At 47.9% G+C, this 122985-nt stretch overlaps 3 protein-coding genes across 8 annotated transcripts; 1 reads left to right on the top strand and 2 right to left on the bottom strand.

The window, feature by feature from the left end:
• Positions 1-6580: 6580 nt before the first annotated feature.
• PTRHD1 (peptidyl-tRNA hydrolase domain containing 1) lies at positions 6581-10296 on the bottom strand. Its single transcript, XM_019970614.2, has 2 exons — positions 10045-10296; positions 6581-7099 (listed from the first exon to the last, which is right to left on the bottom strand). Exons 1-2 carry the CDS (start codon positions 10294-10296, stop codon positions 6929-6931), a joined length of 423 nt encoding a protein of 140 aa, XP_019826173.1. The 3' UTR covers positions 6581-6928.
• CENPO (centromere protein O) lies at positions 9940-25389 on the top strand. Of its 5 annotated transcripts, XM_019970613.2 has the most exons (8): positions 10328-10586; positions 10758-10867; positions 12379-12536; positions 20156-20273; positions 20948-21207; positions 22114-22285; positions 23093-23256; positions 24818-25389. In XM_019970613.2, exons 2-7 carry the CDS (start codon positions 10822-10824, stop codon positions 23227-23229), a joined length of 891 nt encoding a protein of 296 aa, XP_019826172.1. In that variant the 5' UTR covers positions 10328-10586; positions 10758-10821; the 3' UTR covers positions 23230-23256; positions 24818-25389. The 5 variants fall into 5 exon arrangements, with proteins under 5 accessions (XP_019826171.1, XP_070655142.1, XP_019826172.1 ...); XM_019970612.2 differs by lacking the exons at positions 10328-10586; positions 24818-25389 and adding an exon at positions 9940-10083 and having other exon boundaries at positions 23093-24622; XM_070799041.1 differs by lacking the exon at positions 24818-25389 and having other exon boundaries at positions 10311-10420; positions 23093-24622.
• Positions 25371-109438, bottom strand: ADCY3 (adenylate cyclase 3). Of its 2 annotated transcripts, XM_019970611.2 has the most exons (22): positions 108509-109438; positions 107197-108033; positions 70020-70169; positions 46197-46327; positions 45699-45810; positions 45376-45503; positions 44100-44258; positions 43182-43359; positions 39575-39703; positions 37680-37822; positions 37403-37564; positions 36031-36118; positions 35083-35199; positions 32588-32847; positions 32256-32321; positions 30732-30813; positions 29641-29799; positions 29001-29147; positions 28319-28438; positions 26895-27018; positions 26161-26285; positions 25371-25594 (listed from the first exon to the last, which is right to left on the bottom strand). In XM_019970611.2, exons 2-22 carry the CDS (start codon positions 107869-107871, stop codon positions 25412-25414), a joined length of 3438 nt encoding a protein of 1145 aa, XP_019826170.2. In that variant the 5' UTR covers positions 107872-108033; positions 108509-109438; the 3' UTR covers positions 25371-25411. The 2 variants fall into 2 exon arrangements, with proteins under 2 accessions (XP_019826170.2, XP_070655139.1); XM_070799038.1 differs by lacking the exons at positions 107197-108033; positions 108509-109438 and adding an exon at positions 70520-70608.
• Positions 109439-122985: the final 13547 nt, after the last annotated feature.

Here is a 122985-nt window from a genome sequence, read left to right as displayed (position 1 = left end):
TTAGTGACTAATTCTTGCCTATAGATGATCTGAAATCTGCCATTTAAGCTTGATGACCCTCTAGACTGTCCCTAAGCAAATGATCCTGCCACACTGATCTGGCCTTTATTCTTGGATTTGCTGTGTTCCCACTTCCATTGCCATATTCATTCTCTTTCCCCAGCCTGTAATGTTCCTCCTTTCTCCCTCCTGCTCGTCCTTCATGGCTTCAGTTTAGATGCCCTTTCCATGAAGCCCTCCTTGGACCCTACACTTAGATTAGATTCTGTATTGCCTTGTGCAGTGTTGGGGCCTCCATTTGGCACTTTGTTTCTCTCCTCCACCAAATTGTAAGCTTATTAAAGAGGTTTACATCTGTCCTTTATCCACCACTCACTGCCTTCTACATAGTAGGATGATTGATTAAACTGCCAATTGAAGAAACAGATTCAGAAGTAGTGTTTGAAATAAGGGAAATGGGCTGATAGACCAGGGGCTGAGTTTTCTTCCTAGAGTCTGGGTTGTTAAGCTAATGGAAGTCTGCACACTGTCCCAGAGTTCAAGAAAAGATTGTGATTCTATCCTGTTGATTGTTCCCTTTTTTCATGAAATGTGAGCCTCCACATATCTGGAGAATTTATGGAACATTAGATAAGGAAATGGGAACCCACTCCAGAGTTCTTGCCTGGAGAATCCCAGGCACAGGGGAACCTGTTGGGCTGCCGTCTATGGGGTCGCACAGAGTCAGACACAACTGAAGCGACTTAGCAGCAGCAGCAGTTTTATATATATTGGGTCTCAGTTGCAGCACAAGGGATCTTTGCTGTCACATGCAGGATCTTTCATTGTGGTGCACAGGCTCTGTGGTTTGCAGCACGTGGCTCAGTAGTGGCAGTGTCGGGGCTTAGTTGCCCTGTGGCATGTGGGGTTTTAGTTCCCTAAACAGGGATCAAATGCGTGTCCCCTGCATTGGAAGGTAGACTCTTATCCACTGGACCAACCAGGGAAATCCCAGCAGATATCTTTAATACTTCCATTTTTGTAAAGGTGGAGTCTAAAAAAAATTAATGCACACATAAGTTACTCAAAAGTAGTACTTCATTACTGACTGATCAAGCTTTATATTTATCGATGACACATGCTGCTATTACATCCTTTACTTTTCTCAGAAATTACTTCCCCACTGAAGATCAGCTGATTGGACTGACTACACTTAATGAGAAAATAGAAAAAGGCAGATCAGGGAGACAATCCCTTCTGGTTTTCCCTCCCAAAGTGAGTATACAGAGTGCCCTACAAGTTGTTCACCCACAAGATAATGCCACCAAGAAGTGATTCATGATGAAATTGAACAAGAGTAAGATGGCTTTTTGTGAAATTTTTATGAGAAATTAGATTGGCCTTTAAAACCAGTGCCTCTGGAAGCTGAGTGACAATCAACTTGGAAAGCGGACAGATGGGACAGGTAATGAACAGTAAGGGCTCCCTGTAACAGAACAAATGTCCTACCTGGAATTTTCCTCATACCTAAAGAGCCAGCCCTGCTTAGTTCTGCTTTGTTTTCAAATCTATAGTAATTTATTATACACCTGCCTGTACTAAATTTTAGGCTGCATATTTCCTGTTCATTTTTTTTAACTTGCAAACTTTTATAAAATAGGCATTAATTTTTAAATTAGCTTTTATTTTTAATATTCTGCTGTTGGCAATTATGTTTTAAATGATAATTACTTAGTAAGCTAGACTTTCAAAGTTCACCCAAAACCAACTGGGGAAAAGGCTTTACATAGAAAATACTCTATTTAAAGACTCACGCACATCTAAGCCTAAGGTTTAAAATTTCATCCTACCATCTCTTGAAAGCTTTATTAAAGCTTTTTATTAAGAACTTTTCATGTTTATATGAAAGTAGAAAGGTTAGTATAATGGGCTAGTTCTAGGTTTTTAAGTCAGTCTTTGATACGTAATTTTTATAACCCCAAATAAAGGGTCACTCTATCAATTTCAAAAAGCAGGTTGTAGTTAGGCTTGGGAATTTTTAGGGTTTGTCTTGTGAAACTGCACAATAACTATTTTAAAGAATGAATATTCTTAACAATGATAATATATATTCATTTAGTACCTACTATTCATTTCCCAGATACTATTCCAGGCACTGGGGCTACATCCATGAAGAAAATGAAAATCCCTGCTCCCCTCACAGAGCTTGTCTTCTAATGAAGGTTGATTTGACAAACTAACAAAATACGTGGTGTGCCAGGTGATTAGTGCTGTGAAGAAAAATTAAGTAGGAAAGGAGGGATAGAGAATACTACTGGAGGAAAGTGTTTGCAGTTTAAAACAGGAAAGTCAGATCTTCGGAGAAGGGGGATGGAAGGATGGATTTTCCATTAACAGGGATGGGGGGAAAGAGGCAAGTTTATTTTCTGCCATGATAAGTTTGAGATTCCTGTTAGACATCCCAGAGGAGCTGTCAAACCTATAGGATACAGAGGGGGCTGAAATTTAGGGGAGTAGGTGGGGCTGAAGATACAGATTTGGAAGTCATTTGATTAGTTTTTAAAGCCATGAGATGGAAAGATAACTGGAACCCAGGTGTCTTAACTAGGCCATCTCCCTCATACTAAATCATCATGCCAAAGTAGGGTTTATTCCAAGGACAGAGATGGTTCAGTATTTGAGATCTTGCAGTGCAATTCACCATGGTAACAATGGAAAAAAAAAAAAGATCATCTCAGTAAATGAGAAAAAAAGTCGTTGATTTTTTAAAAACACATATGAATTTTTTTTTTAATTTGGCTAAGCAGTGGCAGAAAGGAGCATCCTTAATCTAACACAAAGGATTTGCTGAAAGTTTCAACAAATCAACATACCTAACATTGAAAGTTTAAAAGCATTCCCATTATAGTCAATGATAGCAAGTCAGGGGTACCTATGCACACTGCTATTATTGTACTACAGGTCCTAGCCCAGTGTAAGGTCTTGATCTGACATCTCCATAATGCAATAAAATGAGAGAAAAAAAAAAAACATTATAATGATTGCATTAAATTGCACACTAAATTGTGTGGTGATAGTGCTTTTGTGGGGTATTGTTTAAATTGGTCCTTAAATTTAAACTGATTGTTTAATTCCCATTAGGAATTTTTCAGATTCAGGAAACAGAGGCCAAATTGCATAGCCATTAAGTAGCAGGGTTCAGCTTCAATCTCAAGTCTTCTGGGATTGTCACCTGCCTTGCTCTTTCCATTTGTACCGTAAGGAAGTAACACCATATTTCTTATGGCTCAGTTTTCCTTTTGCCACCACATCATCAGTCTGTGCCTGATTTTATACATCGTCTTTATTATATCCCAACTTTCCTCCCCATTCCAAGCAAATCTATCTTGAACCTGTTGTCAAAACAGTCTTCCTCTTGGATCATTAGTTCTTCTTCAGAATTCCTTACATCAGTGTTGAGAAGGTGGAATGCCTTTTCCCCACTTCTCTCCTTATAGAGTGAGTTTAATAAACATAATGTTCATATGGAGTCTGCCATTTCTCCCCTCGCTCTTCCTCGTGCAGGTTGACTAGCCTAGTTGGTGGATGGTTGCTTTTGTCCATGTTTCTCATTTGGATGGAACTAGTCAAAGTTGACAGACTGAATATGGGGGATTTATTATTCTCTCTTTACTTCTCCCCGTGACCGGAAGCAGAAACTTTGGTATCTGCTTTCCCTTCAGACAGGAAAGTAGCAAGCCCATTCAGGGGTCACATAAAGCTCTATTGTCTAACCTATTGATAGTAAAAATGACATTTTTTTCCTTCATCTGCTTTTTATATCTCAAAAACCTAGGTTAAGAACTTGGGTGCCACTTTTTTGGCCCTTGCAAAGTAGAAGAGAAGCTGGGGCTGTGCTGACTTGACCTCAGAGGATGGCTAAAACTTGTGAGGCCAAGGTAGCTGAGGGCAGTGGTTTTCAGCCATTTTTCCACACTATCACCTTCTTGTCAGCAGCAGTGGTTCACTGTTGCCACAGTTCTCAACCAGGAGGCAGCGCACACCCCTAGGGTGGCATCTCAGAATCTGTGGGGAAGATATGTTGATTAAACAACAATAAAAGGTGACTGTACCATGCCCCCGTGGGGGAGCCCTCTGCATTCTGCTGGCCCTGTGGGAAGCAATGACCTAGGCACTGATTCTCAGCTGTACACGTTCACAAGCTGAATTTTGTCAGCTCCTCCACTGATAATTGATCCCTAGGGTACAGAGTCACACAGCTCACAGTCACAGGAGGCTGATTTATAATCTGGAATGTCATTTAACCAATTTAAAATGGAAGATACAGCTTCCTAGCACTCAAACTACTCATGACTCCTTCTCAAACCACTCTCAATTAGTATCTACAAATGAGTAACCAGCTATAAGAGGTTAAGAGAAAACTGGACTGATGAAAGACCTGGTTTCCAACCACAGTCCTGCCACTGACTTTGATCTTGGGCAAGTCTAAGCCTTTCTGAATCAGTAACCTTGAGACAAGACAGCCTGCATCACAAAATTGTCAAATTGATTAGCACAATGGAAGCATTTTGTTTATAATCAGATGTTTTTCACGTGTAAGAAACTCACCAAAGCATAGATCCTTTTCAAGGACTTGCCGCCTATTCTAGGTCTAGCAACACAACCTTGCTCCATTGGAGAAAAATTTCTTTATTTGTAAACTTGGTGTGCAAGGCCACATAGTGTAATTAGTGCCAAATTCTTGCTCTCCCTCCTGCCTCCTTCCTGTAAGCACATCATACACTATCATTGACTTGAAATCACACACATTCATCGTACACATTTTAGATTGGCTGCCTCTTGGGACCAGGCTGCTTCTAGATAATACCAGAGTTTCCAGTTCAGTAGGTCTGGGGTAGGGCCCCGGGATTTATATTTCTAACCAGTACCCAAATGATGCTGATTTAGGGACTACACTTTGAGAAACTCTGATTGAGTTCAGATGATAATAAGCTTAGCTGATTCTACTAAGGAAAGCTGCTGCTTCCCCGTTACTGTCTTACTCTCACTTGAGTGCCTATCCTTTCTTCCCTTGGGAGCTGCTTTAGGCATTTGCCTGAGCTGTTATCTCCCAGCTGTATAGACACTCATCTCTCTCTGACTGTATCACTCACTGTCTTACTGCAGAATTTGAATTTTAAAAATATATAGATTTTTTTTAAAATTCAGTATCATTTGGAAACATTTACCTAATTGTCTTAAATGGAAGTAGCAGGGAGTGGATGGCATCACTTCACAGAAAAGGAGTTAGACAACTGGCTTACGTGACTCAAAGCTTCTTAAGGGCTGTGTCTTACATTTTTACACTCAGGTTCTGGCACTGAGTGCCCTGGCATTGTTCCACAGGATTTGTACACACTGACACATTTAATCCACATGGCACTCCTGTAAATCCCTGTTTTACAGATGAAGGGCCTAGGCTCAGGGAAGTTGAGTGATTTGCCCAAGTTCACCCAGCTGAAATGTACGAAAGCCAGGATTTGGACTCAGGCTGTTTGACACTAGAGTCTGAGCTTTAACCACTATGTTATGCCATGTAATAAGGTGCTCAGAAAGTTTATTCACTGTTCTGGAAGACTATATGCTTCCCACTTCATAGAAGAAAATTAAGTCAACAGGTATTTCTTCCACTATGAACTTATATATATTCATACTTTTCCCCACTCCCTCTCCTCTAGTCTCAAAATTAAGTTTTCTCTCTCTCTCCCTGTTCAAGGCCAGTCCTCTATTATGCCCCTGACCCTGCCTATTTTTAAGCACTGTCTATATTATATAAACATTCAGAGATGGGTGCTATCATTTGTGGCTGGGTTAGGCTCTGTGAAGGTGGCAGCACTGGAGCCAGAAACAGCTTACGTCCAGAGGCAGGCAAGGGAGGAGGAGAGTCCTAACATTCGACTCCCAGGCCAGAGACTGGAGGGCAGCAACTGGAGTGTCTTTACTGATGCATCAAGTTTGAATAAGGGAATTGAAGAGTCACCTAAAAAGTTAGGAAATATAAACACGGAGGGCCTGAGGGCTGATCTAAGGAAGCCTGACTTTCTTCCATGGGCAAGTAGGACCCTGTACTGACAAGCGTGCTCAGTGATCCTGCATAAGCCTGGTGGCAGGTCATCTGCTGGCTTGTGACCAGGACACACTAGGTGGGCAGACCAGTGGGACACCCACGAGGAAAATGAGAGCCCGATTCAGGGTAGTGGCACTGGAAGCTATAAGAAAATAGATGTGGTATTGACATATTTTACTAAACAAATTTTATATCTTTGAAACTGGAATACATCTTTCAGTTAATTGTATGTCTCAAGTGGCAGCATTTCTCCTTTCTTAACAACAGGTAAAAATTACTGTGTATCTTAAATCTGATGGTGTCCTAGATTCAACGATTATAAGACCTGAAAATGAGTAAGAGATAAGGACTTTAAAGGCTGAGTTTTAAACCTGGGTGATTGAAAGAACTATATTAATTCTAACAAAAAAAGTAAGGGCATTTCCTTGACCCTATATAGAAGTCTAACCAAATCTTCTGTTTGAGCAATGACCCAGAGATGATACTACTACTCACTGACCTTCCCCATCTGAACTTATTAATTAAAAGTAAGAGGAAATACTTATTAATGACAACTTTAATATGAACATGTGTTTGACCTTCAACAAACTGTCATAATTTGGGGATTCTCTGGCAGTCCAGTGGTTAGGATTCTGCACTGCCAAGAGTGTGGGTTCAATCCCTGGTTGGAGAACTAAGATCCCACAAGCCATTTGGCATGGCCAAGAAAAAATAAAAACTACCAGAATTTAAAAGGAAGAGGGAATTGTCATTGAAAGGAGTACGCGGTGCTTAGGGATGGACGGCATGTAGTTTCTGGATTCAGCTGATACGCAAACATAACAAAGCAATGGATAACGTCAGTCATTTGAACAATCGGAACTTCTTCAAATACTGGCTCACTTCTTCCTTGGGGTAGGGACGGAGCGCAATGCAAGTGGGTATATTCTCTGGCTGCTCCATCCACAGCTTGTGGTCAATGTTCTTCTGTTGCAGCGTCTCTGCCAGCAACTTTAAGGTGGTCTCATCCGGGGCCTGAAAGGAGCAGAACACAGGCTGAAAAGCCCACTTAGGAAGTAACAAAAAGCAAAAGCAAAAAAAAAAAAGTATGAAGGGGGACTCCTCTTAACTGAAAGTGGAGTAACAGCTCTACCAAAGAAGGCGCTGTAGAGAATGTCTCCAGAAGCAACAGCTTCATCGCTCCATTTGCCATTCACTCTCTGAAGGGGTGGGAGTGGGGTAAGGTTTAATATTCCTATGTATAAAATGGAGCTTTATCTCTCCCCTCCTGAGATGCTGAGGGGCTCTATCAGTAATTATGCTCTATGCATTTTCTAGTTCTGGTGACTAAACAGCCATCACTAATCCCACAGCCAGCTCTGACCTTAAGAGTTGACTACTGGAAGGCTTTCTAAAATCACATCACTTCCACCTCCCTCCTACTTCCACCCCAGTCCACACAAACCAAGAAGGATTTTCTTACTGCTGGGATAGTTCCGCCTTGTTAACTCAATGGTGGGCAAATGATTCTCTCGTGTCTTTCAGAAATCGTTTCTCATCATCTTTATCACCCATGTGAATCTCATTACAGGAAATAGTAAAGCCATCACTCAGAAAATAAAGACCATTAGTGTGTTATGTTGCATAAGGTGTGTGTGTGTGTATATATATATATATATATACACACATATATATTGCCTAGAAAAGCAGAAGCCACTAAGATAACCAGAGGTTTGTCTTATCAAAGTAGAGGATGCTGGGATTGCTACTCTTAATCTATTGAGTCCTTTGGGCATGCTGAAGGACTTGCATTGACTTCCCTTCCTTCCTTTTTCAGCACCAGGAGCAGCATAGTAAAGTTAGAGTGAGTTCAAACCCTTGCTGTACCACTTTCTGGGCTTCTCTGGTGGCTCAGATGGTAAAGAACCTACCTGCAATGCAGGAGACCTGGGTTTGATCCCTGGGTTGAGAAGATCTCCTGGAGAAGGGAATGGCTGCCCACTCCAGTATTCTTGCCCAGAGAATTCCATGGACAGAGGAACCTGGTGGGCTACAGTCCATGGGGTCACAAAGAGTTGGACACAACTGAGCAACTAACACTTTAACTTTGCACCCCTTACTCATTGTGTGATCTCTGGTAAGTTGTGTGGCTTAGCTAAATCTTTGTTTCCCCCCTGTAAAATGGGATGATAATGCTTCCTAGTAGTAATGAGATTCAGTGAAATTAGGCTCAGATCTGTGTCTGGCACACAGTAAACAGTAAATGGAGTTAATCGTGGCATTGTCTTATATCTTATTGGTCTTTGTGGCTACAGGAGCACCTTTATTTAATCAGTGGTGACTCCTAAGTCCCTTTCTTGAGTCACAGCTAACAACAGACTCATGACATGTCTTTTAAACTCAGAGGAGTCACCTAATCTCTGGGCTTCAGATGTCTCATCTGAGAAAAGGGGTAAATATTTTATCTGCTAAAAGCAAGAGAGAGGGAGATGTCCAAACCACATGATTTCTTGAAGTCTTCCTATAAAAGTCCTATAAAAAGAATCCAAAGGAAAGACTATCTGTTTCTTTTCTGCCTTACAGATTCTCAGGACTTCTCCCTGCAGGTTACTATTTGATGTTTCAACACTCAACAGCAAGTTTTCTCTTGAAAAATAATGCTTTTGCCAGCTAGCCGAGAAGGAATTACCCCCAACCCTCCACCTCAGTTATTAAGATAAATTTTATAATGAGAAGAAAGCTGCTTTAAAATGAAAGCAATCATTTTTTCATTATAAAATATGTGCTTAATGTAGAAAAGTAAAAACAGAGAGAGAGAAGCATTACCTAAAAAACAAAATTCCACTATTTAGTATTTGGATGTATTTACTTAGTTTTTCCTTTCATAATCTGGATCATTTTGTATGTAGAATATAGTTCAGTGAGCACCACGTCATGAGCACTCTTGCACGCCAGCTAAATGTACTTCAAAAACACGACTTAGGAGGCTCAGTTCAGTTCAGTCGCTCAGTCATGTCACTTAGGCCAGTTTCATAATAATCCATTATCAGGGCCGAAGTTTAGCCAACTCATCGTATTGGAAATTTAATGATTTCCACATTTTTTACTATTATAAAACGCCCCTATGAGTATCTTTGTGCAATGCTCTTTGGGTGCATCTTGTTATTTTCTTAAGATACGTTTCTAGAGTTCTACCTTCTAGAACTGACAGAAGGTAAGGGTAAGATCTGTTTGGCCATCTGTAAAAAGAACCTTACCTCTGATGCTAGGTTCAAATCACACTAGGGTTCACATTTATTTTCAAATTTTGGGGTCAGACCCAGGTAAATGCTTCAGTTTGATTTCACTTGCAATAAGGAACCCTGAGTCCCTACCCTTCTGGATCGGTTTTCTGGAGAGGGATAAGGACTGTACTTTTCGGCACAGCCATTAAAAGGCCAGCAAAGCACTCAGGTAGAAAGGCGGGTAGAAAGCCCTTCGCCCTCACAAGCATCTATTTAAGAGGGACACAGGTGAGACCGAAGCGGCGCAGAAAGCATTTATAACCAGCCGGGTGTCCACTCCTCACACCGTCAGGCCCCGCCCTATTTAGGTAAGGCTCGCTGGGCAGTAGCTCAAGCCCCAGAACCGTTTCCACACACACACGCACACACGCGCCACACCCACTGTATGTTAGGCGCCCCCCCACACACAAATGCCACACCCACTCCATGATGTTAGGCGCGCGCGCACACACACACACACGCCACACCCACTCCATGATGCACACACACACACACACACACACACACACGCCACACCCACTCCATGATGCGCACACACACACACACACACACACACACACACACACACACACACACACACACACACACACACACACACGCCACACCCACTCCATGATGTTAGGCGCCCGGACTCAAAACTACACCCACTTCCGGTCCAACGTCCTCAAGGTCCCACCCCTCTTCCTAGTGCCTCACCTCGAGGACCACCTTGCGCATGCGCTCTAGCTCCCGGAGGTAAGCTGCTGTGTGCGGGTGGTCGCGGTGAAGGTGCAAGGCCGCGGTGGCTGCGTGACAGGCCTGTGCAACCACTGCGCCTGCTGGCCAGGAAAATGGAGGCTGTGTTAGATCCTTTCGTAACACCAAGTACTGTACCAGGATCTGCGGCTCTCCGCCAGAGGCCGCCATCTTCCTGCTCAACTGAAAGGCCGGGCCTACCCCGCGGTGCATGCCGGGATCAGGGAGGGGCCCTGGGCGCTGCCATGTTTTTGTACGGTGGGAGCGCAAAGCACGCTGGGACCGCTTGGCTTGATTTTGAAGCCGAGAATGGCGGGAATTCTTGACCCTGGCTAGAGTGAGCAAGAGGAGAAGTGATAAAGGGAAAGCCAGACCCAGTGGCGGACGGGGCTCTGACCAGGGTGGAAGGCTGACAGGCCTCTTAACAGCCCCTTCCGTGTGCGAGGACACCCAGAGAGGGGATCCAGAGGCGTGGTGCCGCGGCAGCGCGCAGGGACCGGGAGGTAGAGGCCGACTCGCACCTGGGGATGGGCCGGGCGAGTCAGTGAAGGGGCGTCCTAGCGAATACGCTTGCGGTGTCGGGGCTCATGGGTGCGTGTCTGCGTTGTGTGGGCCGGCCCTGTGGGTTTGTCGTGAGTGTGAATACATTCTTGGCATTTTCTTTTGCCCGCAAGGATAACGCAATTACTGGTGCATGGACAACTTTTCTAGGAAGGCCTTTGAAAATCTGAGGAGGAGATGGAGCTGGCAAATACTTTAAGACAAGACGGCGAGTCTCGCGGAGGTATTCAAAGGTTCACATTTAACTGCTGCTCCTCAAAATAATTCTCAGGCTGAAAGCCCGTTTCCCCTCTAACCTGAAGTTTGGGAGTAGGATGGTGAACTAAACTAACATGGAAGACTTAAAGGCAGCTGAGATCATTGGAGCAGGAAAAATGACTTTTATTTCTAAGCTCTTTTCCCTTTTTCGACCAGTAGGCTGCATGCAATAGTATGCTGCTGCTGCTAAGTCTCATCAGTCGTGCCCGACTGTGTGCGACCCCATAGACGGCAGCCCACCAGGCTCCTCCGTCCCTGGGATTCTCCAGGCAAGAATACTGGAGTGGGTTGCCATTTCCTTCTCCAATGCATGAAAGTGAAAAGTGAAAGTGAAGTCGCTCAGTCGTATCCGACTCTTAGCGATCCCGTGGACTGCAGCCTACCAGGCTCCTCCGTCCGTGGGATTTTCCAGACAAAGAGTATTGGAGTGGGTCGCCAGTGCCTTCTCCACAATAGTGTGCTAAATGTTCGTATTCAGAGCTGCAGTTCTAGCCAGTGAGCCTTCTTTTCTTCTCAGAACTTTTGGGAGGCCATTTCCCGCATTACTCCTGTGGAAGGGGCCTTGCCAAGCAGTGACCAGTGTTGGTGAGACCTGGGTTTGAGTCTGGCTGTGTCATTATAAATATTGTTACCTTGAGCAAGTTATTTTACCTTTCTCTGCCTTGATTGCTTCATCTGAAAAAATGGAGGAAAATAATATTGTGGTGGTTGTGGAACTTAGGTAATTGTTTTGATGCTTTTCATTGAAGCATTTAGCAGATGCATAATGTATAGGAGATAAAAACGCTTTAATTCTTTACATGCTTTGCAAGTAAAGGATCTGGTGTAAGTGTCTTAATATGTAGGAAGTGTTCGCAGATGCTTCATTGCTAGAGTTGATTAGCATTTTAAAACTAGGACCTCAACTATATTGGTCTTTAGTCTCTTGGAAACTGAGATTGCCAGTTTCTGTCCGTTGGTGAGCTTGTTTCCCTGTCTAATGCCCAGTAGTTTTGGTGGACAGTTCCTTTTAGTGTGTGCCTTTATAGTTGTATGCTCCTGATACTTTTCAGGGCTTCAGAATACTCAAGTCTTTATGGATGTCTAAATCCAACAGTTACACAGTACCACTTTGGGAAAACTTGTGTAAAACCCAATTAAAAAAAACCTTTTTCTGACCCTGTTTTTCCTCTGGGTCACTATTATCACAGATAACTAAGAGTAGCTATATTTAGATGATTCCCTTTTTGAACAATGGCCTAGTAAGTAACCACTTGTAGGTCAGAACTTGTAGGTTCTGCCTAAGTGGTTGCTGACCATTGACTTCTTGTTGTCAGCTCCTCTAGTTTTATAAATTGTTGGCAATTGTTATCTACAATTTAACTGACCACAAAGTTCTGGGGAAAGGGTCACCATCTGTTCTTCCCTGAAGTGCTTCCTGTTCCTGGACTTAGAAATCCTTAGCTTTGTTTGAAAGTTCCTTTTTACTTCCCGCAGGTGTTTTAGCTCACTTGGAAAGACTAGAGACTCAAGTGAGCAAATCCCGTAAAAAATTGGAAGAGCCACAGAATGCACAAGCTCTTGAAGCCAGGATTCATGAACTGAAACGTCTACGAGATAAGCTGAGGGCTGAAGTGAAACAGCGTCAAGCCAGAGTGAGTAGAAGTGTGATTGATATTGGCAGGCTTTCCTGGAGTGTAAAAACCTAACATGATCTGGGATAAGCAAATCTGAATAATAAGTTTTACCTGTGGTCTTAACTGGAGCAATTTCAGTCCTTGATCCCTCAAGTAATCACAGCTATAGAGTCAGCTGATATCAATATCATCTAACAGTTGGCAGGCCTTACTAATGGGTCAAGTGAATTCATCATAATCTCTTAACCTGCCCTCATGGACATGAGCCTCTTACCTTAGTTTCAGCCAGACTTGAGTCATTAGTACTTTTGTCATTAATACCATCTTTCTAGAATCATCTTTCACCCAACTTGAAACTTCACAGTAAACTTTGACTTTTCGTTCTTTTAAGCTTTCTCTCTAGCCCAGATCCAATTAGTAAAACCTGTCAAATTCTTTAGATTGTCTTTGTGCCCCCCTCCTCCACCTCCTCCTTACCATAGCTTGTGCATTATACACATGGGTCTTAATATTTACCAGGTTTTAGATGGTAGGATTATTGCAGTAGTCTTCTAGTTGGTTCTCTTCTAATATTTATATTTTCCAATACATTTTGCACAGCCAAGAAAATGTTCATAAAATACTACATTTTTCATTAAATTACAAGTTTTCTTGCTCAGTCACAAGCGTCCTCAGCCTTCCTTCTTTTTCTTCTCTTTCTCTTCCTTGTCTCCATTTCTTCTCTTCCTCCCTCTTCCCTTTCTTTTTTTTAGTAAAGAGAAAATATGTATCTATATATTAATATAGATAGATAAATACGTGTATATAGTGCACAAATCTAAAGATCCTTTTATAGAGATGAGCATACTCTGGTAAGTACCACACAAATCAAGGTGTAGACTATTACCAGTACCTGAGAAGTCTCCCTCCCCCATCCTCCTAGTCATTTCCTTCAAGGTAACACTATTCTGGTTTCTGTTATCATAACACTGGTTTTACTTATTTTTGAGCTTTATATAAATGAAAAATGTATGAACTCTGTTCTGTCTGTCTTCTTTTGCGGATTGATTTCTCTATGAGGTTCATCCATTTTGGTGCATGCTGAGGTCTTTCTTGGAGAAGGCAATGACATCCCACTCCAGTACTCTTGCCTGGAAAATCCCATGGATGGAGGAGCCTGGAAGGCTGCAGTCCATGGGGTCACTGAGGGTCGGACACGACTGAGCAACTTCACTTTCACTTTTCACTTTCATGCACTGGAGAAGGAAATGGCAGCCCACTCCAGTGTTCTTGCCTGGAGAATCCCAGGGATGGGGGAGTCTGGTGGGCTGCCATCTATGGGGTTGCACAGAGTCGGACATGACTGAAGCGACTTAGCAGCAGCAGCAGCAGCAGCAGTGGTCTTTCTTAGCCACTGAACAGCAACAATGTATGTACTTATTTTATTTGGTTGTGCTGAATCTTTTAGTTATGGCATGTGAGATCTTAGTTCCCTGACCAGGAATCAAATCAGGAACCCCTGTATTGAGAGCACGGAGTCTTGGCCACTAGGCCACTAGAGAAGTCCCCTGGTCATTCTTTTTTATTGCTATATAATTATTCCATTTTAGAAAATATCCCACAATTTCTTTACTAATTGAACTGTTGGTGACATTTACATTATTTGGGTTTTTCACTTTGTGGGTATTAAGAATAATGCAGTATTCTTCATGCTCTTTTGATGTAAAAAGACTTACTTTTCTGTTGAATTGCTGGGTCACAGGGTACAAAGATTATCTGTAGTAAATGCTGTCAAACAGAATTTGAGACTGATTGTACCAATTTTACATTACCAGCAACAGTATATAGGATTTCCATTTTTTTTCATCTTTCCCAATACTTGATATTGTCAGTTTTAAAAAATTATCATTCTAGTGAGAGTATAATAGTAAGTCACTGTGAATTAATTTGAGTTCTTTTAATTAATGATTTTAAGTACCTTTTTTGGACACTTGAAAGTCTTGTGAAATGAACTTTTCAGAACTTCTGCAGAATTTTTATTGGGTTGTATATCTCTTATTGTAGAATTTTTTACACATTTTGGTTAGAAGTACCTTGTTTTGTATCTGTATTCCAAATCTTCTTTTAAAGACGAACTTGCCTTTTCACTCTCCTGTGACATCTTGTGATGATGAGGAGAAAGTCTTCATTTTAATGAGGCTTGATTTAAGAATCTAACTTCATGTTTCCTTTGAATAAATATCTGCCTAACTTAAGAACACAAAGATGTTCTGTGTTACTTTCTGAAAGTTTTTATTTTACTTTTTACTTTCAGAAATACAGTCCTTCTGGAATTGATTTTTGTGTAACATAGTGTGAAATAGAAGTCATACTACTACTTCTTTTAAAACAGTATTTATTTTGCTGCACCAGGTCTTGGTTAATGGCACTCTGGATCTGTAGTTGTGGCATGCAGTCTCAGTTGCAGCATATGGGATCTAGCTCCTGACCAGAGACCAAACCCAGGCGCCCTGCATTGGGAGCGCACAGGCCCAGCCGCTGGACTGCGAGGGAAGTCCCTGAAGGTCACACTTGCTGTTTTTTTCCATATGGGTATGCAGTTCACTCAGTACCACTGCTTGAAGGTCACTCTTCCCCATTGATTGCAGTGGATCTTTGGGTCTGCTGCGGGCCCATCTTTGAATTGTTCTGTTCCATTGGTCTGTTGGTCTTTGTGCAGGTACCAGAGGTTTATTACTGAAAAGTTTTGATTCCTGTCGTTTAGGTCTTACTCTTCAGAATTATCTTGGCCATTCTTGGCCCCTCAAACTTCACATAAATTTGGGAATTGGCTGTCAGTTTCTGAAAAGAAACCTCCTTTAATTTTGATGGAAATTGCACTAAATCTATACATCCATTTGGAAAGAGTTGAAATCTTTTTAGTATTGTGCCTTCCAGTCATTGTACATGGCATATATCTTCTAGTTTCTTGGGATGAATACTTAACTGTTTTTTAAGTCTTTTTTTTTCTTCTGTATGTGTTTAAAGTTATAAATTTCCCTCTAAGCATACTGTCTTAATCCACATGGGCCACAATAACAAAAATACGTAAACTAGATGGCTTATAAGCAACAAATATTTATTTTTCACAGTTGTAGTTGCTGGGAAATCTAGGATTATGACACTGGCAAATTTAGTGTCAGAGGACTTATTACTTCTTTTTAAAAGAATATTTTATTTTGGGCTGCACTGGGTCTTTGTTGCTGCAGTGCACGGACTCGTGGTGACTTCTTTGGTAGTTACGGCACACAGGCTCCAGAGCGTGGGCTTTGGTAGTGTGGTACTTGGGTTTAGTTGCTCTGCAGCATGTGGGATCTACCCAGACCAGGGATTGAACTTGCATCCCCTGCATTGGCAGGCAGATTCTTAACCAGTGGACCACCAGGGGAGTCCCCCTTACTACCTCTTTGATTGTGGTCTTCTCATTGTAACATCACATGGCACAAGGGGCAAGCTAGTGCTTTGGCATCTCATTTATAAGGACACTAATTCCAGACACTATAAGGACACTAATGAAGGCTCTCCAGCTATGACCTAATCACCTCCCAAAGGCCCCACCTCCAAATACCATCACACTGGGCATTAGATTTCAGCATGAAGTTTGAGGGACACAAGTATTCATAGCACATGGCTTTAGCTATATCTTGCAAGTTTTGATATGTTTTCATTATCATTTCAGTTCAAAATATTTTTGATTTCCATTGTGATATCTCCTTTGTCCCATCAGTTTAAGAAGTATACTGCATAATATCTAAAAATTGGATTTGTTAATTAATTTTTTTAGTTATTGATTTGTAGCTTAATTCCATTGTGATTGAAGAATATGACCCAGCATGTGGTGAATTTTGACAAATGTTCCATGTTCATTAAATGTGGATTTTACATTTTTGGGTACTGTATTCTCTCTGTATATCAAATAGACCAAATGTGTTCATCATGATGTTCATTTCTTCACTATTTTATTTGTCAACTTATTAGTTGATAATAAGTGTTGATCTCCCACTGTGACTGTGGATTTGTACATTTTTTCCCCTTTCATTCAGTTTTGCTGTGTAGTAGGTACAGACAAATTTAGGATTGTTTTATCTTCTTGGTTGGTAAGCCTTTTATTTTTATGCAGCAACCTTTTATCATTATCAGCTATCCCTGATAGCTCAGTTGGTAGCAATGCAGGAGACTCCGGTTTGATTCCTGGGTCAGGAAGATCTGCTAGAGAAGGGATATGCTACCCAGTATTCTTGGGCTTCCCTGGTGGCTCAGATGGTAAAGCGTCTGCCTGGAATGTGGGAGACCCGGGTTTGATTCCTGGGTGGGAAAGATCTCCTGGAGAAGGAAATGGCAATCCACTCCAGCACTCTTGCCTGGAAAATCCCATGGACAGAGGAGCCTGATAGGCTACAGTCCATGGGGTCACAAAGAGTCGGACACGACTGAGCGACTTCACTTTCACTTTCCAGTATTCTTAGGCTTCCCAGGTAAAGAATCTGCCTGCAATGCGGGAGACCTGGGTTCAATCCCTGGCTTGGGAAGATCCTCTGGAAAAGGGAATGGCTACCTGCTCCAGTATTCAGACCTGGAGAATTCCATGGACTGTATAGTCCATGGGGTTGCAGAGTCAGATGTGACTGAGCAACTTTGACTTTATCATTATGCAGTGTTCCCTTTTATTTTAGTTAAACTTCTTGCCTTAAAACCAACTTTGTTAAGTATAACTTCGACAGTTCTTATTTTTGTAAGTAGCGTATAGTTAGTTTTAATCCAGCCTGGCTGTCTTTGTCTTTTAATTATTTATCAACTTTTAATGATTCCTAACATATCTAGAAGAACTTCCATGTTGCTCAAATGGTACAGAATCTGCCTGCAATATAGGAGATTAGGGTTCAGTCCCTGGGTCAGGAAGATCCTGTGGAGAGGGGAACGGCAATCCACTCGTGTTCTTGCCTGGAGAATCCCATGGACAGAGAAGCCTGGCGGGCTGCAGTCCATGGGGTCACAAAGAGTTGGACACGACTGAGCGTATTCATGGGGTCGCAAAGAGTCGGACACGACTGAGCAACTGAACTGAACTTAGCGACTAAAGCATGTAATGCAATATATCTAGATCTCCGTATAACGCATATATCTAGATCTCCATCTCCATTAGTAACATCTAATAAAATAGATGTTACTATTTGTTCTTTGTTTCTCTTCTTTCTTGCTACTTTTTGTATTATTCCACTTCTGCATTAGCTTGTTAATTATATGACTTTTAGCATTTTTTTAGTGATTATCTTTGAGAAAAGAAAGTGAAAGTGAAGTCGCTCAGTCGTATCCGAATCTTTGCGACCTGTGGACTGTAGCCCACCAAGCTCCTCTGTCCATGGGCTTCTCCAGGCAAGAATACTGGAGTGGGTTGCCATTTCCTTCTCCAGGGGATCTTCCCGACCCAGGGATCGAACCCAGGTCTCCCACATTGCAGGCAGACGCTTTAACCTCTGCTTGTTTTTCTTACTAGAATATACTTTAGATTTGTACCTTTACCACTTCATAGATAATTATAGAACCTAACATCTTTTCTTTCCCACACATGCAACCTTTCATGTTATTGTTGTATGTAAATTCTACATGTGTTAAACTCTATGAAACACTTCATTGTACAGTCACTGTGCCTATAAAGTTACATACCTGTTTACCCTTTTCAGTGCTCTTTAGTACTGCATTTCCATGTTTTCATCTGGGATTATTTTTCTTCAGTTTAAGTAGGTCCTTTTGATACTATTATCAGTGTTGGTTTGCAGGAAAGGAAAATTCTCTATTTTTGTCTGAAAGCACCCTTATTTCACTTTATTTTTCATGTTTAAATGGATATTTTTACTGGGTATTCAAATTATAGGTTGAAATTTATGTTCTTTCATACTTTAAAAACATTTTTTCATTGTCTTCTGATTCCATAGTTTCTTTCAGATGTTAGTCTTACTATTTGAATATAATGTGTCTTTTTTCCTCTGGCTGCTTTTAAGATTCTATCCTTGGGTTTTAGCAGTTTCACATCATAATGTAGCTAGGATTGGTTTTCTTTCTTTATCCTGCTTTGTGTTATAGCACTCCTTAATCACTTGCAGTTTTCATTTGTTTGGAAAATTTGCCCAGTATCTCTTCAAGTAATGTATCTGTCTTGTTCTTTTTCTTTGTTTCTGGGGTTTCCACGTGTGGATTTTTTGTTCTTACTGTGATCTCTCTTATGTCTTTACTCTTCTTTAATCTAGCTATGAAAATATACCTATTTTTCACTTTTCTTATGTGTCCGGTCAGCTTTTAAACCCGTTGAATTCCTGATTTCTGTTAACTGTATTTTTTGGATTCAGGATTTTCATCTGATTCTTTTTAATAGATTCCAGCCCTTTGGTATGAATTTTCCATCCTTTAATCTGTGTTAATGACTATGTCTGATAATAACTCAAATAGCTGAATCCCCTCAGATCTGCTTCTGTTGTCTTCTTTTTCCTTCTGGTTTTTAGACATCTGTTCCTCTTTCCTGATATGCTTGGTAATTTTTCTTTTTAATTCAATGATGGGTAGTGTTTGAAAAAAAAAATAGGGATTCTGAACTATGCTGTCTTCTTGCAGAAAAAATTTCAGCTTTTTTCTGACAGGCAGATAGTGTAAGGGCACATCACTATCAACCAACTGAAGTCACCTGTTTCTGGTTTGCCCTCATTCGTAGAGTGTAGTCCTTTGTGGAGGCCTTACTTGAAAGCTTGGGTGTGCTAGGACAGATGTGTCAAGATCCGTCTTCTTTGGCAGGCCCTGACCTCCACAGTCTGCTCAGCTTTTTAATTTTCAGCAGCTTCTTTCTGTTATGCCTGGAGGACAAGTGTCATGCAGCCTGTTGAGTTCCCATTTCTATATCTTGGCCCATAGGAAGTCTGCTCTGGTAACTTCAGTCTCCAGTTTCTGTTGCCCTGGCACTGCGAGACTGCTGCAGAATCTAGCCTGCAGCTTTCTATTTGGCCTGTATGCCATGTGATAAAAATCAACAGGACTATGAGGAGGAAAACCCAACTAACTTCCGCATTCATCTTTAGTCTTCAGTCTGGCTATTTTGGTGGTTCTCTGATGCCTTTGGGCCATTTTCTGTTTGTTTACTTGCATGATTGCTTATTTCTTTTTGGTATTTGCATCAGCTTGGGTAGTTGTCTCAGAAGGAGTTAGTCTGATAGCATCTACTGGGTTGTAGCTCACAGTGTGCAACTTATAATCAGTATTTCTCATCCTGGCACTTAAAAGCCTGCACAGTCTGACCCAACTTTACCAGCTTTGCCTCTTTACAGCTGTTTTTGCTTACCCTAGGCTTTCCTTACCTCTTTTTCTTTCTCCTCTCACAAGACTATACTGCAGCCAAATGCATTGTTCTTCAGGCCAACATAGTTTCTACTTCTGATTCCTGGTACTGTATATAACCCACAAGATTCTTCCTCTGCTGTGAATTCATAGCACCAGCTGGCTGGCCACAGTAGCATTTCTTGATTCATAACCTAATAAAAAAAATACTCTTGCATGTACATTTTTCCCATGTAGATGAGGGCATGGGACTTCTATTATGCCTCTGTACCCAGATAAATCTGCTACATGTCTTGCAGGTTAAAGCATCTACTGCCAATGTAGAACCTGACCAAATATTAGAGATTAGTGAGCAAGAAATTTTGGAGAGAAAACAGGAAAACATGAAAGCCATTCTGCAGGCATATCGTTTTACAGGTATAATTTTTTCTCACTTGTTTCAGTCTGAGTCTCCTGTCTAGTGAGATAGTTTGCAAGATGTATTATTAGTCCTGGACCTATTTCATTAACACTGAATTTTGCCCCCCACCCCCCCGACATACACATGCAGAACTGGCATGCTATTCATAGGCAGCTTTACCTGCAAAACTGGCCCCTGTGCAGCAGCAGATTGGTTGGTGACTGGCTTAGACTATTCATTGTAGTGATTCAACATGTGCTAGACCGTGTGCTAGAACTTCCTTTACAGCTGGTTTGCTTGATGCCACTGTTCAAATAGTTTGAACCCCTCAAGTCTCTGTTTGACCATTAAAATGAGGACTTACTTACCTATTATCTGTATCATAAGAGGATTGTGAGAAGACCTGAGTACTACCGTAAGTTACTTGGCACTCAGGAAAAAAGGAGCCATAGGTAAATTGAAAATTTCAAAATCTCTTCTTCAATAATTTGATACTTAGAATGTTTTTGCCCCCCACAATTCTGTGGTTTTAAGAAAACAAACTCAGTGAGTCAAAGTCAGAAGAAAGAGTCTAGACATTCATTCAGTGAGCATTTGAGCCCATGGTGTGTGTACTGGGTGGAGTTGAGGAGCGTGGGATGCACAGATGAAGCCTTTGCCTCGTGTCCCTTAAGGCACTGTCTTGTCCCAGGGATCAGCGGGAAGCTGACCAGCCGAGGAGTCTGTGTCTGCATCAGCACTGCTTTCGAGGGGAACCTGCTGGATTCCTACTTTGTGGACCTTGTCATGGAGAAACCACTTTGGATACATCACCATTCAGTTCCAGTCTTCATTCCCCTAGAAGAGATATCTGCAAAATACCTACAGACTAATACTCGGCACTTCTTGTTTGTTCTCTGGGAATACCTAAATGCTTACTCAGGGAGGAAGTACCAGGCAGATCGACTTCAGGTATCTGTGATCTTATAAAGCATTTTGGGAGCCCAGATAGACTTGAAAGAAAGGGACATGTTCTTTTGTACTTTAGATTGGTTCATAATTCCGAGCCAGAAGTTTGACTGTTGTCGTCCTAATGCTCATTTCTTATTTACATACAAGCTGTTTTCCACCTCCTCTTCTGTTGAAACTCTGGATGGGTACTGGTGAAGAGATTATTTACTCATGAATGGTGATTCTCAGGCTTTTATACTTCTTGACCCTTCCTTCCTCTCACAAAGTGGTAGGGTACAGTTGCTTTATTTTTAATTCAGTGAAGGCCCAGTAGATGACCTGCTGTGTGCCAGGTATCTTTGCTGAGCCTTGGGAATAGGTGCAAAGCAGAATAATGGTTTCTGAAAATACCATAGAGGAATGCTGTCCATCTTTGACTAAGCTCAGGCTTACATTCTTAGGGTTGTAACTGAGCTAGGGTTGCAGTAAAAAGGGGGGAAAAAAAAGGAAATGAATACAAGCAGGAAATAAGTGACTCTTACAAACTTAAAATTTCTCTGTGCATTTGGAATGACCGAAGCTTCTGGTTATCAGTTAGATACTGACATGTGAATGTAGACATGAAGCATTTCAGCCAAACGTGTGACATCCCCTGAGTTCTTAGCAGAAATAGTGTCTCCCCAGCCTCTGGCCGTTGACTTAGTAAGTGCTTCTTACAGGCCTTCTAGGCTGCTACCAACTCTTAATTATCTTATAAATCTCTCTCATTTGTCCTTTTTTCAGGCCTTTCTCTATCCTTCATTTATTTCTGAGATTTAATTAATGGGCCCTGTTTTGGTAGACATGTTTGATGCTCATAACCACTTATTGCCTTGGAGCTGTAATTGTCATATACTTTGTGTCTCTTTTGATCCCCATCCCCATTAGAGTGACTTTGCAGCCTTTCTTGTGGGGCCCTTGCAGAGAAACTCATTGTGCAACTTGCTGTCATTTACTTACAAAGTGAAGCCGGAAGGTCAGTCCTTCCCCTTTTGTGCTAGACTGCTGTATAAGGACCTCACGACAACCCTTCCAACTGACGTCACAGTTACTTCTCAAGGTAAGAGGAAGGATGCCTCCAGGAAGAAATTATAATATGCTCTGTGTTATTCACGTGATTGAAACAGAGTGAAATAGTGAGACTATATCAGCTGGTCCTGTTGAGATATTATCTTCTGTTTCTGTACTGTGAACAGAAAAATACAGAAAAGATACCAATAATATCTGCCCTATTTCTGTCAGTTTTCCTCTCCTCTTTGTTAAGTAGTAAACATAATTATCCAACTTTTTCTTTCTCCTTTGCTCAGTCCACCACCACCAGAGTTCTTTCAGCTTACGATTTGTTTTCATTGGAAACCCCTCTTAGACAGGTGATGAGGTTGCGTCATAGGGTCGCTGTGATGGTGAAAGCCTCGCTTCACTGTGAAGCCAAATAGATGTGACAAGTCGGCATACCCTTAGCTCTGCACAGACCGGTCTCTGAATGGGAATTTTTTAGCTATGGCCGAGATTTCTGTTGTTAAATGTAACATAATGGACAATAACAAGAAAAATGATAAAATGTTTTTAGGAGGCAGGTTTCACATCATAGGTTTCTAGATTTCTCTGGGCAGAGTCTAGGCTTCCCTGGTGGCTCAGAGGTTAAAGCGTCTGCCTGCAATGCAGGAGACCTGAGTTCGATCCCTGGGTCGGGAAGATCCCCTGGAGAAGGAAATGGCAGAGTCTGTGTTTCTGGTCTCAAAATTTCACTGGACCAGTAAGGGGCAAGGCTGTCTCAGCTCCAGACCAAAAACGAAAAAAAAAGCTCCCCTGGTTCCAAATATTAGCGCTGTGAGATTGACAGATCCTGTCTTTTTTTTTTTTTCAGGAACAGAAGCTTTACCCAGCACGTGGGAAGAACAGCGAGCAGCCCATGAAAACCTGTTTTTTACGAAGCCCCTACATCAGGTGTTTACTTCATTTGCAAAAAAAGGAGAAAAGCTGGATATGAGCTTGGTCTCCTAGAATATTTTCTTTGGGAACACATCAGAAGTGAGTAAATGAGTACTGACCACACTTGCGGGCAAGGTCCTAGGAACTGAAAACTGTTGAAAGGCTAAGACTCCTTTCCTGGGAACCATCCCTGGAATCAGAACAGACACCCACTTTATCAAGGATGGTCAGGGGCAAGTTTCAGTCTATTGACCCTGGCATTTTTGGACAGGTCTCCAAAATTGCCTGGTCACTTGCTCCAGTGCTCAAAATCATCTCTTCTTTTTGAGATATTAATCACACATTTTAGCTGAAAATGAGATTTTTTTACAGAAGGCATTTTGTGAGAGAGGGAGTATTACCATTTAATTATGTAGCTTTTATGAAACCTTCAGCTAACTTTGTCTCACTTTCCTGTCTGTGACTTTTGAGAAGAAAGTTCTTAGAACTCTCAGGGTTCATGATATGATGTGAATCATATAGTTAAGAGAAGTGTGGTTGATTCTCGGCCACTGCTTTACAAAGAATGTGGTGTGAGTACTATGGATAGAGTAATTGGGGCTGCATGTATCTCATATCGTTTCCTAAAACATGTTGGGAGAGCACTGAATTTATTGAGTCAGCTCATGATCAGAAGTCTACTCATACCTTGATCACTGCAAAGGAAGTAGACCCCTGTCCTTTATCTCTTCCCTTTTCTGTAAGCTCCAGGCCCTGGCCATGCAATTGTCTTCATCCTCTCCTAGTCCAGTTAGTGAACCACTTCTCCACATAACCATGGCCTCCGCTCTGCTGGCTTTTTTTGTTCCTTGCCATGGGAGTATGTGCAAGGCCAGTGCATGGATGTGAAAACCTGTCACTTGCCAGGTCACAAAAAGGAGTCATCACTACCCTTACTGTCCAAAGCCCTGAGCTGTATTCTGGCCTCACTCTAAAATGGTCCTGTCCTAGAGCTGATGGCCAGGCAGTAAGCTGCAGGTGTGGGTGCCACAGGTAATTCTGGGAGGAGCACAGGGGGATGGTCGAGCCAGCTTGGACCACCATCTAGAAGGAAGCAGCCTAAGAATGAGAGGGAGGTGTTAGTTTAAGTTCTTGCCTTCCGGGCACACGGTAAGGACCAGTGTATCAGGATCAGTTCAGTCGCTCAGTCATGTCCGACTCTTGGCAACCCTATGAACTGCACCACGCCAGGCCTCCTTGTCCATCACCAACTCCCAGAGTCCACCCAAACCCATGTCCATTGAGTCGGTGATGCCATCCAACCATCTCATCCTCTGTCATCCCCTTCTCCTGCCCTCAATCTTTGCCAGTCTCAGGGTCTTTTCAAATGAGTGTGGGAGAGAGCAAAGCACTTCTCAGATGAGGGCTGTTAACAGAGTTGGCACAGATGATCATATTCAAGTTGAATAAAGCTTTTAATAAAACAGTCTTGTTCTTTATCTATACCTGTAAATTCTCTCTTTAAGCAGTAGCAAAGGCGACTGTAGCAAGAGCTCAAAAGGCAAGGCAATATTGGAGTGTTTTCTTAACAGAAAGTTAAAAATATAAATGTAGAAGATCTGTTTATATATTTTTCTTTCAGAAATAAAGTCCCTTTCCCTCCCTCCCTCCCACCCACCAGGTAAAAGGAAATATTGCACTTTCTGCTCCCATGACTAAGGTGATGGGGTTCCAGAAGAACCTTTCAAGATTATCAGGACAAGGGCCATTTCACCTAACTCGGACCACAGACAAGCAGGTCTTCAGAGTGAAAAGCACTGCTTCCAGGTTCTAGCTGCGGAGTGAGTGGTGGCCAGTGAGCGGCCCTCATCTGAAGCAGAGCTGCTCCGCCTGTGCTCCCAGCCAGGCACAGAGGCAGCAGCCTTGTTCCACCTCTGGCAGCCCTTCCTACTCACAGTGGCCATGGCCTCTCTGGGTGGAAGAGGGCTGGTAAGAACTAGGGCTCTGGAAGGAACGTTCCAGTACAATGACTGTGAGCCCTACTCTCTGGGTAAGCTAGAGGCACACTGAGGAATAGTATGGCCGCACTCAGAGCTCGCACATCCATGGAAAATGAAGGCTGAAGGAGATTTTTTAAACCTAAAGTCTATGTGAGTGTACACTTCAACAGCCTGGGTTGCTGGGACTTGGTCACATGTCCTTTCCCGAAGCCTTTCTTTGATTCCCAAAAATAAACTCTCCCTCCCATTTGGATTCTCGTAGGGCTGGAAGCCATTCAGGAGTTGTCTACCACCTGGTGAGGCAGTGTGATTGAGGCGCCGTTAGGGAATGTGGCCAGCTTGTCTCGGCCCTTCAAGAAAAAGGTTAGCAGTTCCCCCTTCCCTTTCACAAAGATGGGCCCTCTCCTCACGAAGCGGAAGCCGTATTCTCGAAGGATGACTTGGGTTTCTTCCACCACCTGTAGAGGAGAACCGAGAGCCTGGGGTTAGAGAGTGAGCCTGGGCTGAGGGGCTTGGCAGCACCCAGCACAGTTCCCATACTCAGGCCCGCAGGGCTCCCCTCCTGTCCCCTTTGGCCTGGGCACAGATTGGGGGTGAGTTGGGGGCAGAGAGAAGGTTTGCCCAGCTCTTCTCTCTCCTAAAGGTAGCCTTCCTGCCTGCTCTCTTAGGAGGTCAACCATAGGTCATCTTGTTTGGCAACTTGTATCTTGCTTTTCTCTCTTCTTTGCCTTTTTTGTGGAGCTCTCCTGCCAGACCCAGTGACAAAGATCTGGTGGTTTTGAGGGGAGCACTTGGAGGCCTAAAATGTTAGCTAGTTCACTCCAAGAGGCAGGATGTTCTTACCCAAAACTTAAACCTACATTTTGCAAATAGAGTTGAAATATTTCCTCCCTTCTACTGAGGCAGCTCTTCCCATTCTTGCTCTTTATGGCAACACTACCCGCTTAACATTCTGGGCCCACAGAACAGAGGCCACAGTGCCCAGCAACACATGCACTGTTCTGATTCTGTCCCCTGGCCTTACCTGGATGTTGCCCATGACCCCTGTGGACTCCATCCTGCTGGCTACGTTGACTGTGTTGCCCCAGATGTCATAGTGTGGTTTCCGGGCTCCAATGACCCCAGCCAGGACCCCTCCTTTGTTCATTCCTGAGGGGGAGTCACAAAATTGAGCTCAGCCACATCGCAGAAGCCACCAACTCCTCAATTTCTGCCTGACTCCAGCCACAAAGCTCCTGGTTATATAACCTGATCTCAAGCCTGACTCTTGAGTTCCCAGAGGACAGAAATCAAGTCTTCTCATCCTCACTGTGCTCAGCAGATGTCAGCCACCCTGCTGTGCTACATAATTTAGTGCAGAAGTTGCCAGTTTCTCTTGCCACCCACCTGGTACTTCAAGTCTCCTGTGACCTTGCCCAGGATTGAGAACTCCCCTCCCCAGAAGTGTATGATGGGTGATGTTAATCCTAGTGGGCAGGACTGAAGTGACAGAAGATTCCAAGGAAAGGGAGACAAACTGAAGCCCCAGCCAGATTCAGAAGGGAGGTCATCATAAACAGCATGGGACAGGAATGGCTGAGCATCACATTTTTGGTTTGATCACTGACCTAAAGACCCCTAAGGTCCCTTCAGCTCGAGAAGTGTGACCCTTCCCACCCGAAGTGCATCAGGTCTATCCAAGACCCCTCCCCTGATTTGTAGAGTCCCCTGCTTGGGGAGGAGGCGCACAGCAGGAGAGGGCGTGCTGAGGGGCCTTACCAATGCGCAGCATGAAGTTGTTGAAGGACTGGTTGTTGATGTTGGTGAGCGTGTCCTTCATGGCCAGCGCAAAATCGGCCAGATCTGCCAGGTGCTGCCAGCGCTCCTTGTCTGACTTCTCGTCCTGCACCAGAGAGTGGCTGTGAGCGCTGGGGCCAGCTGGGCGCCTTCAGCTAGCTTAGAAACACCATCCTAGACATGTGTTTTTAAGGTCATCCATAAAATGGAGATGGCTGTTGGTAAAAAGTCTACAGATAACAAATGCTAGAGAGGATGTTCAGAGAAGGAGCCCTCCTACACTGTTGGTAGGAATGTAAATTGGTTCAGCCACCACAGAGAACCATACAGAGGTGCCTCAAAAAGAGTTACCACATGATCCTGCAGTCCTGGGTATATATCTGGAGAAAACTTTTAACGATATATGCACCCCAGCGTTCATTACAGCACTGTTTACAATAGCCAAGTAGTCATGTATGGATGTGAGAGTAGGACTGTAAAAGAAAGCTGAGTGCTGAAGAATTGATGCTTTTGAATGGTGGTGTTGGAAAAGATGCTTGAGAGTCCCCTGGACAGCAAGGAGATCCAACCAGTCCATCCTAAAGGAAATCAGTCCTAAATATTTCCTAAAGGAAATATTCATTGGAAGGACTGATGCTGAAGCTCCAATACTTTGGCCACATGATGCGAAGAACTGACTCATTGGAAAAGACCCTGATGCTGGGAAAGATTGAAGGTGGGAGAAGGGGACAACAGAGGATGAGATGGATGGTATCACCGACTCAATGGACACAAGTTTGAGTAAGCTCCAGGAGTTGGTGATGGACAGGGAAGCCTGGCATGCTGCAGTCTATGGGGTCTCAAAAGAGTCGGACACAACTGAGCAACTGAACTGAAGACGTGGAAACAAATGTCCAATGACAGATGAATGAATAAAGATGTGGCACATATATACAGTGGAATACTACTCAGCCATGAAAAAAGAGCCATTTGCAGCAACATGAATGGACCTAGAGATTATCACACTAGGTCCAAAAGACAAATACCATATATCACTTTTATGTGGAATCTAAAATATTACACAGATGAACTTATCTATGAGACAGAAGCAGACTCAGAGCAGACTTGTTGCCAAGTAGGGTGGGGGAGGGATGGTTAGGAGTTTGGGATTAGCACATGCAAACTATTACACAGAGACTGGATAAACAACAAGGTCCTACTGTATAGCACAGGGAACTATTCAATATCCTGTAATAACCATAATGGAAAAGAAGATGTGAATATAACAATCATTTTGCATTTGTACCACATGGTGCTAATAGAGTACTTAATGGCAGCTACTTTTATTACACCGTTTCCCACCAGTGACGTGTGGGCTGCCTCTCTCTTGCCCCATCCATCTCCTCTAGCTACTGCTGGTTAGCTACCTTGTTGGAGCTGGTAAAGCCATTGGTGTTGACATCTGGGGTGACTCCTGAAGCTGCCATGTAGGTGCTACCAATGGTCTTGATCTTGGTGATGACCCGGAACTTGGGATTGTCCAGAAGCTGAGGCCAGTGTTAAGAGAGAATTGTCAGCAGTCAAGGGAGATGAATGAGCCAACTAAATGACAGATCTGCCCTTTTTTTTTTTTATTACAACAAACCCATGAAGCATCGAGAGATGTTTTCCTATTAAAGCTTCATTTAGCCAACATCTGCCATGTTATCCTGGGCCAGTGTCCTGATTTTCTGAGCCTCAGTTTCTACCATATTAACACAGGGATAAAAGTGCCAGTCTTGAAGTGTTGAACATGTATGTAAAAGCATTTCCCCTGGTACACAAGTTATTAATACCTGATAAATGTTTGCTGAATCTGAATTTGAGGATAAGAGGAACCAGAGGGGCCTCAGAATCTTCTTTTGGCCAGACCTTATCCTATGAACTTGTAGGTGATTTCCCAGGCTCCCACCTGGGACCCAACATTTCCAGACAACTCCAGAAGGCCATGCGCTTTGAGGAGGAATTTTTATGGGAAAACAGCAGCCAAAGTAACTCCCAAACTTCTTGGGGTGCAGTCTGGAAGGGCTGGCTTTGTGGCAGGATGCGGGGGCCAGGATAGTCACTCACAGAGTCAAAATCTGAGATGATCTCATTGAGGAAGCGTAGACACTCAATGCCACCGTTATTGATGCTCTCCTCTGTGTAGAAGTCAGCAAAATTGGGCAGGGAGGCAAACATAACTCCAATCTCATCATAAGACTGGCTGTACAGCTCCTAAAGAGAGGCAGGGCCAAAGTGCTCAAAGACAGTCTAATGACATGCTACAAAAATGAATGTCCTTCACACCCATGACATGTGCACTCAACTTTTTGGACCCACACGTCTCCCAGACTATCCTGACTGAATTAGAAAGTAGCTCATTGCAACTTTGGAAACCAAAAAAGAGCTTTGCTAGTTCCTGCCAACAGCCCCAACTCTAGGAAAGAGGGCAGTGGGAAGCTGGGAAGTGAGGCATGAGAACCACTCGGACAATCAGAGTCGACAGAAAGGTAGGCTCCGCTAAGGCCTCGTCTTCTGAAATGGGCCTCACAGAGATAATGGCTTGCGAAAACAATGTCTACGGTGGTGCTCTTCACCAAAAGAGATTCTTTCGCTTCTAATACTGTGGTGCTGTGTAGGTCCAGCCCTACCTGGACCCCCAGGCCATGTCACGAGAAGACAAAGCCAGAAGACAGCCCCATGGCTCCAGCATGGGGCCGCGCCTCACCTCATCTCTCTTCTTGGACCCCAGGAAATGGCGTGCCACGTGTTCAGGTAGCATGTTGGTGACCAAGGCTTCATTCCAGCGTCGCATCTCATAGACACGTTCCTTCTGGTCGTGGACCTCAATCTTCCACAAGAACAGTGTCCGTGCCAGCTTTTCCACCTATGGATATAGACACAGGCAAGGTGTGTGCCCTAAGCTGGCCGTTTGAGGGAGTTCTCGGGTGGTCCAGTGGTTAGGACCAGGTACTTTCACTGCTGTGGGCCTGGGTTCAGTCCCTGCTTGGGGAACTAAGATCCCATAAAGTGAAACAACAACCAAAAAAAAGTTGAAAAATGGGAACTTGAGAGGTTCCAACATGGAAAAACTGAAAGGAAGATGGAGATGGCTGGATAGCAGGGGAAATGAACCCCAGAAAGATTCATCTCATCAAAAAAGGCTACACCCTACAGCTGGGGTGAGGATCCCAGCCTCTGTGGTTACAGGAGGATGTGAGGGGCCTCCTGGGACCTCATTTTAGCTACAGATGGGCCTTGTGGGTGGTGGCAGCAGTGGGGATCTCAGTGCAGGGAAGAGAAGTCCCCATTTCCAGCAGGCTCCAGTCGCCAAGTGGCTGGAGGTGGCTGCAGTTCTCTGACAAGCCACTGGGTGGCTCCTGAGCTAATATGGAAGTAAGTCCCTTGTGTGGGTACTTCTCCTCCCTCTTCCTCTTTTTCCTTTTAACCAAAAAAAATTTCACCAGCTTCTTTCCCTTTCTGGCTCTGTAGTCAGTGTGTTAGTGACCCCCAGAGCCAGGATGAGTGGAGATCCATGAGCCCCTGGCCTAGGAAATGAGAGATTTTATCCAGGCTTTGTGCCCTACCCCCAGGCTTCCATTAGCAGGTCAGAGCAAGAGGTAAGAACTGTTGTTCTGGTATTGATACTCCTGAGGAAGAGACCAGAAAATGGCAGAGGTGGTGGCCTGACCAGGGTCACATGCCATGTGGGGTAAGGAAAACGGCATTCCCCAGGACCTTGGGTTCTTAGATCCCGGGGCTGCTTCTCAGGAGGCCCTGAGAAGTCGGTGCAGAAGGGGTGGGTGTTCAGGCACTCACGTGGCGGGAGAAGTAGTAAAAGCTCAGCATCATGACAAAGATCATCACTGTCATCGAGTACTTAGACGGCACCAGGGGCAGCCTGTGGGGCCCAGAGAATTCAGTTGAAAGTGTGCCATGCTGCCCTCTGCTGACAAGGGAGTTTTTATCCTAACGTGGCTATTCTGTTTCTTATCACCCCAGAAACCTTTCTCAGCCACTTAAGCACTTTCATATCAAGTCCAGATGCCCACTGGGCAGTAAAAATTTCTGAAATCACTGGGTTTTTGTCTTAACTGCCAGCCAACTCCTGGAAAGTTCTGGCTGCACTTGGAATCCACGTCAGGCCTTCAGAGCTGCTCCCTGGATGTTTATTATTAAATACCACATCACCTGACTGATCACAACAGTAGCCGCAACCATGTAGGAATCTGGAGAAGGGAGAGACTAACGTCTCAGTGATGAAATGAGGGCACAGTTGCACCATGCTTTTCTATAACTGTCGGCCATATTTTTGTGTGGAGCTGATTGGTATTATATGCACATACCACAATTTACATATCCTCTTAGTCTTAATTTCATTGGGGTTCTCCTTTGATTTGGATGTTTGTATGTGTGTGGCTATTATGAACAGTGCAACTGTGGACATTCTAGTACACACATCTGGGGACAAATAACATGTACATTAATTTCTCTAAGGTGTATACATAGCAGTGGAGTTACTGAGTCATAGGTCTATTTTCACCTTTACTAATTAACTCCAAATTGTTTTCTTAAATGGTTGTACCATTTATACTTCCACCAGGAATGTATGGGTCACCATAATCCATGATGTTATCAGCCTTCTTAATTTTTGCCAAACTGGTTGGTGTGTGACAGTCTTTCCTGGTGTTCTTAATTTGCATGATCCTGATTACTTGAATGCCCTTAATTTATTAGTGCCTCTTTAGACTTCTTTTGTGAAAGGCCTATTCAAGTCTTCTATCCATCTTCTCTGTTAGGTAATCTTTTTTCTTTTTTTTAAACTTACTTAAAAGTCTAGTCAAGTCACTGCATCATAACATTCTAAAACTTCAGAGCTAAGATGGGATCTTGAAGAATTCTACTGATAACCTCTTCAACAGATGACACAGACTCAGGAAAACTGGCCTGCTGAGGCCCCACAGAGAACCACTGTGGTGGGGAAAGAACCCAGGTATTCTAGTCTGAATGCCACAGGGCCCCTTCCTCCTCTGGCTTCTGAGGTCTGTCCCGCAGCTGTCACCCATGTGGCTGCTCCTTCTCTCTCCACCTCTCCAGCCTGCTCTCTATTCCACCCTCTAGACCGCTCTGCATTCTCTTCACCTCAGGAGAAGCCAGCATGGCCAGATAAGCACTAAAGTCTGCTCCAACCTCCCACAGAAACATGCTGACTTTTCGAGCTTGAACGTCCCAGACAGTGTGCCTCTGGAAGGATGAGACCCTGGGGCTTTGGCCTGTTGTATTTTGTCTCCTGAAGAAAGGGACTGGAAACGCAGGGCAGGACGGGAAAGTAGACACACTTACCTGTCAGTGCCATTGAGCCCCGAGCTGGAAAACACCTGCATCTTCTCTAAGGCCACCATCGGAAAGCTGTCGGGACAGATAACAGCACATACTTGCACCCAGCCTAACACTGAGGTGACCTGGGCCTTCCAGTCCTCAAGCAGGGACAGGATCCGTCCTGGGATTACAGCCAACCCGTCTGTGAGAAGCCACGAACCCTGATTCCCATACAAGCCTTTGATCAGCCCTAGAGACAGATGGCCAGCTCACTGCAGGCCCATGACCTTGAAGCGGGGACTGGGGAGGCGGGTGGGAGGGAGACCATGCAGATCTCCAAACAGGCTTCATCTTACTCGTGTTGCTGGAAGCGTTTGCGGTCGTAGTCGTCAAAGATGGGGCACCAGGCGTAGATGTTGATGACAGCCACGGCCCCCGCGATGAGCAGCATGAGTGTGAGCTTGACCATGTGGCTGACCTGCACCAGCATGATGGTGGCGATGAGGGACAGCACGGCCACGTAGTTGTAATACTTGGGGTTCTCCACGCAGCCATCCTCCACCTGCATCTCTGCGGTGCCGTTGGTGGGTCCTGTGTAGTACTGGAGACAGCTGAGCTGGAGGCCAGGACCATGAGTGGGTGAGGAGAGCATGGGGTGCAAGGGGACAGCAGACACCGGTAAGAAAAGGCTGGGCCGTGGCAGCTGCTACTTCCCATGGCTCCCTCAGAAGCCCCGAGCAAGAAGGGAAAGTTTACCAGGGGATAGTACTGCGAAAGTCAGTAATTTCCTGCTAAGAGCTTTACCATCATCTCTAATGATCATGAAAATTCTCTTGTGTATTCTTGAGTACTGGTACCATCATATAAGGGGCTTCCCAGGTGGCTCTAGTGGTAAAGAACTTGCCTGCCAATGCAGGTTAGACATAAGAGATGCCTGTTTGATCTTCCTGAGTCAGGAAGATCCCCTGGAGAAGGGAAGGGCAATCCACTCCAGCATTCTTGCCTGGAGAATCCCATGGACAGAGGAGCCTGGAGGGCTATAGTCCATGGGGTCGTACAGAGTCAGACACGACTGAAGCAACCTAGCACACAGCACACACACGATCATATAAAACAGGCCACCCTTGGCCAAAGTAGCAAAATTAAACAGGTGGTAAAGCCAGACTAGGAATCTGGAGTTTAGGTTTCAGGCCCAAGATGCTCTTGCCCACATCGCACTGTCGTCCCGGAGGAGCCGTGGGCCAGCCAGTCAGCAACCTCACGGTTCACTGTGAAGGCAGCCGGTCCCCGCTCAGACTCCTTTCTGGAATCTGGTTGCCAGTCCCACTGCTGGGCAGATGTGGTCAATGGAAAGTGCATCCATAAACCGAATCAGACCTACTTTGCTTCACTCTCACCCCCTGGCTCTTATCTGGCTTTGGGAAAGCCCTCAGCATGTGACTCTAGCACGGGGAAAGTCTTACACTTAGCCAGATTTTCACCCCTCCCCTGGTGACAGGACCTCCTGATGTCCTTCCAGTGTCCACGACCCTGCTAGATAGCAGTCCCCAGACCCAGACATCAGGTTTCAAGAGTTCCTGACACGCAGGAGGCCTAGGCTTTCTCTTCCCTGCACTGTGGCTCCAGCTACCTGGGCACATGTCAGGGCTCTGAACCCCATTCCTGATGAACTTGGATTGAATGGCCTAGGGCTTCTCACCTATATGCTGCCAGAATAAGTCTCCATGCTGAGTTTTCTCCTGTGTTTCAGTGTTAAAGAGAACAACGCAAATAAGGTTATATTTTTAAAAAATAGGACTCTTAAGAGAGTGCACCTAGTGCTACCAACATTGGAGGGAGCTGTGAGGCCTGGCGAGAGAATACCAGTGACGGCTCTAAGCGCCCAGTGCTCCATAACTGGCTGGTGGCTGCCCACAACTGCCCCTCTGCCCCTTCATGGAACCTGCAGGAACTGAGGAGAGCAGATCTCACGTGAGCTCATTCACTCAGTCCGACTCTTTGCCACCTCATGAACTGTAGCCCGCCAGGTTCGTCTGTCCATGGAGATTCTCCAGGCAAGAACACTGGAGTGGATTGCCATGCCCTCCAGGGGATCTTCCCAGTCCAGGGATCGAACCCATGTCTCCCGCATTGCAGGCAGATTATTTACCATCGGAGCCATCAGGGAAGCCCCAACAGAGGAGTAAATCTGCCACCAGCCTCCTGGGCTCAGTGAGGCAGCCGCCCTCGGTGACCCACTTCTGGAAGGTCTGGCCTCGCTCAGATGGATGAAGGCCCAACAGGAGTGCTCCTCTCGGGGAGCAGGTTTGCCTCCCTTGTCCTGCTGGACACCTGGCACTAGACTCACTAGGGGACACTTAGACACGAAGAAAGCTTAGAGTACAGGGCCCCTGAGCAGTGAGACATGGAGGAAGAAAAGACAGGACGGGTTCAGAACTGCTTCAGTTCTCCACTGTGTTGCAAGCTGGCTGTGTGACCTAAAACAACTGAATTAACCTCTCTAAGCATCATTTTTTCACACAAAACTACAGATGATCCTGACCTTTTGGGATTATTATATGGAGTAAATGAATCAATCTGCGTAAAGCCCCCAGCACAGGTCCTGGAGCTGGGCTCCGGGATGCGGGGAGAGCAAGGAGCTGGGCCGGGGAGAGAGGCAGTCTGGGAGGTACCCCGGGGAGATGACCCCGCTGGTCGGGATGATCAGTTAGGAACCCAAGCGCCACTCAAACCTGTGTCTAGCAGCCAGTGTGGAGAGCCGGGGGGGAGGATGGGCTGGCAACTGCTCATGCAGGTCAATTCAGAACCCTCTGAGAGCGGGCGTCCCTTCAGCAGGACAGTGGGGGCTCACCATGTCCACCACGTTTGCCATGACAAGAATGAAGATGGCCAGCATGGCCCAGGTGTTCCTGGCCCAGCGCGTCCGGTCAATCCAAGTAGAGAAGGCCACGAGCTTCTTAGGAAAGGCCTATAAGCATGGAATTTCAAGGGCCTTGAGCCTTGACAGCTTTCTCCTCTGTAGACATGGCTGCTAATCACTCTGCTTGCTCCCACACTTCCCAGCAACCTGGGAAGCCATACTGAGCGTGCGCATCAACCAAAACCCGACAGCGGCAGGCCTGAGAAGGCACGTGGGTCCCCGCTCAGCCTGCCAGTGCTGCTGACGGTGTGGGAGACACACCATGACCCAGGTATCAGAGCCCTTCCCAGAGCTGCTTGGGCATCAGCCCGGAGCCTGTGGGTGGCCCTCCAGCAGCAGTGCACTCCTGGCCTCCGGGTGGTGAAGCCAGGTCAGGGGAGTTTTCAGGGCCGGGTGACTTTGCCTGGCCCCTCCTGCCTTCCCTGGGTCAGTGTACCTAAAACCCCCAAGTTACTTGTGAGTTACCTGCTGGATTAAATTTCCTAAACTGCTGCTTTTCCCTTGTCATTCTGATCAAAACCTCTGCCTGGCACCCACTGCTTATAGGAGAAAGTCTTAATCCCTTGTGTCTGGCTTTGGGTCCTTTGCAATTGGAGCCAGTTCACCTTCCAGCCAGTCCTCTTCTGCTTTTCAACACAGGTTCCCATTTATCTTGATACAGGCTCTCTCACCCTCACGTGCTCAAGGGCCTGGACCAAAGTGGGTGCAGAGCCAATAGTGAAGGAGTCTGTCATAAACAAAAGGATGGTGCTGAACCATCGCAACAGGAGTCATCTACTTGTCAGGACCTGACAGCGCACAGCTCCATCAGCACCCGCTCTCACCGGGAGTGACACTCACTTCCAGACGCTCTGAGCCAGGAGGAGATGCGCTTCTTACCCGCGGAAAGATGGCAGCCAGCGAGCAGATTGTCAGGATCAGGAGCAGAGCCTCCCCAACCACAAAGGTCACATAGTTCGTCATGAGCCTGTAAGAGAGAACACGATGAGGAAAGGCCCAGGGGCTGGGGGCGGGGGTGGGGCGTGGGCAGGGGCTTAGTGAGCTGGGTCGGGGGCCAGGAGAGCAGAGGAAGGGAGACAGAGGGCAGACTCTCTAAGTGAGGCCAAGCCTGTACCCTAAAAGTTCCATGTGATTTCCCCTCCACACAGCTGCATGCAGGGTCTGGGGACACGCAACCCTCCCCAGCTGTAACTGTTCTTTAGAGGCATTTCCCAGAGAAGGGCAGACTTACAGATGCCCTGGGTAGAGCCCAGTAAAATCTGGGAAGGGATTCTTAGGAACAAGCCTTCTGCCACGTCACTATGATGGAAGGGGAGAGCATGGAACAGAGCAGCTTATGGCCAAGGGCTGCTGAGCTGACAGTGTTCACTGCATCCCTAGACCTTAACCCTAGGTGCAAAGTAGACAGTAAATGTTTGTGGAGTAAATGAAAGAATTTGGTCCTCACAACAATTCTGAGTTAGCCAGATATTACTATCTTCAGATCATCAGCATCCTGATCTTTCACTTTACAAGGGAGCAAACTGATGCTCCAGGAGCCCTTAGTGATGTGTCCAAGTTCATAGAACAAATAGGCGACAAGCCACACCTCGAACCTAGGACTATATGACAAGTCCAAGGCTCTTTTAAGTTCCCCAAACTGTGATCAGAACAGGGCTCCACACCTCTTCCAGTGGGGAATCCCTGAACTGGAACGAACTGCTGATCAGCTACAGGGAGAAAGCAAGGGAGAGGGCAGCCATCCTTCAGTTCAGACTTCAGCAAGGACTGGGGCAAGGATTCCACAACACCCTGCCTTGCCCTGGAGGACCTGCTGCCGTGAGAGGAGACTAGTCTATACCCAGAGCCTGAAATACGTCTTTACTAAGATGAACCAAGAAAGGGAGCAGGTGGGCCATGGTGATTGAGGTTGGAGAGCATCTCCAGCCCGTCTTCTTGTCCCAGCACCACTCAGGCCCACCCAGCCAGATGTCCATCCCCTGGACCCCTCCCTTCCTCAGCTTTCTCAGCCCTGGTGTGAGCTCCACTTTGACGCTAGTTCTATTCCAAGACCCAGGGGCAGACAGAAGGAAGGGGGTGCAGGGCGCAGTCCCAGCATTCCCTGGACTGCTCTGGGGATGCAGCACAAGGAACCAAGCCTGACGCCCTGAGTCAGGCTCCATCTGAGGCCTTCTCCCTTCAGGCCTCCAGCCTAGGTAGCTTGTCCCCTTCCGCCCTCCCGACTGTCGGGCCTGCCCTGCCCGCCCCTTACCAGGGGTCAATGAGGATCTCCACCACAGCCGTGCAGAGTAGGACAACGCAGGAGCAGCTGAAGGCAGCCCCGCTCTGCTTCTCCTTCTCCACCGAGTAGCGGGTTTCCATCTCGGGGTCCATGAACCGCATGGACAGGAGGAAGGTGTTTCTCTTCTTCACTCTGCAGTGCAAACAAGCCCCGTGAGACACATTTAAGAAGACTAAACTTCCTGGAGTGTGTGCCAGGGCCGCTCAAGGCTAAGACCAAGGGGCCGGGTGTCCACGGGGCCGCTTACACCTGGGCAGACTCCCGCTCTAGCAGCGCCTCGTTGAGTAGCTGGTTGAGCTCATGCTCGTCCTCGGAGGCGTCCACCACGCGATCAGCCAGGTCCTGAAGGCGCAGCCTCCGGCGAGGGTTGGGGAACGAGGGGTTGTCGGCCTGCAAGGCAGGGCAGCAGAGTTGGGGGGGCAGGTGGGGTGGAGTGGGGAGAGGTTGGGGAGATACACGGCAGTGTTGGGGGAAAGAGAAACAGAAGGGATCACAGAGCACCGCCCCATGGCTCTCAAAACCATCTCCTAGGGAAAGTCTTCCCAGTGGTCTCACGTGGCTCCATCCTGCTTGGGTCTGGACCCAAAGCCGCAGGCTTCCGGCTTTCCCTGAACTCACCCAGGCCCCAGGCCCCTAACAGGAGCTCTGCAGTGACCACCCACTAATGGTAGTGTGGGAAGCAGCCACCGGTCTCCTGAGCAGGAGACCTGGAGTCAGAGACTGCTGCTGGGCAGCGCGGTGCCAGCACCTCCTGCTATGAGGACGGGGGTGTCATACAGCCGTATGCATTGGCATTCTAGGGGGTGGAAAAGACCCCCAGCCCTCGGGCTTAAGGGAGCTCTTAAAAGAGCTCAGATCTGGCTCATCTGAGGGGAGGAAGATCTGAGGGGGAAAGCAATGCAGAGAAACTAACAATCTTACTGCTAGTGGGGTGGTGGGGCTGGGGTGCCCCCTACCATTTTTATTCCTGGTCACAAAGGAAAAGCATCAGCTCCAGACACATGACTCCAGACCATGACTACACAGCCGTCAGTCCAAACGACAACTGGGACTGGGCTCGTTAGGGCTGTCTGGATGGGTCCAAGAGTCTATCCGGAAGCTAGAACCAAGATGCCCTGGGCTGGAGCTCAGGCATGCCTCAGGTCGAATCTGACCCGTATAATCCACACTCCTCCAGCCCCAATTTCTTCTCTGTAACACAACACGGATGCTCTTTTCCAGCACCAGGAACCTCTGTCCCTGAAGCGTATCTGAGAGCAATGAGACACTGGCTAATCGTGAGGACAGAAGAAATCACAGGCTGCTAATTAAGCCTTTGTGTCCTTGTTAGTGAATTACACTGCATTGGTATTCCACTTTCTATCAAGAAAATCACAACAAGGAAGAGTTACTGAGCATTGTGGTGCTCAGGAAAACCCAGTTTTTCTTCAGCCCCGTCCACCCTCTTGTCCTCCAGCACCTGGTCTGCAGGCACAGGGCAGCAGAGACCGGTGGTGAGGCTGACCAGCTCACGGCAGCCTCTGCAGGGCAGCAGAGACTGGCGGTGAGGCTGACCAGCTCACGGCAGCCTCTGCAGGGCAGCAGAGACCGGCAGTGAGGCTGACCAGCTCATGGCAGCCTCTACAGGGCCGAGACCCATCTCAGCACTTGCCTCTGTCAGTGGCTATACTGAGGAAGCTCTTCAGTAATGGACGGATCCTGGACAGGATCCTGAACTCCCAAAGTGGACCCTGGTCTCAGGGGGACAGCCTGTTGATTCCTTTGGAAACCCTCCATCTGAGCACAGCACTTGAGGGCTTTGGACCTAGCTAGATAGGTGGGCACAGCCCTGAAGGCCCACTTCCAAAACAGTCCAGTCCTGGAGCAGTGTCCACTGGTGTCCCCACTGCCCTCAGACCTACAGGGTTCGGGACATCAGAGCTGGACCAGGCCGTGGCAGTGGGCACATCTTCTGACCTTAGCCAACCCATCCCCAGTAACTGAAGAGGGGCCCGTGAGACCAGGTGGGGGGTGACCTGCCCCATGTTATGCAGTTCCAAGGATGGAGCCCAGCTAGGGGCCAGGACTGCCCTTCAGCTCAGGACTCTTCACCTTCTGCCTCCTCATCTCTGCCCACATCCCAGGGCTCAGCCCCACCCATACCTGGGCATCTTGCTCCTCGGGCTCCTCAGATACAGAGCCGCTGGTGTGAATGCTCCCGTTGGACTCCTTGGTCTCAATGAGGGCAGGGGAGCTGGGCTTTGAGGAAGGCGGCGCTCCGTTCAGCAGGGCCTGCAGCAGAAGGGAGGGGCCGTCAGGGCCCCCAGGCACTGCCAGCTGCCCACCCAGGCGAGGGGCTGGTCTACTCTCTGGTTTGGAATCTCCCCACTAGAGTTCAGAGGCCTCATAGCCTTAGAAATCTCACTATTCGTTTCCTCCTCCAGAACATCCATATTAGAATGCTGTAATTTTCTAGTATTAAATTTCTAGTATTAAAACTTTTCCAAGCAGAGAAAGATCCTATTGTTCCAACTCCTATTTCTAAGTAACTCGGGGACACAGAGCTTCACAGGGATCATTTTTGGGGTAGAGAGCCCTGTCAAACACCTTCCAAACATCTGAATAAATTCCATAAACCAGTTTACCCAGGGATTAGTACTTTTCCTTGACGGAATAAATGAGATCCTCTACACAGGAACACAGTCCACTCATTCATTTACTGAGTATTTATTGAGTAGCTACTGTGTGACAGGAACTGTTGTAACTTCTGGGGACACAGACACAATGTCCTGACCTGGGAGCCCACCTTCTAGTGAGGACAGGCAGACAGCCGTGAACAAAGAATAAATGATTACAGGAGGTCCGAGAGCAGGGCCTGGAGAGGCAGGGGAGGCACGGGACACAGGGGTTCCCGGGGAGGTGACTGTAAAGGGGAGGCTGGAGAGGAGTCACTGTGAGGATCACATTTCCGTAAACACATGAGAGAGCATGTTATGCAGCTCTCGGGTTTTGGGGAGCAGGAAGCCTGGAGTGGGCATGCACCCGGCGTGGGTGTGCAGCCAGAGTGGGCGTGCACCCGGAGGGTCTGAGCAGCAGCCAGGAGGCTGGCACTGCCCTAGTTGAGCGAGTGAGTGAAAGGGGTCGGGCGGTGAGGACCTCCTGGGAAGATGCTGAGCTGGGGGCGGGTGACATGATTCACCCAACATCCCTGCAGGATCACTCTGGTGGCTGTGAGCAGACAGGGCAGTGGGACGAGGGCAAGAGCAGGGTGACAAGTTGGGGGGACCACCGCGCTGACACAAGCATGAGACGACAGTGATGCAGATGGGACATGGCTGCCAGGGGTGAGAGAGAAAAGGGGGCCTAGAGGTACATCATGCAAGAAGGGGCTCGTGGAGTGTAGACGGGGGCAAGGGTGTCTTCAAAGGTTTGGGGCTGAGCAGTTATAAGAATGGAGTTGCCACTGATCGAGATTGGGAAGACCAAGGAAGAGTGGGTTCTAGGGTAAAGAGAGGTTTGGGAACTCAGCTTTGGACCAGTGGGCTTCCCAGGCGGCACAATGATGAAAAAAACCTGCCTGTCAATGCAGGAGACACAAGAAATGCAGGTTCAATCCCTGGGTTGGGAAGATCTCCTGGGGGAGGAAATGGCTCTACCCACTCCAATATTCTTGCCTAGAGAATCCCATGGACAGAGGAGCCTAGCAGGCTACAGTCCACGGGGTCGCAAAGAGTCAGACATCACTGAGCACGCATGCACACACACACACAGATGGAAATTCACACGTGACTGGAAGTTTAGTGCAGGGATGCCAGGGAGCTGAGATCGCAATCTGGGAGCTGTTGGTGACGGCATTCAGGACAACTAAATGAGACTGGCAACAAGGTCCATAGAGAGGGGAAACGTCTTTCCAACACTTGGGAAGGATTCATTGTGGTAACTCTTCTCACACTCTCCTCCTCATCACTCTGTTTAACTAAACCACGGGAGGAGGCCGCTGCAGATGGAATGGTGTCTGCCACGTGAGGCCCAGAGAAGCCCTGTCACCTCTGTCCCTGCTGCTCCCTGTCACCACTCACACATGGATCAAGGATCATCTCCTCTATTTTGTCCGTGCTTGACTGCTTCCAACTCACTCCCTGCTGAGCAGGTTTGGTGATCTGCTAGCTCGGCCTTCTCAGAGCACATCTGGAGCAGAAGTTCTAAACTACCATTGAGCTAATCACAAAGGCTTATGATAACTCTGCTAAGCTGTCAGCATAGTTAACACCCCCTGGGGGCTGACAGTTGCTGCAGCACCAGGTAGAGAAGACAACTAATGGATACGATCTACAGCAGGCCAGCATCTTCCGTTCTCCGAGGGAGATGGGCCACGGTGCTGGGCACGAAGCGGATGCCTGACACAGATCTGACAAGCATCATGTGACAGAGGGTTCATCTCATAAACAACAAAGTCTACAAATCAAAGGTGCAGAAAGTCCTCAAAGGTTAGATACGAATATGCCATTCACAGAAGAGAAGCCCCAGGCTGACAACCATGTGGAAAGTGTCCAGTCATACTAATAACTGAAGAAATGCGATTAAAACAGTGAGATACCCTGGCTTCATCTTTCAGATGAATAAAGAAAAAAATGAGTCAAGAACCAGCAAGGGCCCAGGGAGGGTGGCAGGAGGAGGGGACATGGATTAAACTTACATTGTACAGAACCTTTAACCCAGCTTTTCTACTTTGAGACATTTATATTTTTCAGGTAGGGGCATCTAAGAAACAGCTGAAAGTCAACTTTACAAAATACTGAAAACCTGGATTGCCTCAAAATGTCAGTACACGTTTTGAAGGGAACAGCGCCCATGATTCCATGAGGAATGGGTCGGCTCGTTTGTCTGGTTGGAGCACTCAGGAAGAAGTCTGACTCCCATCCATGGGATGCTGTCGCCTGTGCTTCCGTCCTGCATGGTGGCATCCGGGTCCCGGGGCCGAACAACTCAGACCCTACTCCTACTCACCCGGAGCCTCTGTGCCAGTGTTTCAAGCTACACATCCATGAACTCAACTTTTCTCTAATTGGAAAACTGAATAATGAAAAACAGCTTTATAAAGATAAGCCAAGACCCCACCTGTGACCCTCTCGGGGGTGTCAGGTGCCACAAACAACTCCTGGCTCACATGATGCACCATGCAAGGGTTGATTGAATAAGAAAACACAAGATTAGAGCAAACAGGAATGTGTGTGGCCGTCACAAAGATACATTCGACTGCTGCTCTGTGACTTCAAGGTGGTCCCTAGGACAAGCAAATTTGTGGGTAATTTTTTTTTAAGGAGTAACATTTTAAAATTTACTAAAAACTTTTTTTTGGCCAGAAACTGTAAATGTTCCATCACTTCACAAAGGTCACTGATTCCTCAAATGATTGTCAGTTAGCATCTTACAGAATTGCTTAGAAGAAGATTTTTAGTTTGTTCTAGGGAATATATTGAAATTTCGCGTGTAGCACTCATAAAATATGAAGACGCAAGAATTCTGTGACCAGGTCAAGGGTCATTTCCTGGGGCTCCACTTTCCACCCTGACATTTCCTAATTTTCTGCAGGATAGCTTTCTACTTTTTCTGAGTTCTTTAGAGCATTTTCTGTTGCTCAGACTTTACCCTTGGCACAAAATACCTTGTACTGCTCTTTACTCTAACACTGCACCTAGAGGACCTCTCACGGTTCTGCCAACTCTTCTACAATCTCATATCTAGGCCTGGGGGTGGGCGGAGGACTCACCGAGCCGTTGAGGCCATTTTGGGCAGCTGTCTTCTTCACCTCTGGCTTGGAAGCGATGATGAGGTAGGTCTCAATGCCCTTCTCTTCCAGGTAATCACAGCGACTGCCCCCCTCGCCCGGCTCCACGTCGAACTCTCCTTTCAGGCAGTCCATGGTGCTCTGGGAGATGTGCACACGCCTGGGTTCCGATGAGAGGGGCCCTGAGCACAGGCCAGGCAGCCCCCAGCCCACCCGCTGCCCCCGGGACACAGCAGTGCCCGGCGAGACCTGCCACTAGCTGGCTGTGTGGGCAGCCCCACATCTCCCCCTCTCTGAGCTTCAGTGGTCAGTCCGTGAGATGGTCTGTCCTCCCAGGCAGGTGAGGATATCAGATGAGATAAGGAACTGAAGTCTGCTCTGAACACGAAGGTCATAAAGTCTGATTAGTATCCACCCGGTGTGAGTTTCAGCTGTACCACCAGCTGTCAGGGGGTAGTAACCCATGTCTAGGGAGCCACTTTAGGGAGAGAATTGTGACTGCGTCCGAGGGAAGCTGCTGGACCCAGGCTGGGAAGGTTTGGCCACATCCCTGTCCATCCTGAGGACAGGGCCTGCCCAGAAGACCCTGACTGAGTCTGTAAAGAGCTCAGTGAGATGTGCAGGTGCTTCAGGGCCTGTCAGGAGACTCTCCCAGCTAAAAACGCCCTCCACTGAGACCTGCGCCCTGCTGGAGCTATGGGGACCTGGGAGCCCGGCAGCCCCACGGCAAGTAAAGGGGAGGTAGGACAGACTCCTGCAGAGCCCAGGAGGAGGAGCTGCTCCCAGGTGCGGAGGCCTGGTTCTCCAAGGTCCCTCGTCCCTTGTCCGAGGGATGGCTGGGATGGTCCACTCCCTCAGCCCCTATGCCCGTCCCCACCCTGGGAAGGAACACGCGCTCACCCAGGGATGCCGCCAGCCTCCATCTTGTTGGCCACGGTGACGTCGGTGGACCACACGTCGTACTGCCAGCGTTTCTGGCCAAGGACGCCCCCCAGCACGGTGCCCGTGTGCACCCCCACGCGCATGTCCACCCCGGTCTTGGTCTTCTCCCGCACATACCTGCCAGGTACCCACACAAAGGAGGGTGGGTTGAGCCTGCGCCCAGCCAGGCAGCCAACCCCTCTGCAGCCGCTACCAGCTGCCCCCCCTGCTTTCTGCCCACGTCTGAGTCACGCACTGCTGGGGTTACAGCAGGCAGCGGCGTGAGCCCACATTCAACAACATGTGTATGATTTGGGGGGAGACAGGGGGCCGGAAACAGCAGAGACCCTCTGCCCCCGAGGGACCTCCGACTGCTCTCATCCGATCACTCGTCTGTGCCGCTGACGTCACCGAGCGCCTACTATGTGCAGGCCCTGTGCTGGTGTGTGTGCGTGGAGGGGACCAGCCCCGGCCTGAGACCTCCAAGAGGAGACAGACGTGAATTTCAGAATTTTGCCCAACCGTGATGGGAGTGGAGGTGAATCTCTAAATCCTGAACCACGGTCCCCAGGGAAAGGCAGTCCCGGCTTCTCTCCAGCCAGTCCTAGAGGAGGATGCTAACAATGGGAAACCACCCCCTTGGACACACGCCCAATTCCCAGACTCAGCAAGGTGCTTTGGGGGTGCTGATGCCACCCAGGGCCCCCCAGAGGCCTTGAGGGGACAGCCAGGAGCATCCCCCAGGGATGTCCAAGCTCAGGGCAGACACCGCAGCGGGAAAGATCCTGGGGACCCAGAGCTCACTGCCCTCAAGGCAGGAGCGGAGCTCTGAGCTCAGAGGCCAGGGTTCCAGGCCCGGCTCTGCTGCACATCAGTGGTCACTCCCCTGCTGCACTCGGATTTCCTGGTTGAAGAGACAGGCATGGGGATCTCTGAACTTATCTGTCCTGGGGGGTCATGATGAGGAAACACAGGGAGAAGAGATGGGGGGACACTTGGGAGGATAATAAAGAAAATGTGAAGTGGAGGCATTTCGTGATGAGGGCACCTCCCAGCAGAACAAACAGCATGGCCTGAGGCTGGAAAAGCCTCCGTCAGGGGCTGCACCCACGTCACACCCCGACGGACCTTCCTCGGGGGCCTGGGCTGCACAGGGCTCATCAAAACAGGCCAGCTCGGAAGGTGTGCTTCCCCAAGGGGCCGGGACCCATATTCTGGGAGCCCCCCCATCTCCCGCCAGCGGCGCCCCACTTACGAGATGGCCTCCACCATGGCGAGCCCCATGAGGATGGAGCAGACGGCGTGGTCCTCCCGGTAGTCAGGCAGCCCACAGATGCAGTAGTAACAGTCGCCCAGGATCTTAATCCGCAGCTGGTGGTATTTCTGAAAGGGAGGGGTGTGGACTGGGGTCCTGAGGCCCCCCTCCTCAGCGAGGAGGGGTGAGAGGCAAAGATTGCTGGGGAAGGCTGGGTGGGAGGAAGTCGTGGGAGACAGGGAGGATGGGGAGGGGAGGCCCAGGCCACGTCGGTGCCCCCTGCCCCGCACCGTGGAAAGCCAGCCGAGGGGCAGGGTACTTACAGCCGCCAGCTTGTCGAAGCGGGCAAAGAGCTCATTAAGCAGCTTCACAAGCTCCTGGGCGCTGCAGGCTGAGGACAGCTGGGTGAAGCCCACGATATCAGCAAAGAGGATGCTGCAGGGGAGGAAGGCCCAGCGGTGAGGACGTGGATAGCAAGCCAGGCTCCGTGCTGCCCACCGCCAGCTCCCACTCCAGCTCCCAGGCAGCCAGGTCCTCGTCAGGCCCCAAAGTGGTGAGACCCTGGCACATCCAGGGCACATTCAGGGCTCTGGCCTCTAGCTTAGCTTGTTTGTGGTGTCTGTACAAAGACGGGCCTAGACCATATAGCGCATCTCAGCCCCCAACGTCCAGCAGCAAGGCAGCTCCTGCAGGGGCTGAGGTTCATACTGTGGGGAGGGAGTGCGTGTTTCTAGTCCCCAAGAAGACTCTCGAACTCCACAGTCCTCAGTTGGCCCCCCGAAGCCCCCATCCAGTGCTTGGAACCCAGGTGGCCGGCGCACCTGACGTTCTCATGGCGGTACATGTACATGGTGTTGAACTGCTGCTGGTCCTTCTGGCTCTCATCCTTCTTCATGTCCTTCAGCATCTCGTCGGCCACGTGCTTGGGCAGGATGGAGAGCATAAGGTTCTCCTGTGGGAGGGGAGAGGGTGAGCAGGGAGGGCAGGGCCGGTGTGGACACTCTGGGAAGAAATGCCCCAATCCTGGTGACAGACATGGGCCAGGAACCAGGTGACCTTCCATGGAGACCTGGCAGGGCAGACCCCACGCTGGGAAGCAGCTGGAGGCCAGGACAGGTCAGTTCCTGCCCTGAACAGGCTGAGTGTTGAGACCTGAGCGTCTTCAGAGCACTGATGGGGCTCAGAAACCCATGGAGAGACTGAGTGACTCGTTACCATGAAGCACTTAGAGTGGCGTCTGCACACAGCAGGTATGCCATATACCTTAGCTGCTCTTGTGTCGCTTGACGTGAAGTGTCACTAAGGCACCGAGACAGAAAGTGTCCAAGAAAGACAAGGTCTACACTTGTCCCGGGCTTCCAAGCTGACCACAGGCTGACAGATGACAAGCTCCAGGGGGTTTTCAGGTCAGCAGGAGACCTTCTGTCCCTCGGCCAGGCCCTGTGAGCTCTGTCTGGTCCAGGCATCATGATGAGGGGACACAAAGAAGGATCCTGCCTGCCATGCTCGTCTCAGCCTTTTTCTCCCCCTGACATATGCATGCGGGGTGCACAGTAATACAAGGAATCAGCAGGTGTGTGAGGGGCTGGGGAGGACATGCCAGGCTGGGAAGGGTGGAGAGGGCCCACAGGACACCAAGGATCGAGAAAGTCCAGAGTGCTGCTGCCTGGCTACTGCAAACTCTGCAGCCCCTGCCCACACGGTCAGGCCTCCCCCCCACCCTCGGACTCTGCCCCAAACTCTGTCCTCCAAAAAAAGACTCTCTGGGCTCCCTGGGAGCCTTGGGGACATCAGGATACAATCTAGTCCTGTGCGGTGGCCGCTCCTAGCACAGCCTGGGCTCTAGGACTGTCAACCAGGGCCAGACAAAGGCAGCAGCTGAAACACAAAGCTTTGCAGCTCTGATGCCCCAAACCCAGGTGCCTTGAAGACAACAGAGTGAGGAGGTCGGGGCTCATCTCTGGGGAGTGCCACGGGGGAAACTGTCACATTTTGCATCATATGCTTCTGTAGCTTTTTGCAAGAGAATAGATGAGTTCTGAAAGCAGATCATCATTCAACGTCAAATTGTAAAATAATAAGAAAGAGGCTGTGTTGTAAATTACGGCTACTGATCTTCGTGTGCCGTGTGAGGCAACCTCATGGTCGACCAGAAACGGTTAAGCAGGCAGAGTCTACTTTAAGGTAGAGTCTGATAAGGGGCCTCCCAACTGGCACTGGTGGTAAAGAACCTGCCTGCCAATGCAGGAGACGTAAGAGACGTGAGGTTGATCTCTGAGTCAGGAAGATCCCCTGGAGGAGAGCATGGCAACCCACTCCAGTATTCCTGCCTGGAGAATTCCATGGCAGGGCCTACCTTAAGTCACTCCGATAAAACAGGTCTTAAATAAGAAGTAGGCATAGTGTACACAGAAGAAGGGACAATTTGTTAGATGAGAAAAAATGCAGCAAAGGGACTTGACAGAAAAGAACATTCTAGAAGGTGGAGGGCAGGAGCAGGAAAGCGGCTGAGTGGGCAGTGAAGGAGGGGCTAGGCCCATGTCACAACCGCAGTTTTGTGCCGGCCAGGCTCTGCTCTCCTCCTCCTCCCACCACCTTCCACATCCAATTTCACATCCCCGGATGGCTCCCACAGTGCTCTGCTCTGTGGTCCCAAGGCCTCCTCCATGTGACCCACTTGCTTTCACGGCCCCGACTCCCCGACTTCCCTAGTGGCCCCTCCCAGTAGACAAGCTGGACACCATCTGCTTTTTTCTGCATGCCTTCCTGCCCTCTGCTCTCGTGTCACTCTTTCTAGAACACCCTTCCTCACTGACCTGCCACCTCCCCAGAGCCCCCAGCCCCTGGCCAGGTGTGTTCACCCTGCTCCTCACTTATACCCACTTTACCAGCATCTTTGCTGATGCTGATCTTGTTTGCCCTTACATTTCAGAGATTCTAAACCCATTCCTGGGTCCTGGCCTCTTTTAAGACTGTGTGATGCTAACGATGGATCTTTCTGATAAATCCTCACACACATAGAAGGTTCCTGACAGTCACTCTCAGAGTCCAGGTAAAACTCCAGCATTTCTTCCACGTCTCCTTGGAGGAGGGAGAAGCTGGGATCCAAGTGCACTTGCCAGGTGGGTCTCACAGAGGGCGCAGGCGTGGACAGGACAGGAGCCACCCAGGGCAGTCTCAGGGGCCCAGAGCAGAGAGATATGGCTTGGCCTCCCCAGCAGAGAGGCAGAGCCTCACCCTGCTCTTCCTAAGATAGCAGTTGCTATATGTTTTGAGAGTCATAAGAATGTTCCAAGCCTCTGACCCATTAATGGCTCCTCTGGGAATTTATCCAACAGAAATAATCCGAAAGAAATAAAAAGATTTATGTGCAAGAAGAACCTCACTGCAGCATCACTTACACTTGTAGAAAAAACTCTAAGCAGCCCAAATGTCCAGAAAATGGCTCATTAGATTGTGACACATCCTCTGGATGGAAGATTATGAAACTTTAAAAATGACCTTGATGAAAACTGTTACAAGGAAAGAAAGAGAAGCAAGACACAGAACTGTATTCTGTGAAGGTGACGCTGGATACACGTGCATCTTAATAACAGCAGAAGGATATATGCCAGACAGAAACGGGCGATTCAATGCAGGAGATCTAATTAGGAGAAAATTCCAGATGTTTTTCGAAACTGCTAAATGGTGTCATCTAGAGAAGGAGGTGGCAACCCACTCCAGTATTTTTGCCTGGAGAATTCCACAGACAGAGGAGCCTGGCAGGCTACGAGCCTACGGGGTTGCCAAGAGTCAGACACGACTGAGCAACTAACCCACCTCCATATGGCGTCATACTGCTGCGGCTTTTTTAAATTACGTTTTAAACTGGAAATAAACACAAAACTTCCTGTTGCCTCCAGCTGTGACCTGACCCCAGCTTGTCTATAGCTACCACGGTTTTCTTCGAAAAGGACAATCCCGGCAAGGCCACTGAGCTAGCTCCAGACTCCTGTGTCTGCTCGGGTCTAACCTGAGAAAGAAGACCGACGGCCAGGCACGAAACAAGCGGGAGACCACAGCCTCGCAGCAAAGGGAGGAGGGAGGAGGCGGTAGCCCTCCCTTAGGAGCCGTGAGACAGAAGCAGCTCTCTGGCCTGCCTTCTTTCTGCAGTTCTCAGAAGACAGCACCTTGCCTGGCAAATGGACGCTATTGACCAGTATCACAGCTGTCCCTCTTCTTCCCTAAAACCTTCCTGCGTACCCTGTATTTTCACAAACGTGTAAACAGCCTCCATTCTGCAGGTGCCCGAATCGAGGTGTGGAGGGTTAGTGATTTGTTCCAGTTCCTCGGGCCTCATGGAAGATCCAGAACTTGAACCCAGGGCTCTTTGACTGATGGAATCAGGGGCTTCTTCTTCTTACCCAAAGGATGCAGTTTTCTCACACTAACTCTCTCACCTGCATCAGACGTTGTTCTGCTATGAATGTGAAGTGCCCAAATCTTATCTAGTAAGGAGATCACCTGGGAGTGAGCCCACCAGAACATTCTGTGGGCCCCAGTCCCCATGGTGCTATGTGGGAGGGTGGGTCCTCTGTGGGCGCCTCAGCATGGTGGCCTGGGGCACACCAGACTGCAGCTGGACTCCTCCTGATGGTCAGCAGAGGAGGAGGAGGAGGGTGCTGCTGAAGTGGGTGCAGGAGAGGCCTGGGCTCAGTCCTGGGCAGGCCTCACCCCATCTTCCCCGTGGGCTGAGGGGAGGAGGATAAAGGGGCCAATGCTATGAGCTCGGCCTCAGCGACTGACAGTTGGCTCTGAATGTAACCAACAATGAGGGCCCTGGGATACTGGGTTACCCCAAAGTTGTGAGAGATATCAGCTCCAGCAGCTCCAGAGGGGCTCACTTAGAAGAGGTGCCAGCAGGACTCCCCTACAGAGCAGGTGCAGTGAGCTGCCACTGGACTGACCACAAAGGGCCCAAGGTGCCCGGTTACTTCTGGAAGTACTCGACACTGCCAGGAAGAGCAGCAACCTCTGGTGAGTCCTTGGGTGCCTAGGCTTTAGAAGGTCCCCTGGTTCAGCTAAGCCCACCTCATGAGACCCAAGTCTTCATGACCCCGAGTCTGGCCTGCAGATGGGGGCCTGAGGCTCACCCAGCCCAGGACCCTCAGCTGACTGGAGACCACACTGAAGTTTGTAAGCACCACTTTAGAAGCATTTGAGAAGGATCGGAAGGAAAGGAAACTGAGGGGAAAGGCACAGCCATGATTATGTAGTGAGGAGGGGCTTACTGGTATACCAAGAAAAAGATCGTGCTGCTTAGGTCACTGCTAGAGACCCTGGCCTCCAAGGCCATGCTCAAGCAGCAGGCAAAACCTTCAACCAAGACCTGAGGATTAGAAAGAACACTTAAAACCCAGAGGACAAGGCAGCAATGAGATTCAAGTCACCTCCAGAAACTTGGACTGTATGAACAAAGATGCAGAGGTCCAGCCCTCACCCAGGCTCCTCTAAGAAAGACAAAATCCACTCATGATCACAGTCCCAAAGAACTGGGAGTAGAACAGGAAGATGTGATCAGAGTTTATCAGGAACAAAGAGAAGGCACAGAGGGAGGGTGTTCAACAATTTGGATGATCTTTTCATTTAAGTTTTCTTCTCCTTTAACCCTTTTTAATTTTTTAAATTGGTTTTTTGTAACATTTTCAAAACCAAATTGAAACTATCACCTCCACATCTTTAAAACTCCTGGCATTTTGAATTCTAACACTCAGCATTCATTATCAGGTGAATTTCTATGATCCACTCCAGACCCCTTCCTATCATCTCTCCTTTTATAAAAAATGACGTGTGTGCAGAGGCCACTTTTCTCAGGACTGTGCCTTTCCAGGCTGGTGGTGTCCAGAAAAGTTCTGGCAAGAGCCTGCTGGACATTTGCCAGAAACAAGACTGTGGGAAAAGGACATTTCCGTGCCTTGAAGCTACTTTAAAAATCTGATGGTCTAGACGAAAAGTAGGGATCGAAGTTGGAGGTTGAAGACAGATGTGAAGATAATAGTGACTAACTACACAGCAGGCTTTGCTAAAGAGACAAATCATTTTAAAGGTTTAAAAATCGTATTGGAAGGAAGAAGAGTAGCTGAAGCGGGTAGAACAACAACAACAAAAAAATCACTGAGTTGGGGTCAAGCTTCTAAGGCTCCTGTGACCCAGGGCATACACTGCCCCTTTGGCCTTGATTGCTCATCTGTAAAATGGGTTCTCTCTTTCTCTGTTCAAAGTGGAAATGCTTCCAGAAAGAAAACTTCAGAAGACACATAGGATGTATTTATGGAATATCTGGATGGGACATCACAGGACAATTGGTTACTCCCTAGTGGTCTGGTATAATGTACAGGATGAAGTTCAAAGTGGGTAAATGTAATAACCAACTACAAGAGAATAGAACTGGGGAGGCACAGTGTATCAACACGGGGAAAGTCTAGCCATTTGAGATGCTATTAGATCTTAAATGAATCCACAGCGTAAAATGGTGCCTACACAAGTCCGTTGGCCCTTAAGAGATGTTAAGGTCCTGAAAGAGGAGGTGGTGGAGCTGCTGGGTCCTCCCCCCAACAAAGAAACAGATCACCTGGGCCGTGGTCAGCAAGTGACCGTGAGGTGAGGGTGCTGGCGTTGGGGCACCTGAGGGTGGGCGGGGGGTGGGATGGGGGACTGGGAATCAGCTCAGGAAAGGGAGGGTCCTGCAGCCTCACAGAGAATGAAAGTCCAAGGAAAGCTATTGTGTAGAAAAGGGATGCGCTTGCTCTGAAGGCCTCAAAGGGAAGACTGCAGCAAATAGACTATTGCTTCCAGCGGAGGCAGAATGTTCTAAAAGTCAAAGGAGTTCAAATAAAGAATGTGCTGCCACGAGAGGTGGTGATCTCTCATCCTCAGATGCCATGTGAGAAGGCTGCAAGAGGGGGCAACCACCAATGGAGGACTGGCCAGCAGATGGGGACTCAGGGACCCAGAGGCTGTGACGTGGTTCCACATGAAGAAAGAAGGTGGGTGAAGAGCCTCCCGTAGCCCCTGTCCAGCCCTCAAGCTTTGATGATCATCCTGAAAATACACAGCAACGAAAGGCAAGGCCCTGACCCTCTGGGCAAAGAACCAAACGAGGTCCAGAAAGAGAAAGAAAGTCTCTGGTAGGCCTTATGAGTAGAGCAGAAGTCTGACCCTGTGAGTCGAGGAGAAGGACCCAGGCCCACTCCAGGGGCTGGGGCTGGGTGAGCAGACCCAGGTGGGGTGGGGGTCCTAGTCCCTGGGAGAAGAGACCACAGTGACCCCAGGCAGGATGATTGGCCTCCTGAGCTGTGGTCTCCTCATCTGGTCACGTGCTGAGCTGCTCAGACGAGCCCTGGACAGAGCACTGTGAGCACAGCCTCGGCCAGGCTTGGGGAAGGGACAGACCAAGCCCCCTTCTCCTTAGTGGGACTCATGCCAGGTCTCACCTTCCTGCCGCCCTGGGATTGAGACAGAGGAGGGGGCCAGCACTGCTCCCAGGGGCCCCGAGTGGTTACAGCTGATACTCCGATGAGGCAGATTCACGAGTTAATTACAGCAGCGTGGCCACCAGGGACTGGGATAAATAAGCTTGGCTGATGAGAAGCTAAGTTTCTACAACATCCTCGTGGAAGGGACAGAGGGAGGGAGACGGGTTAACTGTGGTGAGACCGACAGTGCCCGGGTGGTTGGCGCGTGCGCGTGTGTGTAGTGTCTGTATGAAGTAAGTGTGTTAGTTCTGCTTATCTAGTGAAAGGATGTGTGTGTTCTTATGTGTACACACGCACACACACACACACATCACTACAATGAGCTGGGAGAAGACCCACAGCAGTCTGCAAACATGTCTGTTCTGGTCCTCATTTATCCACATTCTTGGAGTTTCCAGGCCACTTAGAAGCCAAAAGGTCACTAGCCCCCAGCGGGTGCCCATCTTGGTCTGACTACCTGAGCAGAGGAGGCAGAAGGAGAAGGAAATGCCGAGTAGGAACCTGGCCTGTTAGCCCGGGGAGGTCAGGGCCCAAATAGCACCTGACCTGACAAGAGGACATGAGACCACATCATGTAATCTGGACAGTCTGCCATTTGAGTGTGAACAGACAGCCACCATTTAGACCCAGGGGGCCCACACGTGCTGCCTCATCCCAAAGACAAGGTCATGACTGAGGTCAAAGAACAGTCACTGGTCGCCTAGGCAGACCCCTGAGCTACATGCTGTGAAGGCCAATGGTGAACAGTATTCCCAGGAACTCAGGGGAACAAGGCCGTCAAGTTGCATGCCGACTGGCTGGTCTCACAGGGCAGGAGTGCTTTGCTGTCTTCAGACAAAAGCTGGGAGAGAGCAGAGAACGGAGAGGCTGCATAACTCAAAACCCAGCGTATCTTTAAACAAGACCTTCTGGGGTGAGACAGGCTCCAAGCCAGCAGCCCAGGATCTCCCAGAAAGACGAACTCCACACCCAACCTCAGAGTTGAGAGAACAGCCCAGAAACCGTACAGACCGAGGGTCGGTCCCCACCCCTACCTTGCTAGAGGGGAGAGCGGGTGCGGAGCAGGTGGGGCTGACAGTCGCCTGTCTGGGTGCCTGTGCAGTCCCCAGAGACAGGCTACTGCGGGCCAAGGTGACCAGCATCTCAGGAGACAGCCCTTTGGGCCCAAAGATAGCCACCCACGTGGTATCTGGAGCCCTCACCGGACAGCCTGGCACAAAGCAGGTGCTCCTAAGAGGTTTGGTGAGTTAATGAGCTGCCAACCAGGAGCCACGGCTCAAGGGGCAAGGCATCACCCTCCAGAACAGCACTTTCTGCAGTCATGGAAATGTTTGGTAATCTCTGCTGTCCAACGCGTAGCCACGAGCCAGCCACACAGAACTCCTGAGCACATGAAATGTGGCTACTGCAGTGAGGAAGTGATTTTTAATTTAAAAATTTTAAATAATTTTAAACAGTCCCAATGACTGTACACCTCTAGAATGCTACAGCAGCAATTAAGTCCAGCTCACATGCCAACTCTGAGGGATGGAGAGCAGCTGCCCAGAGCACTGTGTTGAGAAGGATGCTGAGGTCACATCTGTGATCAGTGGAGAAGAGTGCTAAGACGCCTGCTGTGCAAGCACAGACCATCTGCTTTCGTCTTGGACCCAGAGCAAACTCACCGCCTCCAGGCTAAAATCCTTAGAGCCATCTCTGAGCCATCACTCTCCCATATCCCAGTCTACCCTCCAGTACCCTGCCTTCAAAACATATCCAGAATCTTCTGTTCTCCTCATCATTCCATCCTGGTCTGGGCCATTATCCTCTCTCACCAGAATTACTGCAAAGTTTCTAACTGGTCTCCCTGCTTCTACTGCTGTGTCCTCTCCACCAGCAGCCAGACTGATACATTTAAATCCTCCAAAGCAGGGTTCTCCTTAAGGGAAAAGCCAAGGTCTAACAGCCCCATCACCTCTCTGCCGCACCTCCCACCTCTCATCCCCTCAGCTCTGCTCCAGCTGCGCTGACTGCCTTGACGTTCTGTGAACATACCTCAGGGCCTTTGCACTTACTGCTCATTTCTCTGATCACTGCATGGCTCACACCCTCACTGCCTTCAGGTCTCTGCTCAAATCTCATCTTATTAGAAAGCCTTCTCTGGCCCATGACATTAAGCAGCAATCTAGACTCTGTTCTGTTCACAGCTGTATCTCCAGTGTCTAGAAGCATACTGAAAGTATCTGTGGGATGAATCCTATCTTTGAGACAGTCTGACAATCTTATCCTGTTCCCATTTCATAGACAAAGAAACGGGGGCTCAAAGGGCAGAAGTAATTGGCTCAAGGTCATGCAGCAGGTAAGTGCCCTGGCTCGGATGTGAATGCAAGTCTCACTCTGCACCCCATGCTGTCAGACCTTTCCATTTCCCAAGGCAGTCAGAAATAACAAGTTTTTATATAGAATGTCTACATTTTTAAGTACTGGAAAGTTGTGAAGCTCTGGGCAGGTCAAAGAAAACAGAAACCAACAGCGTGGATGTCGTCTGGGACTACTCGCCTGACCCTCCTAGTTAGTAACTCTCCCGAATAGATAGCCTCACCAGGATGGAGAAGGGGTGGGCCTATTCCCCAGAAGGGTTTTGTTGTGATGATTAAATAATTTAGTAAAAACTCAGCCTACGACTTAGCACAAGAAATTGTTAAAAAAAAAAAAAAAGCACAACTACCCCTATTACTAAACAAAACTTCATCCTTCTAGCCAGATAAAGGTGGGGATGCACCATAACCCTGACCACGCTGGATGCAGACTGTGGACTCTGTGGCTGTGTGCAGAGGAAAACAGTGCTGGGCTATGTGGCCAGGGCTCAGGACCTTCCAGAGCCTGGCAGGGACCCAGCTCAGCGGCCACACAGCCCAGACAGGGGGCTGTCCGCCAGCCTCATGGGCAGTGCCACCAGTGCCCATTCCCCTGCTCCCCCACCGGCAGGGGCCCTCCCTGGCCTTAGAACAACCTTTCCTCTGAGGGCTCCTTACTTGCATCATCTAACATGCATTTATTTTGCCAAATCCTGGAATGTTAGAATGAAGACCATGCTGTGAAATCCAAGAGGTGAGAGCTGGAACGGAGAGATGCACTAATTCTTACTTCATGTCATGGGAAATTCACCTTCTGGGTTTTCTCAAACCAAGAAGCCTTCAAGGCTAAACTAAAAACACACTTGCACGTGGTTCTGTGAAGCAGTTAAGGCAGCAGGGATCTCCGGAGGCTGATGCCAGGGGGTTTCCTCTGTGGTTCCTGTCAAGTAGGTGATGGGTTTGCCCCACCCACATCAGCTGCTTATATAACAGGACGTCATCATGTAAAAAGGGAGAGGCAGAGCTGCAGCGGACAGCAGGGTGCATCCTCCTCCTCCGCCCCCATCCCCTACTGGCTCCCCGGAGGCAGGTCCCCAGTCCCAACCTCACTGTTGCCAGGACAACAGTGGGCACTCTGAGGGCTGACACTGGAAGCCAACCCCTAGGCTGGGAGGCAGCGAGCTCCTCACCTCTCTGTCACTCTCACTCCCCTCTCCCCACCAACTGAGGCTGAGATCACTCTGGGCCTTATTCTCACAGCTAAAGGTCTCAAAGGGAACAGGGAGGCCGGCTTGGGCAGAGACATTCAGAAAAAGACAGGAGATGAGTCCCAAGCCTCTCTTGCCTGAGAAGTCTGACTTTCATGGTAAATGGGTAAGACTCCCCTTGGAGACCTGCTCAAGGACAGAAGGTCACCCACCCCAGCAAAGACTCCTGCTTGAAGAAGAAAGGCCATCCCTGGTCACAGGTGACCTGGGCTTTGGGCTGAAGTAGGAGGAGAGGCAGAAAGAAGCAACTGTTGTCTACACATCCCACTAGGAGCTGAGTGGGACGCCCCCAGTGCCCACCCACACTGAATTCCCCAGGACACCACGGAGCAATGAGATCTGGCCCTGGCCCTCACTGGGGACGGGTGATGATGACTGCTTTTCTGACCCTGGGCTCCCCTGCAGCTTCCTCCTCTGGGAGCGTGGGGACCAAGGGCAGTTCTCCTCCCCCAGTGAGGGCCTGGTTGGCTTCCTAACTGAACGTGATCTGAGGGGAAGTGCAGACCTGCCTGTCCCCATCCTCTCTACACCCTCCCCCACAGGCTCCTCCAACCACTTCCCAACCCTGGGAAGTGATTCTGAGGATGTGATTCCGAAAGGGTCATCATTCTGCAGTCCGTCCTTGGTGACAGGTGTGCTGGCTGGATTTCCTGGATGCCTGCAGTTGCCAGGTGGCAGCTGGGGCGCTTAGCAACCCTCAAGGTCCCCAACTAAACCCTGGAGCTATGGTCACATGAGAATAAAGAAAAACAACTCCACCCTGTGGTCCCACTGGATGGCCTGAAGTGTCAGATATGTGCTCAGCAATGCAACGAGAGGCCCTCGCCTGCCAGGGCATGCTCGCTCTTAGAGCCTCAAACCCACGAGGCCCCACTCTCCCGGCAGAGGAGGAGACAAGCCGAGTCACTGGAACCCAAGACTCTGTCCCATCTCCTCGTCACCCAGGGGCTCCCTTGTCTCAGCACAGCCTTTTTCACCTCAACAAAAAGGAAAAAGAAAAAAATCCCAGTAAACTTGAAAGCCTGTTCTAGCTGAGAGCCCAATTTAAAAATTGTATTTAAAAAAAAAGATATTTTTTAAAAGAAACCCCTGGATTATGGGAAGTTTCTCTACTTCTCTGTATCTTCAAAATGTATCCAACAACAATAATATTAGTGGTAGACAGTTCAGGGTCTACTATTTCAGTTCAGTTGGTCAGTCGTGTCGACTCTTTGTGACCCCATGGAATGCAGCATGCCAGGCTTCCCTGTCCATCACCAACTCCCGGAGCCTACTCAAACATGTCCATTGCCTCAGTGATGCCATCCAACCATCTCATACTCTGTCGTCCCCTTCTTCTCCTGCCTTCAATCTTGCCCAGCATCGGATCTTTTCCAATGAGTCGGTTCTTCACATCAGGTGGCCAAAGTATTAGCTAAGTATGCAAAGTATGCAAAGCTTCAGCTTCAGCATCAGTCCTTCCAATGAACATTCAGGACTGATTTCCTATAGGATTGACTGGTTGGATCTCCTTGTAGTCCAAGGGACTCTCAAGAATCTTCTCCTACACCACAGTTTAAAAGTATCAATTCTTTGGCGCTTAGCTTTCTTTATAGGCCAACTCTCACATTCATACATGACTACTGGAAAAACCATAGCTTTGACCAGACGGACTTTTGTTGGTAAAAGTCTCTGCTTTTTAATATGCTGTCTAGGTTGGTCATAGCTTTTCTTCCAAGGAGCAAGAGTCTTTTAACTTTATGGCTTAGCTCTGTGCTAAATAAACCCTTTACATTTAGCTTCCATAATAAGCATATGAGACAGCGAAAACTTGAATATCTGGTTCTAAACTGCTACATCTGAGAATAAGCTGTGACTTTTATAAGGGTTAACACTTGCAAAACACAGAAGGAGGAAAAAAGACTTGAAGGAATACGCCTCTATCGTATTTTTTCTTTGGACTTGTCTGTTTTGATCAAATATTGTACAATGTATACTGAAAAAGAAAAGAAACTCTTCCAACCTGTGTTCACCTGGCTGTGACTTGACTCAAATAAGAAAACAGTGGGCAACAGCTCACAGGATGCTACCACTGCCTTGGGGCCTGTTCCCTGCAGCTGGGGTTTCCAAACAGACATCTGTGGGGGGAGCTGCAGGAGTTCCAAAACAAAGAAGTCTTTTCTAGATAAACAAGGAAACCTTAAGTGCCTAAGTCCATTCTCATGCATTGCTGAGAGGAGGGTAAATTGTTTGAACTTCTGTGAGACAATTTGGTAATATTTATCAACATTAACTATGTCAGTATGTCAGCAAATTTGGAAAACTCGGCAGTGGCCACAGGACTGGAAAAGGTCAGTTTTCATTTCAATCCCAAAGAAGGGCAATGCCAAAGAATGTCAAACTACTGCACAACTGCACTCATCTCGCATGCTAACAAGATAATGCTCAAAATCCTTCACGCCAGGCTTCAGTAGTACAAGAACTTCCAGATGTACAAGCTGGATTTTAAAAAGGCAGAGGAACCAGAGATCAAATTGCCAACATCTCTTGAATGATACAGAGAAAGCAAGGGAATGCCAGAAAAATATCTACTTCTGCTTCACTGACTACGTTAAAGCCTTTGACTGTGTGGATCACAACAAACGGTGAAAAACTCTTCAAGAGATGGGAATACCAGACCACCTTATCTATCTCCTAAGAAACCTGTATGTGGGTCAAGAAGCAACAGTTAGAACTGGACATGGAACAATGGACTGGTTCAAAATTGGGAAAGGAGTACATCAAGGCTGTATATTGTCACCCTGCTTATTTAATTTATATATAGAGTACATCAATGTGAAATGCTAGGCTGGATGAATCACAAGCTGGGATCAAGATGACTGGGAGAAATATCAACAACCTCAGATATGCAGATGATACCACTCTAATGGCAGAAAGTGAAGAGGAAGTAAAGAACCTCTTGATGAAAGTGAAAAGAGAGTGAAGAAGTTTATTTAAAACTCAACATACAAAAAACTAAGATCCTCACATCCTGTCCTGTCGCTTAATGGCAAATAGAAGAGTGAAAAGTGGTAACAGTGATAGATTTTAGTTTCTTGGGCTCCAAAATCACTGTGGATAGTGACTGAAGCCATGAAATTAAAAGACGCTTACTCCTTGGAAGAAAAGCTGTGGCAAACCAAGACAGCATATTAAAAAGCAGAGATATCACTTTGCCAACAGAGGTCCATATAGTCAAAGCTATGTTTTTCCAGTAGTCATGTACGGATGTGAGAGTTGGATCATAAAGAAGGCTGAGCACTTAAGAATTGATGCTTTCAAATTGTAGTGCTGGAGAAGACTCTTGAGAGTCCCTTGGACTGCAAGGAGATCAAAGAAAATCCAGTCAATCCTAAAGAAAAATCCTGAATATTCACTGGAAGAACTGAGGCTGAAGCTCCAATCCTTTGGCTACCTGATGTGAAGAGCCAACTCATTGGAAAAGATGCTGGTGCTGGGAAACACTGAGGGCAGGAGAAGGGGGTGAGAAGATGAGATGCTTGGATAGCATCACCGACTCAATGGACATGAGTTTGAGCAAGCTCTGGGAGATAATGAAGGGAACAGGGAAGCTTGGTGTACTGCAGTCCATAGCGTCTCAAAGAGTTGGACAGGACTTCGTGAATGAACAACAACAGCAACAGCAACAAATCAACATTAAAAATGCACGTGCCTGGTTCCTCAGAATACTAAATACAGAACTACCATATAACCCGCGATTCCACTTGTGTTTATTCCCAAAGGCTTGGAAAGCTGGGACTCAAAGAGATACTTACACACCAACAGTGCACGGAGGCATCATTCACAAGGGCTGAAAGGTGGATCCCATCAACAGATGAATGGATAAACAAAGTGTGTTATATATATATACTGGAATATTATTCAACCTTAAAAAGGAATGAAATTCTGATACATGCTACAACACGGATGAACCCTGAAGACATTATTCGAAGTGAAATAAACTAGTTACCAAAGGACAAATATTGTAGGATTCTACTTATATGAGGGGGCTTCACAGTGGCTCAGTGGTAAAGAAGCCATCTGCAATGCAGAAGATGTGGGTTCAATCCCTGGGTTGGGAAGATTCCCCTGGAGAAGGAAATGGTAACTCATTCCAGGACTCTTGCCTGGGAAATCCCATGGACAGAGGAGCCTGGTGGGTTGCAGTCCATGGTGTCACAGAAGAGTCAGACATGACTTAGTGACTAAATAAAAACAATAATGTATATGAGGTACCTAGAACAGTCAATTTCATAAAGACAGAAAGTAGAATAGTGATTTCCAGGGGCCAGGGAAGGGGAGGATGAAAATTTAACATTTAATGGGTATAGAACTTCTGTGTGGAATAATGAAAAAGCTCTAGAGGCGAAGAGTGGTGATGGCTGTACAACATTGAGAATGTACTTAATGTCACTGAACTATAAACTTCAAAATGTTTAAGATGGTAAATTCTACCTTATGTATATTACAGTAAATATACATATATATACATATATATACATGTTCACACATATATGTATACACATATAATTTTTAAATGCACTGATCAAGCAATTCCACTTCTAGGTTTTTAGCTTTCAGATATATTTATACATATATAATATGGTATCCCTATAAAGATATCTATTATAGTAATGTTTGCAGTAGCATAGAACTGGAAATAACCTAAATGTCTACTTACAGGAGCCCTTTTAAATAAATGATGTTACCTCCACACAATGGAATTCAACACAGTCACAAAAAGCATGAGGCAATGCAATATGGACTTGGAACCCTCTCTAAGGGACTGGGTGAATAGAGAGTGCAGAAGAGTGAACATACCATCTGTGTGTGAAAAGTCTATACAGGCACACCTCAGAGATATTGTGGGTTCAGTTCTAGAACACTGCAATCACATGAATATTGCCATAAAGTGAGTACATGGATTTTTTGGTTTCTCAGTGCATATAAAAGTTATGTTCACACTATACTGAAGTCTATTAAGTGTACAACAGCATATCAAAAAAAATACTTCATTGCTAAAAATTTTTAACTGTCACCTGACTCTTCAACAAGTCATGATCTTTTTGCTGGTGAGGGCCTTACCTTGATGCTGATGGCTGCTAACTGATCAGGGTGGTAGCTGCTGAAGGTTGGGGTGACTGAGGCAATTTCTTAAAATAAGACAATGAAGTCTGCAGCATCAGTTGACTCTTTCATAAATGGTTTTTCCATAGCATGTAAAACTTTCAGAACTGGAGTCAATCCTCTCAAACTGGGCTTCTGTTTTATCAACTAAATTTATGTAATATCCTATTACTAAAGTCTTTGATGTCATTTCAACAATCTTCACAGCATCTTCACCAGGAGTAAAATCTATCAAGAAACCACCTTCTTTGCTCATCCATAAGAAGCCATACTTCATCCATTGGTGTCATCAGTAATCAGTCACATCTTCAGCCTCCAGTTCTAATTCTGTCTCTCTTGCTATTTCTACCATGTCTGCATTATTTCCTTCACTGAAGTCTTGAACCCCTCAGTCATTCATGAAGGTTAGAATCAGCTTCTGTTAATGTTGATATCTTGACTTCTTCCCATGAATCACAAATGTTCATAATGGCATCTAAACTAGGGAATCCTTTCCAGAAAGTTTTCAATTTACTTTGCCCAGATCTATCAGAGGGATCACTCCCTACGGCAGCTATAGCCTTACAAAATACATTTCTTAAATAACGAGACCTGTAAGTTGAAATTATTACTTAATCCATGGGCAGAAGAATGGATGTTATGTGGGCAGGTATGAAAAAAGCATAATCTTGTCCTTCTTCATCAGAGCTCTTGGGTGACCAGCTGCATTGTTAACGAGCAGTAATATTTTTAAAGGCATCTTTTTTCTAAGCATTAGGTCTAGATGGTGGGCTTCAAATATTCAGTAAAAATATGCTGTAAACAGACTTGCTGCCATCCAGGCTTTGTTGTTCCATTTATAAAGCACAAGGAGAGGCGATGTAGCATAATTCTTAAGGGTCCTCGGATGTTCAGAATGGTAAATAAGCATTGGTTTCAACTCCCAAGTCACCAACTGCATTAGCCCCTATCAAGAGAGGCAGCTCATTCTTTGATGCTTGGAGTCAGGCATTGACTTCTCCTGTCTAGCTATGAAAGTCCTAGATGACATCTTCTAATAGAAGGCTACTTCACCTACATTGGAAACCTATAGTTTAGTGTAGCCACCTTCATTAATGATCTCAGCTAGAACTTACGGACAACTTGCTGAAGTTGCTGCTTCACCTTCCATTTTTATGTTATGGAGATGGCCTCTTCCTTAGACCTCAGAAACCAACCTCTGCTGGCTTCACACTTTTCTTCTGCAGCTTCCTCATCTCTCTCAGCCTTCACAGAACTGTTGAGAGTGAGGGCCTTGCTCTGGATTAGGCTTTGGCTTCAGGGAAGGTTGTGGCTGGTTTCATCTTCTATCCGTATCACCAAAATTCTCCGTATCAGCCATAAGGCTGTTCTGCTTTCTCAGGAACTTTTCCTTTGCATTCACAACTTGGCTAACTAGTGCAGGAGGCCTAGTTTCTGGCCTGTCTTGGCTTCTGACATGCCTTCCTCACTGCTGCTGCTGCTAAGTCACTTTAGTCGTGTCCAACTCTGTGAGACCCCATAGACGGCAGCCCACCAGGCTCCTCCATCCCTGGGATTCTCCAGGCAAGAACACTGGAGTGGGTTGCCATTTCCTTCTCCAATGCATGAAAGTGAAAAGTGAAAGTGAAGTCGCTCAGTCGTGTCCGACTCTTAGCGACCCCATGGACTGCAGCCCACCAGGCTCCTCCATCCATGGGATCTTCCAGGAAAGAGTACTGGAGTGGGGTGCCATTGCCTTCTCCGCCTTCCTCACTATGCTTAATCATTTCTAGCTTTTGATTTAAAGTGAGAATCATGTGAATTTTCCTTTCACTTGAAAACTCAGAGGCCACTGTAGGGGCACTGACTGGCCTAGTTTCAATATTGTTGAGTCTCAGAAAATAGGAAGGTCCAAGAAGGGGGAGAGAGATAGGGGAACAGCCAGTCAGTGGAACAGTCAGAATAAATATTATTTATTAAATTTGCTGTATCAGATGGGTGCAGTTCATGGTGCCCCCCAAATAAATACAACAGTGAAAGCAAAAACCCCCAATCACAGATCACCACAGCAAATCTAAAATTAATGAAAAAGTTTGAAATATTGTGAGAGTTACCAAAATGTGACCCAGACACATGAAATGAGCAAATGCTGTTGGGGGGAAAAAATGGTGCTGGCAGACTTGCTTGGTGCAGGGTTGCCACAATCTTTCTTTTTGGACACACCACAGCTTGTGGGATTTAGTTCCCCAACCAGGGATTGAACCTGGGCCCTCTGGTCTGGAAAAGACCCCGATGCTGTGAAAGACTGAAGAAAGGAGGAGAAGGGAGCGACAGAGGATGAAATGATTAGATGGCATCACCAACTCAATGGACATGAATTTGAGCAAACTCCAGGAGAAGTGAAGGACAGAGAAGCCTGGCGTGTTGCAGTCCATGGGGTTGCAAAGAGTACACCATGACTGAGCAACTGAAAATAACCCTTCAATAAATAAATAATAACAGGAGCAACAGTGTGTCTTACAGCTGGCGTTACAATGGAAGCCCAAGGACAAGGGAAAGACTCCTTCAAAGGGAAGAAAGTAAGAATCTGGCAACTTAAAATTCTTTATCTGATTAAAAAGTGGCTTTCAAAATTGAAATAAAAATAAACTCTTCTAGCAATTAAAAATGGGGGAGAATTTAGTGCCAACACACCTACCTGAAAAGCAGTACTACAAGGAATTCCTCAAGAAGGTGGAAGCACAGCAATGAAGAAGTGGAGTATAATCGAGGGTAAAATATGGGCAAACATAGGTAATGACTATTAGCTGTAAAACAATGATAATTGGGTAAGACTGTTTTGTGGGGTTTAAATATATGTTGAATTAAAATACATTATAATCGAATCACTATGTGGTACACCTGAAACTAAGAAAATACTGTAAATCCACCACATCCCAATTTTTTAAAAACCTGAAATAAATAAATAATAATATACATTACAATGGCTAGAAAATATGGGGGAGGGGGAATTAAGTGTTGTGAATCTTTACATTGTGACCAAAGAGGTAAAAATACTTTGGGGTAGATGCAAATGAGTCATAACTGACATTTATCGATCTTATTTCATTTTTGAAAGGCATTTTGATACATACACATGCTAGGTCAAAAATCAAGTTCCAACAAATTTCACAGGGCTAAAATCATACAGTTCAGTTCAGTCGCTCAGTCGTGTCTGACTCTTTGCGACCTCATGAACCACAGCACGTCAGGCCTCCCTGTCCATCACCAACTGCAGGAGTCTACCCAAACCCATATCCATTGAGTCAGTGATGCCATCCAACCATCTCATCCTCTGTCGTCCCCCTTCTCTTCCTGCCCTCAATCTTTTCCAGCTTCAGGGTCTTTTCAAATGAGTCAGCTCTTTGCATCAGGTGGCCAAAGTCATACAGAGCATGTTCGTTGACCACAGTCAAATTAACCTAAAAATCAACAATAAAATGATAACTTTTAGGAACTTCCCTGGGGGTGCAATGGTTAAGACTCTGTACTCCCAATGCAGGGGGCATCAGTTTGGTCCCTGGTTGGGGAATTATATCCCTCAGGCCACATGGTGTGGCAAAAAAAAAAAAAAAGATAACTTTTAAACAGTCCCCAGATATTTGGAAATTAATTAATGTACTCCTAATGGCTTAAAGCTCAACATTCAGAAAACTAAGATCATGGCATCCAGTCCCATCACTTCATGGCAAATAGATGGGGAAACAGTGGAAACAGTGGCAGACTTTATTTTTCTGGGCTCCAAAATCACTGCAGATGGTGACTGCAGCCATGAAATTAAAAGACGCTTACTCCTTGGAAGGAAAGTTATGACCAACCTAGACACCATATTCAAAAGCAGAGACATTACTTTGCCAACAAAGCTCCATCTAGTCAAGGCTATGGTTTTTCCAGTGGTCATGTATGGATGTGAGAGTTGGACTGTGAAGAAAGCTGAGTGACAAAGAATAGATGCTTCTGAATTGTGGTGTTGGAGAAGACTCTTGAGAGTCCCTTGGACTGCAAGGAGATCCAACCAGTCCATTCTAAAGGAGATCAGTCCTGGGTGTCCTTTGGAAAGACTGATGCTAAAGCTGAAACTCCAATACTTTGGCCACCTCATGCGAAGAGTTAACTCATTGGAAAAGACTCTGATGCTGGGAGGGATTGGGGGCAGGAGGAGAAGGGGACAACAGAGGATGAGATGGTTGGATGGCATCACTGACTTGATGCACACGGGTTTGGGTGGACTCCGAGAGTTGGTGATGGACAGGGAGGCCTGGCGTGCTGCATTCATGGGGTCGCAAAGAGTCGGACACGACTGAGCGACTGAACTGACTGAAACAGTTCATGGATCAAAAGCACCTCAATGGATTTAGAAAATATGAATTTTAGAATTTAGAAAACTGAACTAATTGACAACAGAAATATGACATATTGAAACTTGTGGAATAAAGCTAAAGCAACGTAATGAGGGAAATCTACAGCAAAAGTACATGTTTTAGAAAAGAAATGCTGAAAAAATTAGCTTTTTAAGTTCCATTTCAAGAAGATAAAAAATAACACCAAAATTAATCCCAAAGAAAATAGAAGAAAATGACAAAGTTAGAAGTATAAGTTAATGAATTATAGAAATGTACAAAAACCCAAAAAGGTGTTTCATTGAAAAGGCTAAAACGTGAATTAACTTTAGTAAAACAGATTAAGAAAAAATTTAAAAATAGAAAGCACAAATTACCAATATCAGTAATGAAAAAAGAAACACAAATCCCATAGACAATGACACATAGAGATAAAATATAACACACGTAGAGCAACAATTTGAAAACTTAGATGAAATGGATAAGTTCTTGAAAAAACAAAAACTTTCCAAAACCCACACAAAAGGAAATGTACATCCTTACTTTTTAGACCGACCAATCTACTCATAAAGAAAAATTCCAGACCAATAGGGCTTCACAAGTGAATTCTTCTAAACATTAAAAGAGTAACCTAAGAGAGGGAACATTTCTCCAGTAAATAAGTTGGCATAACCATGATACCCAAACCTGTCAAGGACAGAGAAATAAAGTTAAAATGGAAAGCAGATCTCATGTACATAGTCACAAAAGTCCTAAAGAAAAACACGAGCAAATGTTAACTCACAGGTGGCAGAACTCCAGTGCTTTTCTCATCCTCAAAGGGATTGACACAGATTATCCCATTTTATCCGCAAATGTGTTATCATCTACACTTCACATATAGGGAAACTGAGGTCCAAAGACGGAAAGAACTAGCCCAAGGGCACACTCAGGCTCAAGTCCACTTGATGGACATTTACAGGCACCTGCTGCACCCCAGCAAGGCCTGGGGGTCTGTCCCTCCTCTCCCTTCACCTCCCTGGACTCCCATTCCAGGGCCAGTGTCTGCCCTGCTGCTACCACGCAGCCTGGGCAGACAGCCAGATACCCTCTGGCTACTCCATAGTGTCCAGGAGGCCTGGAGCACACAGGGGTGGTTCTCTCTGCCAGGCCCCAGGCTCCCTGCACTGACCCTGCCAGGAGTGAGCATACGGCCCGGGCATGAGAAAGCAGGCCTAGTGGCCTGACCGTCACCGCTCCCAGCTTCCCAAGTTACAAAGCACTTCTGTCTGTGTTTCTCATTTGACCCTCAGGGAACCCTCAGCAAGATGATGCTCATCAACATCTCCACTTTGGAGTAGCAATACTCCCACTTTGAAGATGAGGAAAGTGAGGCTCTCCAGGGTGGATAACTTGTCCAAATCATCCACACATGGAATAACAGACCCAGGGTGAGACACAGGGCCTTTCTCACCACCCCAGAAGGCCCCCACCAAGCACCGTGGAACGTGATTGAAGATGTCCTGGATTGTACACTCTGAGACTGACAAGATCAACACAGATGAGTATGCTCAAAACTGCACAGACTATATAAAAAAGAACCCTCCAGTCTAGCTGAGTGGTGACACACACATTTTTTTTTTAATGTAGAGAACACAGAGGGATGCCTCCACAATATGAGAGATCAAATGCAAACAAGAACCAAGACAGTATAGAAGGCAGAAATTAAAGAATGCCTTTGAAGGGGCTCAGTAAAGCCAGTAAAGCAGGATTCTTTAAGTTACAGCCGCAGCAGCTCCTCGGTAATGACAGGAAACAGGGCGGAGGAGAAGGGGACAGGTGTGGTGGCCCCTTGTCACCATGGAAGTCAGGATGGTTCCCCTTCTAAAGCCTGTCTTCTGAAAGAGATGAGTCCAAGGCTCAGCTCAGACGCTTCTAGATCTCACTGGTAAACAGAGAGAGAAGGAACACCCCAGGACAGAGGAAGCCAGGACACATCAGCTAAATGAGTCAGTGTGTGCTTTCAAACAGCACTGTCTGGAGAATGTGAGGTTCACCAATGGAACCCCCCGAAACTACTGCCCTGCCCACCTGGGTGGCAGGGTCCATGAAAACAGCAATTTCGGTGAACCTGCTGAGCCCAGAGCAAACAGCACCACCTGAACAGAAAATGACATGGTTCCCAGAGCAGAGAGGCACATATTTTCAACCTACTGAGTTCGTTTATTCAGGGGAAGTCAACCTATGGAGAACAGGAAACTGGTGGATGAAATTTCTGAAGACCTTCAAAAAGCATCTGAGACGAATGCAGACCAAAAACTATTTAAAAGACTGGTACATTGATATGGGAATTACTGCCATAAATCCCACGGATCTTTGTCAAACATCTGGATTGCTGGGGGTGTGGGGTCTGTCAGGATATGTCAATGGTGGCGGTAAGGACAGCTGCACATTGAAGCTTCATGAAGATTAAGGTACTACTTTCCCCAAGTCAAGGGCTGTCCTTTTTCAAAAAAATTAATTAAGCTGCGATTCATGGGGTCGCAAAGAGTCGGACACGACTGAGCGACTGAACTGAACTAAACTGAAGTTGCACCAGCCTAAGTTGCAGCATGCAGGATCTTCAATCTTCGTTGCCATGTGGAATCTTTTATGCAGCACATGAACTCTCAGTTGTGGGATCTAGTTCCCTGACCAGGGACTGAACCCAGGCCCCATGTATTGGGAGTACAAAGTGTTAGCTACCGGATCACCAGGGAAGTCCCAGGGCCTCTCCTTCTTTGCAGAAGTTGTGGAAAGTTTCAACCAAAATTCTATATCCACATGGTAGATTTAACTGGTGAGTTTATCTTCCTTTCCTTGGCAAGAATACTGGAGTGGATTGCCACGCCCTCCTCCAGGGAATCTTCCTGACACAGGGCTCTAACCTGCATCTCCTGTGGCTCCTGCACTGTAGGCAGATTCTTCATTGTTGAGCTACCAGGGAAGCCCATTCTTTCCCCAAACCTATTTAAACTATATTAAAGACATGCAATGTGCAAGAATGTTATGTATTTGTGTATTATATGTGTTGGGGAAGGGAGAATTTCTCCGTCTATCCCTCTCGAGTCCTTGTGACTGAAGTTATAATAAAGTTTACACAAGACAGATTAACAGGAAAAAAAAAAAAAAAGACTGAGTCACATGAGAGCAGGGAGCTTCTGCGGTGGATGAGGCTGGAGTGAAGCCAGTAAACAGCGTGGGCACAGCAGGCACTTCTCTCAATGGAAAATGTAAACAGTGGGGCCCCAGGGGCTGGGCTGCTTTTACCGTGTTCACAAATGACGTAGCAGGAGAAGGCAGTGGGGAGCTTGCCCTGAGTGCAAAGGAAACAGTGCTCATGGGAGGAGGGATGAGGGGATGACAGACTTCACCCAAAAGGACCCTGAGGCCAGGGAATGTGTCTTCCACCCCAACCCCACTGCAGGGAGCCCTGAGCACACAGTAGGTGGGGAGCATGAATCTGCACAAGAGGGAGTGACAGAGGGATAAGAGTGATGCCTCCAAAGAAACGGTGGTGCTGGAGAAGACTCTTCAGAGTCCTGTGGACTGAAGGAGATCCAACCAGTCAACTCTAAGGAAATCAATCCTCAGTATTCATCGGAAGGACTGATGCCGAAGCTCCAGTACTTTGGCCACCTGATGCGAAAAGCCAACTCACTGGAAAAGACCCTGATGGTGGGAAAGACTGAAGGCAGGAGGAGAAGGGGGTGACAGAGGCTGAGATGGTTGGATCGTATCACCGACTCAGTGGACATGAGTTTGAGCAAACTCCAGGAGACAGTGAAAGACAGGAAAGCCTGGTGTGCTGCAGTCCATCGGGTCGCAAAGAGTTGGACATGACTGAGCAACTGAGCAGCAACAACTCTAGTAAAAGAGAATTCAAACTCCAAGCCCCACTGAGCCCCGGAGACCCAGAAGTAACTGGGCTCACTCCCTTCCGACAGGCCCCAAACTGGGGTCCCAGGCCAGTACCGCCCCACGGCCTTCCCCAGAGAGCCTGACCTGCTGCTGACTCTGCTCCTCCAGGTTCATCTTCACCTCCAGAGACTGGCGGGCCTCCAGGAAGGCCTTGCGGTGCTTGCGGTCTGCCATGTAGTAGGACATGATGCCCACGACGATGGCGCACAGGTAGAGGAAGACGTTGGCCAGAATCTGCATGCCAAGGAGGAGGAGAGGAAAGGACAATGGTCAGGGCCCATCTTCAGGAGAGGGAGGGGACCAAAATCTACCCCCAAGTTGCCCAGGGTCCAGGGAGGTGTCCGGCAGAGCCTCCGGCCTTGAGCAGGGATTCAGATCCCTGGAGTAGACCCTGCCCTCCCACCACGGATGCCTGAAGTTATTCAAGGGTGTGGCTCCAGGCCTGGAAGGCTGGTGGCAGGACCACTGTTCTCCCATCCTCCTTTACATGGTAGCCAAGCTGGCCCATCCCGCCCACTGTGAGGCCTGAGTGGTCCCTCCGTTACTCATCCATTTGCCCACTCACTTGTTCAATGACCACTTACCCTTACTTCATAGGTGCATTTAGGCACTGTGCTGAATAGCTGGGGAGGAAAGTGAAAGAGATCTACTGGCCAGGTGTGTATAATCCTAACAGCTACAGGTCATAGGGAAAGTCACAGGAGACCAGAAGAGGTCCTAGGCTGATTGTGTTGTCACAATGCTACCTAACATGTGAATCACAGGTTACAGACCTCTAGGATTCACGTGCATCCTCTGAGCCAACTCACCTGCCACCTGGTGAGAGGGCGGCCAGCACCAACATCCAGGTCTCAGAAGGAACTACAGCTACAGGAAGCAGAAGAAGGGGTTTGGGATCTAATGTTGATCTGGTGAGCTCAGTGTACTGGCGCCAAGGGCTTCTTTGGGCATCAAGAGGCTGTTTCCCCAGCCCTGGCACCTGGCAGGCTCCCCTAGGTGTCTCTCGTCCCTAGCTCCCAGAGGCTGCCAGAGGTAACTTTGACTGTGGACCTGACATCCAAACCACATTTCCGGGTGCTGGCTGCTGCCGGCTCCAATCTCTGACCCAACTTGGTCCCATTTGGGGCTGGATCAGGTTCTAATTTCATACTGTTTGTGGGGTTCGCAAGGCAAGAATAATATTTTTTCCAGTAATCATGCATGGATGTGAGAGCTGGACCATAAAGAAGGCTGACCACTGAAGAACTGATGCTTTCAAACTGTGGTTTAGAGAAAATTCTTAAGAGTCCTCTGGACAGCAAGGAAATCAAACCGGTCAATCCTAAAGGAAATCAACCCTGAGTATTCATTGGAAGGGGTGAGGCTAAAGGTGAAGCTCCAATATTCTGGCCACCTGGTGCAAAGAGCCAACTCACTGGAAAAGACCCTGATGCTGGGAAAGACTGAAGGCAGGAGGAGAAGGGAGCAACAGAGGATGAGATGGTTGGATGGCATCACTGACTCAATGGACAGGAGTCTGAACAAACTTCAGGAGATAGCGAAGGACAGAGAAGCCTGGCGTCCTGCACTCCACGGGGTCGCAAAGAGTCAGACACGACTTAGTGACTGAATGACAAAGGTTCTAGTTCCTCCCACTTCTCTAAGAGCCCTGGCTGTGAATCTTTTCCTCCCACTTTTCTAAGAGCCCTGGCTGTGAATCTTTTCCAACAAGGCCTGTTTCCAGGTCTGGTGCCTCTTACTCCCCTGAGCTGCCCCAGGTTCCCTGCCTTGATTCTCTGAGGGCCTGTCAGAGGTGAACAGACCTCTCCTCTCAAGGGTGTGGTTTTTGGAGCAGAAGGTGGAAATTGAGAGGTGGGAAGGGAGATAGAAGTTCTTAGTTCTTGGCCCTAGGAGAAGAAAAGATCAGTCCAGTGGAACATAATAAATTCTGAGGTAGGTGAAAAATGCAGGGAAGTCCATTTTAAATTTCTAAGCAAGAAGGTTTAATAGATAATAAGGCAAGTTAATTGTAACATTAATTTTCTGAGTATCCTTGGTTATGCTGTATCCCTTCTGTTTTAATGTTTCATCAGGGCTGCTGGTTGATACTAACTAGGAGAATCTACCACCCAGAAAGAAGCTTCCTAAAGAGTTTGTACTTGGCTACCAGTCTGAGCCTGGAGGTGTAGGGGGACACTCAAGAAAGGTCCACTTAGTAATGAATTAATTAGCAGGTGAGACGTACAATAACAGAGGTGTGCTTAGTGCTGGTAATCAAGTCACTGGGTGATAATTTCACAAGCTTCTTGGATAGTTGGTTCTGGCAATTAACAATAGCCCGATCTTGGGCCTGGGCAGCTCTGATGGTCTACACCATTTGTAGGGCAAGCAGGTGGGATCTTAAAGTCCTTTGGGACATCTCCTGTGCCTTCTTCCGGACCATGACAGCCCATTCCCACGAGCGATCAGTATTAGTATGGCCTCAGGCCACTTTATTAAACACCTGATGATCAAAAAAGATGCTAATTTATAATTTATGTTCGGTGAGTCAAAGCAAATCACACAGATCACTGGGTCTCAAAGCCAGTCTACTTTGAGGTCCAGGAAACTCCACCAGCCCAGAGGCCACTCTCCATGGTGCCCATGGGGCCTTAGAAATCTGCTTGCTCTCAAGTTCAAGGCTCAGGAAACTAGAGTGTCAAGGTCAGGCTGCTCCCCATGCATACTCATGGAATAGCGGCACCCCATCAAAGCCCATGGGAGGGCAGTCCAGATACAGTAGCCACCAGGCCGAGAGTCTGGGGACTGACAGGGCTCAGGGTCCTGGAGGGTAAAGGAGGTGCCACACATCTGGACCCGACACCTGTCAGTGTCAGCAACTGAACCAGGGGCTCCAGACAAGGTGCGATAACCTGGGGCCACCGGCCTGTGTCTGCCCTGGCCACACCCAGCCTGGGCTATCACATGGCTGGGGACAGAGCTCCACACTCAGGGGTCTTCCGGACCACTCATAAGGATGGAAGAGGCAGGCTGTGTAAAAGGTACCATGCTAAGATGCTTGCTCCTTGGAAGAAAAGCTATGACAAACCTAGACAGCATATTAAAAAGCACAGCCATTACTTTGCTGACAAAGGTCTATATAGTCAAAGTTATGGTTTTTCCAGTAGTCATGTATGGATGTGAGAGTTGGACCATAAAGAAAGCTGAGCACCAAAGAATTGATGCTTTTGAACTGCAGTGTTGGAGAAGACTCTTGAGTCCCGAGGACTGCGAGGAGATCAAACCAGTCAATCCTAAAGGAAATCAACCCTGAATATTCATTGGAAGAACTGATGTTTAAGCACCAATACTTTGGCCACCTGATGCAAAGAAATGACTCATTGGAAAAGACCCTGATGCTGGGAAAGACTGAAGGCAGAAGGAGAAGGGGATGACAGAGGATGAGATGGCTGGATGGCATCACTGACTTGATGGACATGAGTTTGAGCAAGTTCCAGGAATTGGTGATGGACAGGGAAGCCTGGTGTACTACAGTCCATGGGGTTGCAAAGAGTCAGAAACAACTGAGTGACTGAACTGAACTGAGCTTGTGTCAGGGATCACTGTTATGCATTACCTCCTGAGGCATCCACCAAAGAAAACCAGACTTGCAGACAGACCAGCAGAGAGCAGCTCTAGTGGAGAAGTTCCAAACCAAAGATTATAATCCCAAAACTAGAAGAGGAGTCAGATTTGGTTCATGCCTGGGGCCGTGTAGGCAGGACAGCATTCCTTTCATAGAACTGTACATATTTTAAAATAAAACCCATTTTTGCAATGCCACTTGCAGGAACAGAGTCTAGAAAGTACATTCAAGGGGAGCCCTGGACTCTGGCACTTTCCCTTGCCAGCCAGGTGCTGCCAGGTCAAACAACTAGCTGGAGTTCATTTCATCATCTTTGAGCTGAGGGAGGGACTGACTTATCTGGAAGGTCCCTCAGCCTTGACACTGGTCCTCTGACCTCACTGAGGACAAAGGTTGGGATTGGAGACCTGGTCCCGAGAGGCCAGGGGAAGGACAGCAGGTTGGTTCCAGGTTGGCCAGAGATCCACACTGCCTCTCGTGCCCTGGGCACCCCTGGTCCTGGGAAACCTCACCCCTTCCTGACCTGCACTCTCAGCTGCAGGGACATGGAGGCAAAGGCTGCATCTGCGCCACAAGCTGGAGGCTCAGGTGGGTCCTGCAGGTGCTGTCCACGCCAGGGAACCCCCTCCACCTTTCAGTGAGTGCATCTGTTTCCAGGTGATTCTTCCCACAGTCCCAGGCCTTGGGTCTCCTGGAGCTCCCCCAATTCTCTAAACTTGCTTCACCTGAAGAAAAGGCCCTCATGGGGTGCAGCTGCTCTAGTCCACCTGACCTCTCTCGCGTGCAGCCACCGTTCTGAGGCCTGGAAGGAGCTCGGTAACCCCTCAGGGCCAGGCAGAGGTGGAAAGAGGCTCAGCCCACGACAACAGACCAACTCTCAGCCTCCAAATCCAGGACACAAATCCGCCAGGTGATGTTGCCTAGCCAAGGAGACCTCCAGCCAAGGAAGCAGGGGTCTACTCTGGGGAGGGGCCAGGGGATGCATTGCAACAGGTCCCTTGGGGTGATGGGGGCCCAGCTGCTCTGCCCCAGGTGTGCACAGGTGAGTGGCAGAGCAGGCTGCACACACTCCCAGTGGACCCCGAAATGCAGCCAGGGCTGGGAGCCCCTGCTCTTGTCCAGTTCCCTTGCCTGTAACACCTGCTCACATCACACCCTTACATCCTAGACACAGGCACGCACCTTACCCCCTCATCTCATTGAATCTTCACAAGGTAAGTGATGTTATTCCGATTTTACAGGAGAAGAAACTGAAATTAAACAAGGACTCAAACTAGAGGATAAGGTTTCTTCCTGCTCCCTGAGTCTTGTCCAACTTTTTGTGACCCCCCATGGATAGTAGCCTGCCGGTCTTCTCTGTCAATGGAATTTTCCAGTCAAGAATACTGGAGTGAGTTGCCATTCCCTCCTCAAGGGGATCTTCCCGACCCAGGGACGGGACCGAGTCTCTTTCGTCTCCTGCAAGAATCCTCCTGCAGGTGGTCTCTTTGTCACTAGGGCCGCCTGGGAAATCCTCTCTTCTTATTCTTTGATGCATAATCCCATCCTACAAGCACCCTTGGCTAATGTATATATTTATAACCCCACCTTTTCCCAGAAAGGCTATTAGATATTTTTCAACACTAAAATTAAAATTTCCACCAGGATACCAGCCCTAAGGCACTTACTGTGAGCTACTTGCACTTTTCATCTGAAACAAAGCAGTACATCGACAGATTTCCACAATTTCCATACACATGGGTGGTCATTAGCTCTAGGCTCGGGAATTCCTAGATTACCTGATTCATATTTATAAATGTAAGTGTGTCTCACTTAGCAAAAGGAATGTGCTCCCCCAAAACGTGGTTTGGAGAAATGAGTTGTGCCTCCTTCGGCAGTGAGCCCCCGCCCCCACCCAGTGCTGCACGGAGGAATCAAAGGTGACTAGGAGGCCACCCCAGAGCCCACGAGCCCAGCGCTACCAGAGAAGGTCTAGGTCCAGGGGAGGCCACGATGATGGACAAGGCGGGCAGCTGTCATCTCTCTAACTCATCTGCTAGTATTGCCTCTCACACTACAGTTTAAAAGCTGCAGACCCAGCTTTGGCCCAGCTTTTGCAAACTTTTGGCCGCCAGGAAAGCTTGAACCCTGGAGAGAATCTGAGCTGTGTCTTTCCCATGATTACGACAATTGAGCTCTGCTGGTCTGGGATAAATTTTCTGTCGCTCCCACTCCAGTGAGTGGGGAAGGGCCTTCTTGTCAGAATTCAACTCCCTCCAGAGCCACCTTTCTTGTACCCACTGCTGCATAAATACCTCGCCCAACACCCCAGCCCACTGGCTGCCCTCTTCCTGCTCAACCTCCATCTCCCTTCCTCCCCTCCGTCCCCTCCCCAGCCTCCTCACACAGGGTTCTATCCTGTCTCTCACAGACAGCTGGTAAGGCTGGCACTGCTGTGCTTCTCACCCCTGTGTCCTCAGAATCTACCCAGACCTTACCCCGCACCTGGTGTTCAGGAAGTCAGAGCAGCTGGGCTGGACACACCAGGCAATGAAACCACGACACAGATTCCCCGCTCAGCTGACCCCTTCAGCCTGAACACAGATAAGCAGACAAGAAACCATCTTAAAGTCAACCTCTGGCCCCCCACGACCTCCCAGGACCCAGCCTTCTAATTAACATCCCATCTGCAGCACCCCACCCTCTCCCACCCTACGATCAGAGAGGAATGGGGCTCAGTCATTCCCCCAGGATGGTGCAGACCCCCAGGACAGCAGGAGGGGGACAGTCTGAGAAATATCCAGAGTATAAAGCAGAGCATACAAAGCACCAAGAGAAGGGTAGGGAGGGGTGGGGTGCCGTCATTCAGGAAGAGGTTAGATGGCATTACACACGCTCCAGAGAGAGATGGGGTCTCTGAAACATGGTAACAGGCTCTGATACCACAGCCAGTGAATGAGTGTGGCCCGAAGCCTCTGCCTCTATATCATCCAGAGGATGAATCTGGAGAGTTCCGGCTCCACTTTCCAGTTCTGAAAGTGAGCAGCGGCCCAGATGCACAGACCCTCATTCCTGCTCCTCCCCATGGTCCTGGGCTGGCTGGGACAGCACCACGACCTGGCCGCCCACCTAGACAGGCAACACCTGAGGAGACTGCTCTAGGGTGCCGTTGAGGTCACCTCCTCATACCCTAGTGGTCTCCTTTAGACTGGGCAGCAGTCTTATTTCAAAAGAATTGTTTCTTGAGATGAATGGAGACAGTAGCATGGAAGCATATACACTACCATATGTAAAACAGATAGCCAATGGGAATTTGCTGTATGACTCAGGAAACCCAAACTGGGGCTCTATAACAATCTAGAGGGGTGGGAAAGCCTGGGAGGTAGGAAGGAGGGGACATATGTGTACCTATGGCTGATTCTTATGGATGTATGGCAGAAATCAAACCAATATTGTAAAGAAATCATCAATTAAAAATAAATAAACAACTATAAAAAAAGAATTGTTCTTTTTTTCCTTTTAAACACAAGATTCTAAAAATAATGAATAAAATGAATGAATCTCCCAAGTGGGTAAACAATCAGACTAAAAGTTCATCTAACCCACGACAGCTGGACCAAGTGTTTATAATACCCCAGCTCAGAAATGCAACCGTGAGAAAACTCCTTTACCAAATCCTTCCTCTTGGAATCTGACGAGTCACCATGTCCTGCACAGCCTCTAACAGCCCACAGGGACAGGGATGGCTCCAAGTGGGGCTTTAAGATGGAAGTCACCCCAACAGAGGAAGGCTCCTGGCTCAAGTACCCAAGCTGACCTTGCTCTGTAAGTTCATTCAGGCCTGCAGATTCCAGAACATTCCCCATATGGCAGGTGGAGGGGAAGACTGCAGCTCCAGGGTGTCAGCTGTCCTCAGAGATCTTGTGAATCTCTACTGCTGGGGGAAGGCCTCTGTTCATTAGAGCTAACTTAGATGTTTTGGAAAAAAAACTCTCCCAGGAGCTGCAGGGCAGGAAGGAGCAGGGGAGAAGACACCTCTGCAGCAACCAGCCTCCACAACCTAAGGAAGACGGGTCAGAGCCTGCAATGACGGCCACACAGTGCCCACCGGGTCCTCACCTGGGAAGCTGTGCTCCCGGCAGCCCCTTGGAGGGGCCCACTGGTGGATGAACACATGACAAAGAGGCTGGGCCATGCAGTCACAGAGAACCTCCCCCATCACCAGCAGGCTGTGTGACCTGGAGCAAGTCACTTAACCTCTCTGAGACTTGGCCTCCTCATCCTCACCATAACCCTGAAGGCTGTTCCACTAAAATTAAAACAGATTCTCTGCAACACCACCTAACAGCGGGGTTGGCACAAAATATGTTAATGACATTTTTTTTATTTCTTCCAGAGAAGAGAAGGAAAATTGGTATCTAACACTTTATTTTAGGCTATGCTGTGCGGCATGTGGGATCCTAGTTCCCCAACCAGGGATTGAACCTGTGCCCGCTGCATTGGGAGCGCAGAGTCTTAACCACTGGACCACCACGGAAGTCCCCCAGTAACACTTTAATGAAGTTTTACAAGAACTTTCACATTCAACGGGTCTCCTAGCAATGTTGAAACTGGAACACAGATCTCCCTTTTCATTTTTCCCCCTAAAAGCAGAGAGTTTAAATTTCAAGACATTAAAAACAATTCTGTCCCGGCCCAGAAGACCAAACATTAGAAACCAGCCTGGCCAGGCACGGGTGGCCTTGGGGCAGGTCCACCACCGCTTTCTTGCCCAGCAAGCACACCACCCAAACACAAGGCCAGGGCTGCTTTCCCCACGTTCCTGTCTTGGTAGCTGATTTGTGATGTGGGTCAGCAGAGGCTGCACGAAGTCTATGGGGCTGGGGGACCCTGAGAGCTCAGCACCCAGTGAAGACCTGGAGCATTTATGCGTATGGGGAGGTCTGCAGTCAGTGAGGTCATGCTTCCGTGCTCCCCCAGGGAGCACGTTGAGCCAAGAGATGGCTGGAGTCTCTAGTTAATACAACCCTACTCACACAATGCAGAGCTCAAGCCTTGGGGCACTGTGACAAGCTCTCCCAAGTCAGAGGTTTTGTCAAGTTTCCACCACTTGCCTCAAAAGGATTTCCAGAAGCTTCCTACTTGTTTAATAGCTTGGACATGCCTCTGCTAAAAGATATTCAATGTTCACCCTCTTCCAAAACAAAGATGACTTCCAGATAGTCATCCAGCCATCTTGACGTGCGACACAAGGTCCCTTGTGACCTGCTAGGAGACCAGAAGAGCTTTCCAGGTTGTGCCCTGGGGCACCACTCCAGACTCAGACACGACGGCTCCCCTGAAGATGTGGAACACAGAAGTCCTGACTGGGGGGCTCCCATGCCACTCTTACATCTTGTATGTGGCTGCTGCCCACCAGGCTCCCCTCACTCCAGCCACACTGGGCATCTCTCCAGTCTCTAACAAGATGTGCTATTTCAGGGCTCTACAGCTCCGTCCAGAACACCCTGTTCTCTCCCCTCCTCGACCAGCGGAGGGCTGGCTACACTGAAATGATCCCCTGACTTAACCAGGTCAAGCATAAGCATGCAGCGCACCCTTGGCCCTTAGTCATCCCTCAGAAACCGTTAGCTGCTGTTACTATTTCAAGATTATCTCCAACACCCTTCCCTGATTCCCAGACAGAACCATCCATCCATCCACCCATCAATTTAGTGAATGCCCACCCTGTGCTAGGTTGGTACTTGGCATTTAGCAGTGAATATGGCAGAAAAAGTCCCTACTGTCATGGAGCTGATGATTTGGTAACAAAAGACAAATAAGCAATAAATAATTCAACAATAAGAGTATCAAAACTCAGCAGAGAATAGAAATGAGTGAATGACTGGGTGGCTGCTGTAGAGTGAGTGAGGCAGATGGCTGGGCCCCATTCTTCACTGCCCTGTAAAGTCCTATTCAACCACACCCCTGCCACGGCCTCATGGAGAGTGATGAGGTTCCTCCCTCCTGCTGACTTGCACTGTGTGATCTACTTTGGCCAAATGGATGTCCGTGCATATGATACAAGCAAGAAATACGCTTGCTTCCCGCTCTGTGCTGCTGCTGTCGCCATGAGAACAACATGCACCAAAAGTTCACTGGTCCAGTAGAATGAGAAACCCATGGAGCAGAGCTAAACTGAAGCTGCAACTTGTAGCCAAAACCAGCTGAAGCCCAGCCTGCATCAGCCACACCCCAGCCAACCCACATCCCAGGCAACCCACACACATGTGAGCAAGAAATGTGCAGTTGTGACCCACTGACGTCTGGGCTGTTTGTTACAAAGCATTAGGTGAAAACAGCTGACTGTGGTTAGATGGTTAGGATAGGTCTCCCTGAAGTGGTGTTGTTTAAACCGAGATATGAATGTTAAACAGTCCCAGTCACAGGAAAAATCAGAAGAAAGAGCCTCTTGGATGGAGAATGCACTGGTGCAGACTCTTTCCCATGAGACAATCCTCCCCCCTCCACCTCCTGATGCATCTGTGCGTATCACCCAGACAAGTATACAAGGAACACCTATGGTCAGGGTGTGTCTTGTACTCACACTTGCAACCGCAGGGCCTGGCCCAGTTTCTGGCACAGAGCAGAAGTTAGCTGCACGGATGGCTATCATAGAAAGAAACTGAACGAACAGTCCATTCTCCACTGTGGTGTCCCTTTAGTAAGAGCCAAAATCCAGCCGCAGAAAGGCTGGAACAGTTCTCAACTGGGGTGGGGTGGTGGTGATCTGGGGACCATCTGGCAATGTGTCCGGGGACATTTTTGATTGTCACAACCAGCGGGGAGGATGCTCCTGGCATCTCCTGGGTGGAAGCCAGGGCTGCTGCTGAAGACTGCAGCGTGCACCAGGCAGCTCCCACAATGAGGCACTGTCCAGCCCCAGATGTCAACAGCTCTGAGGTTGAGAAACCGTAGCCCAGAGCAATGCCTTCTTCCCTTTTGATTCCTCAGTCTTCACTTGAAACTTGCTTAAGCTTTTGGACTGAAGAACAAGGAACTCTGAGAACAAAGATGGAACACGAAGATTTTTTTTTATATCAATTGTAGACCTCATGGGCTAAGAAGACAACACTACCAATACTTGCTAAATGAAAGGACACAGCAGCTTGACAAATGCTCCCACAATGGACAGAAGGAAGGTCCAAATCCCATAGATAGAGACGATTAAGACCAGAGAAGGGCACCTGGTCTGTTTCTTCCCTGGAGGAGCAGATGCAGGAATAAACGTCTCACAGTTGGCATTTGATACTGATGAAGGATTATCCACTTGAAGTCTATGGACCAGGTTAGGGAGAGTCAGTGAACCTCTAAAATTGGCGGGGCAGGGGTGGAATTTTTGCCCTCTTCTGGGGAGCAAATTCCGTTGCTTTCACCAGATTCTCCAAAGGGTCTGTTTGCCCAGATGATGAAGAACCACAAATCAAAAGTGCTCCATCTCCTCGTGCGGCTTCACGGCAGAAATACAAAACATCAGGTCACGGCACCTTGTGTCTCTTCTTACATATGTGACCCCATTAGTCACCTTGGGTTTTTTCCTCAGGCCAAATGATTCCCTTTCTACTTAAAGGAATCTATTTTTAAAATGTTTAATCATGTTTGGCTTCAGATTTTTTTTTTTAACTCAACCCACAACTGTCCCAAGTTCTTACTGAGTGATGGACCCCATGCTGGGTCCTGGAGAGTAAAAAAGAACTTCAAGAGCCCAGATCTACTAGAGGAAAAGAAGCCACAGGAAATGCAGGAAACACAGACTGGGAGAGGAGAGGAGGACAGGCTGGCAAAGGTGGCAGTCCCTACGGCACAGCAAAGTGATTCAGTTATACGTGTATATATACACATTCTTCTTTATATTCTTTTGCACTATGGTTTATCACAGGATATTGAATAGAGTTCGCTGTGCTCTATAGTCCCCAAGAAGGAGTAAAATGGGCTAGTCACACTCAATTCTGGGTTTTCACACACGCTAAGAACACAGAGCTTTTATAGACATGTTAACAGAGGGATCAGTAAGTGTGTCAGTGTGTGTGTGCTCAGTTGTGTCTCTTTGCAACCCCATGAACTCTACTTTGGCCACCTGATGTGAAGAGCTGACTCATTAGAAAAGACTCTGATGCTGGGAAAGATTGAAGGCAGGAGGAGAAGGGGACGACAGAGGATGAGATGGCTGGATGGCATCACAGACTCAATGGATATGAGTTTGAGTGAACTCTGGGAGTTGGTGATGGACAGGGAGGCCTGGCGTGCTGCAGTCCATGGGGTCGTAAAGAGTCGGACATGACTGAGCCACTGAACAAGCCAGGATCCTCTGGCCATGGGATTCTCCAGGCAAGAACACTGGAGTGGGTTGCCATTCCCTCCTCTAGGGTAATACTTGGATAGTAAAAGCAACTTAACCCAATTTCTCACAAGGACCAAAGTTAAATACAGAAAAGGCAAAAAGTAATAAACTGTACACTCATGGAAGTCACCAGAACAATGAGAGGGTTCCAGCTTCCTGCTCTGGCCTTCTCACCTCTAAGTAGCCCTACCTAGATTGAATGCAGAGATTCTGACTTCCTGGAACTGTCTTTGAGTGAGCTAGAGAACAAATGCACCAGCCCAGAGGAGCATACCATCTGAAGACAGAAGGAGAGTTCTAGAATCCCAGCAGTATGACCGCCACACAAACAGCACAACATGAAAGGGATCTGCAGTGTCACAAGCACACTGAAGCCCCTGTACACAGAGCCACAGAACTCAGCAAACTTGGGATTCCAAGGACTCCGTACCTCTAGATGCAAGATGACTCATGTCCTGAGAGTAGAACTTTCTGCAGACTCTCAGCTGCAGAAACCCGCGTCATGTCTTTCTCCTTGGAGATTTGATTCCCTCTCTGCTCTCTGAGTGCTTCTGAGGGATTACTCAGCCTCGCTCAGCCCTGCAGCCTCCCAGAGCCTTGCCTGGAGACACCCGGGATGTGGTTTTTTAGTCACTGGTTCTGACTTGACCCTTCAGTGCTTACTCCTTAGTTGCTGTTTCTCTAGTTTCTGATCCAAGTGCATTAAGACTCAGGAATCTAAATTTTGCACCCCCACTCCAGGTGACTCTCTTTTATTTACTGTTCTAGGTGGTAGGCATGCGAGCTCAGTCGCTCAGTCATGTCTCTTTGCAACCCTATGGACTGTAGCTCTCCAAGCACTTCTGTCCGTGGGATTCTCTAGGTGCTATCAGTTCGGTTCGGTTCAGTTCAATCAGTTGTGTCCAACTCTTTGTGACCCCATGAACTGCGGCCAGGCCTCCCTGTCCATCACCAACTCCCGGAATTCACCCACACTCATGTGCATCGAGTCAGTGATGCCATCCAGCCATCTCATCCTCTGTCGTCCCCTTCTCTTCCTGCCCCCAATCCCTCCCAGCATCAGGGTCTTTTTCAATGAGTCAACTCTTCGCATGAGATGGCTAAAGTATTGGAGATTCAGCCTCAGCATCAGTCCTTCCAATGAACACCCAGGACTGGTCTCCTTTAGGATGGACTGGTTGGATCTCCTTGCAGTCCAAGGGACTCTCAAGAGTCTTCTCCAACACCACAGTTCAAAAGCATCAATTCTTCAGTGCTCAGCTTTCTTCACAGTCCAACTCTCACATCCATACATGACCACTGGGAAAACCATAGCCTTGACTAGATGGACCTTTGTTGGCAAAGTAATGTCTCTGCTTTTTAATATTCTGTCTAGGTTGGTCATAACTTTCCTCCCAAGGAAGGAAAGCGTCTTTTAATTTCATGGCTGTGGTCACCATCTGCAGTGATTTTGGAGCCCCAAAAAATAAAGTCTGACACTGTTTCCCCATCTATTTGCCATGAAGTGATGGGACCGAATGCCATGATCTTCGTTTTCTGAATGTTGAGCTTTAAGCCAACTTTTTCACTCTCTTCTTTCACTTTCATCAAGAGGCTTTTAGTTCTTCTTCACTTTCTGCCATAAGAGTGGTGTCATCTGCATATCTGAGGTTATTGGTATTTCTCCCGGCAATCTTGATTCCAGCTTGTGCTTCTTCCAGCCCAGCCTTTCTCATGATGTACTCTGCATATAAGTAAAATAAGCAGGGTGACAATATACAGCCTTGATGTACTCCTTTTCCTATTTGGAAGCAGTCTGTTGTTCCATGTCCAGTTCTAACTGTTGCTTCCTGAGCTGCATATAGGTTTCTCAAGAGGCAGGTCAGGTGGTCTGGTATTCCCATCTCTTTCAGAATTTTCCAGTTTATTGTGATCCACACAGTCAAAGGCTTTGGCATAGTTCATAAAGCAGAAATGGATGTTTTTCTGGAAATTTCTTGCCTTTTCCATGATCCAGCGGATGTTGGCAATTTGATCTCTGGTTCCTCTGCCTTTTCTAAAACCAGCTTGAACATCTGGAAGTTCATGGTTCACGTATTGCTGAAGCCTGGCTTGGAGAATTTTGCTGTAGTAAATATAAAAACAAAGACAATATCCTGGAAGCTTCCTGGTTCTTTAAACCAAACTGTGAATATTGCAATTGCTTTACATCAACTCCCTCTGCTTACTGCCTGTTTTTCTTCTGTCCATTTATTCTCTTGCCTAACAATCTTCTGATCCTTCTCACCCTGAGTTACAGAGTCACCATCAAACACTGGCCTGGGAGGAACCTGCCAGGCCACGGCCCAGTCCTCTCCGTGCACCATCTGAGTCACACAACACACAAAGACTTTCAAATTCCACAACTCAAATTTAAAGTCCTGGCAAGCTATCACCATTCCTAACTTTCTTCAGCCTGAACTGTCTTGAATTAGCACCATCTGAGTAGGCTCCCAACCCTGGCAGCACCTGAAACTCACCTGGGGGCCATGCCCGGGCAGCATCCCAGAACAGTGAAATCTGAAGCCCAGATGTGGGCATCATTCAAAAGCTGCCAGGTACAGCCCGGGAACAATGGGAACACCCAAGCTGGTCGCAGTCTCCCCAGCCAGCCCCAGGCTGAAGGTCCCATTTCTGCCAGCCAAGGATTAGGACCACAGTTCACTCAACTGTGTACCCAAGATAACAGCACCCAGTGCCAAGTAATCCTCAGTAAGCCTTTGTTGGCTGACTGTTCTCCCTGTTGTTGGTGCTCCTTTCCACGTCTCCAGTGGGTCATTCATTCCATCTGGTCTTTCTGGGTCTTCCTCATTGTCCTCCTCCTGCCATCATCTAGCCCAAACCATCACCTCCCCCAGGACTGGGCACAGATTTGTTTCCCTGACCCTTCTCTGGTCTTGCTAATCTACCCTCTGTTGAGTTCAGTTCAGTTCAGTCGCTCAGCTGTGTCCGACTCTTTGTGACCCCATGAACTGTTGCACGCCAGGCCTCCCTGTCCATCACCAACTCCCAGAGTCCACCCAAACCCATGTCCATTGAGTCGGTGATGCCATCCAACCATCTCATCCTCTGTCGTCCCCTTTTCCTCCTGCCCTCAATCTTTCCCAGCATCAGGGTCTTTTCAAATGAGTCAGTTCTTCGCATCACGTGGCCAAAGTATTGGAGTTTCAGCTTCAATACGAGTCCTTCCAATGAACACTCAGGACTGATCTCCTTTAGGATGGACTGGTTGGCTCTCCTTGCAGTCCAAGGGACTCTCAAGAGTCTTCTCCAACACCACAGTTCAAAAGCATCGGTTCTTCAGTGCTCAGTTTTCTACCCTCTGGAATCATGTTAAAATTCCACAATTACCTTTTTGAAAGTTCCATCTCCTGCTCAAAACACTTCAAGTGCTGCCAATTTTCCTCATTCTGGTACGCAAGATCCTACATAATTCTGTCCCCTAGGACCTTTTCTAAATATCTCCCACAGTCCCCGGATGTAAACCACCTGGTTTAGCCAAGTTGATGTCCCCAATGTTGTCACCCGGCAGGCGCTCCTGAACCTCAGCACGTGTCACAGCCCACATCTGAGGACCCTCAAACTTTTCCACCAAAGTACGTGTGGAGGAAGCCTCACCTCTTTCCCTGCTGGGGCATGCAGCTTCTGCATTCTATCCCATAAAAACCCATGTTTGTATTACTATTTTTAAGTGTTTTAAATGTTTGCCTTTGAGTAAAACACATGAGCCTGTCTGTTACATTACACGCTCCACTTGGGCAGGGATAAGACCTGTTTCAAGGACCCTGTGTGGCCCCCACTGGACAAACACCTAGCACATAGGAGGCGCTCAATGACTACTGAGTGAAGGAAGGAATCAATGGGGGATGGAGGGGGGAGGGAGAGACGGAAAGGAGGGAGGGAGGAAAGGGTGCAGGGCAGGAGGATGGAAACAGATGTTACAGTCCCCTTAGTTATCCCCAGTACACCAGGCCAGCACACCCTTGCATCCATCCCTATGTGAGTAGCGCCCTACCTGAACTGGCCCCTCCATCACCTTCCTCCCTTCCTTCAAAATCCAGCTGACCTCCACCCCTCCACAGAGCCTTCCGGGATGGCCCCACCCCTGAGCAATCACACTCTCCTTGTGTTTCTTCTCTAGCTTCTTAGAGAGGAAATAAGGGCAAGATAAGTCATTCAGAGGGGAAAAAAAAAAAAGTTTAACTATGCAGGCATACTCTGATCTCATTTTCAGAGTAGAAATGAAATGGCGCAGGAGCAGAAACACCAAAATGTCAACAGCGCTTATCATGCAGGGGAGGGAGATTTAGGATGACTTCTGTTTTTTTCCTTTTCACCGCCTCATCTTTCTGCAGTGACTCTCTCTGGGCAGAGACAATAAAGACAAGGGGCACTATGGGAAGTTTCGGCTGCTACCTCCACTCGCTTGAAACACCCTAACCACCACCAGACCGGGACCCTTAGAAACAGAGACTCGTCTGCAGGGAAACTCCCTCTTGCACTAGGAAGGACCTCAAGAAACACCCGGTGGTGGGGAGCCCCACCCAGAACCGCCCCTGTGCACATACCTGTTTCTACGGGACGTGCCTCGCCCCCCACCAGATTTCTCAAAGGGCCATCTGGGAAGATAAACCTTCCAAGGGTCTTCAGACAAGACCTGGGCACAGCATCAGATGGCCTCACCCTCGGCCATCCTGCTCTGCTCCATGAAATGCAGGAACACACCAGGCTTGCAGCCACCAGGAGTGAAGGAGAGCCCCGCCCCAGACCCTAGGGGTCAAGCCGATCGTCTATCATTTAGCATTCAGTGCCAACACGTGCAGAAGAGGCACCGTCTCCTGAACTGGAGCTGGCTCTGGTTATCCCCACAGAGCCATCATCGCCTCGTACTGACAAGCCTTCCCTGGATAAAGGCGAGGGTGCATCCAGCTGGCAAGGTGGCTGCCATGAATCCTGAGTGGTCCCACTCCAGGTCATCACCACTGGAAGGGAGATCCTCTCGTCAACTGCAAAGTCTCTTACAGATGATGCCAGGCGGCTCACTGGGTCTAAGTTCCCCTCTGGACCTGGTTTTCGTCCTCTGCTCTCAAATGCTTTGTCCACTTGTGAGTGCCTCCACTGTCCTTGCCCTCAAAGATCGGCCACCCAGCCAGCAGGGGCTTTCTCACCCTGGGAACACATGTATCCCAGGCTCCCAGGAGAGCTCTCAACCCATCCCCTGACTTTCTGAGAAGCTTCGATTTCTTAAAATAGTTCCCTTTGGTTTCTGCTGAATTTCCCCACTTATCAGCCGTATGCTTTTGATGAGATCTTCTCTTCTAACCTGAGTGGAGGATTAAAGCCCATCACCAGCATGGCCAGTGGTCTGCCCCATTGGCATCCGAGTCCCTCCCAGCTCACACTCGGTGTCACACTTCTTGTGACATCCTTTCTCTGGGGGCCCCCAGGACTATCGGTCCCAACCCCTCTCAAATCTATTAACACACACACACCATCTCTCTATAAGGGAAACACTCAAGGACAGAAAAACACAGCAGTTAGAGACTGGGCTTGAATTCCAACTCCACCACCACGGGTTGTGGCCTTGGGAGGTGTCATCACTGCTCTAAGCTTGCTCCCTCCTCTATGAAATGAGAATAACAGGACTCCTACCTCAGGGTGGGTTAGGGAACTCATGAAAACGATGTGTGTAAAGCACCTGGGCTCTCTACTTGTGGTGCTCAGCAGTTGCAGCACACGGGCTTAGTTGCTCCTGGGCATGTGGGATCTTAGCTCCCTGACCAGGGATTGAACTCATGTCCCCTGCATTGCAAGGCATATTCTTAACTCCTGAACCACCAAGGAAGTCCCATAGATCATTCATTTTAGATCTTTTTTATTATCTCTAGCATTTAGTGCTATGAATTTCCCTCTTGGCACTGCTTTGTCTGCATTCCAAAAAATTGGTATGCTGTGTTTTCACATTAATTCAACACATTTTCTAATGTTACTTGTGATTTGTCTACCCATTTATGTATGTGTTGCTTAATTTTCCAGATATAATTTGGAATTTTCAAGATTATATTTATTTCTACCTCAATCCATTATTTTTGTCAGATAACATTACACTTTGCATGATTTTAGTAACTTTTTAATGTACTGAATCTTATATGGTAGCCCAAACTGTGTGTCTTCATGAACATTTCAGTGCATTTGAAAAATATTATACTCTCCAGTCATTGGGTAGAGGGTTCTGTAAATATCACTTTGGTCTGGCTGGTTGTTAAGTTCTATTAATGCATACTTTTAATTTGTCATGTGTTCTATATTCTTTATACTTCTAATTTGTCTATTTCTTTTACCAATAACTGAAAGAGGTGTGTTGCAATCTTCAAATATAATTACAAATTTGTCAATTCCTTTAAGTTCTATTGTTTTTTGTCTATTTGTTTTAGGGTCTTAATGTCTTTTTGATGAATTGACTTGTTTATCATTATGAAATGTTCCTCTTTATTCCTGATAATTTTCCTTATTCTAAAATCTGCACTGTCTGTTACTAACATAGCCATCTTAGCTCTCTTTTGATTAGTGTTTATATGGAATAGCTTTTTCCATCCTTTTAAATCTGTGTCTTTATAATAAAAATGGGTCTCTTTATGACAGCTGATAGTTGGTTCTTACTTTGTTATCCATCCAATAATACCTGCCTATTAAATACAGTCATTATATCACATACACTTAATATTATTTTCAGTATTGTTGAATCTAAAACTATCTTTTGTCATCTACTGGTCTTATTTGTTCTTTGTTACTTTTCCCCTCTTCTCCTGCCGTCTTTTGATTTTGTCTCTCATTCTACTCTATCTCCATTATCGGCTTGTGTGCCACACCTCTTTGTTATGTTTTCTAATGGTTGCTCTGAGATTTACAATATAGGCATACCTCAGAGATGTTATGGGTTTGGTCCCGATCACTGCAATGAAAGAGAATATTGAAATAAAGCAAGTCATACAAATTTTTCCAAACACATAAAACTTACGTTTACACTATATTGTAGTTTACTAACTGCAATAGCTTGTCTAAAAAAACAACATGGTGTGCTAAGTCACTTTAGTCGTGTCCAACTCTTTGCGACCCCATGGACTGTAGCCCACCAGGCTCCTCTGTCCATGGGATTCTCCAGGCAAGAATACTGGCATGGGTTGCCATTTCCTACTCCAGGGGATCTTCCAGACCCAGAGACTGAACCCAGGTCTCTTTCATCTCCTGTATTGGCAGGCAGGTTCTTTACCACTAGGACCACACCCTAATTAAAAACAGACTTTATTGCTAATGACCTGAGCCTTCAGCAAATCATAATCTTTTTGCTGGTGCTTCAAAATATTGGAAAAGTTACCAAAATGTGACCCAGAGACACAAGTCAGCAAATGCTGTCAGGAAAATAGTGCCAACAGAATTGCTCTATGTAGGGTTGCCACAAACCTTCAATTTATGAAAATCACAATGTCTAAGAAGTGCAATAAAGCACAGCACAATAAAATGAGGTATGCCTATAGGCATCTTTAATTTAGCGTAATTCATTTCATGGATATTTAATTTCCAAATACATGGGTTTTTAAAAGCATCTTAGATATTAATTTCTCATTTTGATATCAATTTCTCATTTAAATGCTTTCTTCTCTGCAATGATTCTGTGTTTTTCAATCTTCTAACCTTATTGTGGCTTCACTGGCTGAGTCAAAGATCTTGGTAAATGTCACATTGCACTTGAAAATATATGGGTTATTTTCAAACATCTTTTGATATTGATTTCTAACATAATTCCACAGTGATAAGAGAACAGACTCTGTATGATATCAGTACCTTTAGATCATGAAATTTTTGCACCTTGTTTTATGTCCCTGGATATGTTCCAGTTCTCCTGGTTTATAGTCTATGAGAACTTGAATAGAATTTGTATTCTGCTGTTGTGTGAAAATTGTATAAATCTTAATTATGTTGAATTAGTTTATAGTGCTTTTAAAGTTTATATATCCTTCTACTTTTCTGTCCATCCTATTGATTTTTGAGAGTTTGATATTGAAATTCCAACTAAAAATCTTAATTTACTTAAGAAACTGTAATATATAGAACTATATGTAACTTTGTTCTGCATTTTTCAAGTCTCCTTATAAATGTGTTACCATACTTCCATAATTTAAATTTTTTTAAAAGAAAAAAATACAGTCTACATCAAATATTATTACTTTACATGTAGTGTTAGAAAATTATAACAGTATATTTTCATTTCTTCCTTTCCATCCTTTGGGCTATTGTTGTCATACATCATACATCTACATTATAAACAGTACACTGTTTGTTTTTGCTTTACACAGTCTTTTAAAGAGACTAAAAATGAGAAAAAATAACTTCCATAGGCCTCTTTATTCTTTTTGTACAGTCCAAATTTTTATCTAGTATCAATTTTCTACTGCCTGAAAAACTTTGATTAATGCTTTGTGGTATAGGTCTGCTGGTCATGAATTCTCTCAACTTTAGTTTTTCTATTAAAAAAAAAAGTCTTCACCTTCTTTTTTTGAAGGATATTTTTTGAGTATAGAATTCTAGTTTGATCTATCTTTCAGTTCTATTGTTTTCTGCCTTTAATAACTTCTGGCCAGACATCTACTATCATTGTTATCTTTGTTCCTCTATGTCTTTCTTTCTGGTTGTTTTTATGAGTTTCCCCTTAACTACTAGGATTAACTAACTTGATTGTGATGTGCTTTGGTATGATTCTATTTTTGCTCTTTATATTTATTTGACTTATTTTGAGCTTCCTGGAACTGTGAATTTATAGTTTTCATTGAATTTGAAATTTTTTCACTATTAGAAAAATACTATTTATGTCTTCTCTCTGCTCTTCTTCTGGGATTCTATTGCTTCCCACTGCCTACAAAATGTAGTCAAAGCAATTTCAAATAGCTTTCTGGGTCACCCATTTGAGATCCCAAACTACCTTCCAGACTCATCTGTCTCATACACCCAATTCTGCAGTCAAAGTTGTGTGTGTGTGTGTGTGTGTGTGTGTGTTCAACCCCAGACCACTGCCCACCAGCAACTGTCTCTGCCCCCTACCAATCCAGGGCTCAAAATATATCTCTCCCCTCAAGGCACAGTTCAGTACTGCCTCCTCTAAGAGACCTTTCCCAACTAAGGCAGAATGATGCCTTTTCTCTGTACTCTCACAGGCCGTCTGTCATAGTGACTCCCTGAGAGCTTGAGGGCATACTCTCAGTCAATGTGGGATGAGTCCCACCCTCAGCCCCCAAAGAAAGAAAGGCTCTGGACTCAGTGATGGGAGTTAAGAGTGACATTATGTCAAAATGCACCTAAGCGAGACTTTCCAGAGAGAGAAGTTGAGCACACAGTATTTTAGGAAGAAGTGAGTCAGGCAGCATCTCTCCATTTTCCAAAGGGAAAAATGAGACACACAGCAGATTAAGTCAATTATCCTGAGCCAGAGGAAATATCCTCCAAGGATCTTCACTCTCAGACCAGTCTCTCAATGTAGCCGCTCAAGAGTTGGAAAAAATCCCATTCCAGCTTCCAACTTCCTTCTTATAAAGTCAAGGGAGCAGGAGGAGGCAATCATGTTCCAGGAAACCACTCAGCTCTTGGATCCAGGTCTCTGAGGAGAGAATCCTTGCCAAGGCCCCAAGAAAGCAAACAGAATTCCCCAAATTAGAAGAACTAAAGCAAAATGAATCAAGCAACCAAAAGCGGCTCACCAGCAAAAGACATGAAGCCTGAGGCCATCCCAATTTTTCACTGGAAATTCTTTCAGGGGCCCAGAATGCCACAGCATCCCGTCAAACACGCCCACACCAGGTGACCTGCCCCCCTTTCATCTCCGCCTCCCATTCTCATCATTCTCCCCACACAACCACAGGCCCAACAGTCTCCTCTCTAAACAAACTCCTCCTAACGCCCCACTGGCCCCTCACTCGCTTTTCACTCCGTTACTGCAATGTCACCTGCCTCCAACACCACCAACCATTCCCACCCACAGCCCTTTGAAGCTGCCATCTCCACAGTAAGTTCCTGAATCAGAGCCACACAAACTACTCATGAACTCCTTTTTGTTTCCTGTTCCCATCGCGGGTCTGTGCCCCATCACGTGGTGGCCACGGTGGAGCACAGTGCTGGCCTGGGGGCCTGGAGACCGAGGCTACAGACAGAGGCACTGAGACTGTCTCTCTGTGGGGCCTCAGGCAAGTCACTTCCCCTCTGGGCCCCCGCATCCTCTCTGGAAACACTCAGTAATAACTCAGAGGCCACCCCTCCTGGCAGAAGCAGTGTGGGCACAGGGGAGCGCAAACACAGGAATGAGATCCTCTTAGGTGCAAATCCCAACTCCTCCCGATTTGTAAATACCACTCAAGCGAAATGCAGTGTGCCACCTTCCAACAGGGAAACTTTGGGGTTGTACTAGTGACAGATAAGCATGTAATCATAGTAACACTTGCATCTGAACGGGGTTTTGTGGTTTACAAAGTGTGTCCACTCATCCTCTCATTACAGCCTTCACCACAACCCTGGAGGAGCTGGGACATCATCATCACCATCATGGCAAACGCACAAGTGAAGTACTATTCCAGGAGCTTTATTATATCATTCAGAGCTTTAGTAATGAAGGCACAGAGCGGACTAAGCAACCTGACCAAGCTCTCGGAGCTGGAAGAGACAGAACCAGACATGGAACCCTGGCATCTGGCCCCACGTCTGGCTCCTGCTTACTGGGTTCGTGTCCTCTATTCTCCTCACTCACTGAGGAGAAGACCAAGCTCAATGACATCAAGTGGCTTTCCCGAGACCCACAGCAGGGCAGAGTTTCAACTCAACTCCTGTTCACTGACAAGACAACGATGAAACAGACAAAATCAGAAACACAAGGGATGTCAGCACTTGGCGGGTATGTGGATACTATGACTCTCCATCAGCTCAAGGAGTGGCCACAGGTGCCCACAGAGGCCACCAGCACGGACCCCACTGGGGGGTGCTCCTGGCTGAAGGAGGGAAGGGCTACAGATCACCAAGGACATGTGACCACCTCCAGGCGGGGCACCAGCTACTACAAAGGAACGTGTGGATATTAGCACTGAGAGGTTTGCTTCATTGATTTGCATAAACTTACATAAATAACCTCTCAATCTCAAATGTGTATATATCACACACATGTGCAAATTCAAAGAAAACTGTCTGGATGTATGCATACCACACACTTGGCAATTGTTGCCTATGGTGAGGGGAGCGGCAGAGGAAAGGGGGGCTTCATTTTTATGTTTATATTTCTGCCTGAGTTGAACCTGCCGGCCAATACAAGAGATGTAACAGACATGGGTTCGATCCTTGGGTTGGGAAGATCCCCTGGAGGAGGAAATGGCAAACCACTCCAGTATTCTTGCCTGGAGACTCCCTGGGACAGAGGAGACTGGCAGGCTACAGTCTGTAGGGTCGCAAGTGTCAGACATGACTGAAGCAACTTAGCACGCATGCATGAAATATTAATATTTCTTACAATAAGAACAACACATGGTATAGAAGAAAAAATTAATTATCACCTCTATCTGTAAAAAGGGACCTAATGTTAACAGCAGGTATTCTTGAAGGATAATACTATGGATAGTATTCCCCCATACTATTTAGTATTTTCCAGGCAAAAGCAGAGACATTACTTTGCCAACAGAGGTCCGTCTAGTCAAAGCTATGGTTTTTCCAGTAGTCATGTATGGATGTGAGAGCTAGACTATAAAGAAAGCTAGGCACCAAAGAATTGATGCTTTTGAACTGTGATGTTGGAAAAGACTCTTGAGAGTCCCTTGGACTGCAAGGAGATCCAACCAGTCCATCCTAAAGGAAATCAGTCCTGAATATTCATTGGAAAGACTGATGCTGAAGCTGAAATTCCAATACTTTGGCCACCTGATGTGAAGAACTGATTCATGTAAAAAGACCCTGACACTGGGAAAGTTTGAAGGCAGGAGGAGAAGGGGATGACAGAGGATGAGATGGTTGGATGGCATCACCGACTTAATGGAAATGGGTTTTGAGTAAACTCTGGGAGTTGGTGATGGACAGGGAGGCCTGACATGCTGCAGTCCATGGGGTTGCAAAGAGTTGGACATGACTGAGCAACTGAACTGACTGAACTGAACTGAGGCTTTCCCCAGTGAGCACATTTGTTACTTTTATATTAAACAGAACCATATGAAATGAAATTGCCATTGCTTGCATGTTGAAAATGGTTGCATATTGGTTATTTCATATGATTCAACTTACTCATAATTCATGCAACAACATTCAACAATGCTGGAGGGATTGCTCTGTGCCGGGCCCATATTCAGACAATGATTATTTTTTTAAGAAAATAAATAAACCAAGCTCACTTGTAGGCAGGACCTGAGGGTACTGTCTGTGTCCCCAGGAACCTGTGCAAACATGTGTCCAGAACCATACATGTTGGCCGAGTGAAGAGATAAATTAGCAGACAGAAGGACAACAGATGCCCATCAATAGGCACACACATGCAATTAGACTTCCTAAGCAGACAGCATCTCTGTAGGAAAGGAAGAGGGCAGACAGAGAAGAGGATGGGTCAGACTCTGGGTAACTTGATAAGCGTGCTGGTCTTTATTGCTCTGGCAGGGCAACAGGAACACAGAAACTGTGGGGAAGGGAAAGGCATAAGGGGCATGTAGGCTGCAGAGGGACATGGCCCAGGTCAGAGGACAGCCCAGGGAGGCAAACACACCTCCAGCCCCAGGCTGCAGTTTCAGTGAATGGTCCCTGGGACCAACTCCTCTGCTGCCCCCACTCCCTTAAATAGCACATCCTGCCAGGTCAGGGACATTCTGTCAGTCTCTGGGGAGCTATCCTACCACCTAAGCAGTAGTGGGTTTCTCTAGATTAACTTCCATTTTCACGTAGACACTAATTCTTTTATTAAGACCTCATTGGAAAAGAGCCTGATGCTGGGAAAGATTCAGGACAGGAGGAGAAGGGGGGTGACAGAGGATGAGATGGTTGGATGGCATCATCGACTCAGTGGACATGAGTTTGAGCAAACTGGGAGATCGTGAAGGACAGGGAAGCCTGGGGTGCTGCAGTCCATGGGGTCACAAAGAGTCAGACACGACTGAGCAACTGAACAACATCTAAATTTCCATGAGTGGAGACCACCCTCCCCACCAAACCTCAAATTCCAGCTGCGGTCTTTACACCTCTAGCATTTGTGTCCTGCAACAAGGCAGGATGGGCAGGGTTCTGAGAGCAGGCAGGGGAAAATGTGTCTAAGACGGGAAAAGGCACCACGTCTCAGTTTGCAGCCAAAGAAAGTGCGAGGATGATGTAAGGCCCAGAAACCACGTCACCTGAGGGCTTCATGAAAAAGTGCAATGGGTTAGGCTGAAGAGGAGACTGAAAGAGAGCAAGATGGCTGAATCCAAATACCGGGAAGGCGACTGGGTAGAGAATGAAAGGTAGACGTGAGTTCCTTCCCCTGGATAAACCAGAAGCAGGACCAGATGCTTAGAGGGGCAGGATGGGGCTCCAGCAGGAGGGCCAGGAACACAGGATGGCACTAAAGTCCTCCAAACCCATGTTCCGGATTAGTCAAGTCCACCCACTCCCACAAAACCTGCCAACCTTATGTGCACAGCTGGCAGGACCTCTCTAGAACTTTCCTGCACATCTGCCCCAGTTTCTGCTGGTGGTGGTAGTTTAGTTGCTAAGTCGTGTCCGACTCTTGCGACCCCATGGACTGTAGCCCGCCAGGCTAAATCCGCCAGACTCCCCTGTCCATGGGATTTTCCAAGCAAGAACACTAGAGTGGATTGCCATTTCCTTCTCCAGGGGATCTTCCCAACCCAGGAATCAAACCCAGGTCTCCTGCATTACAGGCAGGTTCTTTACTGACTAAGCTATGAGGGAAGCCCATAATGTAATTAAGAACCTAAACAAATAAAATATCAGTATGAACAACAGACAGTTGTTATTTCTAAGAAAAGTAAAATGAGAATTTTGGAAATTTCTGAATAAATGTGAGTAACTAACAGAAACTACTGCTGAATTAGAAGTGGGCAAGACAACAGTAAAATTTAGCCAAAATGAAAGTCATAAAGATCTAAGATTCAGTCCCTAGATTATTTTCAAGTGACTTTTAACCCTCTCTCCACTTTAAGGAAACTAGAAATTACAGAGGTCACATCTTACCTACAGAAGGTCACAAGGAACACCAAAAAGGACACCCAGAGGCGATGATCTTTCCTTTCCACAAAAGACGAGTAGCTGGATGTTTTCAGCTGAAATAAGCTACTTTAAATGCATATAAATGTTTATATTTACATGCAGCTTTTTTGTGATTGCTGGATTCTACTGACTTTTAAAAATCTACTATGTGGAGTTAAAGTTTGCATACAGTAAAAAGCACTCATGTAAAATGTATATTCCCTAGCCATCCATGTAGTGATTAGGACTCTGTGCTTTCACTGCAGGGGCCCCGAGTTCCATTCCTCGTCAGGTAACTAAGATCTCGCAAGCCATGTGGCACAGCCAAATAATAATAATATAATGTTACTTTGATGAGTATTGACGAATTCACACAACTGTGTGACTACATCCACAGTCACCACAGGGAAAGCCTCCATCACCCCCAGAATGTTCTTTTGCGCCCCATCCAACCCCCTTCTTGCCCCACAGTATCTAGGGCATTGTGGCTCTTACACACACAAAATGCATCAAGGTCATCTGGTGATCACCAATGCTTACCACCATCTAGCTTTCATTTTTACTCCCTTTTTTTCACATACAGTAAAATTCTCTTTGTTCTGACACACAGCTGTATGCCCACTGTCAAATCATTTAACTTTTGGCATCAACTGACCAAGCACCTGTGTCGATCTCTCCAGGTTAAAGGACTGTCCCTGCTTTTGGACCTGACACCAGCCATGCTCCATCTTCACTCTCTGATTCTGGGCACTTTGTTATCTCTGTAAATTGAACTGCAAGCTCCATGATCTCTTCTACCCCTAAATCCAGCGATGAGTGTTGTGAGGTGGGCATGAAAATGAACAAAATGAAGCCACCCAGGAGCAGTGGGCACCCACAGCTCCCTTTTTCGCAATAATGGAAGTAAACAAGCTTCACATTGAAATCTCAAGCATTCAACTAAAAGGAAGAACACATTTGACATTCCTCCAGTCTAAATCATTCCAGAGACTTCCTTCACGGTGTCTCTCACCTGCTGCTACTCTTAATTGATCCTCCAAAAAGAGGGAATAAAGAAAAAAGATATTAAGTGAAAGGCCGTAGCCGTGATGCAAACAAACAGCCTTGCATCAAAAGTACAGAATTCTTGGGACTACCCTGGTGGTCTAGTGACTGTGACTCTGCACTCCCAATGCATTGGGCCCAGGCTCGATCCCTGGTCAAGGAACTAGACCCCACATGCCACAATTAAAGACCCTTATGCCACAGCTAAGGCCTGGCACAGCCAAACAAGTATATTTATTTATTTATTTTTTACAAAGTGCAGAATTTTTTGTCCTCATAGGGAACTTCATCTGCAAAGTATGCATTTCGTTTCTTAGACAACAACAAGAAAAATGGTGGCTCAGCTAAAGTAACCATCCTACATAGGACCCTTTACTGACATAAAGGGGCCATGTCCCAGATCTATCCCAGAGACAGGCCATGTAACAACTGTGGCCCCAGTTTAGGGAAGGGGGGACTCCTCTGTTTTCCAGAGTGCTTGATGCAGCACAATGAAAGGTGAGCTGTAATCACGTGTAGGAGTTTAGAAAACAGAGAGCTGACGAGTGAGAAATTGTGGCACTTTTCTTGCAATCTGGGGGAGGCTGCGTCTAGCTGACAGCATCGCCCATTACTGGGAAACGGGCCCCGGGGGGTAGCAGGGGGACTCCCAGCCCCAGCCTGGGAGGATGATCCACTTCAGCACCTGGCAATGCTCCTTGCTCAGATTCCCCTTCAGGAAGTGACTGATCTGGTTTCTTAGGAATTGGTAGTAAACTTGTACCAGACAGGGTGTTACCATCCTTCGAGAATGGTAAGGTCCACCTACCATCAGCATGTTGGTGACTTAGCCTTGGGTTTATTGGTCAGTCTCTTAAGAATGTGGCCCATGGGGATCAATTCCCCACTGCCCAGCCCCCTTGGGTGAAAAACTCAGCCTTCTGGGGGCTCCAGGGGCAGCCCTGAGCCCAACCCTGGCCTGGGCAGGCAGCTCCCAGCCTTACACTGCCAGCTCTGACTCAGCTGGCCCCATTTCATGGGGACCAGTCCTCAAAGGACATGGGAACAACAACCCACGACCACGGAATCTTGCAAGCGTTCAAATCCAGTCTGCATACACTGGGATTTCGAATGGGGTAAAGCGTGGTATGGGATTTCTTCTGAAACGTGTCATTTTCTTTTCTGTTTACAGCTTGTTTACAGCAAAGAAAGGGCTCTTGAAGAGAGGAACAGGAAAAGGTGTCATCATTATTCAAAGCAAACTTCTTAGGAACCACAAAGAGGAATTCTGCTGGAAGCAACGGCTGAAAATGTAATCCGAGGAAGGAAGACACATCAGACACAAAACAGCCAGGAGGGGAAAGGAGAGAGGCACCGGGCCTGCTGGTATTACATATACATAATAATAATAATAATCAAATGAAAATGAGATGATAAATAAATAAAATTAATAAAGTAAGAGTAACCAAATGTCCTACAGAAAAGGAACAGTTGAATTAATTATGGTACATTTAGCCGACATCATATTATGCAGCCATTAAAAATGATGATTGTAAACACTAATTTAAAACAGAAAAAAGTCTGTGCTATAAAGCTGACTAAGTAGAGAGTAATGCATACAGCTTTGTAAAAATTTCTAGAAAGGAAGGACTAGAAAGACACACACACAAAATTCATTATTATAGGATTGCAATAAATTTCTCTCATTTCCAAAGTTTCTGCAATATTAGACGGCATTTTATAATTAAAAACACTCCTTAAAATAATCCTTTCACAAGGAGGGGGAAAGAGCCAGTTGGTTACACAGAAGAGTGATGAGGAAAATGATGATGAATAAACCTGGTCTGATTCATTCATAGATCAAAGATCAGAGATGGTCTGTCAAGATTAGGTTCAATAAAGAAATAAACAGCTAGCATTCTCAAGGTGCTTTACAATTTATAAAGTGCCCTCACAGACCTATCCCCCATCCCCAACAGGTGACAAACACTCCTGTGAGCAGTCCCCCACCTGACATCCCAGCCCTACTTCACCATGGCTTGTCTAAAGCTTCCCCAATGCAAAAGAACACTGGGCATGGGTGTTCCATGTGGGGGACTGTCCCCCAACAAGGCTGCTTCCTAGTGTTTGGTCCTAAGCCCTCTTCCTTTCTGATTCTACACACTGTCCTTAGGCAACCCCTCATCCTCCCTATGGTTTTGGGTACCACTTAAAGGCTGATGATCCCCAAATCTAGAACCCATGACCTCTCTTCTAAGCGCCAGATCTTAAGCCCAGGGCCTGGTATACAGAAGGTGTTCAATAACGATCCACTGAATAATCTGATAGTTCCACCTGGATATCCCACAGGCACTTGAGCCTGAACTCATCTTCTCCATCCTCTGATTCCATCTTGGTGAGTGGCCTTCATGGTATCATGCCTGGACTACTTTAATAGCCTCCTAAACAGTTTCAACCTTACTCAAGTCCACCAGAAGGATTCTATTAAATACAAATCAGATCCTGTCTGTCTCCGTCTTCAATGAAGCCTCATCATTAGAGGAAAAAGCCAAAATTCCTTCCATGAAGCCTCATCATTAGAGGAATAAAGCCCAAATTCCTTAGCCCTTCCACTGCTTAGCTTCTCCATACCTGTATCTCTAGCTCCTGCCACCCACTCCTGCTCCTGTCACACAGAATTCTCACCAATCCAAAGCAAGTTAGAATCTCCTATGACTCTGATCAGAAAGCCTTGTTCCCGCTGCTCCCCCTGGTAAACTCCTACTTATCCTTCAAAACCCAGCTCAACAGTGAGCTCTTAGGAAGCCTTTCTCTGTTTCCTGAGGCAGGGTCTCTTTCACTAACAGACTTATACCACAACCTGGGAGCTCCCTGATGCCAAGGGATGACTTTCACTCATTCTTTGTATACTCCTGCCTAGAATGATGCTTGGTAAGTGACACAGGAAATATAGTTTCTCTTCAGACTAGAGGAACTAGCAGGAAGGTGGGCTGGGATGGTGAGAGCTCCAACTCTGCTCATTCATTCTTCTACACGATCTTATGCAAATCATTTTTGCCCAAGGTCAAGATTAGATCTAGGCCAACAGGATATCAATGACTCATTTTCTGGGCCCCTAAAACCCTTTTCTATTGCTGCTTTTTCCCTAGACAAGAAAAAAAAAATTATTAACAAGTGGTAAGGAAGTACAGACTAGCACTCCTGAAGAGTTATAAGTCTTGCTTTAAAAATGTCATTTTCAAATCACTTAAATTAACATCAGAACGTTTCCCTAGCCTGGATCTAACCAAATATTTACCAAACTCTCAGAGTTGATGAGGAATGAAATAAAGATAAAAGCAAAGCAGGAATGTATTTATTCAACACACATGTATAGAGGGAGAGTCAGGACCAAGGCACCACAAGGGGCTGTACTAATGGCCTTACTCTCCCTGGGGTAAATGACAATCTGCTAAGAGAGACAAACTGGACGTGTTTCTGATGGATGCGCACAAGCAAATTTCCACCTCCTGAGAAAGGAATACAAACCAGGCTGCCCATCTAGCTGATATGTGGAGAGAAAGGGCCAGGATTGGTGCTGGGGTCGTGACTGGAGGCAGTGTGCCCTCCTCCACCCCGGACAGTGCCCTGGACAGGGCGAGTATGTGTGTTTGAAAAAGAGAACAAATTCTTCTTCAGAACATAAGGCAAATCCCAAGCAGACGAACCATGAGCTATCATCTTTTCATATGCAAGGCAGTTTTTAACTTTGAGTATCTTAGAAATGATGTGTTGGGTCTCATAGAGAATCAATACCTTCAAAAAGTTATATACAGTATCTGCAGAAGACTGGTTCCAGGGACTGTCACGAATAACAAGGGCATATATTAACATAAAGCGGCACAGTACAACGAAGACAGTCTGCTCTCCGTATGTGTAAGTTTCACATCCACGGATACAGAGAAATAACTATACTGCAGACCACACTTCTAACTTCTGAAGCATCCTAAGGTACCCCACCCAGACTCATGGCTCTCTTCATCTCTTTCCCCCAACATCCCTCATGCACCCCCTGGTTTAGTAAAAAGCCTCAGAAGACGGCGGCCCTCCATTCCTTCCTTCCTCATATGTACATATCACTCTCACATCAAGGGGTAGAACCAATTTCCCCTTATCCTGCACCTGGGTGACTTGCTTTGACCAATAGTGATGGGTCTAGCCTTTAAAATCTCTGATAACTACCATGATGCTGTGAAGAAGCCCAAGCTAACCACTTGGAAGGGTCACTTAGAGAAGCTCCAAGGCTCCAGGCATGTGTGTAAGACCTTGTTAGGCTCTGCCAGCATAGCTGTCAGCTGAATGCTGCTGCTGAAAGAAACAGTCCAGGCAGCCAAGTGAGTGGCCTTGGCCAGTGCATGGGAAGCAGGGCAGCACCCAGCTGAGCACAGAGAATCATGAGATTAAATAAACTGTTACTGTTTTAAGGCACTAAGTTTGAGGTTATGTTATATAACCACGGATAACTGAAACACAGAGTAAATGAAGGGATGGTGGTGGGGGTTAGTCGCAAAGTCATGTCTGATTCTTGTGACCTCATGGACTATGGCCTGCCAGGCTCCTCTGTCCATGGGATTCTCCAGGCTGGAATGGGTTGCCATTTCCTTCTCCAGGGGATCCTCCAGACCCAGGAATTGAACTCAGGTCTCCTGCATTGCAGGCAGATTCTTTACTGACATGTATAGTAAGGCCACTGAGAAACAGGCAACTCCACATTAGTGAACTTTCTAGAGAGCCAAAATGTAATCCTTATTCATCCAAACTTGTTCTTATCCATTTCTGATAAAAAATGTTTTTAGAATGTAGTATTAGACTTTACACTAAATGTAACCTAATGTTTTCTTGAAGTGGGGGTCATGATTATAGACATGGGTTATATAAGGTCCTGTAATAGAACAATGCCTCCTCCAGCCAGGAAGGTGTATACAGACTATCGGCTGCAACGCCCAGACAGATCGGCCTCTCCATAAGCAGCAATATGTCTGCCCCCAGAAACACCTCCTCATCCCCTGCATTGCTCCTTCTGATACTTGTGGGTGAAGAAACTGAGGACCCCATCCTGTTGGAACTGTATCTCAACAGATTCTCGGGGAAGATCTAAGGGGTTCTTTTATGATGGCAGAAGAGAAGGAACTCTGGAATTCCACTGGCCAGGTTCATATCCTGCTCCTCCGCTTGCTATGTAGCCCTGGATGAGCCATTTCACTCACATACTTCAGTGTCCTCATCTGTAACGCAAAAATACGATCTGCCTCTTGCTGGAATATGCTCAACTGAAACACTGCAAGAGCTCAGTAAATGTGAATACCCTGTCCATCCCCCAGGTTCACTGGGTCTGTACCTGGGGGTTATCTTTGAGTTCAAAATCTGAGTGTCGGTCAGGATGGTACCCACGGAAGTAGATCACCACGAGTGCATGTGTTCATGAGGGCACAGGTCGGAGAGGGGGTGGCCAAGTGTTTATTCAGGGTTGGAGGACCCAATTGGGGCTTCCCAGGTGGCTCAGGGGTAAAAAAAACCCACCTGCCGATGCAGGAGACTCAGGTTGGATCCCTTAGAGGAGGAAATGGCAACCCACTCCAGTATTCTTGCCTGGGAAATCCCATGGACAGAGGAGCCTGGCAGGCTACAGTCCATGGGGTTGCAAAGAGTCAGACATGACTGAGCATCTTCACTTTCTTTCTTTAAGGACAGGAAAAGGCCCCAGAAAAATGCAGCCAGGGGAAGGGACTGAGAGGAAACTTTCTGCAAAGCTGTTACATGTTCAATAACTGACCATTCTTTCCCCCAGGCAGGTGGGTTCAGTGGCCTCCCAGTCCCCTCCTATGTGTTTCCTTGGTATTCCAGTTCCTACATGATGCCTGAATAGACACTTGTGGAGGATGAGCCACCTGTCCCACTGTGGGATGGGGGCAGAGCCCAGGGCCAATGGGACAAGAGACCTACTCCCAGTCTGTCTGTCTGTCTGTCACTCACACATACCTGTCTGTCACTCACACACACGCACACACGCGCGCACACGCACACACACACACACACACCTCTCGACTGCTGCAAGGAGCCAAGAGCTGGGTTGCTGTTGCCCACTCCCAGTCTGTCTGTCTGTCACTCACACACACACAGATACCTGTCTGTCTGACACACACACAAACCTACACACACACACACATAGACACACACACCTATCTCTGAGGCTGCAAGCCCCAGGCTATGTCCCCTCACATCCCCATCCAGCTCCTGTTCCTGTTCCCTGCACTCACTTCTCATGAACTCCTGGCCACGCCTCCACCAGGAACATTCTGTCACAGGCTTCTCCCCTCTTTACATCCAATTCCCAGGGGGAAACAGAGGGGCGCTCCCTGTGATATTTTAGGGCCTCCCGCCTCTTGGCCCTGTTCTTCAACGCTGCTTATAGCAAAGGCATCAGGGGACAGCCAAGGACGCAGGAAAGAGGTCGCAGAGAAAAAGAGGCTTTCAGGGATGCCCCCTGCCCCTCACCCTTCATCCCCTCCCAACCAGTGATCCCTCCCTAGTTACCAGTCCTCCTCCCTTCTCTCATCCTCCCAAGCCTCACTTTTCTCATCTGTAAAATGGAGCCAGTAACACCCAAGATCAGTTGAGATGATGCGTGTGAACCTGAGTTCCAGCCTATACACAGGACATCTGCAGCATGAGCTCCCTCCAGCCTCCCAGAGCCAAATGCGCATTCACTAGGTGGATGATCTGCTATATAATTTGTAGGTGTGAAAGGAATCACACATCCACGGCTCCATCATGCTCTAATTTGTGAATAAAGGTCTTAACAGACTATTAATTCCATGAGAGAGTTTTGCTCCTGAATAGCCTCTTTGCTAGGAAATAAAGCTGTAAAATATTTCTCAGGGGTTCCTCACCCCTAATTTGCCAGACTCATTTTTTAAGGACCCTCTCAGAAGCTAATAGATGTCTGCGGCCACGTGTGAGGGCCTTGGGAGCAGCCACTGGCCACAAGAATGTTCCCCATCTTGGCTGCATCTTCTTCCCGCCCCATCTTCCCCTTCGTTCTCACCCATCAGCAGCTGCCTGGCCCTGCCCTTGACCCCTTCTCTGCTTCGTCAGCTCACAGATGGGGCAGTAAAAGGCAAGCTGGGCCAGGACCCAGGCAAGGGGAGGGATGTGGGGAAAGCCAGTTTGCTTCTCCCTCCCCAGCCCCACACTGTGCTCTCCTTCACCACAGCCTCTGACATCATTATCTGACTCTCTTCAGTCCCAGACCTGCAAGCTGCAAGGCCCATACTTGTTGCTCAGTCAAAGCCACTCACCCACTAATAAATGAAGCCCCAGTGTCACCCCATCCCACAGCCCCTGACTCCACCTGCTCTTCCTGCTGGATCCCCAACCAGCCTGCCTCCATGAGAAGAGCCAGGCAGGGTAGGCTGGGTGGCTTGCCTCTGATACTTCAGGCTACTCCAAGGCCCCATGTCCTTCTATCTCCTCCCACCCCAGACTCAAGTACGGGTTTGTGGGGATGAAGGGCCAGAGGAAGCACACTCAGGCATTGGGAACATTCCTTTGGTGCTGCTGGCACTCACAAAGCCCCAGAAACCCAGTGTCTACTTCTAACTGCGAAACTGAGTTCACCCCCCACCAACCCAGGAGAGAGTCCCTGGCTGGAGCCAACAGGTGATGGCAGAAGAGAAAGCAAAAGGAGTCTGTGGGCAGGAGAAAGTGACGCAAGGAAGTGCCCGGTGTTACTCAGACTGTCGGGGGGAAGGGGGTCTGGCTGCCTGGTCCTCATATCCCTGTCCTCCAGCCCTGCCCTCTTCTATGCTGGCACCCCATCCCGGGGGGCTTCAGGGGCCCAGGGGAGCAGCAGGCAGGTGAGCTTCATCCCAAGGCTGTTAGGGGGAGGTGTCCAGGTGTTCTCCCCACAGCAGCAGGGGGCCGCAGGGGGCCCCCTCAGGGCTCCATCGTGCTCCTAGAAACTGAATGCAGGGCCCCTATGACTTAAGACTTTGGTGGGTGGGCCTGGGAATGCAGGCACCTTTTCAAAAAGTCATATTAGTCCCAAACAAGTGACTCAGAAAGTTCTGGAACACAGCCCACTGAAGGCTGGGGCCTCCTGCATTCTATCTCAGGCTCCCAAACAGACCCTGGGAGCCCCGTCTCTCTCCCCTTCTAGTCCCAAAGCTGTATCCAAGGCACTACTTCCATGTCAAGGTCATGCTCTCCTGGGATGCTAACAACTGCTATTCTTGATTTACTTATTTTCTCTCTTTTTTTTTTTTTCCTGTTTCCTAATCTTTTGGAGTTTCTGTTTCTTAGCGCCCCAAAGACATCAGCAATCAAGTATTCACCCTCTGGGCTCCAATGTGGAGAATGTCTGATTTGCCTCCTTCATAGGCAGCGAAGCATACTGGAAATTCATGGGGTCCAGGGACCCCGGCAAAGAGGAAAAAGCTAGAAGTGACTGGTTAGATAAAGGAAAGGGTTCAGAGTTTGATCCCAGGCCCCAAGGGCTGCTATGCCCACCGATCTGCCCGCAAGCTGTGCTTTTCACTGATTCCCAAAAGGAATGCCTCTCACCATTCTTGCCCAGATAGCTTCCAGCAGGACCCTCAGCTGGCAAGGGCACAACTTGAAGTTCGCCAACTTGGAAGTCATTAGGGGTATGGCAGGCTGTCACCCTTTTATGAACAGGGCCTTGGGAGGAAAAGGGACCTTCTAGTGTGCCTGCATGAATCCATGCACACCAGCCCAGGGCTGGGCCCCTGCAGAATCAAGGCACAAAGCTTCTGTGAGATGACTGCATGAGCCAGAATGGGAAAACAGGAAGAATCTTGGTCCAAGAACCGGGGAAAAAGTTAAAACAGAGGAAAAAACCTGTGTTTTCCTCTAACCAAGAGGGAGGCAACGGGGCGGCCCCACAGGGTGCTTGCATCGACCACCAGCACTGCTGTGCCCTTGGAGACTCAGCCCCACATCCCAGGAGATTCTGGCTGAGATGGGGGCGGTGGTGTGACATAGAAGGAAGAGTCCTGAAATGGGAATCTGGACACGGACATTGCAGCTACCCACTGCCATACCTAGCTGTGTGGACTGAGAGAGGTCACTCTCCATCTCTGGGCTCATACACAAAATGAGGAAAAAGTAGCGAGTAGGATACACAGCTGTGGAATTCATAGACTCTCAGCCCTACAGAACCCCCATCGCCCCATAGGTGACCCAGCTCAGAAGGCCAGGCATCATATCTCCGCAGCCCCTCAGCACCTACCCAGGGTCTTGGCATCCAGTGGGGAGCACAGACTATTAAGTTGAAGCCAAACTTCCGCCCCTTCCAGCAGAAGGCTTCCTCCAGAACCAGCAGACCCTCCCTCACTGTGGCTGGCTACCCTGTCCCAGTCTGCATCCCCGCACCACGGCTCCCGGGGGGAGACCACCACTCCATCATCTGAGCGCTCAAGCACCCTGAGCTCTCAGCAGCAGAAGTGGGATCTGTGACAACCACACAGTCCTTCACATCTTGTTCTTTGAGGTCACCCACAACCTTTCATCTTGATAACAGCAGCGTTAGGCAGGCAAACACCGTCCCCACTGGGCAGAGGCACACTGAGTCCACACAGTCAGCCTCTTGCTGAAGCCACTCAATGCCAAGTTAAGAGGCCAGAAGCCAGGGGAGCCCTCTTTCCCCACAAGAGTCCTTCCCGGCAGGGGTCAGTGACAAAGACAAGGCTGCCTCACTTGAGATCAGGCCCAGGCCCTTCCGGCCACCCACTCAGGCTGGGCGTGGGTTGACAGAGTGGCCAATGTCCGGAAATCCTCTGATCCCTTAAGCCACAGACCAGTGCTCCTGCGAAGCCAGGGGTTGAGAGAGAGGTGGTCCTTCCTACACACGTAGATGAGACCCCCAGACCACCCACCGTGCGAAACAGGTACCCTCAGCTGAGAGCCGCTGGGGAGGGAAGTCACTGGCCGGGTCAAAAGGCGGGACTCACCTCCCTCAGCAACTGCACTCCCTTCAGCCCATCCTGCTGCTGCTGGGCCACAGTGACCCCCAAGACGAGTGTGTGCACGACGCAGGAGACCACGGAGATGATGACAATGGGGCTGAGGCTGAGCGGCAGCGTGATGAAGAAGGAGAAGACGAAGAAGGCCTGCCAGCCCACCGTGTCGCTGGCCGCGTGGGCACGGGAGAAGTTCAGGCCCAGGTAGGAGAAGACCTGGGCTGATATCAGCAGCCACAGCAGGTAGGGCACCACTCTCCGAGTGACCCGGTTGGGGAGCAGCCCCTTTTTGCAGAGCACGAAAAGGATGATGTCCAACACCAGCCCGACCCCAGCCACGGCCAGGGGGGCCAGCTTGTCGCCAGAGAAGACCACAGCGCACATGACCACCACATAGCAGTCGAAGAGGGCCGCGAAGACCACCAGCACCAGCAGGGTCTCGTGGCGCTGCCTCTTGAAGTAGGTCTGGTACAGGTTCTCCAAGGACTCTGGTACGAAGGTCAGCCGCATGAAGCGAGGCAAGCAGAGGCACGACCCCGAGTTCCGGACAGAGATTTCATGGGTCCGGCCCACCCCGCGGTCCGGGTCCGAAGGCAGGCTGACAGAGTACTCGGCCGAGTACTCCGCGGAGTACTCGGGCTCGGAGAAGCCCTGGGTCCTCGGCATCCTGGCTGGTATCTGCTTCTACTGGCTCCGGAGAAGCCGGCCGTAGAGCAGAGGAAGCGCTCTGGCACGGGCCACCTACCGGGACTCTCGGAGACCTGGGGCCACTTTGGGCAGGAACGCAGAGCGGGATTCCAGGGCCCAGGGAGCGCTGACCATCTGGAACTTAAAAGGACATCACTGAGTAGAAGCCCCTCTTTCTTCCTACCCGAGCTTTCTCCACGACCTGCCCCAGCCCTCCGGGAAGAATCCTTGCTGCCAGAGGCTCCAAAACCGAGGCCTTTCTCCCGCCACCCCAACGCTCACGGCCACCACCCGACCACACACATACTTAGTCTTGTCCACCCAAACACTCTGCTTCCTGTCTCCGGCTGTGGACGGGCCTGGCTACCTCTCCACCATCCCTGGTCTCTCTCCGTGTCATCTCAGTCTCTCGCACCCCCCTGATCTCATCTAAGTCGCCTCCAGGCCCAAGTCTTAGAATGTGAGGATAAAACATGCTCCAAGAAACCAGCGCCAGCCTGGGGGATTCCTGAATCTTTCTCTGTTTACTTCCCTTCCCAGCCAGCCCTTTGCCCCTGGGGCTCCCCATCTCCGGGCACTGTCTGCTCCGGAAGGCAGGCCCTGCCCCTGCGCTTACCTGTGAGGGAACTCGAGAACCGCGTGGCCCGGGCCAGTCCCCTCGCGGGCTGCGAGGCCGGGTCACGCGTGCAGCGGGAGGGGACAGGAGGGCTTGGCGCGCCCGGGGGCTGCTCTCCACGGAGCCGCGCCGCCCCGCTAGCGCCGCGGTCCCCGGTCCCCTCGCCGGGGCGCGACCCTCCCGCCGTCAGGCCGGGAAAGGCGCAGGGCTGCCCTTCAGCATCCACAGGCGCCCGGCCGCTGGAGAAAAGAGGAGGCGGCGGCGGCGGCGGCTAGAAAATCCGGGGGCGCCAGCCTCTTGGGCTGCGGCTCGCGGGCCCGGCGCCCTCCCTCTGGCCCCGCAGTGGTCGCGGTGGCGGCGGCGGCAGCGCGGCTAGGGGCGCACCGGGGGCCCTTGGCGGCGGGAGCGCGGGCCGAGGCCGGGGAAGCCCGCCAGCATCCTCTGCCCCGCCCGCGCGCCGAGCGGAGCCAGCCGAGCCCGGGCGCGCTGCACAGTGAGTCCCCGCGCGGCGCTGGCGGCTCCGGGGCCACGCGCGCTCCAGGCCCCGGGAGGCGGGCGGCGCCCCTCCCTCCCAGCAGTCGCCGCCCTCTCGGCGAGCGGGTCAGGAGCTGGGGCGGGAGTGGGGGGCAGGGGAGGTGCCGGGGGGAGGTGCTCCGCTCGGGACCCCGACCCAGTGCGGGGGCAGGAGGAGGAGCGCGGGGGCGAGTTGCAGAGGCCCCCGCGGCCCCACGCTCCGGGACCGGGCGGCAATCGCTGCGTGGAAGCTCGGGGTGGGCGGCGGCAGGAAGGATGGGCTAGTCAGGGCCTTCCCCCCGCAGGCCCGGTCTCGGAAGATAAAAGCCCGGGACGTGCCCTCCCGCAGGTGAGGCACACTCGGGGCATCCCGGGCGCCCCCTCCTCTACCGCGGCTTCCTTCCGGGCTCGGAGAGGCGGGGGCTGAGGTTTGGGGACGACTCCCCTGCCCGGCGCGCTAGGCCTGTGTCCCCGCCCACCCTGGCAGCCCAAACGCCGGCCTGAGCTTGCCGCAGAAGGGCCCGCAACTGAGCCCGATTCTTGAAGGAAGAGGGTAGGAGTGGCCCAGGAGGCACGTGGAATTGAGAGAGACCCTGCTTCAAAACGGTCTCTTGTGCACATTCCACGTGTTTGAGGCGTTTTTTGAATGTAGGAACGCTGTTAAGAACGAAGATGCTCCTTTGAATGGTTAAGTCTATCTGTCTCTTGAAAGTTAAGTCGCTCAGTCCTGTCCGACTCTTTGCGACCCCGTGGACTGTAGCCCACCAGGCTCCTCCGTCCATGGGATTCTCCAGGCAAGAATACTGGAGTGGGTTGCCATTTCCTTCTCCAGGGGATCTTCCTGACCCAGGGATCGAACCCAGGTCTCCCGCATCAGAGGCAGATGCTTTAACCTCTGAGCCACCAGGGAAGCCACCAGTCTCTTTCACCTTAGTATAAATTACTTTCCTCGGATTTGACAAAACGTCTTGTCAAGATCAACCACAGGCTTTAGAAATTTAGATAAAGGGAGAGAAGGGAGGTAAGTTGTTTTGAAACACAAGAGACTATGTGGAGGGAGGAGGAAGGGAGTTGCTGAGGACGCCAGCCCTTTCAGGGTGGGCTTCCTGGGGAAAGCAGAACTGGGTAAGAGAAGAGAGGAACCCAGCCCTCCAGGCCCTGGATGAAGGTGACTCCTGGATCTCTTGAGATCATCTGTGAGGGCCCTTTGCAGAACCTCAGGGGGTAGATTAGTTAGAGACTCGATCCTATCACAGTTTTTTCTGTCTGTTTCTCATACTAACTACAAAAAAACTACTAACCTCAGCTCAAACCTGTCAGGGTTTGCTTCCAAAGATGAGAAATATGACATCAAATTAGGAGGAGGGTAATTTCAATAATCCCTGGGTCAGGAAGATCCTCTGGAGAAGGAAATGGCAACCCACTCCCTTATTGCCCAGAGAATCCCAAGGACAGAAGCCTGGCATGCTACAGTCCACAGGGTCGCAGAAGAGTAGACAAGACTGAAGTGACTAAACAGCAAACAACAGTTTCAATAAAGCAGCATTTTCCCCCCGTTGGAATTCAAATATTTATTTTGAATCGTTCAGTTCAGTCGCTCAGTTGTGTCCAACTCTCTGCAACCCCATGGACTGCAGCACACCTGTCCATCACCAACTTCGGAAGCTTACCCAAACTCATGTCCATTGAGTCAGTGATGCCATCCAACCATTTCATCCTCTGTCGTCCCCTTCTTCTCCCGCCTTCAATCTTTCCCAGCATCAGGGTCTTTTCAAACGAATCAGTTCTTCACATCAGGTGGTCAAAGTATTGGAGTTTCAGCTTCAAGATCAGTCCTTCCAATGAATATTCAGAAATGATTTCCTTTAGGATTGACTGGTTGGATCTCCTTGCTGTCCAAGGGACTGTTGAATCTTCTCCAACACCACAGTTCAAAAGCATCAATTCTTTGGCACTCAGCTTTCTTTATGGTCCAACTCTCACATCCATACATGACTACTGGAAGACAGACCTTTGTTGGCAAAGTAATGTCTCTGCTTTTTAATATGCTGTCTAGATTGGTTAGAACTTTTCTTCCAAGGAGTAAGCGTCTTTTAATTTCATGGCTGCAGTCAAAATCTGCAGTGCTTTTGGAGCCCCCCAAAATAGTCTGTCACTGTTTCCACTATTTCCCCATCTATTTGCCATGAAGTGATGGGACCAGATGCCATGATCTTAGTTTTCTGAATTTTGAATCATTACACAATGTTAAAGGAGGCATGTTTTTTATGTTTAACCAAGTGCTTATGCTCTTGCTTTAATCGTGTTTGACTCTGTGCGACCCTATGGACTGTAGCCAGCTAGGCTCCCCTGTCCATGGGATTCTCGGCAAGAATACTGGAATGGGTTGCCCTCCCTCCTCCAGGGTATCTTCCCAACCCAGGGACTGAATCTGCATCTCTTATGTCTCCTGCATTAGCAGGCGGATTCTTTACCACCACCAACACAACCAAGATACATGGGTTAATAAAAGGAAAAAGAAAAAGCTGATAAATTGAGCCTGCTTGGGTGCAAGGGATAAGCACATTGTGCCTTCTGTGAATCCCTCCTGTTTTCCTGGCACACATGCCAACTCTTGGGGTTCTGTGGAGCTCCCCACTTGGCAAGGCCACGCCCAGCCCCTGGGCCCTGTGGGTTTCATGATGAGCCTGCTTCCACCACCCATGCCCTGGCCTCTCCTCCCCACAAATCCCATGAAGGGAGCGGGTTCCACACAGAAATCTCTCGCCCCCTCCTACTCTGACTGCTGACCTCACTGCTCTGCTCCCTGGCCTTCCACAGTCCTCCTCTCTCAGCCATGCCACCTGTTCAACAGACCTGTGCTGAGAGCACCCAGGATGCCCAGCCAGCCCAGGCATCCATCAGGAAAGACTAGAGGAGCCACCTTGCCCGTGCTCTCAAGATGCTTGCCGGCTCTGCCAGGGTACTATGTCCACCAAGATAGACCCTCAGCTGAGCACAGGCCACCTGAAACAGGGCCTTTCAGGACCAGAGGGGAGCATTGGATTGTCTGGATCCTCTGCCAAGGCTCAGCAGCAGGACAGCACACTCCCAACCCTGTTCTGCAACCTGGGTCATATGCACAGACCTTCCCTATGGATGTGGGAAACCCAGGGGGGCAGCTGCAGCCCCTCATTGAAGCCAGAGGCAACTAAGAGAGGCTGTCAGGGAAAACACAGCTAGTCAGAGACAGACAGTGAGGCCACAAGAGTCTCAGCTGTTTCCCTCACAGCTGCTTCTCCAGAACGTGGCACCTAGTGGGTGCTCAAAACAGCCACTGAATGAGTGGATGATTTCCTTAAGGAGAAATGGCACTTTATAAGTGCACCTGGCTGTCCCTAAGAGGACTAACAGACCTTATTCACTGATGCGGAATGTGTCCTGGGCCAGGGTAAATTAAAGATAACTAGGGACTATCCTGGGCTTCCCAGGTGGTGTTAGTGATAATGAACCCGCCTGCCAGGAGACAGAGGAGATGCAGGAGACAGAGGAGATGCAGTTTCCATCCATGGAATGGGAAGATCTCCTGGAGGAGGGCATGGCAACCCACTCCAGTGTTCTTGCCTGGAGAATCCCATGGACAGAGGAGCCTGGTGGGCTACAGTCCATGGGGTCGCAAAGAGTTGGACACGACTGAGCGACTGAGCACACACGCACGCAGGGACTATCCTGGTGGTCCAGTGGTTAAGACTCCAAGAGTCCATTTTGGGGATGCAGGGGGTGTGGGTTTGATCCCTGGTCAGAGAACTAAGATCCCACATGCTGCATGGTGGGGCAAAAATAATAATTATAATAAATTTAAAAAATAATAAAAATAACCCCACTCAAGTGAAAAGGGGGCAAAGTGTCTTCAGTTTCTAAGCTATGCATCTTGCATTATCTGGACAACTGACATGCATTCTTTTACAATCAAAAGATAAAGTAAATCTATCTTGCAAACACACATGCACACACCCACACAACCCAAGACCATGAATGGCTGTGTGGGTGACTTGCCTATGACACATGTCCTAAAGTGAAGACAGAATTACAGGCTTGGCTAGAAGCTTAGAGGGCATTCCCAACCTCCACCCGATCCCAGGATCCACTCGGATAGGATAACTGTTTGCCAAAGGCAACTTTTGTTTGTATGGTTTGAGACTAGAGATGATTGCTGAGAATTAATGGTTATTGGATAAACAAGAGTGGTGTGCCCCCCTGGGGAAAAGCGGTGGCTCCTGAATCCAGCAAACAATAGATCAGAGCAGAACCCTGGAGTCCTGGGGAAAGAGAAGTAGGAGGAGAGAAGATCCCCAGCTCCCCTGGTGCTGGGCCCCAGGAGGGCCCTGACTGGGGCCTCAGCTGAAAGCAGAGCCTGACACGAGCCTGTGTGCAGGTGGTTTAATTGGGAGAGGGAGGGAAGACAGGAAAGCCAGTAAATACAGGGTGTGTGCCGGAGTGGTCCCTGCCGCGGGCAGTGGGGCTCAGTCCCTCTGGGACCCTCTGAGGAGCTGTGCAGAAGGCACCTGGGCATGTTTGGCTGGGTGACTGGAGCAGGGGGGAGGGGGATGGTATTTATCTGTCTGCTTCCATCCTGCAGTGGTTGAGGGGCCCCAGTCGGTGGGTTTACTCTCAAGTACTTGCAGGCATGCCGGTGTGAGCCTCAGGAGGCTGAGTGGTGGGCAGCAGAGCAGGAAACAGGACACTCGTGCAGAAAGGCAAGGACTCTACAGGGTGTACCCGCAGCAATTGCAGAGTAGATGGGTGGGCCGGGAGGATGTCTCCTACAGGGCCCAGACCCCTCACCAACTCCTCCGGCTCAAAGGTTCAGAGCCTTCATCTGGAGGACAGGAGCCCTCTGGAGTCAACCATGGGCACTGGCCTAGATGCTGCAGGGGACTCAGACAGATGATTCCAGCTCCTCAATTCTCAGTATCCTCGTGGTGGATAACAGAGACTGCCCCCTAGGAAATGGGGCTCAAGGACATCAGTGTGTGTGTTAGTCACTCAGTCGTGTCTGACCCCATGGACTGTAACCCACTGGGCTCCACTGTCCATGGAATCCTCCAGGCAAGGATACTGGAGTGAGCTGCCATTCCCTTCTCCAGGGGATCTTCCCAACCCAGGGATTGAACCCGTATCTCCTGCATTGCAGGTGGATTCTTTACCATCTGAGCTCCCAGGAAAGTCCAGCAGAATGGCTGGCAAGTCTCCACAGAACAAGTCAAATGGGAGTTACCGGCCACCTCCTGGTCAGGTCACCCCGCCACTCTGGTACTGCTGTTCCTGCGGGACCTACTCAGAGCCGGGCTGGGCTGCGGTCTCCCTCTGGGTCCCTGTCTTGACCCCACCGTGGCTTTCCTCTCTGACTCTCAGCCCGAATGTCACTTCTTTGTGTCTCTCTGTCCTTCTCTGTTTCTTGCTGCTTCTGCATCCGTGTTAAGGTCTCCCCAGCTCTGCCTCTACTCTGGGTTGCTTGTTGGACCACTGTGAGCATGTACAAGCATGGGTCCGAGTGTTTCGGAGTGGATGAGTACATGCTTTGTGTCAGAGTCTGTGACAGAGTTACGTATGTGAGATGAGTGTGAGTGCATGCATGTGATGAGTGTGATGGGTGAGCACGCACGTATCTCACCAGCACAGCCACACTGCCCTAGCGGGTAGGCTCCGGCCTCATCCCCTCCTCCCCCATCTGACAGCGCCAGTGCCCTGCTCCCTTCCTGGGGCCTCTGGGTGGGCAGAGAGCACAGTGAGGACCACCTTCTCTTCCCTGGATGGGGGTATCTCTGAGTCTGTTCCATCCTGGGTGTGAGCATCTCCTCATGAGCTGGGCCAGCTCTCCTCCAGCCCAGCGTTTGAAACAGAGCAGCTACTCCATAACCTGCTGCTGAAATAACGTCAACTTAATACCAATCATTCGTCCCCTTGCACGCACTGGTCCGTACTGCCCCATGGGCGGTGACCCTGTGTTCTGTGGGATCCTGCCTCCAGGCACTATGGTGTTCTTTCCTTCAGCTTTATGACTTGGGTACCCAGGTCCCCATTTTACAGGTGAGGAAAAGGGCTCAGAGACGAGAGGGGACTTGCTCCGGAGCCCACAGCAAGGAAGGGGCAAAGGAGGGCTGGACTCCAGATGCTCCAGGTGGTGCATAAGCACAGCTCCAGAGGGAATCCTCAGAAGCGTGCTCCGGGCAGGACACTGTGATCTCAGACTCAGTGCCCAGCTTACGGCCAGGGGCACCCGGAAGAATCATGGCTCCCTAGATGTCAGAGCTGGAAGACACTCAAAACATCATTCTACTTCAGCCTGGATGAGGAAGTTGAGGCCCAGGCAGGTTAAATTTGGGGCAAGTAAGACATATGCCCAAGGAGTGCAAAGCAACATGTGGATGCTGAGTAATCCCAAGGCCTCTATGGAAATGTCATGTTTCCAAAAGCACTTAAGCCAGGGTCCCTCTGGGAAGAGGCACCATAGAAATATGCCCTAACGAGCCTCTCCTTGCCTGCTGGGGATTCAAAGGAGCAGGAAAAGATTTTGAACACTGAGAGGCAACAAGACCCAGGCCAGCAGGAGATGGAGGCCTCTGTTCCACAGTGCCTATCCCTCCCTCTTGTCCCAGTACTCAAAGAGCCCAGTTCTTAGGGGGTCAGGCTAGGGGCTTCGAGAAGGGCTGGCTCCATGCCCTCATTGTAGATATTCAAACCTAAACCATTCCAGCAGCCACTCCCTGGCCTGGCGCCCCATCTCAGGACTTGGGAAGCATTTCTTGACCCTATTCTTCCTCTCTCCTCCTCTCACCCATTCTCTACTACCCCAACTAGGGCAATCGATCATTCCAAATCCAAGTCTGATCTTATCCCCATCTTCCTATCCATCCCCCACCCCCCAACGTGCTAGGGGATCAAATGTGATAATACTTGTAAAGTGCTCAATGTCATTTTCCCTTGAAGTTGTCCTCAAGGAATAGTGGTCATTTTTCACTTGGAGATCTGTAGTGGGTTGCACGGTTCCTTGTCACCACCCTTCCAGAAGATAGGTACATGGCCAAATCCCTGGAACCTGTGAATGTGATCTTATTTGGAAAAAGTGTCTTTGCAGCTGTGATCAAGAGATGAGATCATCATGGATTGCCTGGATGACCCTAAATCTGATGTCTTTAAGAGACACACAGAGAAGACAGGCATAGATGAGGAGGTGCTGTGACAATGGAGGCAGAAGCTGGAGGGATGTTGCCACAAGCCAAGGAACATCTGGAGCCTCCAGAAGCTGGAGGAGGCAGGGAGGGATTCTCCCCTCCAGCCTCCAGGGTGTGTGGCACTATTGACCACCTTGATTCTGCAATTGTGGACCCCAGACCTGGGAAAGAGTACAATTCTGTTGTTTTATGCCATCCAAGTTGTGATAACTTGTTCTGGCTGCCACAGGAAACTAAGGATCCAATTGTACATTTCCATACCTATACTTCCTGGTGACTCAGGTGGTAAAGAATCTGCCTGCAACGTAGGAGACCCGGGTTTGGATCTCTGAGTCAGAAAGATCCCCTGAAGAAGGGAATGGCTGCCCACTCCAGTATTCTTGCCTGGATAACCCCATGGATAGAGGTTACAGTCCATGGAGTTGCAAAGAGTTGGACATGACTGAGTGACTAACACTTTTCTCTCCCATAGCATGTGAGTTCTATTGATACAGTGATCCTGTTTTGGTTTTTAAACTGCCAATTGCCCTGTGCTGAGGGCTGAGCAGGTCCCTGGTAAGTGTAATCCTTTTCTGCAGCTGCCATAATAAACTGCCACAAACTCAATGTCTAAACGGTGCAGGTGAGTTAGCTCACAATTCTGCACATCAGAAGTCCAAAATGGGACTCACTGGCAAAAACCACAGCATTGGTAGGACTGCATTTTTTCTGGAGATTGTAGGGGAGGACTTAAATCCTTACCTTTTCCAGCTTCTAGAGGCTGCCCACAGTCCTTCCCTCAGGAACCCTTCCCCAGTCTTCAAGGCCAGCAATAGTGCATTTCTCACCGTGCTTCCATAGTCACACCCCAGAACCAGAAAAAGGGTTTCCAATTTGAAGGACCCATGTGATTACCTTGGACCCACCTGTATCATCTCATCAAGGCTCTTACTCACATTTCCAAAATCCTCTTTGCCACATAAGGCAGCATCATCACAGCTTCTGGAGACCAGGATGAGGACAGTTTGGGGAGACATTATTCCCACTGATCAGGGGAGGCTCCTGACATGCTCTCCAGGCAGGGTTTCTACTTTTGATGCTGCACTAAATGCACTAGCAGGTAAAATCTGGAGGTTGTAAAGGATTTTAAAAGTCTCATTTAAAAAGGTACTTTCTTCTGAGAGAAAAGAGGCCCTTGAAATCTTCTAGTGCAAGGGTAAAGCTGGGAAGGAAGAGGCCCTCCTGTGGGTCCCTGTCCCTTCCATGTCACCTAATTGGTGTTGTTCCACGACTGCTGGTTGGGAACAAGAGGACATTATGGGCCCAACAGAAGAATGGATGCCTGAGGTTCATGGGATTCATTCCAAGATTCTTCTCCAAACCCCCTTTTTGCTGTCTTTGGCATATCTCCCGGAAGCACACACAGTTCAGACAATTTTACTTCCTCAAAAAGTGTCTATGATTTTCCTACTGCCTTCAGATTCAATTCTAAAATCTTTAGCATCCAGGATACTCCTTGATTGGGTCGCCACCTACTTGTCTCACGTAATCTTCATGGTTCTATGCCAGAAAGATGATTATATGTCCATTTTACAGATGAGAAAACTGAGAGTAGGTTCATAACTTGCCCAAGGTTCCATAGCTGGTAAAGCGCATGGCCCAAGTGGACACCCACACATCTGACCTCAGGCTGTGCTGTGCAATCTGACCTGCCCAGCCTCAATGGGCATCACTGGGGGAATAACCCTCCGTAGCCTGCCCCCTTGCTTGGCTAGGGGTCAAGTTAGCATTGGGCCGTGGGGAAAGCAAAGCAGGAGGAATGACACGTCCTAACCAGCTATAGCTGATTTGGGATAAAAAGTGGTTCAAAAAAGGATGAGACCATCAAGGAATAATGCACAAGAAGTCACAAAATGATAATTACCGGAAGACAGTGGTCCAGATTTAAGTGACGCTCTCTAGGATTCATTTCACAAAGTTCTCAGGCCCTGCGGGTGTGCTGACATACACTCAAATTAGACATGAGCAGGTTAATCATATCCATGTGCTTCTGCAGCTAGTGATTTTTATAACTATTAAATAACTCACACTGGCATTACTTTCCCTCTCACATTCTTAAGAAAAGATGCTAACACTCAAGGGGTAGTGGAAGTAAGTTAGCTAACAAGGTTTGCCACCCCTCTTGCAATCTTCCTTTGCCACATGGGGGACACCGGTGTTATATTGAGGGATATCTGCTAAGCTTTTTCAAAACCAGACCAAACACTTGGTCCTTTAAAAAAAAAAAATTATAGCTCTTATTTAAAAAAATTCTTTTTTCACTTTATTGAAACCCGCTTCAGTGAAGTGGGTTCAGGGTGGGTTGGAGCAACTCTGTCTCTCACCCACCCTCCCCTCCTAGGTGCCTCTGGCTTTCCATGCACCCAGCCCTGCCAAGTGGGAAGCCAGCAATGGCTCTGCTCATAGCCGAGCAAGGATCAGAACCCCTTGTGAGGGTCTCTGGTTGAGATGGCTCTGACCCTTCCATTCGCTATTAGGCCCGGACTACCTGCCAGCTTTAGATCTGTTTGGACAGGAAAGCTTATAACTCTGCTCTGCTATTTTTAGCAGCTGTTAGGGTTGAGTCAGTCTTTCTTCTGCTGGCTTGGAGGCCTCTTGCTCTTTCTTTCTCGTGCCATCAGAGACTGGCTCTGGCAGTGAGTGCCCGTTTGCCTTCCCTGCACTGCTCTCTTTATCCCTTTCTTAAGGCAGGACAAGTTTTTTTGTTTTTTTTTTTAAAGAAACCTATTTTTAATTGGGAGATAATTGCCTTACAATATCGTGTTGGCTTCTGCCACACAACAACGTGAATCAGCCGTAAGTATACATATGCCCCCTCCCTCCTGAGCCTCCCCCCGAAATTCCTCACCCCCATCCCACCCCTCCGGAGAAGGCAATGGCACCCCACTCCAGTACTCTTGCCTGGAAAATCCCGTGGACGGAGGAGCCTGGTAGGCTGCAGTCCATGGGGTCGCTAGGAGTCGGACACGACTGAGCGACTTCACTTTCACTTTTCATTTTCATGCATTGGAGAAGGAAATGGCAACCCACTCCAGTGTTCTTGCCTGGAGAATCCCAGGGACGGGGGAGCCTAGTGAGCTGCCGTCTGTGGGGTCGCACAGAGTCGGACACGACTGAAACGACTTAGCAGCAGCATCCCACCCCTCTAAGTCATCACAGAGCACCAGGTTGAGCTCCCTGCACGTGCACAGCGGCCTCCACTGGCTATCCATTTTACACACGCTAGTGCATATTTGTCAATGCTTGTCTCTCAGTTTGTCCCACCTTCTTCCCCCACAGTGTCCAAAGTCTGTTCTCTATGCCTGTGTCTCTGTTCCTGTTCTGCAAATAGGTTTATCAGTACCATTTTTCTAGATTCCATACATAAGTGTTAATATATGAAATGTGTTGTTTCTGTTTCTGACTTACTTCACTCTCTATAACAGGCTCTAGGTTCAGAGCGGGTTCTTAGGGGTCTGTATTTCTTTGCTTCTCTTAATAAAAGCTTCCCAAGTCATCTACATTCTTTTCATCTTCTTCACGATTTTGGATTAATGTAGCTATAAGTGGGAATTCTTTTTAAGTCAAGCCCAAGTTCAAAAATGCCTTTAAACAAACGAAAAATACATTTAAATAATTTTAGAGAGAATAATATAAAGGATTTGACTGTTAGCTATAAATTGATACTCATTGTTCATTGTGTGTGTGCGTGTGTGTGTGTGTGTTTTATCCCAGAGTCTAACAGTGATTGGCGTAGAAAAGGCACTTAATAAATGCTTGATGGAGGAAGGAATGCTTAGGAATAAATAAATAAATTCTAAGGTGTTAAAAGCTCGGTGATTAATCCCTCTCAAGGGTAAAACTTATAATTTAACACACAGAACTTTTCTTTAATCAATTGCAGATGGTGAAGTTCTCAGCCATCTCTCCTGGAGTGGGGCCAGAGGTGTTTTTGGGTAGTTGGGTTGTATTAGAATTGTTGGGATTATTTCTGTCCTATGTAACCCCAAACTCAACTCACAATGGCTTAACGGTAGAGAAAATATCTCTACAACAAGTCTTTGGTTAGAACAGGTCTGAGGTTAGTTATTTGGTGGCTCAAACCCATCTGTAAGGGGCATGTTGCTTTCCAGATTCTGCCCTGCCACCCTTGGGGAATCAGTTCTGCCATCACAGGCTACCTCTACCATCTTGGCCAGCTGGCACCACAATCTAGCATCATACACAGATACATTATTCCACAGAAGAAGAGAAACAGTTTCCTCCCATGCTGCCCTTTTCAGGAGGATGAAATTCTTTCCTGGGAGCTCCCTAGAATGTCCATTATCTTTTTGGCTAGAGCAGGGTCACACACCCACTTCCAAATCAGTCACTAGAAGAACTGGTACCACCATAAATGGCTTCAATCACTCATGATTCACCCTGAGCCTCACAGTGGAGGGACAGACACTAGGACTCTACCAACAAGGAAGAAGGGAGAAATGGCTATTGGACAGGCCTTCAACAGCACTGACTCTGCTGGTCCTCATGAACTAGGCCTGATTCCTGACAAAGCCAACTCTCCTGTCACTTTTCCAAGGAACTTCTATAAACCTGGAAAATACTTAAGTTTCCCTGAGGAAATTATGCCAAGCTTTGACTGGTTAACAAGCAACATATTTGGATGCTAAGGGCACCCATGTTTTTCTTATTTTCTTACTCTCCATTCAGTTCAGTTCAGTTCGGTCACTCAGTCGTGTCCGACTCTTTGTGACCCCATGAATCGCAACACGCCAGGCCTCCCTGTCCATCACCAACTCCCAGAGTTGTTAGGCTCCTTTTAATCAACATTCAGTTGTGTTATGTGACTTCTTTCATAATCAGTCAGAAAACATGTGGTTGAAAGATCTTCAATCTGTTTCACAGTCCAGCAACAGAGGTCATTCATTCACTTCTCAGACACTGACTGTGCTTTTATTAGGCAACCAAGAACATAAAGAAAAGATAAGGTCTTAGTCTGCCAAGAAGTAATACACTGGAGAGACCCCTGTCCAGCTGAGGAGAAAATCTATGAAATGTGCCTGGGCAGCAGAAGTGAGTCTAGAGACATTTCAGAGGAGGAGGCATCTGAGTTGGACATAAAAGTTCAGTAAGAATTTGTGAGGAGGAAGAGAAGGCGAGTGCCGCAGTCCACTCAGGCTGCTGTAGCAAAATATCAGTCTGGGGGGCTTCAATGACAGACATTTCTTTCCCACAGTTCTGGAGGCTGGAGGCCAAGATCAAGGGGCTGGCGGGTCCAGGTCTTGGGAGGGCTCTCTTTTTAGCTTGTAGACAGCCACCTTCTTGCTTGGACTTCAGAGCAAGCTCTGTGTCACTTTCTCTCCTTACAAGGACATTAATCCCATCATGGGCCTCTACCTTCATGACTTCATCTAAACCCAATTACCTCCAAATAACCCCAACTCCAAATGCTATCACATTGGGGGTTAGGACTTTAATGCACTTGGAGGGTACCACGAACACTGAGTCCACAACACCATGCCATGTCGAGGGGGCAGCAAGTACAAAGCTACAGGCTGTGGACAGCAGAAGGACCCTGAGGACACCGAGAAGTTCACTGAGCCTGGACTGGGGGTGGGGTGGAGGGTGGGGAATGGTGGGGGGGGATAGGGGGCAGAGGGCAGGGGGAGACTGGGTTATGCCTGGCTGGGGCAGTGTGGAGCAGGGTGCTATAGTCAGGCCCCAGTCTGAACCCACATTCCACTCTTAAGATAGCTCAGTGGTTGTTTTGGTTTCCTGGGGCTGCCATAACACATTTCTGCAAGCTGGGTGGTTTAAAACAGCAGAAATCTATATATTGTAGGACCTTTTTTTTTTTTTTAAAGTGGACCATTTTATTGCATTTGTTACAATACTGTTTTTGTTTTATGTTTGGGTTTTTTGGCCATGAGGCACGTGGGATCTTAGCTCCCCAACCAGGGATTGAACTTGCACTTCCTGCTTGGAAGGCAAAGTCTTAACAACTGGATTGCTAGGAAGTCCCAGCAGAAATCTGTTTTCTCACAGTTCTAAAGGCTTCAGGTGCAAAAGGAGGGTGTGGACAAGGTTGCTCCCTCGGGAGAATCCATTCCCTGCCCTTCTCTGAGCTTCTGAAGCCGCCAGCAATGGTTGGTATTCCTTGGCTCGGGTCTTTATAGCTCCAATCTCTGCTCTGTCTTCACATGGTCTCCTTTCCTCTGGTGTCTCATTGATTCCTCCTTCTCTTCTCAGGGCTTGTCATTAGGTTCAGGGTCCACCCTCATCCAGGATGTGCTCATCTCAAGGTCCTTACCCTCAATGCATCCACAAAGACTATTCCAAACAAGGTCACATTCTGAGGTTCTAGGTGGACATCTCTTTGGGGGATCATACAGCAACAATGCAGTGCTGTAGTACTAGACAAGTGATTCAACCTTTTAAAGAGCATATTTCCTTATCCATACTACAGGGATAGAATATTTATCCTGAGGGGTCATTTTAGCATCAGATAAAATACTTTTAAGTTTAGAGGAAGTCTGTGATCTATAGTAAGTGCTCAACAAGTGACAGGAACTTGGATTTTATCCTATAGGCAACAAAAGGCTTGAAAAGTACATGTTTGAGCAGGAAACACCCCTGCAGGAAAGGGTGTTACTTCTCCAATTTTTTCTGTTTTTGAAGGCACAGGGTAACTGGGTTGGGCCCTCTGTAATGTCGGACTCAGCCAGAGGCTCC

This window comes from Bos indicus, chromosome 11 (assembly GCF_029378745.1).
Source record: "Bos indicus isolate NIAB-ARS_2022 breed Sahiwal x Tharparkar chromosome 11, NIAB-ARS_B.indTharparkar_mat_pri_1.0, whole genome shotgun sequence".
Lineage (NCBI taxonomy): Eukaryota > Metazoa > Chordata > Mammalia > Artiodactyla > Bovidae > Bos > Bos indicus.
The sequence above is the reverse complement of the archived record's forward strand: the minus strand, read 5'-3'. Positions and strand labels throughout refer to the sequence as shown.

Excerpts from the sequence above, each read along its gene's own strand:
- CENPO (XM_019970613.2), top strand. The coding sequence starts at position 10,822 with ATGGAGCTGGCAAATACTTTAAGACAAGACGGCGAGTCTCGCGGAG. Across the intron at positions 12,537-20,155 it reads TGAAACAGCGTCAAGCCAGA|GTTAAAGCATCTACTGCCAA; the intron begins GTGAGTAGAAGT and ends CATGTCTTGCAG. Across the intron at positions 21,208-22,113 it reads ACCAGGCAGATCGACTTCAG|AGTGACTTTGCAGCCTTTCT; the intron begins GTATCTGTGATC and ends CATCCCCATTAG.
- ADCY3 (XM_019970611.2), bottom strand. The coding sequence starts at position 107,871 with ATGCCGAGGACCCAGGGCTTCTCCGAGCCCGAGTACTCCGCGGAGTAC. Across the intron at positions 30,814-32,255 it reads GGGCTCAATGGCACTGACAG|GCTGCCCCTGGTGCCGTCTA; the intron begins GTAAGTGTGTCT and ends TGGGCCCCACAG. Across the intron at positions 29,800-30,731 it reads TTTACTACTTCTCCCGCCAC|GTGGAAAAGCTGGCACGGAC; the intron begins GTGAGTGCCTGA and ends CTATATCCATAG.
- PTRHD1 (XM_019970614.2), bottom strand. The coding sequence starts at position 10,296 with ATGCACCGCGGGGTAGGCCCGGCCTTTCAGTTGAGCAGGAAGATGGCG. Across the intron at positions 7,100-10,044 it reads TGCGCAAGGTGGTCCTCGAG|GCCCCGGATGAGACCACCTT; the intron begins GTGAGGCACTAG and ends TGCTCCTTTCAG.